This window comes from Doryrhamphus excisus, unplaced genomic scaffold (genome assembly GCF_037039965.1).
Source record: "Doryrhamphus excisus strain RoL-2023G ecotype Guam unplaced genomic scaffold, RoL_Dexc_Guam_v1.1 HiC_scaffold_24, whole genome shotgun sequence".
NCBI lineage: Eukaryota > Metazoa > Chordata > Actinopteri > Syngnathiformes > Syngnathidae > Doryrhamphus > Doryrhamphus excisus.
In genome coordinates, this window is record NW_027621862.1 from 4,188,853 (window position 1) to 4,321,031 (window position 132,179).

The following is a 132,179-nucleotide window of genomic DNA, read 5'->3' on the forward strand; positions in this document are numbered from 1 at the left end:
TTTATACATGTCTGGTGCGTAGATTCGGTCCAAGGGTCTAGCTGCCGTTTGGGTGCAGAGCGTTTGTCAGAGCAAAGGGAGGGCTTTCAGCCGTATTTATTTATAAATTATTATCGATTTAAGGTGAATGAGATGTGTTTTGTGCAGAACAAAACAGACCATTTTCAGAGAAAAAAGGTTTTGATCAATAATGGTAAAATTTGTCTGAAGACACAGTAGTAATACGATTACATTTATTGTATTGTACATAGAAGTCATTTATGTATATAATGGGTAAAATGCATACATTAATGATGAATACATACATTACAGGTTTTGCCGGTAAATATTCTTTATACGATTTCTTTAATTCGTTAACTTTTTGCTACTCTTTACTACATTCCAAATCCTGAACGCATCAAGCAGCTATCAAGTACGAGGCAGATGTCTGCCGTTATATTCATGAAAACCATCGCAAACTGTAGCTTGGTACTTAGCTAGCATCCATAGACTAGCGTCTACATGCCACTAAAACAAATGGTCTCATGCCGACAATATGTAAACATTGTTTTTTATTTTACTGGGACTTTAAATTGTAGTAAATATTGAGAAGTAACGCCATCTAGTCGATTTAGAGCTGTGTTCGGAATGGTATGTTGACGTGCTTCATTTTCTTCTCATAGTCCTCATCAAACTGTGCTGACTCTTCTGGCGTAAAATAGTTCTTCCAATCACCGACTTCTCCTGTTTAGGACCAAACGAAGAAAAGACAGATATTAGAATGTTGGACACAGAACTGACGGCAATTCATTTTAAAGCAGACAAATGTAAAGACAAATGCAAGAACTCTAATGGTCACAAGAGGCCACTGTTGCTCAATAATAGACAGATTATTCATTCATTTTCTACCGCTTATCCTCATGAGGGTCGCATGGGAGCCTATCCCAGCTGTCCTCAGGCGAGAGGTGGTCACGAGCCAATCACAGGGCCCATATAGACAAACAACCATTCACACTCACATTCATACCTATGGACAATTTGGAGTCGCCAATTAACCTAGCATGTTTTTGGAATGTGGGAGGAAACCGGAGTACCCGGAGAAAACCCACGCATGCACGGGGAGAACATGCAAACTCCACACAGAGATGGCTGACGGTGGAATTGAACTCGGGTCTCATAGCTGTGAGGCCTGCGCGCTAACTGCTCATCCGCCGTGCAGGCCGGAAATTCATTCATTCATTCATTTGCTACCGCTTATCCTCATGAGGGTCGCAGGGGTGCTGGAGCCTATCCCAGCTGTCTTTGGGCGAGAGGCGGGGTACAACCTGGACTGGTGGCCAGCCAATCACAGGGCACATATAGACAAACAACCATTCACACTCACATTCATACCTATGGACAATTTGGAGTCGCCAATTAACCTAGCATGTTTTTGGAATGTGGGAGGAAACCGAGGAGAACATGCAAACTCCACACAGAGATTGCCGAAGGTGGAATTGAACCCTGGTGTGTGAGGTCTGCGCGCTAACCACTCGACCGCCGTGCAGCCTGTTTAGGAACCTGATGCAAAAAAATATTTGAAACCGGCTGCCCAGTTCTTGTAATTCACAGGACTGATTTGGCCCCCAGGCTGCCAGTTGAATAGCCCTTGACTAGCATGATAATATTGATGTTCTGAAGAACCTTTTCTCATGAAGGCGGAGATGGACTGGTCAAAAACTGGAGGAGGAATGAAGCTGTAGTTGGCCATGGGGTTCTCCTTCATTTTCTTAAATGACGTCAGCTCCACGATTCTGCTGATGACATCATCAGGGAGGGACACATCCAGGTACCTCATGATGCGCTCCACTTCACGCCGAGGATGCTGGGTAAGAAAAAAAACAAGGTTTGATTGCAAACTAAAAAAGAAAAAAAATCATAATAATTAGGTTATTATTATGGATACAGTACCGCTTTCATGTCTTCGTAGAAGAGATAAAGGATGTTCTTCTTCTCTCGTTCCTCCCAATAACCTTTGACATGATCATACCAGGAGCCCCATGCCACTGCAGAAGAAACAGTTATTGTAGTTATTATATGGTGATTAACTTCTTTTTACGCTTCTATGACAGTTAAGAATGGTCCTTAAAGCAGCAGTTCATATAAATGTACTGTTTTATGATGCAGTTGACATACGCTCTCCACGCATGAACTTGTGGATGTAGCCCTCCCAGGGTCCAGGGTCAGGCTGGGTCATATTCATCTGATCAAAGTGGAAGTAGCTCACCATGTTGTCCTTAGGATTACGGGCCACGTAGATCACCTTCATAGACGTGATACAGGACGGCAATTAAAAACCAGACTAGAAGGAAGTTATTTAATCACGGCATTGATTAATCAGTGTCAGTGTGCGTCTAAGTCATAGCAACTTACTTTGCACTTGTTTTCCCAAAACCCCGTGGGAACCAGTTGAAATGGTAGATGTGTCTTAATAATCCTTGGGGGGTCCGTCTTCTTCAGGAGATCAAGACCTGGTCATTGGATTTACAGTATATACTGTCAATAGAAGGTGGTGCTACTTATAGGTTATCACATGGTTTGTCTGGTATCAGGCCTCGGTCTCGGGCTGATACCGGGCCTGATACCAGGCAAACCATGTGATGATCTTATTATCACATACTATAGTATTAATTGGCCCTGTACCCTAGAAACCGCCCATGAATGATACGGGAAAAGGCCGAAATGATACTGTGTCAAAGCCCAGGGCAGTGATACTGATAAAATATAGAGTTTAACCATGTCCAGTATCAGCCCCCGTAGCTGTCCACTCAGAGCGCGCTGCTCTGGTATCGTGCCCGTGAAACAACCAATCAGAGAACAGCACACGAGCGTGAACACACAGGGTTTGTTTTGCTGCCGTCTGTGCTCTGTCAACATGTCAGCGGTTGACACAATTTGGCGAAAGACAAATAGGGAAAATAGCAAACAGAATATTAGAAATTGAATGTTTTATCACCATTAATGAGGAGGACACTCTTGAAATGATCGAAAAAACTAAAAATGCAAATACAAGTCGGAAAACCAAGGGCGACCTCAAGCTTTTTTTCTGAATGGCTTGCAATTATTGTGTTTACACTGTTTAGATATAATACATGTAATAAACTGAACATTTTATGGAAACAAAATGATCTTTTGATTAAATAGTACGTGAAAATAAGCTCATGATTAAATAGTATGTGATAATAAGATCATCACATGGTTTGTCTGGTATCAGGCCAGGTATCATGACCCCAAGTGTCAGTATCAGCCCGAGACCGAACCTATAACCTATAAATAACCTATAAATATATAATATAATATAATATAACATATTATAGAATACTTAATATAATATACATATTATATATATATAACATATATTTATAGGTAATCACATGGTTTGTCTGGTATCAGGCCAGGTATCATGCCCCCAAGTGTCAGTATCAGCCCGAGACCGAACCTATAACCTATAAATAACCTATAAATATATAATATAATATAACATATTATAGAATACTTAATATAATATACATATTATATATATATATAACATATATTTAATAGGTAATCACATGGTTTGTCTGGTATCAGGCCAGGTATCATGCCCCCAAGTGTCAGTATCAGCCCGAGACCGAACCTATAACCTATAAATAACCTATAAATATATAATATAATATAACATATTATAGAATACTTAATATAATATACATATTATATATATATATATAACATATATTTAATAGGTAATCACATGGTTTGTCTGGTATCAGGCCAGGTATCATGCCCCCAAGTGTCAGTATCAGCCTGAGACCACATACTATTTAATCATGAGCTTATTATCACGTACTATTTAATCAAAAGACTATTTTGTTTCCAGAAAATGTTCAGTTTATTACATGTATTATATCTAAACAGTGTAAACACAATAATTGCAAAAATATTTCAACAATAATATTTTATCAACAGTCTTATCTTATCAATGTCTGACAATTAAAGTTCCATTAATCAAGTTTGGGTTTTTGGTGACTGGAGAAGCACTAGGCACTAAGCACTCGTGCGCTGTTCTCTGATTGGTTGTTTCACGGGCACGATACCAGAGCAGCGCGCTCTGAGTGGACAGCTACGGGGGCTGATACTGGACATGGTTAAACTCTATATTTTATCAGTATTACTGCCCTGGGCTTTGACATAGTATCATTTGGGCCTTTTCCCGTATCATTCATGGGCGGTTTCTAGGGTACAGGGACAATTAATACTGTAGTATGTGATAATCTATAATTACATGCTATACATTTGATACTGCATTGTGGTAGACAACACATAGCGACCTCCCTTGGCAACTGGAATGTAGACAACAGAGCTATTTGCTTATAATAAGGCTATCCGCATCTTTACTATATTTTGGTTGTGGTTTGCGGTCATGTTGAGGTGCACAAAAAGCCTCTTACACAACTTTTAGCCTTCTTTTAGCTCTGAATGAATGTTTGGATATTGTATTTTAACCTTCCTCTTGTGTTAGCTTTCTGGTATCATCTCTTATGTTACCGGGTGGGTTTTGACCCATGTATTAAATCAGCTATAAAATACACTAAAAACAATAAGTTACCATCAAATTTGCTTCTCATGTCTTGGTTACCTTCTTAGGCTTCCTCATCCAGGAAAATGTTGGTTTTAATACTTTTGGTGTGGCCATGTAGGCCTTTTTTTGTCACTATACCCCTCCATTTCAATTTCCAAAAATGGTTAAAAGGAACCTCAAAAGAATCATATTCATAAATTGAAGGTTGTTTTGTTACCTGGCTATTACTGAGGGATATAGAACAGCTTCACCACCAGCAATTTCTTCATCTGATTTGCATCATCTGTGTCTTCTGGAGTTGTCCTCCTGCTCATCTCAATGGTTATGCTGGTCTGTCCTCGCCCTCATTGTCACCAAAAATTTGGTCCAGATCTTGGTTCACTGTACTTTTTGCCGTTCTTTCCATGATTCAAATTGTAAATGTGAAATCAGCCAATCAAATGAGTGAATTCACCTCACATGTCTGGACATTTTTATACTGGATATACTGGTATACTGGAAAAGCGGTGAAAATGAGAATCCCCTGAAGCTTCCATGATGAGAAGAGGAGCTGGTTGTCATTGTGTTGGCTAATTGTACACTTATGATTTCAGTTTTGCCTCAAAATATTGCTTTATAATCATTATTATTACCGGATCGAAACCCTAACAATACAGTGGTCATAATTTCAACCAGACCATTTTAAAATTTAGTAAAAATTTGGTTGTATTTTGTTGAAATAGAGTTTCCTGACAAAGTCAAAAAAGCCTTGATGCAATAAACAAATTTCATGTGATTCTTTTTATGCATTAAAATGTAAAACGGGTCGGTGCCCACCCGAACACAAGAGGAAGGTTAATGCATCTTTTACTGTTTTTACTCTATTTTTATTTCTTTTTCTCTACTGTAAAGCGTCTTTGAGTACTCTGAAAAGCACTATACAAATAAAATGTATTATTATTATTATTATTTAACTGCAAACTACTGCTTTAATAATTGCTAATTGCATATTGTGCACACATAATATTGTGCACACGTAATAAAAGCCCACTATAAAACACCTAAACCAGTTTCTTCAAATCACAGCTTCCCGTCTCATGTTAACTACCTGCCAATCCTGTTTCTCCAGTGACGTGGGAAGCACAACAGAGCATGCAAGGTCGTGCTTTGTGAGCTACGGGTGTGATTGAGCTAGATTTACAGTTTGTCTTTCCCTTTTCTGTATGTGTGTGTGTGTGTGTGTGTGTGTGTGTGTGTGTGTCATGTGGCTGCCGTTGACAACCAGCCTGGCTTTGGACTTCAATGTGCTCAATGGCAGAGTCTGACTCAACAATTGTCACTGGACCCTAAAAGTTGGAGGAAATAAACTAACTGTCCAAATCTAAATACAAACATTATAATGCTAAGAGATGTATTGCACAACAAACAACACATAATAGCAACACTGGTGAATTAATGTCTGTCTGGCAGTGTCGATAATGCAATATTTGCAAAGGCATGGAGTGTTTACATCTCATTAGATTTGTTATACAGTATATCCAAAAGTTAATGCACCTGAAGGGATGGGTGGTGGGGAGCAGATCTCCAGAAAAGGACTCCGGACCGTTATGGGGGCTCTTTTACAGATTTCAGCATCTCCGTTGTGAAGAAGCAGATCCACTATCTCCTGGGTCCATGTTGTACCTTCATGTCATTCCAACAAATCACAATAAATGACATAATTTCATGTTTAAATGACAAAGAAACAATATTCAAAGTCCAACAACTAGCAGTGCAAACCATGATTGTGCTAGATGTCCTGAAATGGTAATGGTAATGGTTTTATTTCATTTGAACATGCATCATATTACAATTGAATGCATCCCATAATCAGTTCACAGTTCCACATGTCCAAAAGGAGTAGGGAGAAGCAAAGCTTATTAAATCCTACCCCTCCATCTGGTACTTTTACAATCAGTAACTGTTACATTTGTTTACTTCCTGCTTTCCTAATTTATTTTTTGTTTTAAATTTTAAATTTTAAATTTTAAATTTTAAATTTTAAATTTTAAATTTTAAATTTTAAATTTTAAATTTTAAATTTTTTATTTTTTATTTTTTATTTTGTATTTTTTATTTTTTATTTTTTATTTTTTATTTTTTATTTTTTATTTTTTATTTTTTATTTTTTATTTTACAATCAGTAACTGTTACATTTGTTCACTTCCTTCTTTCCTAATATAGTTTAAGTTTTTTTTCCATTTCGCATAATACTTCAGGTCAGTCGGTTGTAAAGGACTGACAGGAGGGTTTGTCTCCGGTTTCCTCCCACATTCCAAAAACATGCTAGGTTAATTGGCGACTCCAAATTGTCCATAGGTATGAATGTGAGTGTGAATGGTTGTTTGTCTATATGTGCCCTGTGATTGGCTGGCTGGCCACCAGTCCAGGGTGTATCTCGCCTCTCGCCCCCGAAGACAGCTGGGAGAGGCTCCAGCACCCCCCGCGATGAATGAATGAATGAATGTTTACAGTGTCCACTTTGGTAGTCCCAAATTAGTCCACAGTGAAGTAAAATTCATGTTTTGTTGAATTTTAATGACATAAACATAAGATTAATGTCTAGATCAGGGGTGGGCAAACTTTTTGACTCGCGGGCTGCATTGATATGACAAAATTTACGGGCGGGGGGGGGGCAGACTATATATTTTACACGTAACAGTCCACCTGGTATTATTGTATCTGTAAAATTGTCATGCAATCTGCTATTATTATTTATTATTTTATATTTATATTTAAATATTTTAAAAATAATAAAATATTATAATAATTACAATAAAATTAAAATAATAATTATTATATTATTATTATGTAAAATATGCAAATATAACAATAATATTATATATAATTAATATAATAATTAGCATTAATATAATAATTATAATAATCATAATAGTTATTATAATCATCTAATAATATAATAATAATAATAATTATTATTATTATTATGTGCTTGTGTCCCTTTTTTCAGGAGCACTTTGTAAACAACAGACCATGTCAAAAACCGAAATTGATAAAACCATCAAAAGGTTGGCTCAGGCCATGATGCCAGGTTGTATGTTGAGTTTAAATGAAATACTTTGGAAAGATTGGGCGGGCCGTATTCAAACACTTGGCGGGCCGGATGTGGCCCCCGGGCCGTAGTTTGCCCACCCCTGTGAATGTTTGTTGATCTAGACTCTAGATCAACAAACATTCACAGTATAATCGAATCGTATCGAATCGTATCGAATCGTATCGAATCGTATCGAATCGTATCGAATCGTATCGAATCGTATCGAATCGTATCGAATCGTATCGAATCGTATCGAATCGTATCGAATCGTATCGAATCGTATCGAATCGTATCGAATCGTATCGAATCGTATCGAATCGTATCGTATCGAATCGTATCGAATCGTACTGAATCGTATCGAATCGTATCGAATCGTATCGAATCGTATCGAATCGTATCGAATCGTATCGAATCGTATCGAATCGTATCGAATCGTATCGAATCGTATCGAATCGTATCGTATCGAATCGTATCGAATCGTATCGAATCGTATCGAATTGTATCAAATCATAACGAATCATATCGAATCGTATCGTATCGAATCGTATCGAATCGTATCGAATCATATCGAATCATATCGAATCGTATCGAATCGTATCGAATCGTATCGAATCGAATCGTATCGAATCGTATCGAATTGTATCAAATCGTCTCGAATTGTACTGAATCGCATCGAATTGAATCAAATCGTATTGAATCGTATCGCATCGTATCGCATCGTATCGCATCATATGGCATCGTATCGCATCGTATCGCATCATATCGCATCGTATCGCATCGTATCGCATCGTATCGCATCGTATCGCATCGTATCGCATTGTATCGCATCATATCGCATCGTATCGCATCGTATCGCATCGTATCGCATCGTATCGCATCGTATCGCATCGCATCGTATCGGATCGTATCGCATCGTATCGTATCGCATCGTATCGCATCGTATCGCATCGTATCGCATCGTATCGCATCGTATCGCATCGCATCGTATCGCATCGTATCGCATCGTATCACATCGTATCGATCGCTCTTCTTTCATACACCATAAAAAAGCACCAGTTCCAGCTTTTATGATGGCTAGAACAGATGAATTTGTTATGAAATGATTAGTACCTGCTTTCGGGTAGGTGGCGATGAGGAGGTCTGAAGGATCGGGACAAAAAGCTGCGACGGCGTCATAGTTGTTAGCGATGTGGTTCATGAGGGGAATCCCTCTTACTGGAATGAGGGGGAAGCGAGTGAAGGAGCTGCTGGCCTTCATGATGGCATCCGTATAGGACAGCTCTTTGTCTTCTGACATGACTGAAGTCAAAAAGTTTAGCGGAAGCGACTCAAAAAGAATCAATTACGACTCCGGCAGCGCATTCAATGTTGAGGTTCGGTCTGAAGTCAGCTGTCTTCTCGGGCTGCCGTCTGTCAAATATTTACCGGCAGCTTGACTTCGGGGATCATAAAATCCGCCACATTGGAGTCTTTTGCTGTGTAAGGTCCTCAACACACCTTGTCTGTGTTGCTATCTTACAGTTCCCTTGTCAGGTCCAGTAACATCTGGTCTCGCTGAGATCCTGCAGGCTTGGCTTACAGCCTTTCTTGACATGTGAGTCCAAAAAACACAAAAACTCTAAGCGGGTTGTCCCAACAACACTAAACAAACTCAAGAGAAGCCTTTGAAGCTCTCTGTTTCTCTGCAAACCTATGTTCTTATCAAGTGTACATGACTGGAAGTTTCACAGGGTGGACTACAGTGACCTTATGTAACATCTCTAGCTAGGCATGAATCCCACCCCCGTGGAACTACATCAGCTACTTCCTGTGTAACTTGAGAAAAGGAGGGTCTTGTCTTCGCTGTGTAGTGAAACAAACAAATGATTCCAGTCTGAACTCTACAATTAAAATGAAAGCTGAGCTGTGAATTGAAGTTGTTTATTTTAGCCTTGATGTATTTATTTAAGGAACTACAAGCGTAGGGTGCTGATACTTTTCAATGCCTTTTAAACAAAGAGCGAAAACTGCTAAAACATACCTTTGGACCCAGACTGATAAAGTGAGTAAAAGCATGACCAAATAAAACAGGTTATTAGCAATGCATTGTCGGTTTATGCAGCAGAATACAAAATGTGTTGTGAGTCTGCAGCAACTGTTTTCAATTGAAATTCCTCAATATCCTGTGAAGGGTTTAAAACAACATTGTGAAAGAAAACAATGACGTGGGCTACACAACAATGTGCTTTTCAATGCAAAATGAATTAAAGCTGAAAGCAGCGTTGAATGGGCCCTCGCACCCCCACAGAGTCGGCGGCCATATTCCTTGTCTATGTGATTTTTATGTCCAAACCTTTTCCATCAAGGATGCAGAGAAATTGAAGCATGCACTTTAATACATTTTATGGGTTAAAATGTTAAAAAAACAGTATAGTGAAAATCAATAGTAGCTATCTAAACAAAACATCATAATCTAAGTTTTGTGTTATAGGTGACAAAGCAAATAACATTCATTTTCTATCGCTTATCCTTCACGAGGGTCGCGGGGAGTGCTGGAGCCTATCCCAGCTGTCTTCAGGCAAGAGGCGGGGTACACCCTGGACTGGTTGCCAGCCAATCACAGGGCACATATAGACAAACAACCATTCACACTCACATTCATACCTATGGACAATTTGGAGTCGCCAATTAACCTAGCATTCATTCATTCATTTTCTACCGCTTATCCTCACGAGAGTCGTAGGGGGTGCTGGAGCCTATCCCAGCTGTCTTCGGGCAAGAGGCTGGGTACACCCTGGACTGGTAGACAAACAACCATTCACACTCACATTCATACCTATGGACAATTTGGAGTCGACAATTAACCTAGCATGTTTTTGGAATGTGGGAGGAAACCGGAGTACCCGGAGAAAACCCACGCATGCACGGGGAGAACATGCAAACTCCACACAGAGATGGCCGAGGGTGGAATTGAACTCAGGTCTCCTAGCTGTGAGGCCTACGTGTTAATTAGTCGTTCACATCATGGTAGGGCCTGGAACTAATTACAAAGGGATTGAGTGCAAGGCATAAGGGTATGCAGTGGTCAAACACGTGGCATTGAACTCGATTCTCCCAGCTATGTGGTCTGCGCGCTAACTACTAGACCACCGTGCAGCCGAGCAAATAACATCTCATTCATAAATTAATGTTATTTTTAGAATATAAAAACCAAAATGGGCTGCACGGTGGACAAAGGGGTTTGCACGCAGGCCTCACAACTAGGAGACACAAGTTCAATTCCACCCTGAATGAATGAATGAAAATGAAAATATCCCTGTGGTTAAGTGCCCCTTATTGAAACCTATGCACTGCATAGATTATATACTGTAACACTCTACTCTGCCAAGCATCAGACCAGACTGGCGGAACAACAGCCATTTTTTTTTATTAAGGTCCAAAGAACAATGCTTCCTAGGGCTACTGTCACGGCTGTAACCCACGCCTACAACTCCGTAACATTCGGGTTCTGCCTCACTTCCTGCCCGTCACCCCTTTTCCTTCCCAACCCCGGAACATATCTCCCCATGGCAACACGTGCGCAAATACAACACATCATACCCCTAATGGTCATTACAATACATTAGTAGACCGCTTGAGGGCGCCAAGTAACCACGACATTCAAGCTTCATTCAAACTTTTATTTTTGACTTGAATATTTTTAAGTCTAGTCACACTCAAAACACAAAAATACAAACAAATTGTTTTCTTTTTACGCGTCAACAATAGTTACTCTTGTACAGTTTATTTTTCTACCGGAAGCGACTGCTTCAACTTCCTTAGCAACATGAAATCTTAGCAACCGCTCGTATGTAGCATGTTTAGCTAGCATCCGAGAACTACGCAAGTGTTTTTGATATTTATAAGTTGCCTTTCTTTATTGCGGCGTTGCATTGTAGTGACTACTTTGAGGAAAGTCAACTTTAGTGTCCATGAATATTAAATAGCAACTTAAATAGCAAGTTAGGATTATGTTGTAGTTCACGCGATGTTTAAGTGACGACATGCTTCACCGCCAGTGTTGCTGTTTACCTTTTATTTTTTGTTTCTTGTTTGGGATATTGGCGCAAACAGACACAGAATTTGGGACTACACCAAACACTGCCTCCACCGTAACAAATGGGGAAACTGTCAGCTCAGCGACCCGCTCTTTTGAGGTCACGGATGGAATGGACTCCACCGGAACCACCGAGGGACCCCTTCCCCAAGATCCCACTACAGCACTTAGTGTTACCCCTGCGGTAACCACTGATGGTAATTTTTATCTTCAAAACCTGCAGATTTATTGCATATTTATATATAAACTGCTTTCGCAGGCTATCTTGAGCTAGGTCCTGAGAATGTTATAACACCCAAGAGCAAATCTGATCCTGATTAAATCTATTTTTTTTGTACTATGCAGTTTGCGTTTGTGATTTGACTCCTAATTTCTGTGACATCGGATGCTGTTGTGACACAGTCGACTGCGGCGTTGATAACCTGACTAGTGTCTTCACTGGATGTCCACAAAAAGCCATGTAAAGTCAACTGCACATGTCCTCTCAAATGCATATTTTGTCCTTCAAATGATTATAATAAATTTGTGTTTTGCAGATCAGGAGACTGCATTGAGAAATGGATGATGTTCCACGCCAATGTGGATCCCTCATTTGTCACCGTGACTGACTCTTTATTTTGTTTTCATTCTGGAGGTGAATGCGTTCAACCAAAATAAGAAGTTACATGAAAAAGGAGACAACTAATATTCGTGTTTTTTCCCATAAGACGACAAAGTTAAGGTCCTTGCTCCAGATCATCTTCCAGTTTTAGCGGACTCGTATCACTTCTCACCACCAAAACCAACAAGCGTCGGCCACAGTCAACTTTTTTATCGGGTAACAGAGATAGATGTTTTTATGTTTGACATTTATTCATTTAAATTTTCTTTAAGTTGTCAAATTAAATTTTTTCATAGGCTGATGATGTCATTCAGACCTACTTCTCTGATTCATCTGTGCAAGGTCTCCTTCGGCAACCATCTCCGGGAGTGACCTCATTGTGTCTCAATCGCAACCCTGCACGTAAGCTGACACAACAGGAAATAAATACCCAAATATCAAGTCATCAATAGCTTCCTCCCTTCAGAGTTTCTTGTATGAAGAGGAACGTGATATAGAGTCAGGGATCATGGAAATAACATTCATTCATTTTCTACCGCTTATCCTCACGAGGGTTGTGGTGGGTGCTGGAGGAGCCTATCCCAGCTGTCTTCGGGCGAGAGGCGGGGTACAACCTGGACTGGTGGCCAGCCAATCACAGTGCACATATAGACAAACAACCATTCACACTCACATTCATACCTATGGACAATTTGGAGTCGCCAATTAACCTAGCATGTTTTTGGAATGTGGGAGGAAACCAGAGTACCCGGAGAAATCCCACGCATGCACGGGGAGAACATGCAAACTCCACACAGAGATGGCCGAGGGTGGAAATAACAATAATAAAATAAATATTAATTGAGTCATTAAAGCAGTTAAATGGGGTGCACTACTGAGCTGCAACCAGCAGAGGCACTGTTGAGTCAGTTGAAGGAAATTGAAGGACTAGCACAGGGGTCTCAAACTCAATTTACCTGGGAGCCACTGGAGCTAGGGTCTGGGCAAGGCTGGGCCGCATCAGGTTTTCAAAAAAAAAATGAATAAATAACGCATTTATTAAAAACAGAAAAATATACAAACTTTTTCAGTGCTTTGGTTCCGATTTTCTACAATAAAAGCTCTGATAAAACATTCCACTGTTCTCAAATATCTTAATTTTTATTTTTCTGCACAAAATAAGATGAAAAATAAATAAACAAATCAAGAATAAAGAAAATCAATCAATCAGTAATAAATAAATATAATAATAATAATAAAATGGCAAATAATAAAAACTTAAGAAACCACATATAGTTGGTGGGTAGACAAATTATTTTTTTCAGATTAAAATGAACAAAGCATTATTAGAGCCCTGTAGACATGACAAAACACGACTATAGTCACATTTATACTCTTTTTATTTACAACATATTGCGCAACTGCAGGGTCTTGAGACACATGCTAACTCGCAAACTAGAGAGCAAGCGACCTAAACGGTAGCCTTCAAGTTATTTCCTTTAAACTTAAATAGCCAAAAACTTACCACTTCCACATGGATAGGGAGGATAACTATTAACAGTTATTTAACCTTTAACATGAACATTAATCAAACGTAATAATTTTTTCTGGGTACATGATACCATACAGAATCCATATCAAACTTGCACGGGCCGCACTAACATTAAACTTTCATATCAAGGCGGGGGCCTCAAACTAGTGTCCTGCGGGGCCACATTTGGTCCGCGGGCTGCGTGTTTGAGACCCCTGGACTAGCACCTGCACAGACTCACCTAATCTAAGTTATACTTGGAAAGAATAACAATGTATTAATTGATGGGCGGCTGCACGTCGGATGAGCTAGAAGACCTCAGTTCAATTCCACCATCAGCAATCTCTGTGGAGTTTGCATGTTCTCCCCGTGCATGCGTGGGTTTTCTCCGGGTACTCCGGTTTCCTCCCACATTCCAAAAACATGCTAGGTTAATTGGCGACTCCAAATTGTCCATAGGTATGAATGTGAGTGTGAATGGTTGTTTGTCTATATGTGCCCTGTGATTGGCTGGCGACCAGTCCGGGGTGTACCCCACCTCCCACAAAAGACAGCTGGGATAGGCTCCAGCACATTGCTTACTGTTTTATCTTAACCACTGGAGATGATCTCTGCTTTTGCAGGTTTCCTCAGGTCACAGTCTCTGTCTTGTACTCGCATGGTAACCCGTCAGTCCTGCAGCAAAGACCCAAATCTTAACGCTCTCTCCTATTTCTCCAATCTGAAACTGAGTAAAGTAAGCAAGTCTGGCCAAGTTTGAAGAAGAAAAAATAAGCATCCATGTCCTATTAAATGAAATGTTGCTTTTACAGATTCCACAACCTGCAAAGGAACAACAGTTGGAATTGCTGGTAAGAATCAGCTGCAATCTTTTATTTTACATCTTTTTCTGAATGTTTGTATAAAAGAAGATATCGATACAAATGACAAGGAGTTACTGGTGTTTTTTATTTCAGATTCCAGTCTTACCACTTTCTGCATGGAATGCACCAAGTGAGCAAAAGGACACTTGTGTTGATGTGGCAAAGAAGGTGAGAAGACACCCCCCCCCATATTGTTATTTTGCACCAACAACTTAAAGGGGGACCTGAGTTCAATCCCACCCTCGGCCATCTCTGTGTTGAGTTTGCATGCGTGGGTTTTCTCCGGGTACTCCGGTTTCCTCCCACATTCCAAAAACTTGCTAGGTTAATTGGCGACTCCAAATTGTCCATAGGTATGAATGTGAGTGTGAATGGTTGTTTGTCTATATGTGCCCTGTGATTGGCTGGCCACCAGTCCAGGGTGTACCCCGCCTCTCGCCCGAAGACAGCTGGGATAGGCTCCAGCACCCCCTACGACCCTTGTGAGGATAAGCGGTAGAAAATGAATGAATGAATGAACTTAAAGGGGAGGACTTATTATGCTTTTGCCACATTTCTGACCTATAAAATGTTCTTAGGGTTTTCTATTCTCATGTTGAACGATGCCAAAGCGTCACATAATGAAGTTTTGGATGTGGCTCTGCACGCTATTTTTTTTTCCTAACACCGAGTCCTACTGATGTCATGGGCTGCAGTAAACGCGAGCCTATGTACTGGAAGTCCTCGGGAGCTCCTACAGGAGGGTTGGGAGTGGAGTAAATTAAACAAGACTGTTTGGGTCCGGGGCGGCACGGTGGTCGAGTGGTTAGCCCGCAGATCTCACAGCTAGGAGACCAGGGTTCAATTCCACCCTCAGCCATCTCTGTGTGGAGTTTGCATGTTCTCTGTTCTCCCCGTGCATGAGTGGGTTTCCTCCCACATTCCAAAAACATGCTAGGTTAATTAGCGACTCCAAATTGTCCATAGGTATGAATGTGAGTGTGAATGGTTGTTTGTCTATATGTGCCCTGTGATTGGCTGGCTGGCCACCAGTCCAGGGTGTACCCCGCCTCTCGCCCAAAGACAGCTGGGATAGGCTCCAGCATCCCCGTGACCCTCGTGAGGAAAAGCGGTAGAGAATTAATGAATGTTTGGGTCCGAAGAGCTGACGCCTTCTGTGAAAATTGGCTAAATATTAATTTCTCCCATCTGCCTTGATTCTCTTTCAGGTGGAGTTCATCATAACATACACAGACAGAGGAGAATTGCATAACGCGACAGTGAATGTAGTTTTAGCTCCTGTTAAAATCGACCAGTTATTGCAACAGGTTCACTCAATACAATTCAAGGTAGTCACAACCACGTTTCACCACAAAGCATTCTAATTATTCTAATCCTAATTCTTTGTATTGTGTTATTCTTTCTTTGTATTCAGCCTGTGACACCCAGAAAGTCTCCACAACAACCGATCCCCTTAGTTGGACTACGTGTGGGAGCCGGGGTCTTCGGTCGCTTTGATGGAGCAGTGGAACCCGTATCCTTGTCAGATTCCTTCAGCTGAGGTTACGGTTTGTAATTTTGCGTCTCAGCTCCTTGACAGTTTAACAGGTGACCATCATGGGGACGTCTCAAGATGACGTGTGTTCCGCCACACGGGAAACTATCCTCTTTGCACAGAACACCATCAAAGGCTGCACATTTAGGTGAGAGGAAGTCAATCACTTGTAACTAATCAACAGTAATGGTAATGGTTTAATTTCATTTGAACATGCATCAGATTACAATTGAATGCATCACATAATCAGTTCACAGTTCCACATGTCCAAAAGGAGTAGGAGGAAGCAAAGCTTATTAAATCCTACCCCTCCATCTGGTACTTTTACAATCAGTAACTGTTACATTTGTTCACTTCCTGCTTTCCTAATATAATTTTATTTATTTATTTTTAATTTTTATTTTTATGGGTACCATAGTAAGTGTCAATATAGTGATATATACTATATATAGCACATCATGACTGGTTCAAGACTCTTCATCCTTGTATTTAGCAAACATCAACTGCTTGTATTGTTTCTTGAATTGGCTCATCGTTGTGCATTGTTTGAGGGTCTTACTCAATCCATTCCATAGTTTGATTCCACATACTGAAATGCTATGGCTTTTTAACGTAGTCCTAGCATAGAAGTGTTTCAAATGTACTTCTTCCCTGAGATCATATTTCTCCTCTCTTGTAGAGAAGTATTGGATGACATTTTTAGCTAATTGGTTATTTTTAGCCTTATGCATTATTTTAGCTGTTTGAAGATGAACTATATCAGCAAGTTGAAGTATTTGTCATTTTAGAAATAAGGAGTTAGTATGTTCTCTGTAGGCGCATTATGAATTATCCTTACTGGCCTTTTTTGCAGTACATTTAGCGAGTGAAGATTGCTTTTATAGTTATTAGCCCATATTTCCACACAATAAGTAAGATATGGTAGAACCAGAGAGCAATAAAGAGTGTGGAGTGATTTCTGATTGAGAACAAATTTTGCTTTGTTCAATATTGAAATATTTCTGGCCACCTTATGTTGTATATTTGTAATATGAGGTTTCCAACTCATATTTTTATCTATTGTGATCCCCAGAAATTTATTTTCCTTCACCCTTTCAATGTCTACTAATTTTTTTTTTCTGTTATTTTAAGTTCTTCTGCCACAGACTGCTCGGAGATGCGTCACCAGATTTACCAAATCTTGCGAGGAACTGCCATTCCTGATGTAATGGCCATGAATTCAGGCTCCGAGCCCGACTGGACAAGAGTTCTCAAGCAGGAGTGCCCCATCAACTTGGAGGTACTTATCATGAGTCAAATGTGCCCAAGCGGAGAATCGAACCCAGGTCTTCCTGATTGTGTGGCCTACATGCTAACCACTTTTATCCATAAAGTGTGACTTTTGGGAATCTTTGAGGGTCCTAAATTAAGAGCTTTTTCCCCCACATAGGAAACATGTGACTCAGGCTGCGTTCTTCCATACCTCCTCTCTGTGCAAGTGTTGTGGGCTCGCATGGGCCTCCTGCACCTTCCACAAAGTTACATTCTGGGAGCTAAATACATTTTCCAGTGTCGCAAGTTCAAGGTAGGTTGAAAAGTTCCGCATTTCTTTATCTTTAAAATGTTTAAGTCACCTCTTCTTGTCTCTTTCAGTGTCCTCTCATGTCACCTATCACTCTAACCACTGAGGTGGCGTTTGCGGATATGACGGTTTACCCCAAACCCTTCCAGGGCTTTGGATCAACTTGACGGCAATGTTCTTCATTTGGACGGACTTTCATGAAGGTCACGGTCAGGTTAGATTTAGAGCCCGACTGATGGTGGATTTTTGGGGATGCAGATATTGGGGGCAGAAAAGTTTGTAGTGTTCTTTGCCTTGCACATGTGGCATCTAACATAAGGCCTCCACACCTTACTCTTGAAATGAATTACATTTACTGCATTTAGGTAATTAGCCTATTGCATTCATGTGAGGTTTGTGTTCAAAGATCTTACAAATATGAATTACTCAGATTTACAAGCTATTGAAAAGTTCTCAAAAACAGCTCAAAAACTGTCTAGAAAAAAACCCCACATCAGATTTATTTGTCTGGTATTGAAATATGTAGGGCTGCACGGTGGTCTAGTGGTTAGCACGCAGCCCTCACAGCTAGGAGACCAGGGGTCAATTCCATCCTCGGTTAATTGGCGACTCCAAATTGTCCATAGGTATGAAAGTGAGTGTGAATGGTTGTTTGTCTATATGTGCCCTGTGATTGGCTGGCCACCAGTCCAGGGTGTACCCCGCCTCTCGCCTGAAGACAGCTGGGATAGGCTCCAGCACCCCCCACGACCCTCGTGAGGAAAAAGCGGTAGAAAATGAATGGATGAATTAATGAAATATGTAAATTTATTTGTGTACATTTTTAGTAAATGAATCTCAGGTGATTTTCTCCACTCCTTTTGGTCGGTTTAGCTCCTCTGCATACTTTTCTGCTTCCTCTCAGAGTGTCGAACATAGTTGAAGAGGTGGACAATTGCAGCCGGAGTCATTCCTTGCAAACGTGTAGCAGCACCCAACTGGGAATCACAGTGAGCTCTTTTTAATGTATGATACAAAATAAAACATGTAATTTAATTTAGTGTGGACTCACTGTGCTGGGCCGAACTCTGTCCAAGATCTCTCGGACTTCCTGAGAGAGTGACACTGGCAGTGCAAAGTAGTCTAAGTCCTGTGGGAGAGACATGCTCTCTTCCTTTTGGATTCTCTCCATTTCCTTTTGCTGGAGGACACAGTGAGGCCTGTACACAGCTGGGGGACAGGGGACATTAGGAACATTAGGAGGTCCAGATCAAAAAAGTATTTGCCAGTATTGCTATTGTCTTGATTCATCATTATTATGGTATTTCCGCTGGTTACTTTCTTTATGCTTCTGATATGGCTAATGTGATTGTACAGATTAAGGGCTATAGTGTCACCTGTTACTCTGGCAAAATGTGGACATCATTGTTGGAGATAGATGTGAAGGTATTTACTATCTGCATCCTAACACCATTGCTCTCAATTGTGGTGTTACGTATTTAAGGCTGCAGCAGCAGGATGTTGTCATTGTCAAAAGCATTGCATAGCCAATGGATTATTCGGGCTTGTCACCTTCTATCTTCAGCCTTTGTGCAAATTCCCTGTATGCTGAAAGGCATTCTGGGAAGGCGGCTGCCAACATTTCAAAGGACACATCGTTGTACTGTAACAGCTCCAAGCCACTGAAGGAGAAACCATATAGTTGAGGATTTAAAACTTAAACAGTGCTTTTATGAAGTTTTTAGCTTTTATGTAACTTGCGTCTGAATGCCGGTCTTTGTCTCGCTGATGTGCACGTGAGGCAGCTTGTGTCTCCAGTTTGTGGTGGATAGAGCGACATCCTGAAGAGCCGCTAGTGCTTCATTGAGACTGTCCCGCATTTGTACAGCCTCCTTGTAGCGCATGGACGACACGCATCCCACTTCTTCAAACCCTATAAATAAGAGACAGGAACACAAAGATGCATTCATGATTTTATAGCGAGAGGATCATAATAAAGATGTTTACCTTTCAGTGTTAGGCGGAGGTCTGCATTGTCTGGCCTCAGAGAAGTACGAAACTCAGCACGACTGGTGAACATCCGGTAAGGTTCCGTGACACCTCGCGTCACCAGGTCATCGATAAGAACTCCGATGTAGCTCTCAGTTCGAGACAGTGCCATTGTGGGCATGGAGAGTGCCACACGGGCGGCGTTGACCCCCGCCCACAAACCCTGCATAGACAGAAAGTCTTATTATTTGAAAACAAATGTGTCAAATTGTTAAACTTATCTTACCTGTGCTGCAGCCTCCTCATACCCGGTGGTCCCATTAATCTGCCCGGCTAGAAACAAACCTTGTGTGCTTTTCACCTGCAGCGCAGGGCTTAGCTGAGTCGGGCACACAAAGTCATACTGCACGCCATAACCTGCATGAATCCAACATCATAAAATCCCATCTCAAACTACACAACAATTTTAATCTCCTTGATAAGTCGTACCAGGTGTCTGGATTTCAGCTCTGTGCAAAGCTGGGATCTCTCTGATGAGGCGGAGTTGCATGTCAGGGGGCATAGTCATAGACAGACCTTGAGGGTATATGAGGTCAGAGGTCATGCCTTCAGGCTCTAGCCACACCTGATGTTTGCGGCCTGGAAATCGGAGTACTCGGGCCTCAATTGAGGGACAGTACCTGAAAAGATAAGGACATCTTATTATAGTAGCTGACAAAATAATTACACCCCTCAGATTTCAGCAATCATCAGTTTCATTTCTAGAGTTGGTCCCTTGAGAAGAATAAATAACTCATTCATTCATTTTCTACCGCTTTTCCTCATGAGGGTCGCGGGGGTGCTGGAGCCTATCCCAGCTGTCTTTGGGCGTGAGGCGGGGTACACTCTGGACTGGTTGCCAGCAAATCACAGGGCACATATAGACAAACAACCATTCACACTCACATTCATACCTATGGACAATTTGGAGTCGCCAATTAACCTAGCATGTTTTTGGAATGTGGGAGGAAACCGGAGTACCCGGAGAAAACCCGGCCAGAAATGGCCGAGGGTGGAATCGAACTCAGGTCTTCTAGCTGTGTGGCCTACACGCTAACCACTCAGTCCATAATACAGTCATTAAGTTTCAGAAATTCATAAATTAATTAATTGATCGCTGTCTTGTGGTTGACTATAGCCTATTATTAGTCAAATCAAATACTGCAATAAATTAAATACATTCATTCATTTTCTACCTCTTATCCTCACAAGGGTGCGGGGGTGCTGGAGCATGCACAGGGAGAACATGCAAACTCCACACAGAGATGGCCGAAGGTGGAGAATAAATAAGTGATATTTTAAAACAATGGTTGCTGAAATGTACTTGTACCTTTTCTGAGAAATTGCACCTTATTAGCAGAAATGTCAACAATTAACTTTATATATAATTGTGTGGACCTTGGGCCTTTGGTGTCTTGCTGTATGTGGCAGTTGAGATGAAGACTCTCCTTCACCACGTTGTCAACACCAGGATTGGTGAAGGTCAGGTAGCATGGCAGCTGCTCCTCTGGCTATTAAAAATTCAATAATACACAATATCTCGCTACATATACATTTGGATAATTAGCAGTTGCAGTATTCAACGTACTTTGCAGCGAGTGTGTCTATTCAGGAAGCTGAAGGGACTAGGTTGACTGTCAGGAGGTTTCAGCGTGGCCTCGTGGAAGTCAACAGAATCCTTTATAATTCTGGGAGGGGTTCCTGTCCTGAGTCGACCTATCTTCAGCCCCAGTCGTTCCCGCAGTGTATGGGACATGCCAGTGCTGGATGGGGCATCTCCTATGCGCCCTCCAGGGGATGTTGTCTGACCCATGAAGAGCGAGCCAGATAGGAAAGTACCAGTGGTAAGAACCACACAGCCGGCAGAGATTAGGAGGCCTCCACCTGTTAACATAATAATAAAAAAAAGTATTGTAAATGTAACAACTTTATTTGATACATTTGATGCCCACCTAAACGTATTCCTGTGATTTTGTGATGTCCGGCCTCTTCTGGGTTTGGTTCTGTGACAATAAGCTCCTCCACAGATCCTTCCAGAATATTCAGTCTAGGAGTGGAGAGCAGCTCGGACTACAGGCAGAAAACATGATTACATAACAACATTGGTTCTGTTGCTGCTATGTTGTACTGTGTACCGAAAAAATGAGAAACAAAAATAATACTTTGTTAATACTTTTGTTTACCTGAATGAATTGGCGGTAGAGTTGGCGGTCTAGTTGAGCCCGTGGTCCCCACACAGCAGGGCCTTTCCTGCGATTCAAGATGGAGAAATGGATACCAGCCCAATCTCCCGCTCGACCGCAAACCCCGTCTAAGGCATCCACCTCCTTCACCAGGTGACCCTTGCCTACTCCGCCCAAGGATGGGTTGCATGACAAGGAACCTGGCAAAACGAGAGTGAGATCATTCACATTCATATGCAGTATTTATCTAGTTTCTCTTGGTTTCATCTCTCACCAATGGTGTTCATTTTCTGTGTAACCAGCAGCGTCTCAGCTCCCACCCTTGAGGCCGCCGCTGCTGCTTCAGTCCCTGCGTGACCCCCACCCACCACAATGACGTCATAGCGCTGTCTGGCAAGGTGACTGGCACGCCTGGAGACCTGGAGCAGGAAACTCTCCAAATGGGGAAGCTTCTTTGTCAACATGGATATCTCTGACCTGTGAGGGAAGACAATGTTAAGTAACTGACATTGTATGGACAGGTTATCGTTGTTCTCTCCTTTATAAAATACTTTTACGGTGTAACTACAGCTGGACTTGTAATGGCAGATACATCGCCATAATGTATTTTCTTAGTCGAAATAACCAGTAAATGCCAAATTAGTTTTGTTGTTGACAAAGATGCACTAAAATGCCAATTTTAAAATGTACAAAAAACACAAGCAGACATAGAGTGATTCTCAAATCTTTACATGGTGAGTAACTGATATATATAATAGAAATATCTAGCAAAATCCCAGTTACCGATACCCTTCCCCTCTCTACAGAACGTATTGTAAGATTACGGCCATCACAACATTAAAAGAATACATTGAAATACTTACAGTCCGGCAAAATACACAAAAACATATTTTAAAAAGCTAGCAAACACGGCATAACATTACGAAACCTAGTAGCTTCACACGGAACACTTCATAGAGGCGGCCATGTTGCTGAAAACCGTAATACCGCGACTAAAGACGCGAAGACAAATTTGCGCGTTTAATCTGACGTTCATTTTGTCAAATATCCATTGAGAAAAAGTGACGTATCTTGATTTATTTGAGTTTGTAAATACTAATGATATACCTGGCTTATTATTTAATGTTTTGATATGTCTTGTGTATCAGCTTCATTGGTTGTTGACTGTATACGAGTGGCATTACGTAATGATACGTTATATTTATTAACCCTAACGCTATGTGGGCGTGAAACTTTGCAAGGAGCAACTGTGTGATGTCTGCCACATGTGAAGTCGAAACATACTTTGTTGATTTTCCAGTGGTAAAATTTTTTTTAAACGGATATAAACAATTCCAATGCCAGCAACGTGCGCTCTCTTACGTTCGTGGTCGTTCGCGTACCAGTAGGTCAAAGGTGTACGCGCACGTTAAGCCCCCTCCCCCTTTCTGACCGGTTTCCAGTCAGCCGCGCGCGGATTGAGTCAAGTGAACCTACCGTGAGGTGGTGTTTGACCGTCCGCTGCAGGTTTTCATCTCAAAAAACCTGAGCTGTTCCTTTCGGAAAACTGACAGTAACGTTAAAATCTTTAATCTTTTTTTATCGGAATCTTCACCGGTGCCGTAGGTGAAGGTGAGGCGGTAGAAAGTTAAAACGCAAGAGTGAAAGCGCCTGGACTGAAGCTTGAGGATCAAAGCTAATGCTAAGCTAGCAGTTGCTAAATAATTACACGAAACTCGTGTCATTTTACCCGTCGTTTGCTTTGTCATAACCGCTGATATCACAACGTAGGCATTTGAGGGTTATTTTGAGGGTGTTTGGCACATTAGGTTGAATTAATAGGTTTGTTTGCTTATAAATCTTAGGCCACAAGCGATTCAGTAAGATCAGCTACAACACCCGGTATTGCTGAGGTGACACCTGCTTCTTTTGCTAAAGATAGCGTACTCGAGAAGTTCACTTCGGATTGTCTTAGTGTTTTATTACTTCGGATACTTTTGGTACTGTCCACGCGGCGTGTTTCGCCATGCTGAAACAACAGCAACCCAACTCCGGCGGGAGAAAGGCGTCTAATGGTACCACGGGCCCCGCCGGTATGTCTTCTCCAGTCAGCGGCGGCAGCAACGGCAACAGGACGCCGGCCGGGAGGTGAGTAAGCTGGGCTACATACGCTGGGACAGTCCGTGGTTCGCTCGTTTGAATTAGGCCTACCGGTTAAAGCACAGGCTGCTGGATGGGGCGTGTATCAGCCACATAGCCTCTTCATGGTCCAATTGGAGTCATAGTTGCGAGATTGACAGTGGAATTGGCCCAATCAGATTGTTCAAAAGGAACCGAAAAGGAACAGAAGAGGCGGGTGTATGTTTGGTGAAACCATTAACTAGCAAATCAACATACAGGTGAAAGAAAGTTTATCTGGCCGTCAGAGCCAGAAAGGGTACGCTTGGTTAGCGGAAAACAATCTGTTTATTCTGCAAGTTCGATGTAGCTTGGTTTACAAAGGAACGGTTTATTGAAGACTTAAGAGATTTAATGGCCAATGCAAGGTCGGTCGAGCTACGTTTGTCACTGTTACGAATGTGTTGTGTTGTTTTGGTCAGCCTCGTCTCAAGTCCCTTTGTTTTGTAACCGTGTGTATTATTGGCAGCGTCGTTTATGGAGCAATTCGTATGTTTTTCATTGAACCTAAACATCGGATTGTGTCATCCCTTCATAATGTATTACATGTTCACGAAGAGACTAATTAGTACGTATTTTGGCACGTATAGAAGGTCTAGGAAATTGAAACATTTGTCAGGCGTAGTCTGTGAAAATTAGAAGAAATGTCACTGTTTCTTTTCTACAAACATCTGGGACATTTAAAACTAAGTAAAGCTGACATTACATTTCAAGTTGCAGAATTTCTAGACTGATTTGATTGCATTAATGTTATGGGGAGGGGCCATGCATTTTCAACGCTTGAGTAAATACATTTTAAAGTTAAATGATACATCTGGAAGTGCCCACAGCAAAAAATGTTGTTTGTTTTCTCCCAGGAATCGACCTTCTGCAAAACCATCATTCCAGTCTTCTCCTGTGAGTATTAGGGGTACCAAAACAATTCTGAAAACATCTTACCACATGTTTAATGACATTGTTGCATGCTTGTGAAGCCCAGACTCAATCCAACCTGTATAGGACAGAAACTAAGCTAGCTAATTATGGACTATTACCATACTACAGCAGTTAACGTCACCTCACATGACCTAAGTTGGATGGTTGACATTATAGGAGGAGTGACATTTTCCGTGGAGGAGCAACAAGTGAAACACATGTCATTGCAACATGTTTGTAATGTGCAGTTTGTGTCTTGGTACTTTGTATCTTTTGCAGGTTTTTGAAGGTGTTTACAACAATGCTAGAATGCTACATTTCCTCACAGCTGTTGTGGTGAGTAATTTCTGCTAGTTATTCATCTCCTTGTCATTCCACAATACCACAATTTGGTGATTAGAATCCATGCAACACAGTGGCAGTGCCCTGGTGGCAATAATGTTAAAAAAAAATACTTAATAATTTTAATCTCTTTCAGGGATCCACTTGCGATATAAGAGTGAAGAATGGAAGTGTCTTCGAAGGTATATTCAAGACGCTTAGTTCTCGGGTAAGACCGCATTTTTTTTTACAGCTGGTTGAGACTTTTTTTTTTTTTTTTTTTTAAACACATCTCTGGTTTTTCCCCTATTGTCTTAGTGTGAGTTGGCCGTGGACGCTGTGCACAAACGCAGTGAGGATGATGGCTCGGCTCCGCCACGTAGGGAAGACATAACCGACACCATGATCTTCAGCCCTTCAGACCTGGTTACTATGATATGCAGAGATGTAGACCTCAACTATGCCACTAGAGGTACACACTGTTTTTGTTTTACGTTTAATTCATAGCCAGCAGGTTAGTAAATTACATCACCTCGCCAAAAAAAGGCCACCAAATCACCACCTAGAAGCAAACAATTAAGAGCTTCCCTGTAAATAATTACTACACGGGTTTTGTAACCCCAGCTGATGCCGTTAATAGCTTCTCATTTGTTCAACAACCATATTAAAAGACACACGCCAGCATGCCTTAAGCACGAGATCTAAGATTTCTGAAACTACTCAAAGTAGTGTGACCTTTTTTGGCCAGGCAGTGTATGTAAACAATGACTAAGACAAAAAGTAAACAGCAGAGTGAAACTTGAGGATTTGACTCCATTTGAACAAAATGTTGTGAGATACAATGTTTCAGTACATTTTGCTTGATCATGCCAATTGTATGCAGATACCTTTACTGACACGGCCATCAGCTCCAACCGCGTCAACGGAGAACACAAGGAGAAGGTGCTGCAGAGATGGGAGGGAGGAGACAGCAATGGCGAGAGTTATAACCTGGATGCTGACACCGTCAGTTCTTTACACTTTTCATGAGATTCGATTGATTGATGACTACCTGTGCTACGTGGCAACGTTACTAATCTTTGTGTATTCTATCAATAATCTCACTTTAGTCAAATGGCTGGGATGCCAACGAGATGTTCCGTTACAATGAAGTGAAATATGGAGTCACATCAACCTATGATTCCAGCCTTTCCATGTATACGTAAGTATATTTTTGTTTATATATCAGAATCAGAAAAGGGTTTATTGCCAGGTATGATCAAACACATACTAGGAATTTGTTTTGGTATAGTAGGTGCAGACACATCTATTAAAAAAGAATGAAAAATACAAAATAAACAGTGTAAATATATCTACACAGTCTGTTTTTTGTTTGTTATTCCGGAAGTGCAGTCTGATTGTTTTTCCTAAAAGTCCAAACTGGGCGTTAATGTAACGCATATAGTGAAAGTGTCAAAGTGGCAGGATGAGGCAGAGGTGGGGTGTGAAGAGTGTCAGGTGGGGTTCCGGGCCTTGTTGATGAGGCTGACAGCAAACGGGAAGAAACTGTTCTTGTGGCGTGAGGTTTTGGTCCTGATGGACCGCAGCCTCCTGCCAGAGGGGAGCGTCTCGAAGAGTCTATCCCGTAGAAACTGTTTCTAACCCCCTTTTTTATTGCTCAGTGTGCCACTGGAGCGAGGCAACTCTGAGGTCTACCGTCAGCGGGAGGCGCGTGCTGCTCGCCTGGCCAGTGAAATCGAGTCCAGCCCGCAGTATCGCCACCGAGCCAACCTGGAAAACGACGAGGGCAAAAGCGAAGAGGACAAGTACAGCGCCGTGGTGCGTGACGGCCTCGATCGAGAGAGGGGCCGTGAGAGCCCCCGTGAACGTGAAAGGGGCAGAGACAGCCCCGGAGCCAGGTTAGACTCGTATTGTATTAAACGCAGTAAACGGATTTATATCCACCACTGCAAACTATAACCTGAACAATAAAGATGGGTATTTATAGGTTTGTCATTGTTTTTTTATGGGCATGCTCATTATTAATCAGTGAAACATAAATCAAGTTAGTTTTATTGACACTTTGACTGATCTATTTGTGTTCAGGGAGGGCAAGTACATTCCTTTACCTCAGCGTCAAAGAGAGATGAACCGAGAGCGGGAGCGAGCCGAGAGAGGCCCAGGCGGGCCTCCGCCTCACAGCCGTCTTAGTGGAGGTTATCGCTCCACCCCTCCATCCTCCTCGTCTCCCAGACCACCGCTGCCCTCTGTAGGCGGTCCCCAATCTGGTGCCTCCCCCTCAGAGAGAAGCAGCCCTCTGTCGGGCCGGAGCGGGGCCTACGCACCCCACCACCCACAGGGAAGCCCCAGCCCGGGCCCTGGCTCTGGACCGGCCAGTCCGTACACACCTGCCTCTCCAGGGGTGGCACCCAACTCTGCAGCCTCTCTCTCTGCTGCCCCGTCCCCAACCAGCCCTCCTGCGCCCCACGGACACTCAGTCCCACATTCCCACTCACTGCCACACTCCCTGTCAGAGGCCGGTCGACCTGTCAATGGAGGTAGCTGCTTTCATATGGCAACTTGTCATTTCATGTCAATTGTGGGAAACTAATGAGAATTTCTTCTCATTATCTTCTTTCAGTGTCTGCCAGGACTTCTCCCAAAGCCCAAAGACCTCCACAGTCTAGCAGGACAGTCCGTACGCCAAACTCGCACGCCCAGTCCACTGGTACCTGTCATTTTCTATCGCTTCCTGTTTTTGAATAATCCCTTTCTCTTTATTTAAGAGTTCCATTTTGTCCTTGCAGCCATTCGCTCGCCTAAATCAGGCTCCTCCCAGGACACGCCTTATTTGGACACATCGTCTGTCTCCTTGCCTGCCCAGAAGACATCAGGCCCCGCCCCCCTCTTCACTGTGGATGGTAGTGTCGACCTTCTTTCCTCCTCTTCCGCTTTTACAATTAAAATGAAAGTAGAAATTAGGTGTTAGATGAAAACTTTTGTATACCAGTGTAATTTCTTCCAGTGATAAGAAAATGACTTTTACCAGTATAAATGATGGACGTAAACAGGCCGAGATGATGATTGTGTGTCACGGCCGACTGTATTGATACACGATGAGTGAAATGCTGTCATCGTGAAGAAAAGGAACGTTCGCGTGGGGAAGTATTTACGGCAGGGGTCTCAAACTCAGTTTACTTGGGGGCCACTGGAGCTATGGCGTGGGTGAGACTGGGCCGCATCAGGTTTTCCAAAAAAAACCCATTTCTTAAAAACTAAAAAATTAAAAAAAAAAACTTCGCTTTGGTTCCAATTTTCTACAAGAAAATCTCTGATAAAACATTCCACTGTTATCTTAATTTTTTTCTACACAAATAAGATGAAAAATAAACAAATCAAGAATAAAGAAAATCAATCAGAAATAAATATAATAAAACGGCAAATAATAAAAACTTAAGAAACCACATATAGTTGGTGGGTAGACAAATGATTTTTTTCAGATTAAAATGAACAAAGCATTATTAGAGCCCTGTAGACATGACAAAACACGACTATAGTCACATTTATACTTTTTTTTAATTTACAACATATTGCACAACTGCAGGGTCTTGAGACACATGCTAACTCGCAAACTAGAGAGCTAGCGACCTAAACGGTAGCCTTCAAGTTATTTCCTTTAAACTTAAATAGCCAAAAACTTACCACTTCCACACGGATAGGGAGGATAACTATTAACAGTTATTTAACCTTTAACATGAACATTAATCAAACGTAATAATTTTTTCTGGGTACATGATACCATACAGCATCCATATCAAACTTGCACGGTAGCTTTTACAATGCCTGATGATAGCGTATGGGTTCTGGGTGAAAAAAATAATACAATATTTTTTTTTAATGCAGCTTATCTTGGCTGTAAATACACATTCTCCACAAACGGGACCCACTTTCCTGGCTGTCCTTTTAAAATAAGAGTGACATAAAACATATCTTACACATTCAGTTGGAATTGCATCGGTGACCAGTTAAAAGGTGAGAAGTTAGCAAGTTACCAGTAAATAAATGTGATTTACAATTGTGTAAGTATATTAACTTATATGGGTGAAGGTTTGTAGCTTTTTATATAAGACTCAGCTGAGTTTAATTATATCATACGGTACATTCCAAAAATATCGTGCTACATCTTGAGGTCCGTATCGCCCACTACTACTAGAAATGAAAGTCCCAACCAGTCTGTATTGACACAACTCATTATTTTGCCGTTTTGTCTTTGTTGGCTCGCCAGTTAACGAGATCCTTTGCGCCGCCACCAAAGAGCGCTCAGCCGAGAGCCCCGGCAGCATGGAGGAAAGCAAGAGCAGTAAAGGTGAGACTGTGACCAACTGATATTAGATACTTATTCCTTGGTGTGTATTTTTGGACCGTGAGCACATTTTTATCATGCGCTATTGTCTCGCTCGTCCACCAGCTCCTTCAGTTCAACAGCGCTCACAAATTGAAGAGCTGCGGAAATTTGGCAAGGAATTCCGGGTAAGCTTGGTTGTTAGTCCACCGAGTGTGAAGCAGTTAAAGCAAAGCAAATGAGACGATGACATTTTAAATTCTTCCAGCTCCAGCCTAGCGGAGGCAGCTCCAGCTCTCCGAGCTCCCCCGCCGCCGCCATGCCCCCCGCTCTCGGCGAGGTCGCGCAGGCCAGCGCCGCCAAACCTTCGGATCCTCACGCCACTTCTGAACCCAAAGCGCACCCTCCCACCCCCAGCCCCTCACAGCCGTCACCGCTCGCAACGGACGACGCCTCCAAGGACGCCACTACGCCGGCCGCCCCGAACACCGCGGGACCCAGTTCAGATGGGCAGTCACCAGTTGTCCCTCAGCCAGCTAGAACCCCAGGAAGTGAGGAGGGCAGGGCGGATGCGGCAGAGCGCACGGAGGGCGTGGCAGAGTAAGTTTTAAAAGATCTTCTTATATGTTAGGTTGTGATGATGGGAAAGTTTACCTTTTCATTTTCTTTTAGCCAAGTGAAGAAATCCACTTTAAACCCCAACGCTAAAGAATTCAACCCAATCAAACCTCAGATGCCAATGGTGAGCCTTCTTGAACTGAATTGTACAAACACACATTTATTTAGCACACATAATCTGGAGTCAATTCAAATAACATTCATGTTCACACACCACAAGCCACATTGTGCTGAATCATGATGGGAAGCACAGCAAGCAAAAATTGTGCTGCTTTCAAATTACAATAATTTAGAGGTACTTGGTGTTAAAAGTAAAATATGAATATATTATTAAATGTTTTCATAGTTGGACAGTTGACAAACGAGTGCATCAAAACCTTAGACTGATCCTATAGACGTATACCTAACCAGTTGCATTTCTATACAGACAAAACCCAACACTGCACCCACCCCACCCAGACCCACTCCTCCCAGCCCTGTTGTCCTCCAGCACCCAGGCGGGCAGGGTCCACTCTACAACGCCCCCTACCTGTCTTACGTGTCCCAGATCCACTCTGTCCAGGTACTTAAGGAAGAACATTTGCTTAACCTTCCTCTTGTGTTAGCTTTCTGGTATCATCTCTTATGTTACCGGGTGGGTTTTGACCCGTGTATTAAATCAGCTATAAAATACACTAAAAACAATAAGTTACCATCAAATTTGCTTCTCATGTCTTGGTTACCTTCTTAGGCTTCCTCTTCCAGGAAAATGTTGGTTTTAATACTTTTGGTGTGGCCATGTAGGCCTTTTTTTGTCACTATACCCCTCCATTTCAACCTCAAAAGAATCATATTCATAAATTGAAGGTTCTTTTGTTACCTGGCTATTACTGAGGGATATAGAACATATCTCTTAGATCAATTAGTTTGATTGATTTTCTCATTTTAGTATTAATCACTAAAGAAACATCTATGGTGTTGGGGTGAATTTTGACCCATATATATTAATGTCAAGAAAAGGTAGAAAAAGAACTTTAGTATAAAGTGAAATGAAAAAGCAGAACAGGTCCAGATCTTGGTTCACTGTACTTCTTGCCATTCTTTCCATGATCCAAATTGTAAATGTGAAATCAGCCAATCAAATGAGTGAATTCACCTCACATGTAAACTGGACATTGTTTTTCTGCTGGTATACTGGAAAAGCGGTGAAAATGAGAATCCCCTGAAGCTTCCATGATGAGAAGAGGAGCTGGTTGTCATTGTGTTGGCTAATTGTACACTTATGATTTCAGTTTTGCCTCAAAATATTGCTTTATAATCATATTATTATTATTACAGTGGTCATAATTTCAACCAGACCATTTTAAAATGTAAAAATTATTATTTTGGTTTTATTTTGTTGAAATAGTTTCCTGACAAAGTCAAAAAGCCTTGATTCAATAAACAAATGTTATGATTCTTTTTATGCATTAAAATGTAAAACAGGTCGGTGCCGACCCGAACACAAGAGGAAGGTTAATCATGTAGCATAAGTCATATAGATATAAACATCATGAGTGCTTTTGGTGATCATTCTTCCCCCACCCCCTCCCCCAGACTCCACAAATGTACCAATACACTATGTCTGCGGTGGGCCAGGGAAAGTACCCCAGGACCAAAGGTAACAAAACATCATATAAATGGCCTCATGTTGAAAGTTGACAATATTTAACCCTGCGATGCTTCTTAGGCTCTGTGGTGGCACCGCGCTCCGACCACGGCGCATCAGCACCCCCCATGCTTCAAGCGGCGGCCTCGGCAGCCGGCGCCCCTTTAGTGGCATCACCGTACCCTCAGTCCTACCTCCAGTACAACCCACAGCAGTATGGCCAGCAGCAGGTCATCCAGGCCATGACGCCATACCCTGGACAGATAGTAAACATAACTCGTATTCATGCATTTGAATGTAGCGCAATAATGTTCTAACCCTCTTGTCTTGCTTTCAGCCTATGTACTCTATGCTGCAAGGTGGTGCTAGGATGATAGGTCAAGGTGGCGGTCCGCACCCACAAGCTCTCGGACCTCCAGGAGGCCCACAGTTCCCTCCTCAGGGAGATGGACCCCAGGGACCACAGCAGGGCATCTACGGTAAGGAACATGGATGTCCTGAACATCCATGAACAACATTATGGAAAACATGAATACATAACGTCTTTTCCCTGCAGCGCCACAGTCCTTCTCCCACCACTCCGGGGCAGTACATCAACCCCAGCCATCCAGTACCCCGACAGGCAACCAGCCCCCGCCACAGCATGCTGCACCCAGCCCTGGACAGGTGAGGTTCCCATGCCTGTAGGATTTTAGCTCTGAATGAATGTTTGGATATTGTATTTTAATGCATCTTTTACTCAAATCTATTTTTAGTTCTTTTTTCTCTACTGTAAAGCGTCTTTGAGTACTCTGAAAAGCGCTATACAAATCAAATGTAGTATTATTATTATTATTATTATTATTATTATAATATATGGGTGATTCTCCTGATGCAGACGACAGTGAATTGACGCTATAACCATAGAAAAGCTGTTAAAATGTATACAAATATTGCTTATTACATTGCATGAAACATGCTCTTGTTTTTCTTCAACTGCAGATGTAATACTTAATACTACTTAATACTTAATATGTAATACTATAATATGCAAATTGGTTAAAAAAAAAAAATATATATATATATTTCGCTTGCTATTTTGCTAACATAAACACTCATTGTGAAGTCTCCAGCCCGTATATTAAAAAAATTAAAAAAAAGAGTATAAAATGTTGACTGTGTACCTGATCTCTTCTTTCAGAACGCCCAATCAGGTCCCCAGCCCCAGTCCTTGTACCACTCGGGTCCACTGTCGGCACCCACCCCTCCAAACATGCCACCAGGCCACACGTCCCCACAGGGCTCCTACCCCATTCAGGGATACAGCATCCATGGCCACCAGGGCATCCCACCCACATACCCCCTGGGTCAGCTCGCACAGGTAACATTTACTTTCTCTAATTACTTTTATTTACAATAGTAAAAAAAAAAAACTTTATTTATTCAACAATTGAAAGTAAGTGAGTTCCCGCGATGGCGTATTGGAAAGGCCTGAGCTTGCTATGTAGTTTTTTTTCAAGAAAATATTCAGATTTGATATCAGCATTTGAAAATGATCCGTGTTGATATTCCTAATGAAAGTCAGCAACTTGAAACTTGCGTTTGAGTGCCTTGTCAGTCAAATAGTCAATTGTACATGACACTGTTTTGCGTATCCCTCCGCCAGGCCCACGTACAAGGAGCCATGTCAGGTCCCCACCATTCAGGGAGCCACGGTCAACCCCAGTTAGTCATGCTCCAGCCTCCGCCTCAGCAGGGGCCCGGCTCGGTCCCCCAGCACCCGCAGCACGGCCCACAGCAAGGAACACACCAACACTTTTACATAGGCCATCCGCCAGGTAGGAAACACCTGTCAAACGTACGGCTCAGAATGTCTGAATCCCAACATCTTTTTTTTTTACTGCTCACAGCAATGCAGGTCCAGACACATCCCGCCACCTTCCATCCACCTGGAAACTAGACTTGTCCAATCCTCATCCTCCTAGAAATGAGCGCCAACATCCCCACTGACGTGACTGAACATATAAAAACAAGACTGACAGAAAAAGTGCAGCGGGGACCGGACTAAAGTCTCATGGCACCTTTTTATCTTCTGTTGCTGTTTTGGCCCCAGAAGAGGAGGACCTTTTTTTTTTTAATGGCAGAACAACAATCCTTCTCTTCTCTTCAACTTTTTTTTTCCTTTTCTCAGAAGCATGGGGCACCTTGCCAACTCGGAGTTGTCCAAGGGGGAATCAGCCAAGTGCTTGAAGAGGTTTGTTGACAGCAAGAAACGGGACTCTGATGCATGACAGGAGGGATTTGAAGAGGAGAGGGTGGGGGGGGGTTTTAACAAATCAGTTCTTTTAACTCGACCCCGGTAGTTCAAAATCACTCTTCTCTTCTTTAGTCAAATAAAATAAAATAAAAAAAATGGACAAGACAAAAAAAAATTTAAAACATAATGACCAAAAAATAAAGTTTTCAACTTAACTACAACATTGTGTTCTTATAGTTAATTATGTAGTTTAATAAGGCAGTGACACGTCAGGAAAATAGTATTCACAATTTGTCATTTTTGCACAAAACCATGTAATTACAACCCAGTGTTCTTATTAGCTTGATTGGTTCCACTCCAGAACAATAGTAATTATTTCAAATGGTCACTAGGGGTCTCCCTTTAGCAGCCACCATGAAAACATGTGACACTTGTCCTTGTTGTGACTCCTCTGTGGGTCAGTGGGACATTGTGTCCCCTTCAGGCAAATATAGCACACACACACACACACACACACTCTCCCTCCCCACTCGTCCTATGTCAACATGTCAGCATGTGGCCTGTTTCCATGTCAGTGTTGGGGCACCTCAGTGTGACAGGGAGTAGAGCATCTCTCCACTTCGCTCCAGTCGATCCCGATACTCCAGGTTGCTGTAGTTGCCTTCAGGGACCCCCTTGGTGCCGTAGAGAAGACCCCAACAGCAGCAGGCGATCACAGCAGTGCTGTCGCTGTCACCTGTTAAGACCCAATTGGTAAAAATTAAAAAAAACAAAAACACAACATGCAAGTGTGCCCCCTAGTGGTTGTAAACAGCATGACAGCAACATTGATGCCGCGTGTTTGAATACTGCATGCCCTTATGCCTTGCACTCAACTCAGAACACTCAATCCCTTAGTAATTAGTTCCAGGCCCTACCGTGATGTGAACAAGTAGTTAGTGCACAGGCCTCACAGCTAGGAGACCCGAGTCCAATTCCGCCCTAGGCCATCTCTATGTGGAGTTTGCATGTTTTCCCTGTGCATGCGTGGGTTTTCTCCGGGTACTCCGGTTTCCTCCCACATTCCAAAAACATGCTAGGTTAATTAGCGACTCCAAATTGTCCATAGGTATGAATGTGAGTGTGAATGGTTGTTTGTCTATATGTGCCCTGTGATTGGCTGGCCACCAGTCCAGGGTGTACCCCGCCTCTTGCCCCAAGACAGCTGGGATAGGCTCCAGCACCCCTGCGACACTTGTGAAAATGAATGAATGAATAAAAATGGCTGCTGGAATGTAAATACATATACTGCATATATAACTACAGTACTACAGTAAGAGTATTGTGCCGCATCAACCAGACAATACACTACCAATGTATGATGCAGAATATTAACCAACTACTATGAGACCTCAAAAGACTCAGTAAGTGGTATGAATGTGAGTGTGAATGGTTGTTTGTCTATATGTGCCCTGTGATTGGCTGGCCACCAGTCCAGGGTGTACCCCGCCTCTTGCCCCAAGACAGCTGGGATAGGCTCCAGCACCCCTGCGACACTCATGAAAATGAATGAATAAAAATGGTTGTTGTAATGTAAATACATATACTGCATATATAGCTACAGTACTACAGTAAGAGTATTGTGCCACATCAACCAGACAATACACTACCAATGTATGATGCAGAATATTAACCAACTGTAAGTGGTATGAATGTGAGCGTCTATATGTGCCCTGTGATTGGCTGGCGACCAGTCCAGGGTGTACCCCACCTCTCGCCCCAAGACAGCTGGGATAGGCTCCAGCCCCCTCCCGTGACCCTAGTGAGGATAAGCGGTGAAAAAAAAATGAATACATGAATGAAACCACCAACCTCCATGGAAGCCGGCCCTGCTCATCAGCTCCTCCCAGTCTGCTCCTGCCCCCAGCAGGGCGTCCCATGCAATCATGGGAGCGTCGTGACCGCTGCGGCCTGCCCACCCTGCCAGGCTGAAACCCTTGTACGCCTCGTCCCGTTCAGCCGGGCCATACAAAGACGGCCAAATTACGGGGCCCACCCCGTTAGAGATACCCCTTGTGTCCATATACCTGCAATAGAGACGAGGAACATGTTTGTAGTTTGCAGTGGAGGAAGAGGAGGAGTAGGAGGAGCTAAATGTCAGTCAACATGCATTGACCTTGTCTTGCAATGACACTAAGAGAAGCTGCTGATGTAGCAGAAGTAGACGTGAACGCAACACAACATGACCCAACATGACATAAGGACCAGCAGTACTTCATACCACTGCCACTTGTCACAGAAGTAGCTCCAATCCTTCTCCGCCTCCTCCACGGCGAAGCCTCGACGCTGAACAAAGCTCCTCGCGATTGGACAGGCCTCGTTGATCAAGCCCAAGCCCCAAGTTGTGATCGGCCGCCGTTGGATGGCGTAGGCGGCGAAAAGCGCTGAGGCGACGGCACCTAGGAAGCCCGTGGGGTGAGGGTGGGTCATTCTACCTGTCTCCACGGCAACCGCCACCAAGGTCAGCAGCTGGTCAGGCTTTGGATATCTGGACACCAATTTTAACCATTTTTGGAAATTGAAATGGAGGGGTATAGTGACAAAAAAAGGCCTACATGGCCACACCAAAAGTATTAAAACCAACATTTTCCTGGATGAGGAAGCCTAAGAAGGTAACCAAGACATGAGAAGCAAATTTGATGGTAACTTATTGTTTTTAGTGTATTTTATAGCTGATTTAATACATGGGTCAAAACCCACCCGGTAACATAAGAGATGATAATAAAATGCCAGCGTTTGAATTTGGTGATTTTTGACAAAAAACGTAAAACATCGTTTTTTTCTGTTTTTTTTTTCAACTTGCTTCTCGTCAAAAAACCAGAGGAAACCTCACACACACTCAACAGACTCCAAAAAACGTAAGTAAATATGATGCGATTCCAAACTCCCACAAGTTATCTAGCAAAGGTTAACATCTCAATCACTCAGGATTAAGATCTATGTAAAATATTACAGCTTAATTTTACCATCTTTTTTTTTTTAATCAATCACCCTGTTGGTAGTCTAGTGATGAAACAAATAAAACCTCAAGAAAAAAAAAATGACACCTAAAAAAGGTCCAAAAACAAAGTCACAATCAATACAATATACACAAAAGGAAGAATAAAATACAATTTTGAGTTGTATTGGAAGTGTTGGAAGCAAGGAAGGAGCAGTATGTCGTTTTTTTCTGTTTTTTTTCAACTTGCTTCTAATGCACTTTTCTGGTCAAAAAAACCAGAGGAAACCTCACACACACTCAACAGGGGCCCCAGAAGAATCCAGAAATGGCATAAAATGCCCGAGTTTGAGGGCGGTGATTTTTGACAAAAAATGTAGTTAGTATGTCGTTTTTTGGGGGTTTTTTTTTCAACTTGCTTCTAATACACTTTTCTGGTCAAATAACCAGGGGAAACCTCACACACACTCAACAGGGGCCCCAGAAGCATCCAAAAATGTGGTGATTTTTGACAAAAAAAACCGTAAAGGGGTTAGTTTGTTGTTTTTTTCAACTTGCTTCTAATGCACTTTCCTGGTCAAAAGGAGTGATTAATACTAAAATGAGAAAATAAATCAAACTAATTGATTTCAGAGATACTATATGTTCTATATCCCTCAGTAATAGCCAGGTAACAAAAGAACCTTCAATTTATGAATATGATTCTTTTGAGGTTGAAATGGAGGGGTATAGTGACAAAAAAAGGCCTACATGCCCACACCAAAAGTATTAAAACCAACATTTTCCTGGATGAGGAAGCCTAAGAAGGTAACCAAGACATGAGAAGCAAATTTGATGGTAACTTATTGTTTTTAGTGTATTTTATAGCTGATTTAATACACGTGTCAAAACCCACCCGGTAACATAAGAGATGATACCAGAAAGCTAACACAAGAGGAAGGTTAAAGGATAGGTTTAAAAAAAAAAGATGAATTTACCTCAGACCAATGCACATTGATCTCATGGCGGCTCCACAGCCGGTGCCTTCAGGGTTATATGGAACTCTGTACCCCCCCTCCTCACCGGGCCTCAGTTGGGACACTCCTTCAGGAGGTACAGTAGCCCTTCTGATACCTTGTTGTTGTTGTTTTTTACATTGCACTTCTATACTTGTGTGATGTGGACTCCAGCTGGTCTTACCCAGAATGCTAGAAGGTCCTGGTTTCCTCCCTTCCATATCTTTCATGCCCTCCACGTAGCGAGCAGCCACCTCGTGAAGAAGTTCCTCCCCCGTCTTCCCTGCGAGCGAGCGAGAGACACAACACATCAGCCTTTGTCTGTGTTAACATTTTAAAACAATGTTAGAGATCCGTTTGGTGTCCTTGTTTGCCGTATCACCGTAAAGGTCAACCTCTGCTCTCCCACCATGAACGCCAAAATTAGATTTAACCTTCAGCCTCGATGAAGAAGGCCGCTTACGTGTGTGAGATCTCATCAAGACCACACACACGCTATCACGTCACAAACAATACGACACAAAAAACGGAAAGGAGGAAAATTCGGAGGTCACCCGTGGCGAGACCCTCCGCCGTGGCAAGATGGAGGACGGTGTCGTCGCTTACTGGCCAATCAGGGAGTTCGGCTTTGATGTTCTTTAACCCGCCAAGATCTTTAAGTTCCTACAGGAGGAGGAACACAGCTTAACTGAAGACAAAAAATAAATAAAATAATAAAAACACAGCAATTTTTTCTGCTGTTTACCTTATGAATATCAGGTCCTGACTCGTTGTACTCCCATAGCTGCTTCCGGTAGCCCAGAGCATCACCTGATCCACTCAGCAACATGGCCGCCTTGTAGTGCTCCACTGTTGCAGCTCTGACCATTAATACGTTATAATTGCATTTTTTTACATTTTTCTTTAGTTACTATGACAGTGAATATGACGTTCAACAATGCAAAAAAACCAACCTCACGTTTAATTTGTACTTAAAAAGTTAAAATAACAACAAACATTAAGCTAATGCAACATGAATGTAAAACTACACAACCGCTGTCTCACCGGTCCATAGCAGCGACTCCAACCCCGTGACGAGTGCTCCCAAGGCGGCCACACGCCGTAGGTGACGTCGAGGCTTCGAGTGGTTAAGTTTTTGTTGAAGCCGCTGAAGTCGCTGCTCAGTTCGGCTTAGCACTTTAGCATTTAGCACTTAGCAGTGTTGTTGCGTAAACCAGCAAGACGCTTTCGAAGAGTTTTGGTCTAAAAAAAGAAAATAACTAGCGAAGCAGATTTAAAGGCTAAAGTTACTAATATGTGCGGATCGATCCAAATACCGATTATATTGATACCAAGGACACCGGTATCGGATCGATACAGTCGTGCTGAGACCAACTGGGACACTTTATTTTACCTTTTATTCTTTTACTTATTTGATGTAAAGTGCGTTATAAATGACATTTGTTATTATTATTATTATTATTAACTAAACTCACAGCAAGATAGACATAACTAAATCTACCAGGCATATGAAGCTAAACTAATCATTCAAAATATCAATTTCTGCTCAAAATTTGTTCCCAATTGCGGCTCCTCAAACTGTAGTGTGGGCAGATGGTCAAACAGGACCATTTGTGTTTTTTTTAACTTTCTTCGAATGCACTTTTCTGGTCCAAAAACCTCACAGACACTCAAAAGGGGCCCCAGAAGCACCCAAAAATGACATAAAATGGCGGTGTTTTTTGACTAGAAAAGTGTATGGAAGCAAGTTGAAAAAAAAAAACAACATACGCTGTTACGCTTTTCTTCAAACTCTGGAATTTTTTGCCATTTTTGGGTGCTTCTGGGGCCCCTGTTGAGTGTCTGTGAGGTTTCGCCTGGTTTTTGGACCAGAAAAGTTGACAAACACTGAAAAAAACACATCAGACCAAAAAAACACAACATATGTTTTTTCAAGTTTTCACAAGGGTGGTGATTTTTGACAAAAAATGTAAGGGATATGTCGTTTTTTTCATTTTTTTCAACTTGCTTCTAATGCACTTTTCTGGTCAAAAAACAAGGAGAACCTCAGACACACTCAACAGGGGCCCCAGGAGCACCCAAAAACGGCATAAAATGCCAGGGTTTGAATTTGGTGATTTTTGACAAAAAATGTAGGGGGTTATTATGTCGTTTTTTTCAGTTTTTTTCCAACTTGCTTCTAATGTACTTTTCTGATAAAAACAAAACAAAACAAAACAAAACAGGGGAAACCTCACAGACACTCAACAGGGGCCCCAGAAGCATCCAAAAATGGCATACAATGCCAGAGTTTGAGGGCAGTGATTTTTGACAAAAAACGTATGTTGTTTTTTTTTTTCAACTTGCTTCTAATGCACTTTTCTGGTAAAAAAAAAACAAAAACAAAAAACAGGCGAAACCTCACACACACTCAACAGGGGCCCCAGAAGCATCCAAAAATGGCATAAAATGCCAGAGTTTGAGGGCAGTGATTTTTGACAAAAAACGCAAGTATGGCGTTTTTTATATATTTTTTCAACTTGCTTCTAATGCACTTTTCTGGTCGAAAAACCAGGGGAAACCTCACACACACTCAACGGGGGCTCCAGAAGCATCCAAAAACGGCATAAAATGCCAGTGTTTGAATTTGGTGATTTTTGACAAAAAACGTAAGGGGTTAGTTAGTATGTCGTTTTTTTTTTCATTTATTTCAACTTGCTTCTAATGCACTTTTCTGGTCAAAAACCAAGGGGAAACCTCACACACACTCAACAGGGGCCCCAGAATCATGAAAAAAATGGCATAAAATGCCAGTTTGAGGGCGGTGATTTTTGACAAAAAACGTAAGTGAGTGTGTCGTTTTTTTGTTTTTTTCAACTTGCGTCTAATGCACCTTTCTCATTAAAAAAACAAGGCAAAACCTCACAGACACTAAACAGGGGGCCCAGAAGCATAAAAAAATGTCGTAAAATGCCAGAATTTGAGAGCGGTGATTTTTGACAAAAAACGAGTTAGTATGTCGTTTTTTTCATTTTTTTCAACTTGCTTCTAATGCACTTTCTGGTCAAAAAACAAAGCGTAACCTCACACACACTCAACAGGGGCCCCAGAAGCAGTCGTTACTTTATAAGACACTTATAAATTGTTGACCCCCAAGAGCGCAGCAACAACTCAGCCAATAAGTCACAAAAGACCCCCCAATAATGTCCAAACAAATGCAGGCCTCAGTCAGTGTTCATGAATCCACCATAAGAAAGACACTTTGTATTATTTTGGTGTTCCGGCGTGATTGTTTATATTTCTGCCTCCAAGCCTGCTTGTAAATGTGTACATCTTGAGGAGAATTATTATTATGCTATAAAACTTCACATTCACATACACGCTCCACATTAAATCCCCACAATAACAGCCTCCAATTGTTTTCCACCATGCAGTTGCTAGGCAACGATAGAGCTGGGGTATCATGGGCCATGGTGGGGATGAAAAGTGGATGGCGGTGATGAGGTTGGGAAGGTTGAAAGGAGGGAAGATGGGGTGTCCTCTCGGGGTTTGAGGGTGGAAGACTGACTGAGATAGGGGGCGGTTGGCGCCGCCTCCCAAATAGTCAATCATCTCATCAGGCATCGGGGGAGCCGAGAGTCAACATCATTTGTGACAAGAGCTTTGTCTCAGGCCACCATGTGACGCAATGGCAGCCGTGTAGAGAGGAGACCATGTTGGCCACACACTTCCATCTGGGAGACCTGGACTCCAATCTCAGTTTCGGCATCTCTGATCTCTGTGTGGAGTGCGTTTTCTCCGGGTACTCCGGTTTCATCCCACATTCCCAAAAACTGAACTGTCCATAGGTGTGAATGTGAGTGTGCTTATATGTGTACCCCACCTCTCATGCAAAGTCAGCTGGGATAGGTTCCAGCATAGAAAATGGATGGATGGAACAAGGATTTTACACTTAATGTTAAGAAGATTATGTAAAAATATATTTTTACAAAAGTATTTAATGTATGCAAGAAAACTTATTTTTAGATAAACGAACTTGGGAATTGCTTCATTTAGTCCAGGCCTGTAGGATCAGCTTGGTCTGAGACCAAAGACAAACCAGAAGGGAAGAGATGCTTTCTGCATGGCAATTTAAAAAAACAACATGATAATCACATGACGAGAAGAGTCCCTGGCTTGATAATTATGAGAAACACGTGCAGCAAAGCTGTGCTTGTTGCCAGCCCATTAATGGACCTCTTCATTGTCCTGCTTCCCTACCAAGACCGCATGCAGCCATCAGTCATTTTTAAGGTCTGCCAACACGCGTCATTACGTCTTTATTCACCTTCCTTTTACCATCACCCTTTGTGCAGGTTGACAAATCAGCCGTCCAAACACATTCACTTCCTTTCATGGCAGCTCAGATGGACGGATCAGCTGTGGGAATCAATATTCAACACCTGCCATTGTCCATCATTGAACCAACGTGGCTGTGGGTGTGTGTGTGTACGCGTGTGTGTATGTACGTATGTACATATGTGTATGTATGTGTACACGTGTATGCATGTATGTATGTATTTATGTATGTGTACAAGTGTATGGATGTGGAACCCTTCCATTTTATGCCATTTTTGGATGCTTCTGGGGCCCCTGTTGAGTGTGTGTGAGGTTTCCCGTTTTTTTTTTTTTTTTACCAGAAAAGTGCATTAGAAGCAAGTTGAAAAAATGAAAAAAACGACATAACTTAGGTTTTATGTACCTTATGTTTTTTGTCAAAAATCACCGCCCTCAAACTCTGGCATTTTATGCCATTTTTGGATGCTTCTCAGGCCCCTGTTGAGTGTGTGTGAGGTTTCCCCTGTTTTTTTTTTCACAGAAAAGTGCATTAGAAGCAAGTTGAAAAAATGAAAAAAACGACATAACTTAGGTTTTATGTACCTTATGTTTTTTGTCAAAAATCACCGCCCTCAAACTCTGGCATTTTATGCCATTTTTGGATGCTTCTCAGGCCCCTGTTGAGTGTGTGTGAGGTTTCCCCTGTTTTTTTTTTCACAGAAAAGTGCATTAGGAGCAAGTTGAAAAAAAAAGAAAAAAAAGACATACTCCCTTAAGTATTTTGTCAAAAATCCCCGCCCTCAAATTCTGGCATTTTATGCCATTTTTTGTGTGTGAGGTTTTTTTTTTTTTTTTACCAGAAAAGTGCATTAGAAGCAAGTTGAAAAAAAAACACATAAAAAAACGACTTACGTTTTTTGTCAAAAATCACCTGCATTAGAAGCAAGTTGAAAAAAACGACATTACTCCGACCAGAAACCTCTCCGATGGTTAACTTCTTTTACATTTGAATGACTGGTAAACTGTAACTTAAAACATCGCCTGTAGCGTTAATGAAGGTTTTAAATTGGCCATCCAGGCTCTGACATCATGTGACCTTTAATGATGACTTTTTGTATTGGGGGTTTAGCTTAAAGCAGCAATATTCACACTAGCGAATAATAAGCTACTAGTAATGTTGTACGCGTCACTGAACTCAAGCAGCTGTTTGTTGTGCCTTTGCTTTATTCTCCTCATTTTCTCACTAAAATCAGCCTTTTTCCCTTTCAAAATAGTCTCCAACGGACAGAACAATTAAATGATATTGTTTGTTTACTCCGACTCGCCATTAAAGTCAATGAGGCGATGGTTAAAATACATCACACACCAGGACCAGTAGCTTATTATGCTAAATCTCATGTGACTTACAAATGAGCGTTGCTACCATATGACAAAATGTCAGTCTAGTTATGTCGCCACATGTTCTTTACTCGGGGCGCCACGGCGGTCAAGTGGTTAGCGTGCAGACTTCACAGCTAGGAGACCAGGGTTCAATTCCACCCTCGGCCATCTCTGTGTGGAGTTTGCATGTTCTCCCCGTGCATGCGTGGGTTTTCTCCGGGTACTCCGGTTTCCTCCCACATTCCAAAAACATGCTAGGTTAATTGGCGACTCCAAATTGTCCATAGGTATGAATGTTCAATCATACCTTATTATTATGCCATAATCAATAAGTAACAACTCTATCTCAGACTAAAAGCTTCTAAATCTACATTTTAGACCTAGGCTAGACATAAGTGTGAAAACATGCGAAGATGACATATTTTAAATAGCTACTGGTGTTATATTTGTAAATAAATGATTTTGATGTAAAACAACCATTTTTGTGTTATGTTGTGGCACAGTTGCTTAAATAATATACAGTAATGGTATAGTATATACCAGGGGTCGGCAACCTTTACTATGAAAAGAGCCATTTTACCCAATGCTCACTGAAGAAAAATAGCCTGGAGCCGCAAAACATATATTATGTTTAAAACAACATTGGAGGGAATTTGGGGGTATCAAAGTAGTTCAGATAAGAAAAGACGAGTTGGAGTACTCTTGCTAGTATTGGAGATAAACTTACATAAATGTATGTGTAAACTACTGTAAACGTAAAAACAAGTTCCCATGCCGCTGTTTTTAAATTATCTCGAATTTATTTTTTAGATTTGTAGGTAAGTATTACTTGTTTTTCTTCATGTACTGAACTGGATAGCAGTCAGAACTCACTCAGGATGCATTCATGGTCTCAGACAAAGTTGGATTTTTTAAAACTCATTACAAAAGACGTGCATTTTCCCCACTTGGGTGTTAAAAATATTCAAGCATCGCAAAGGGAGCCACAATAAAGAGGCTGAAGAGCCACATGCGGCTCTGGAGCCGCAGGTTGCTGACCCCTGGTATATACAGTAATGGTATAGTATATACAGTAATGGTATTGTATCAAAGTCAAAGTTATATTTGAAATGTTTCCCACAAAAAAAACAGTTTCTATCCCTTTTTGTGTTGGGAAGTGATATTTTGCTGAAACTTACGTTCTGCTGATGATTACTTCTTCTTTCTCTTTGGGCTTGTCCCTTCAGGGGTGGCCACAGGAAATCAATCTCCTTTATCCAACCCTGTCTTCCAATGCTGAATACTAAAGAACGAAAGATGAAAAACGAGAGTCTAATGTATCTAGTCTAGTCTATATAGACCAAAAAACACAATAAATCAATCAAAATCATCAAAAATGGTCAGTACGGAGAGGGTCGGCTTTTGTAAAGTGGCTGAATCCTATCACAGAAATTCCCTTATCGGAACCAATTAGCCACAATAAACAAGGGACGACTGTAAAGGTAAACGTGATATTAAATGTTCATTTATCTATTTCAGTCTTCATTTATTTATTTATTCTGTCTAGCTATTGGGACAAATGGTATTATTGATCTAAATGTGGCGGCACGGTGGTCGAGTGGTTAGCGCGCAGACCTCACAGCTAGGAGGACCAGGGTTCGATTCCACCCTCGGCCATCTCTGAGTGGAGTTTGCATGTTCTCCCCGTGTATGCGTGGGTTTTCTCCGGTTTCCTCCCACACTCCAAAAACATGCTAGGTTAATTGGCGACTCCAAATTGTCCATAGGTATGAATGTGAGTGTGAATGGTTGTTTGTCTATATGTGCCCTGTGATTGGCTGGCCACCAGTCCAGAGTCCAGGGTGTACCCCTACTCTCGTCCGAAGACAGCTGGGATAGGCTCCAGCACCCCCGCAACCCTTGTGAGGAAAAAGCGGTAAACATGCTAAACAAACACATTTAGGGCGGCCGGACCGGAGCAGGAGGGGATAGAAAAGAAGAAAAAAATAATAATGGGACAAGAATGGGACAAAACAACGAGAGAACAACAACAATTCAAATGACAATAACAGAAGAACAAAAACAAACTGAACAACATCAGCAAATGTCTATGATGGTTATAAAAGACCATAATGGAGAGAACAAAGTATTCAGTATACAGAATAATATTACTGGAATGAAACAGTCAAACATATTAGTCACTTTGTGTTATTTCCATAAAAAAACTTCAAACAGAATTGTGTCCCTCTCACACACACATACACACACACACACATTTTGATACAGAACACAATTCTCACTTGGAAAAGTCTTGATTTAAGGTATTGTGAGTTAATTAAAATGTCTCTGCTCCTGACTGAAAAACATTGTTTTGTCCAAAATGCCCTTTCCAGTTTTTTTTGTTTGTTTTTTTTTTTGCATATGCATGTTGTTGTGGCTGCACATCACCTGAGGCTGTATATATGTATGCCCTTTTGTGACGCCAAGAAAGAATGCCGTGCTCTCATTTTGGTCATTTAAACCATCCCTACTGGAAAGTTTATTTAAATACAGAGGAGGAATCAGGAAAATGTTCCCATGGAATTCCAGTGACGAGCTGTGAAAAGGTAAAAAAAAACCTAATTTAATATGCATTCATACTTTGTCTATTACAGTTTAACTTCTGCTGGAATTGAAATTTTATCAAGTAAAAGTCAAATGAGCTTTTCCGGGATCCTTCGGATGACTCTGTAATTGGTTTCCAAGCAGTATTTTTGGCTTGTTTTTCCGAGTGAAATTGCACTCCGGTGATGACTTTGCAATACTATTCTCCTGTTGCACACAAGCTATTATCATATGTGATTGTATTAGCAGCCTGCTGTTGGTTCCATTATTGACAAACTGAGAGTCGTGGGTTCATATACCGGACAAGTGGATGTTATGGCTTCTGGTGTGGAAGGAATACAGTAAACCTCGGATATATCGGATTCAATTGTTCCCACTGGTTTTGTCCGATATAAGCGAAATCCGTTATATGCGTATACCGGAAAATGTCCGCCACATTCATTACACGGACGCGCAATGCCATGGGGGAACTTTCTTTGATCCATGTTCACAGCCAAAGATGAAGACGTCACAGGCTATTGACAAGTTGGCAAGTTCCCATACGTTTCAATAGCATGTGACGTCATTATCGTTTGCGTTTACGTTTATCGTTTGGTTTCTAAACCTCCCTAATAGCAACAAGAAGGCATTTCTACAGATTTGAGAATTTTTTTTATTTCGTTATACATGCTCATGTACATGTCTGTAATTCATACAAAGATGTTATAATCTTCAGCTTTGGCTGTGAACATGGATCAAAGATGGATCAAAGGCCACGATATATGCGAGGGAAATTCGAACGGGACTGGAGATTTTGTCCGAAATAGGCGAAATCCGTTATAAAAAATCCGATATATGCAATGAATTTTTATTGGAAATGCATTGGTTCTTTTTTATCTGTCTGTTGTGAGCAAATTTCCGATATATCCGAGTCCGATATATACGAGGTTTACTGTACAATCTACCCCAGCACTATAACATTAGCATTATGCTAATGTTATTGACCAAGAAAAGGCAATGCTCTCAGCAAAGTACTTTACTAATTGCTTTCAATTTGTCTTTGTAAAATGCCACAAAACTGTCATGTTTGCTGTCGGGATGCAAACAATGAATCATTTGCCACATTTGCACGCATTGTCGTCACATCACTCTGAACTAAATTGAAATAAGAAAAAGTACTGTTTTTGTTGGAACTATTCCATTAAATAACAGTGCTTTTTTCAGAGCCCTCTTCAACTTTAATTTTAGTTCACCATATTCGTCCTCATAGGCTCCAGCATACCCCCCCGTGACCATAATGAGGATAAGCGGCATAGAAAGCGGATGGATATTCCTCCTCTCCAACCGGTTGCACCTCTGGGCAGCATAACTGTGCTTATTTCTGAGTGGCTGCAAGGCTCTCAAGCTCAGCACACAGGGAGATTCAGAGCGAACTAATTTCCCTGTTTCACATTTAAAAGGACAAGGGAATTATTCATTGTAACACACTGGTATATCTCCACAATATGAAAATGTGATGTATTTCATGCGTATGAGAGCACCACTGGAGAGTTTTTTTTTTTTAGACGATTCCTGCATGATAGCTTTCTGGCAGACGGCAAAACAAATGACAACCTTGAGAGCGGCTTATTTTGTCTCGTTTATTCTGTTCATCCATCAATGATATAATTCCACTGTTCCACTAGTCGCTATGGGGACTGAACACAATTTGACGTCTAATGTAACTTCACTGCCTTTATTTGCTGTCGTTTACTACAAGAAAATACTGTTGTCCCTTGATACATCAGGGTTTGAACAATGTTTTTTTCAAAATTGCTGTTTTATGGTTGACTATGGCTTATTATTCATCAAAAATATAGAAAGACATGGGGCATATGTAGTATTCTGGCCACTAGGTGTCAGTAATGTTACATTGATAACATAACACTGCATGTTCTGTATAGCCTACATCAGGGGTCTCAAACACGCGGCTCGTGGGCCAAATGTGGCCCGCAGGACACGAGTTTGAGGCCCCCGCCTTGATATGAAAGTTTAATGTCTCTATCCGTGTGGAAGTGGTAAGATTTTGGCTATTTAATCACAGGGCACATATAGACAAACAACCATTCACACTCACATTCATACCTATGGACAATTTGGAGTCGCCAATTAACTTAGCATGTTTTTGGAATGTGGGAGGAAACCGGAGTACCCGGAGAAAACCCACGCATGCACGGGGAGAACATGCAAACTCCACACATAGATGGCCGAGGGTGGAATTGAACTCGGATCTCCTAGCTTTGAGGCCTGTGATCTAACCCACTCATCCGACGTGCAGCCACCCATCAATTAATACATTGTTATTCTTTCCAAGTATAACTTACATTAGGTGAGTATGTGCAGGTGCTAGTCCAGGGGTCTCAAACACACGGCCCGCAGGCCAAATGTGGCCCGCAGGACACTAGTTTGAGGCCCCCGCCTTGATATGAAAGTTTAATGTTAGTGCGGCCCGCGCAAGTTTGATATGGATGCTGTATGATATCATGTACCCAGAAAATATTATTATGTTTGATTAATGTTCATGTTAAAGGTTAAATAACTGTTAATAGTTATCCTCCCTATCCGTGCGGAAGTGGTAAGTTTTTGGCTATTTAAGTTTAAAGGAAATAACTTGAAGGCTACCATTTAGGTCGCTAGCTCTCTAGTTTGCGAGTTAGCATGTGTCTCAAGACCCTGCAGTTGCGCAATATGTTGTAAATAAAAAGAGTATAAATGTGACTATAGTCGTGTTTTGTCATGTCTACAGGGCTCTAATAATGCTTTGTTCATTTTAATCTGAAAAAAATCATTTGTCTACCCATCAACTATATGTGGTTTCTTAAGTTTTTATTATTATTATTATATTTATTTATTTATTTTCTTTATTCTTAATTTGTTTATTTATTTTTCATCTTATTTTGTGTAGAAAAATAAAAAGTAAGATATTTGAGAACAGTGGAATGTTTTATCTGAGCTTTTATTGTAGAAAATCGAAACCAAAGCAAAGTTTATTCATTTTTCTGTTTTTAATAAATGCATTTTTTGGGGGGGGGGGAACCTGATGCGGCCCAGTCTCGCCCACACCCTAGCTCCAGTGGCCCCCAAGTAAATTGAGTTTGAGACCCCTGGCCTACATGATAAGAAGTTCTCCTCCAAAGTGCGGAAGTGGTACGTTTTTGGCTTCTTCCTTTTGTCCTTCTTCCCCACTCGATTTGAAACACTTTCTGAAGAAAAAAATAAATTATATGCTAACAGGTTAGCTTGGTAGCTTGCTTATTGCTACAAGTGGTGACCATCTCCTGTGTCCTTGCCTTGATCTCGTAGCCTAATTATTAGTCTTGCACAATGTGGTGTACACAAAGAATAGTAAGAGTTGAAAGGTGACTATACGGTTGTTATTTCATGTGTATATAATGATAATGAGGCGATAATAATGATAATGGTTTTATTTCATTTGAACATGCATCAGATTACAATTGAATGCATCCCATAATCAGTTCACAGTTCCACATGTCCAAAAGGAGTAGGAAGAAGCAAAGCTTATTAAATCCATCTGGTACTTTTACAATCAGTAACTGTTACATTTGTTCACTTCCTGCTTTCCTAATATATTTAATTTAATTTAATTTAATTTAATTTAATTTAATTTAATTTAATTTAATTTAATTTAATTTAATTTAATTTAATTTAATTTAATTTAATTTAATTTAATTTTTTGGAATGTGACAGGAAGCCGAAACTGTAGGGTTGCTATAAAAAGTAATTGTTTTAGATTTATAATGTAAAAATAGGGGGGCCACAACTGAAAGTACACATTCTGCCTACGATAAAATTAGAAACTGAGAGAAAAAAAACTGTAAAAACCTCCACACCGTTGGCCGAAGTACAAATGGCCGAAGTACACATGGAGAAAAATATTGTTGGCCACTTTGTTGCCTCATAGCGACACACGATGAAGCATTTAGTGAATGTTTACCCTCTCTCATCACCGGGTCCAGCAGGCAAATAATTATGATAATAATTGTTGTATTTTCTGCCGTTGTGGCTGAAACACAAGTTTGCTATAATTGCCACCGAATTAAATCCCTGTGTCACATTTTTATGACTTTTTGATTGCTCTGGTCGCCGTGTGACACTCAAAGTACACGAGTGGTGCTTCAGCTAACTGTTAATGGTAAGCGACAATATGAACAATTATCACTACCTTTTTTTTTTTTAATGGTGCTAATGTGCGAATTCATATCAATTAATTCAAAATGATATTGAAATTTGAATTGCAATGAAACTTTGACCATTATTGATATTTTATTCTTTTCCCCTGAATGAGCACTTGAACACACTCTGCATTGGTTATGAGACATTCCATCTTCATAAAGAGGCTGACAACCCACAGCGAGGGAGATAAAACGATGAAAAGCATGAAAAAAAAAAAGAGGGAGGCCAGTAAATATGAACATGTTCAACATACTTGCGTGTGTATGTGTGAAAGAGAGGCAGTCATTTTGCTCTGGAGGGTTTTGCACATTACACCACCATGTTAATGCAGTCATGCATGTCCGTGCCATGGCGTCAATTTAATATAACCACAGCATACATGACTGGTGTGTGTGTGTTTTTATCTATGGTAAAGGTTTTATTTTATATTTTATTTTGAACATGCATCAGATTACAATTGAATGCATCCCAAAATCAGTTCACAGTTCCACATGTCCAAAAGGAGTAGGAAGAAGCAAAGCTTATTAAATCCTTCCCCTCCATCTGGTACTTTTACAATCAGTAACTGTTACATTTGTTCACTTCCTGCTTTCCTAATATAGTCGAAGTTTTTATTTTATTTTAGTCACGTACCGAAGTACGAGGTGATATGACCATACAATGACAATAATGACATAATAATGACAATTATGACAATGACATAATAATGATGAAAACTGTATTTAGAAAGTCTTAAACTGGTTTTCAAATTAAATTAAATTAAATTAAATTAAATTAAATTAAATTAAATTAAATTAAATTAAATTAAATTAAATTAAATTAAATTAAATTAAATTAAATCATTCCTTTTCTACTGTTTTTTTTTTCTTCTTTTCTATCCCCTCCTGCTCCAATCCGGCCGCCCTAAATGTGTTTGTTTAGCATGTAAGGGCATTTAGATCATTTATTCATTTTCTACCGCTTTTTCCTCACAAGGTTGTTGGAGCCTATCCCAGCTGTCTTACACCCTGGACTGGTGGCCAGCCAATCACAGGGCACATATAGACAAACAACCATTCACACTCACATTAATATCTATGGACAATTTGGAGTCGCCAATTAACCTAGCATGTTTTTGGAATGTGGGAGGAAACCGGAGTACCCGGAGAAAACCCACGCATGCACGGGGAGAACATGCAAACTCCACACAGAGATGGTCGAGGGTGGAATTGAACCCTGGTCTCCTTGCTGTGAGGTCTGTGTGCTAACCACACTACTTTAATTTAATTTAATTAAATTTAATTTAATTTTTTATATGTTTTATATGTTTTTGTAAACATTTATGTTTTTTATTTTTTATTTGTAAGTGTGTATTTTGTAATAACACAACAAAAATTGCCATACTTGTGATCGACAAGGAAGCTAATGTTGAGGAATGAACAGAAAGACTGTTGTAAAGAGGAGAAAATGAGATGGAAAAAAGCCAGTGCCAATTTGGTGGCCTCAGTGGATGCGAAATAGCATGTTTCCACTTGTCTGTCACGGATGCTGACTCAAGAACTGTTGGACTAATTATATGGCAGAACTGTTACACAATATATAGACACAGAGAACAAGATTACATTTGGTTAAAAGGCCATCATGTTCAGTTGAGTTTGTTTTCAACAAGACGTTTGGACAACAGTGTCATTTTCTGGCAATTTTACTCCAAATTATAATCATCAAGTTGGACCAATTTACACCCTTTCATGTGAGGGTCAAATTTAGATTGATGGCATTTTTAAAAAGACATAAGAAGTTGAATAGAAAATCAGAATATGAATGCATATTCATTTGAAATTTACTGGGTGATTGAATCAATTAATGAGGTAAGAAACGGCTAATTTAGGCTGAAGATAAGTTGTGTTAGTTACTTTTTTTGGCTCTTTTGTAGGGTTTATATAACTCTGAAACTATTATTTGTATTTATACACAAGTATTACAAAGCAAACTCGCTAAATGTACTGCAAAAAAGGTCAGTAAGGATAATTCATAATCGCCTACAGAGAACATACTAACTCCTTATTTCTAAAATCACAAATACTTCAACTTGCTGATATAGTTCATCTTCAAACAGCTAAAATAATGCATAAGGCTAAAAATAACCAATTAGCTAAAAATGTCATCCAATACTTCTCTACAAGAGAGGAGAAATATGATCTCAGGGAAGAAGTACATTTGAAACACTTCTATGCTAGGACTACGTTAAAAAGCCATAGCATTTCAGTATGTGGAATCAAACTATGGAATGGATTGAGTAAGACCCTCAAACAATGCACAACGATGAGCCAATTCAAGAAACAATACAAGCAGTTGATGTTTGCTAAATACAAGGATGAAGAGTCTTGAACCAGTCATGATGTGCTATATATATATCACTATATTGACACTTACTATGGTACCCATTATGGCATTGGATGCTCATATCGCCTCGTACTTCCGTACATTATTTAAAAAAAAAAATACAAAAAAACCTTAAACTGTATCATGGAAAGCAGGAAGTGAACAAATGTGGGAGGAAACCGGAGTACCCGGAGAAAATCCACGCATGCACGGGGAGAACATGCAAACTCCACACAGTGATGGCCGAGGGTGGGATTGAACTTGGGTCTCCCTCGCTTTGTGGCCTGTGCGCTAACCACTCAACCACAGTGCAGCCCTAAAAATAACCAATTACCTAAAAATGTCATCCAATACTTCTCTACAAGAGAGGAGAAATTTGATCTCAGAGAAGAACTAAATTTGAAACACTTATATGCTAGGAAAATTAGGAAAGCAGGAAGTGAACAAATGCGACAGTTACTGATTGTAAAAGTACCAGATGCAGGGGTAGGATTTAATAAGCTTTGCTTCTTCCTACTCCTTTTGGACATGTGGAACTGTGAACTGATTATGGGATGCATTCAATTGTAATCTGATGCATGTTCAAATGAAATAAAACCATTACCATTACCATTACCATTACCATTACCATTTCCAAGTCAAATCAGTCCTGTGTTGTTTTCAGCTATGCCTTTTGTAAGCACATTATCCTAATACCAGGGTACAAGTCCCTGTGGTGTTAAAGGACGAGTGGACCACCTTCTCTTCCTTTTGTGTCGCAACAGCAAATAAATAAACACAATTCCTCTCCTTCAAATATTCGTCGGTCGATTAAACGATGGTGAATTTATTTTGCTCTAGTTTTGTACCATGGAGGTGTGTTTTTCATACATTGCCCTCTGCAGTTTCGGAGCAGACGCTATAAATTCACACAAGGTCTCTCAAGTGGATTTCCGCGCGGCTTGTTTGTGCAGAAAGCATAATCCAGCCTTTCAGGTTGAGGGTTAGTGGGTTTACAATAGGGTGATTCTATCATTAGGGTGGTCAGGATTTGGGATTTGGGGGATGGGGTTTAGGATTTGAGTTAGCGTTAACTTTCGGGTTCGAGCAACCAAAGTGTTTTAATGTACCGCAACTGACTGGAAATGTTTCAATCAGGGAGGGCTTAACATGTCCTCCTTTGTAGTAAGCATGGGGGTGCACTCTACTATTAGAGTGTGAGAGAGAGAAAAAGAGAGCGAGAGAGCAGACTCCAGATCTTTCTCTCCCCCTTCCACTCCCTCCATCCTCCTGTTCCTCATCCTCCAGCATGTCACTCTCTCGACTCCCCTCTGCTGCTCATTTCCAACACAACTTCAACTATGGGTACATTTAATATTTAATGGTAAACATTGAGCTCGCTCGGCCCTGCGAGTCCTCCCTCCTCTCCCTCCTCCTCCCCCCTCTTGCTCCATCTACTCTGCGCTCCTCTCTTCACCACCTGTTAGTCCGTCTCCCTCACTGCTCTGCGTTGGAATCCCCTCTTCCTCTTCTTTTTTTTTTATGAGGAGTTCCACACTTGCTTTGGAGGTAAGTAGCCATTGCGCTGCCAACGCTAGTTCCTAATCCTCATCTTGGATGCGGTAACGTCATGTAGGCTCTATTTGCATGTTTTGTTCGGGGAGAGAACAGCGCGGACAAAAGGCAGATAACATCCACGAGGATGCTGCATGATGTTTCTATTTAACTGGCGCAACAGCTGCTACGACATGACACACACGGAAGTTTTCTCATCTCCGAGTTGGCACTAATTGACAGGCTGTCAGTGTGAGTGATACGCCGACTCCATCCCCTCTATACTCTATACTGTTTGCACTGTATCTGTCAGCAGGGTACTGTTTAACGGTGAATGCGACTCGGTGTGGGGAGTATTGTGCGTAGAATGTAAAAGGGAAAGCATCCTCACATGTGCGCCACAGGTGGACGAATAGACTGACATGAAAATAATGAGACTTATGGATTTTCAAGGAGGTGGGGGGAAAAAAAGGGGGGGCTTTGTGTGCTTCTGGCATGAGTCTAATTTAAAGTGAAGGAGCTAAAAGAGGAGGAGGGGAAGGAGGCGTCACATAGATACTCCAATCTCTGCAAGCTAACCTATAACCTCTATACATATATACAGCACAAACAGCCACAGGGCTGCCGCTGCTGCTGCTGTTGTTATTGTTGATAACAACTTGTGCACGATTATCCTCAACATACACAAAGTATGCAGTATCACTTCTACTGTGAGGTGATGACTTTTTCAACGTGAGGATGAAAAGAGAGGATGAAAGCTGGCATCATGAGAGAGCGATCAATCAGCAGCACGCTGGGAGATTTTTTTTTTTTTGTTTTTTTTTTTCCTCCTTCCCGCAAGCAACCAGCCGGGCCCCCACGGCTGCATGTGTGCTCCAGCAGCTCACAGCCACATGTGCCACTGACTGCACACATCACATCAACACACATGCCTGCAACAACCAGCCGCATTGTGGCTCCTGCGTTAGTGTGTGAATTAATGAAGTGATGCAATCTGCATGTTCGCTGGCATTTCTGTGCGCCTTCTGTCATATCTGTACTGGGTATTATTCGCAGTTATCTATGCATCTCTCCGTCCATCCATTTTCTGTGCCGCTTATTCTCACTAAGGTCTCAGGGGTATGCTGGAGTCTATCCCTGCTGACTTCAAATGGTAACAAATGTTACCATATCTGTCTAAACCATCCGTCCATCCATTTTCTATGCCGCTTATCGTCACTAGGGTCGTGGGGGTATGCTGGAGCCTATCCCAGCTGACTTCAAATGGTAACAGATGTTACCATATTTGTCTAAACCATCCATCCATCCATTTTCAATCCCACTTATCATCACTAAGGTCGTGGGGATATGCTGGAGCCTATCCCAGCAGACTTCAAATGGTAACAGATGTTACCATTTCTGTCTAAACCATCCATCAATCCCTTTTCTATACTGCTTATCCTCACTGAGGTTGCACTGGTATGCTGGAGCCTATCCCAGCTGACTTCAAATGGTAACAAATGTTACCATATCTGTCTAAACCATCCGTCCATCCATTTTCTATGCCACTTATCGTCACTAGGGTCGTGGGGGTATGCTGGAGCCTATCCCAGCTGACTTCAAATGGTAACAGATGTTACCATATTTGTCTAAACCATCCATCCATCCATTTTCAATCCCACTTATCATCACTAAGGTCGTGGGGATATGCTGGAGCCTATTCCAGCGGACTTCAAATGGTAACAGATGTTACCATTTCTGTCTAAACCATCCATCAATCCCTTTTCTATACTGCTTATCCTCACTGAGGTCGCACTGGTATGCTGGAGCCTATCCCAGCTGACTTCAAATGGTAACAAATGTTACCATATCTGTCTAAACCATCCATTTTCTATACCGCTTATTGTGACTAGGGTCGTGGGGGTATGCTGGAGCTTATCCCAGCTGACTTCAGATGGTAACAAATGTTACCATTTCTACCTAAACCATCCATCAATCAATTTCCTATACTGCTTATCCTCACGAAGGTCGCAGGGGTATGCTGGAGCCTATCCCAGCTGACTTCAAATTGTAACAAATGTTACCATTTCTGTCTAAACCATCCATCAATCCATTTTCTATGCCACTTATCCTCACTAGGGTCGCAGGGGTATGCTGGAGCTTATCCCAGCTGACTTCAAATGGTAACAAATGTTACCATATCCGTCTAAACCATCCATTTTCTATACCGCTTATTGTGACTAGGGTCGTGGGGGTATGCTGGAGTCTATCCCAGCTGACTTCAAATGGTAACAGATGTTACCATTTCTGTCTAAACCATCCATCAATCCATTTTCTATGCCACTTATCCTCACTAGGGTCGCAGGGGTATACTGGAGCCTATCCAAGCTGACTACAAATGGTGACAAATGTTACCATTTGTACCTAACCATCCATCCATCACTTTCTATGCCACTTATCCTCACTAGGGTCGCGGGGGTATGCTGGAGCCTATCCCAGCTGACTTTAATGGTAACAAATGTTACCATTTCCGTCTAAATCATACATCCATCCATTTTCTATACCGCTTATTGTCATGGGAGCTGGAGCCTATCCTTTGGGTGAGAGGCGGGGTACACCTGAGACTCCAAATACAAAAAACATTACCATTTCTGTCTACACCAGTGTGAGGCAAACCTTCTCTGGAGGCAGCTTGAGAGAAATAAAAACTGACATACTTTTCAAAACCTGCTTAGCTAACTTCTGTTATGTTTAGAGTGTAAACAGACTCTAGGGTGAGAAGAAAATGCCACAAAATATGCTTTTAAAAAATGTATTTTTCAAGGAGCAGGGCATGCCCCAGATGTATTATGTTCACTGAAGGGGGGGGGGGGGGGGGGGGGCTCAGTGTGTCAAGTCTGGTCTAAACAACACAACAAAAGTATTCAGTGCAGACATGCAAGTCACAACCAAAACAAAAATGGAAAAATCTGTATTAGTTTTTCTGCCGCTGAGACCTCATCAAACTGTACTGTGCCCCACAAAGCAACAAGCTCAGTATGTCGGTATGTAACCTAGTATAGTTATGTAACAGGTACCGCTGAACAGAAAAACAAAAAAAAGCAAAAGTAAAAGTCAAACCTGTCATACAGGCATCTCCCATCAATACAGTCATCCCTCGCTATATCGTGTTTTTTCAAGAATTAATTAATGAATTGGTAGACTGTGGTCTATTATTAGTTAAAACAGTCATGAAGTCAGCTATGGCACGGAAGACATGATAGAGTGGAAAAAAAATGTTTTCCTCCCATCCTTTGTGGAAGTGGTAAGTTTTTATGTCTTTAGAATAAGTACAACGCTAACTGGTTCCCTCGCTAGCTAGTGGCCATCTCGAGTCCCTGTATCATAAGAGTTGCAATACTGTATGATGACAAACAATGAATAATAGAATTAAAAAGGTGATTATAGGGGTGTTACTTCATGTCTACAGGTCTCTGGTCGTGTTAAAAAACATATTAAGGAAGTCATAATCAGATTTTCTATGCTGAAACTACAGAAATATTAAATGTATTAACATTGAATCCTATATGGCTGCACGGCGGTCTAGTGGTTAGTGCGCAGACCTCCCAACTAGGAGAGCAGGGTTCATGTAATGCAGTTGGGACTGGAACCAATTAACTGCTATACACAAAAGCACTTCTAATCCAATATCACACCTCAGGAAGAACCACAGATATTGTTTTGGCACTTTTTCTATAACTAGTATTACATATTGCAGTCTTACTTACAGTGTTCATTTGCAAAATGAAACCGCTAGAAAAAGCGTAATGTGTTGATTACACAACATTATTTTGAGGGAAGAGCTGCTTATGACAGGCTGCACGGCGGTCGTGTGGTTAGCGTGCACACCTCACAGCGAGGAGACCGTGGTTCAATTCCACCCGCGGCCATCTCTGTCTGGAGTTTGCATGTGTTTCCTCATGCATGCGTGGGTTTTCCTCCCACATTCCAAAAACATGCTAGGTTAATTGGTGACTCCAAATTGTCCATAGGTATGAATGTGAGTGTGAATGGTTGTTTGTCTATATGTGCCCTGTGATTGGCTGGCCACCAGTCCAGGGTGTACCCCGCCTCTCGCCAGAAGACAGCTGGGATCGGCTCCAGCACCCCCGCGATGAATGAATAAAAATGGCTACTGGAATGTAAATACATACACTGCATATATAGCTACAGTACTACAGTAAGAGTATTGTGCCGCATCAACCAGACAATACACTACCAATGTATGATGCAGAATATTAACCAACTACTATGTGAGTCCAAAGACTCAGTAAGTGGTATGAATGTGAGTGTGAATGGTTGTTTGTCTATATGTGCCCTGTGATTGGCTGCCCACCAGTACAGGGTGTACCCCGCCTCTCGCCAGAAGACAGCTGGGATAGGCTCCAGCACTACCTACGACCCTCGTGAGGATAAGCGGTAGAAAATGAATGAATGAATGAGCTGCTTATGACATCAACATCGGTTGATATCAGTTGTTATCACATACTACAGTATTAATTGGCCCTGTACCCTAGAAACCGCCCATGAATGATACGAGAAAAGGCTGAAATGACACTGTGTCAAAGCCCAGGGCAGTGATACTGATAAAATATAGAGTTTAACCATGTCCAGTATCAGCCCTCGTAGCTGTCCACTCAGAGCGCGCTGCTCTGGTATCGTGCCCGTGAAACAACCAATCAGAGAACAGCGCACGAGTGCTTAGTGCCTAGTGCTTCTCCAGTCACCAAAAAACCCAAACTTGATTAATGGAACTTTAATTGTCAGACATTGATAAGATAAGACTGTTGATAAAATATTAGTGTTTAAATATTTTTGCAATTATTGTGTTTACACTGTTTAGATATAATACATGTAATAAACTGAACATTTTATGGAAACAAAATGGTCTTTTGATTAAATAGTACGTGATAATAAGCTCATGATTAAATAGTATGTGATAATAAGATCATCACATGGTTTGTCTGGTATCATGACCCCAAGTGATAATATATGATACTGACACTTGGTTGCAAGATACCTGGCCTGATACCAGACAAACCATGTGATAACCTATAAGTATCTCTAATGAAGCGCTGTCAAGTAATGCACTAAAGAACGAACCAAACAATGGCAAACATCCAGCCTAGATGTGTGTTCTTTCTATTCAATTCTCCAAGAACGTCCCAATTCTCAGTTGACTAATCAACAGACAACAGTGTCTAGCTTTTAGTTGGTACCCCAAAGACATTCAGACAAACAGCGCTAAAATACAGATGAGTTGAGAGTCTCCAAAATGGCTGCGTGTGGTTGTTAATGTTCAAATCCCGAGCCCAGTGGACTGTCAGCATCCTCTCAATCAAATGAGTCCAAAAAGTTTTTGGGGGCTGGCTGCCGGCACTCCACTGTGTGCCTCAGATGACTGTTTCATCCTCAGCCAAGTCGACGCTGGCTGGATGAGACGTAGCGGGTATCACCCGCTGTTTGTGTTTGCGTCACAGAGAACCTCCGTGACAAACAGCCCTGCCATTCTGTTTGAAGGTCAACAGTCAGAGGCGAAAGATTTTTTGTGCTGGTTTGCTGGTAACCGAAGGCTTTTGGATTACATCTGGTTTACCGATCACGTATTCTTCACGTATTATGATCACAGAAAGCTAACGATAAGAGTGAAATCACCCATAACGAGCCTTCTGAAACTACTTCTTCTGCACAACAGTCAGCTTGTGTGTGTTCGTTTACAACATGTGGTCATAAAGTCTCCCTCTGGCTTCCAAACATTACAAAAGTGTGTGACTCACACATTTTTTCACACTAAACTCCAGAGATACTACACTCCTGTAATCGATGGATGCTGCGGGTCGTCCAGAGGGGGATTTATCAGCCACTGAGGACGGAACGCCCCCACAAGGGCCTGCTGCTGTCTTTTCCAAACAAAAGCCTTCAGATATTTTCAATGCAGCCCCCTCTAGTTTATTTAAGGAAGAGAACAGATGAGCCAGCCTCGTCGCAGTCAACTCTGCTCTCTGCTAACTTTATATAATGGACATGACTCCATGTCATTATACTGAATGGGGGTTGCGCTGTGCAGACTCCATCCCATAATCACCTGATTACTCTATGAAGGCTTAGCTAAAACACAAGTGGGGACACATTGCTGCAGTTTGATGGAGGATGATGTAGGCTCGGGGCTCGAGATCTGCAAAGCACAATGCTTCATCTTTTATCCCCGTAGCCTCAAGTTAATTCCACGGAAATGCAAATTAGCGCGTAACCATCTGCTGTTTTCTACATGTAACAGCCTTTTTACAACGGCATGAGAGCCGTGTGCATATGCGAGTCCTTCTTTATATCCCAGCAGCACAATTACAGAGAACATTAAGTTTTGCTGTAATGTAGTCATTTTATGTTTTAAATGATCCACCTAGGAGACCAGAGTTCAATCCCACCCTCGGCCACCTCTGTGTGGAGTTTGCATGTTCTCCCCGTGCATGCGTGGGTTTTCTCCGGGTACTCCGGTTTCCTCCCACATTCCAAAAACATGCTAGGTTAATTAGCGACTCCAAATTGTCCATAGGTATGAATGTGAGTGTGAATGGTTGTTTGTCTATATGTGCCCTGTGATTGGCTGGCCACCAGTCCAGGGTGTACCCCGCCTCCCGCCCTGAAGACAGCTGGGATAGGCTCCAGCACCCCAGCACCCTTGTGAGGATAAGAGGTAGAAAATGAATGAATGTATTTAATGTATTGCAGTATTTGATTTGACTAATAATAGACTATAGTCAACCACAAGACAGCGATCAATTAATTAATTTCTGAATTTCTGAAACTTAATGACTGTATTATGGACTGAGTGGTTAGCGCGTAGGCCACACAGCTAGAAGACCTGAGTTCGATTCCACCCTCGGCCATTTCTGGCCGGGTTTTCTCCGAGTACTCCGGTTTCCTCCCACATTCCAAAAACATGCTAGGTTAATTGGCGACTCCAAATTGTCCATAGGTATGAATGTGAGTGTGAATGGTTGTTTGTCTATATGTGCCCTGTGATTGGCTGGCTGGCGACCAGTCCAGGGTGTACCCCGCCTCTCGCCCGAAGACAGCTGGGATAGGCTCCAGCAACCCCTGGAAAAAGCGTAAGAAAATGAATGAATGTAGACAGAGGGGAAAAAAACAAAAAACAAACAAACAAACTACCTTTCTTTTCCGCCCCGTAAGACCAGTCGTTATCGCTGGGATAGGCTCCAGCACCCCCGCGACCCTCATGAGGATAAGAGTTGGAAAATGAATGAATGAATGAATGTCATGGTACAGAGTTTTAAGGAAGACGCTTTAAAGTTGTCAGCATAGCCTAGCCTACACTAGCACAGAAAAATAGACACGTACTTTCCAATAACAGTAACTAATGGAACAATTAAAAATGTGACTATTCTTCTGTTCTCCCTTTCAGTCTTTCTACCTTCATCCCAATGACCGTGCAAAAAGGAAAAAGTCTAGCTATCACCATCCAGGAGCACATGGCCATCGATGTCTGCCCAGGACCGATCCGGCCCATCCGCCAAATCTCAGCCTACTTCCCTCGCCTCTCGCCCACTTCTTCCTTCTCGGAGCCGCTCTCGCCCAATCAGACAGCAGCAGCCGCTGCCCTCAGTCCTGGTAGTGCGGGTCAAGTTGGAGCGGGAGGAGGCAGCAGCGGCCTGCTGTCACCTCTGTTAGCGGCAGGAAGCGGGGGTGGGGGCTCGCTATCCGCCATGAGCAGCATTGACACCTCTATCGAGGTCGACAGCTGTGACAGCGACGATAACAGTGAGTCACCTGAAACTTTGCGAGCCAAACGGCCATAACTAGAAAGCAACTGTAGAATATGGCCACAAAATTAGCTACACCAGTAGACTAATGTTCAGTTCTCCATGAGAGAAGCATTCATTTTCCTAGTAGGGATCCTATAAAATTGACTTTAATTGGACTGTCATGGCTGCCTACATGATTTAATGCGGGAGCTTGGTTATGGTTGCCCTCGGAGGGCCGCAGCTTTACCTGAAATTACCCGACCAGGTAGAACAGCTCTAGTCTGAGCGGATGGGGGATTTATTTAAGTTGAGGCACACCCCATCCCAACCAGTGAAGTGAAACCACAACAACAACAACAAATAAATTTGCATAAAGCACACATTGCATTATTTACAGGCTTTTGCGAACCAGAATAAAAATACGTAGTGGGCTTTATCGGGCCCCCTGGCCTTGAGTTTGACATCTGTGATTTAAGTCACAATCCTCACATGACAAAGAGCTGTGTATGATTTACCGTCAGATGTAAAAGGTGACTATTTTTGAACATAGCCAAGGGATTGTGGCTGTCATGTATAACAACCCTCGGGGACTCAACTGCATCACTGCATCAAGTTTTAAAAAAATAAATAAAAATAGTGTGTGAATGAGCATTTCAAGCATAATTTGAAGTGGAAATGAGTCATGATTGTACATAGACCTTCAAAAAGGCGCACTGAGTGAAACTAATAACACAATTTGAAAAAAATGTATTGTGCTTCACATTATTCATAATGTTAGTGAGTTATCAATTTAACAATACATTTTAGTTATCTTATTTAGCAACATGAAAAGAGTTAACAAGTGCTCTTATACTGTTTTCTCCCTCTAGTTCAGTGGTTCTCATTCATTATCTGTCATGCCGGCCACTGGAGAACTGAAAATATCTAGTATGTATCTATACTGTACAGACTGAAACCGGCAAAATGCTAATGGAGAGCAGTGAAGCATGCAAGCACATTGAAGAGTCAAATTGCATGCAGAGTACGGCAAATTCATACATGTTGGCAGGTCTGCACTAATATTTGGAAGCACTGCTGTAGTTTAACTATAGTCATGGAATAATCACAATTTTAAATATTAATTATTAAAATATAATCACATTTTAAAATATAATAATAAATAATAAATAAATAAAAATAAAATATAATTACGTATATTAATTATTAAAATATATTACAATATAATATTAAAACAAAATATTACTATTTTAATGTAAAAATATTTTATATACATTTTTTTCTCTGTGATTAATCAACAATCAACTCCACGCAATCTATAAAACTCTTCATCAAATAATTAAACGCGTATTTAGATTAGATTATCTTAGATTAAACTTTATTGTTATTGCTCATGTCACTGGTCCAGGGCAACAAAATGCAGTTAGCATCCAACCAGAAGTGCAATTTTATAAGTACCTTAGTAGTAAGTAAATGTAGAAAAAAATTGACAGATCTATGTAAAAAACTATAACAGGCTATGACTATAATGCAGTGAGGATATGTACAGGGATATAAATGACTATAATATGGCTATTGTAGATTATACAGATTATAAACAGTATGGATGTGACAATATATAATAACAGTAATATGCACAGTATTGCAATGAAGTGACTATAGTATGGTTATTGCAGATTATATAAATTATACACAGTATGATCTATGAGTGCAACAAGATATTACAGTAATATGTACAATAGTGCAATATGTACAATAGTGCAATAAAGTAGTGCAATTAAGTAATTGGGGGGGGGGGCATAGATCAGATTTGTGATGTTGTTCTGTTAACGTTATAGAGGCTTCTCTTCAATCCTAATTTCCAGCGTCACAACTGTGTAAAAGGCTAGGTGCGCCGGGGGCCATACGAGTCGGATTCTAATATGTCATAAGCAATTTCCAGTCAGTCAGTGCTCAACATAAATATGTTGTGAAATATGTTCTATTGACAGCCTCTTTGGGGACATTGGAGTTCGACCTGCTGTATGAAAGAGCCACAAGCTCCCTACACTGCACTGTCCTCAAAGCCAAGGTAAACATTCACAACTCTGTCTCTTTTCTGTACCATGTGTTGCATATTGTTACTCCAGTACTATACATTCTGGGCAAACAACTACAAAACTCTCTTTTATCATTTGTACTGAGTAAAAACTAAAACGAGTAACAAAGATGGCCGCAAAAGTTGGTACAGTGGCTGTGTCTCAATGTGTGGACTTCCGTACCTCCACTACTGAGCATACAGTAAGTGCGCTCACACTTAGAAGTACGGCAAAATACAGAAATAATAGCGCAATACAAAAATAGCGAATTAATGACTAGTGGGGCGGCACGGTGGTCTAGGGGTTAGCGCGCAGACCTCACAGCAAGGAGACCAGGGTTCAATTCCACCCTCGGGCATCTCTGTGTGGCGTTTGCATGTTCTCCCCGTGCATGCGTGGGTTTTCTCCGGGTACTCCGGTTTCCTCCCACATTCCAAAACCATGCTAGGTTAATTGGCGACTCCAAATTGTCCATAGGTATGAATGTGAGTGTGAATGGTTGTTTGTCTATATGTGCCCTGTGATTGGCTGGCCACCAGTCCAGGGTGTACCCCGACTCTCGTCCGAAGACAGCTGGGATAGGCTCCAGCAATTCATTTTTTTTCAGTAATTCATTCATTTTCTACTGCTTATCCTCACAAGGGTCGCAGGGGTGCTGGAGCCTATCCCAGCTGTCTTGGGGCGAGAGGCGGGGTACACCCTGGACTGGTGGCCAGCCAATCACAGGGCACATATAGACAAACAACCATTCACAGTCATTGAAATTATGATTCGCCTAAAATATTTATCACAAATTAATCACATTTTGTAAATAGTTAACTCATAATTAATCAGAAATATAAATACTTTTTTTTCCATAAAAAGTCCATAGGTATGAATGTGAGTGTGAATGGTTGTTTGTCTATATGTGCCCTGTGATTGGCTGGCCACCAGTCCAGGGTGTACCCCGCCTTACACCCGAAGACAGCTGGGATAGGCTCCAGCACCCCCGCGACACTCGTGAGGAAAAGCGGTAGAAATTGAATGAATGACTACTGTTACATTTTATTAGCATAATTAACGCATATGCATCATGGCAAGCCACGCCTCTCTTTTGTGATGACAGCCAGCGGCGGCAAAGTGTTGCTCCCCACCGAGTCACACAGTCTGCCGCTCTTTTCTAAGTGTACTCTGACCTAAATATATCAACAGCAGTGCAATTCCAACAGCATATTTGTATCTCACAAACACATCTCTAGTCCGGTGAGCCTCGGAACGACACTTTCCTCATTGTTACTCGGCTACCGCGAGATGCAATAATGGACACTCGCGTCACAAAAAAAGTCCTTATTGTGTGTGTATGTGTGGTTCAAATAAACACAACTATGAAGAACAACAATAAGTGGATATTCTTATCGCTCACTTTGCGACTCCTAATGCGGGGCTGCAATTTGCTGCATTTAAGCATGCTCAGAAAATTTACTTAAGTTACGTTTTGTCTTTGAATACAAGCCGTCATTGCTCATAACAACACGGTCAACACGGTTCTATTAAAGGAACTAGTATTAGGTAAATATATTTTAGATGTGTACGATCTATCCTTTCGCTTCATTTTAAATTTCAGTTCATTTAGAGCTGATAAATACATACAAATATTCATTTTCTACCGCTTATCCTTACAAGGGTTGCAGGGGGTGCTGGAGCCTATCCCAGCTGTCTTCGGGCAAGAGGCGGGGTACACCCCGGACTGGTGGCCAGCCAATCACAGGGCACATATAGACAAACAACCATTCACACTCACATTCATACCTATGGACAATTTGGAGTCGCCAATTAACCTAGCATGTTTTTGGAATGTGGGAGGAAACCGGAGTACCCGGAGAAAACCCACGCATGCACGGGGAGAACATGCAAACTCCACACAGAGATGGCCGAGGGTGGGATCGAACTTGGGTCTCCTAGCTGTGTGGCCTGCACGCTAACCACTTGTCCACTACTAATACATTGATATTTCTTCAGGCTAGTTTGTTTACATATGGAAATTATGTTTACCCCAAATATTGGGTTTTTTGTTGCTAATAAAGGGCTCAAGCCAAAAATCAGTATGCAGCTCAACAAGATCAGCTGAGGCGACTCTGCGTTCAGGAAAAAGCCAAAAGAAAACAAACAAACTTGGATATCTCATCCATCCATTTCCGAGCATGTTTTTGGAATGTGGGAGGAAACCGGAGTACCTGGAAAAAACCAACGCATGCACGGGGAGAACATGCAAACGCCACACAGAGATGGCTGAGGGTGGAATCGAACTTGAGTCTCCTAGCTGTGTGGCCTGCGCAAAGCGCATTCTTAAATATTCAAATAACTTTGAAAACTAAATCAAAAACAAAAGGACGTATGGCATCAATTGATATGAAGGTTCAACAGCATAAAAAAAGCCTATCCCAGCTGTCTTCGGGCGAGAGGCGGGGTACACCCCGGACTGGTCACCAGCCAGCCAATCACAGGGCACATATAGACAAACAACCATTCACACTCACGTTCATACCTATGGACAATTTGGAGTCGCCAATTAACCTAGCATGTTTTTGGAATGTGGGAGGAAACCGGAGTACCCGGAGAAAACCCACGCATGCACGGGGAGAACATGCAAACTCCACAGAGATTGCTGATGGTGGAATTGAACTGAGGTCTTCTAGCTGTGAGGCCTGCGTGCTAACCACTTGTCCCACATGCAGCAGACATACAAATATACAATACTTATATTATCCTGTATTTTATCTTCCTTTCAATTAAATGGGTATACTTGAAACAGTGTACATAGTACTGACGTGTACGGACTGAAGTACTCGATTTGAGACACTGCCCAACTGTCCATATTTTCCAGAGTTTAGGCACTCTGCATTAAGTCAGTGGTTCTCTGAGTTTAAAGAAATGGTCTCAATACCGACTCAAGAGTGTGATCTTTTATTATGTTTTTTTTTAGCTCTTGTATGTCATTTTAACACATTAAAGCATTTCATTTGTTTGGCCAAGACCCTGTCACTTTGATGTGAACACACGCACGCCCTCACAGCGCCGCCGGCGCGTGCTGTAAAATCTTGATACTGCGCAGCTCCATTCAACAGCAGATGAAAGGTTTGCAAATGGATTAGAAAACGTGGAATAAAATGTGTTCAAAGACGCCAGAGCAGGCAGTACATGAATAGCAGTCCAACCGCCATGTGTGATTCCCAATGTGTTTCCCATACATTTTTAGCATCCTGCCACAACTACATTTAGAACACCACAAATAGATTAGGCGCTACAGCTTCACACTTGCTCATAAAGATATTATAATGCACTTGGTCTGACAGAGTAGAAGAAGACGTAGCAAGAGGGATCGGTGTTGCTATATTTAACAGTATAACGAGTAATCAGACCACTTGATATCCTCTTTAAAAAAAAAAAAAAACACTAGCCACAGAAGCACGTATCGCTCTTCACAACGAGCAGCGAGTGCTGCCATGGGCCCCTCCCCTCATCTTGAATAACTTAAATAACATATTGGTTATACTTTTCAGAATTTTACAAATGCGTCATTTCCATCCATCCATTTTCTATACCGCTTATCCTCACTCAGGCCGTGGGGGTATACTGAGTCTTTTGAGCTTGCATAGTAGTTGGTTAATATTCTGCATCATACATTGGTAGTGTATTGTCTGGTTGATGCGGCACAATACTCTATTTACATTCCAGCAGCCATTTTTATTCATTCATTCATTCATTTTCACGAGTGTCGCAGGGGTGCTGTCTTCGGGCAAGAGGCAGGGTACACCCTGGACTAGTCGCCAGCCAATCACAGGGCACATATAGACAAACAACCATTCACACTCACATTCATACCTATGGACAATTTGAAGTCAAATTAACCTAACATGCATGTTTTTTTGGATGCAATTACATCATTCTCACACTACAAATACTGTAGATTGCAGTCTTGTGGGAAAGAAGTGGAAGGGTTAAGACATAAGTGCTTAAGAGTAGAAAATGTAGAAATCAAACTTGTCTAAAATATCTGATGAAGGTTTCAGATTCAATAGTCGATTACGAGCTATGTCCTTTTTTTTTATTTAAACAATCCAACTTCTGCCTCCTCCTTTGTTTCAGTCGAAATGAAGCCTTCACCTTTCTGCCCAGACAGTCGTTTATTGATTCTTTATGGCCTGTTGGCTCAAATCACTCTTTTTGTTTGCCTTCACATACCTTTTATATCCTTCTGTGTCTCTGCAAGGGATTGAAACCGATGGATTTCAACGGCTTGTCCGATCCTTATGTGAAGCTGCATCTTCTGCCAGGAGCCTGCAAGGTGGGAAATCTTCATAAATATAACATCAAATCGTAATATACATCTTTTATGCAAATCAAAAAGAGTGTCAATTATGTTGCAGAATAGTGAACGGATACAAGCTTGGGACATTTTTCCGCTACTTTTTCCTCAAACTTTCAACCCTGCGGCTTATTCAGTGATGCGGATAATTTATGTAATTTTTCTAACGGCCGCCAGGGGCTCTCGAGTAAGAAAAGGTAAGATTAAGACTGGTGGAATATACATATGCGTCGAGGAAGACTGCAACTTCTTGTCTTGTGCATAAATGAAATTAGCGCAAACATACCCTCATCATGGAAAATGCAAAAAGAAAGGCATATGACGCAGCTTTCAAGCTAAAAGCAATTGAGCTGTCCGATGAAGAAGGAAACAGAGCTGCTGCACGTAAACTTGGCATAGACGAATCGATGGTGAGACGCTGGAAACGGCAGCGGAAAGAACTGGAGCAATGTAAAAAGACGAAAAAAGCTTTCAGAGGTAATAAAAGCCGTCTTTCTTTGTAAATACAGTAAAGTCTCGTTATATCAATATTGTCGGGAGTCTGAAAAAATATCAATATAACCGGACTGTCGATATATCCGATCCTGCGCCGAACTGCATTAAAAGTGGGCAATAATGCACTCAACATTGTTCTATAGTATAGAACAATGTCGAGCAGCTTAAATCAATCTTTGCTTAAGGATTTCAATACCAAAAAAGAACACGGCGAACGGCTGCTTCCAGTCAACTTTATTTTTCACACTTCCACCACCAGAGCGCAGCACACACACCGATTCCCGCACTTCCTGGTTCACAGGTCATGCTCAACCCGCCCCACATAGCTGGCCAAACACATGCCTGCAACAGAAGAACCAACTGCGTTCCTGGTTTCTCTCGTGTGTATAGAATGCGGGAATCGGTGTGTGTGCTGTGCTCTGGTGGTGGAAGTGTGAAAAATAAAGTTGACTGGAAGCAGCCGTTCGCCGTGTTCTTTTTTGGTATTGAAATCCTTAAGCAAAGATTGATTTAAGCTGCTTTTGTATCAATATAAGCAGACCAAATTGGCTGGCGGGAGATGAAAAGGGCATCGTAGTAACCGGATTATCATAATAACCGGGTATCGTACTAACGAAACTAATTATATCATAAAAGACTAGAAATTTGCCGGGAAATGAAAATAGTATCGTAATAAGAAGTACTTCAATATAACCGATATCGATATAACAAGACTTTACTGTATGTTTACATGTTTTAATGTGGGCACATGCGATTATATATACAGGTGTGGCTTATGTATGTACAAAATCGGTTTTCCTCTAAAAATGTAGTATATCAGGTGTGCTCTATAGTCCGGAAATTACGGTAGTAAATGATCTACATTGGAATAGTTCATTCATCTTTTTGAAGCAACCCGAGGGAAGTGGCGTGTACTACTTGAGCATATGCGCCAATGCTTATCCACCAATGACATTAACAGTGAGGTGCGTTCACAGACATCTGAATTTAACAGGTTGTTACAGTAACATTACTGAGACTTTGTAACAAGTGTAGAATAATACATAGCTACATGTCTTTCAGTACCTGTTTTCAATGGCAATTTACTTATTTTTATGTTGAAAAATTATTCATTTATGCCAAAAAATGGCCCCCGGGCCACACATTGGACATCCTTGGGATATATGTATGTAGATTTTGCTTGTAATTATTCAACCTTAATGTCCAAATTTTTTGTTTCTGCCAAACTAAGTTTAGCCAGTGCATCAAATGAACTAAATGTTTTCCTCCTCTGCGGTGTGTAGGCCAACAAACTGAAAACCAAGACCGTCCGCAACACCCTGAACCCAATTTGGAATGAGACGCTCACATACTACGGCATCACCGAGGAAGACATGTATCGAAAAACTCTCAGGTAGACTTCTCTTTTCGCCTATTTCCACCCCAACCCTCCACACTCAACTCTTAGGCCTTTTTAGCCTACTTTGTTACACGATATTTCGTCGCCCCTCGCCACTGATCCCTCCATTCTCATTCCATCCATGCTCCTGCCCAACGGGATCAGCAAAGATCTCCCCTAATAGCCCCCTCTGTCTTCCTATTGAGGCTTTTTCCAACTTGCCGTGACAGATTGAGGTCACACTTAAGCACCACGGGGTGTTTTACTTTCCTTGACCCCCTGCCCAGGCAAAAGGTGAGAAAAGCCAAGAACGGTCACAATATGTGACTAAAACTTAGTCCTCATAGGAGCGAGGATTTGAAAAGGACTATCTCAAGACAGAAACGACTCACCTGTGAAAAGGAAAAGGAGAAAAGGAGTTTTAAGAGCAGATGTGTGGTTTAATTGACTGGAACCTGCTGACATCACTTACTGGAAAATAGCCACTCCATCAAGTCTATCAAGTTTCTGCAACTGGTCACTGACATACGCACCTTAAAAAAAAATGGTGCCGCTAATTAAAACTTAAAAATGCATTCACTTTGACAGACCTCACAAGAGGTCACCACAAAGGGGGGGTACCTCAGCAGCAAAAAGTAAGCAACCGGGGACGATAACACGCCCCCTCAACACACTATTAAGCTGGATAACAAAAGCCATCCTGCCATCACTAGCCACGTATACATGGACCCAAATATTCCAATTGTATTCGGGTTATTTGCTCAAACGTAAAGAATGTAACCTTTGTATACACTTTATTACGAAATAAAAGTGCCAATCCGATTAAATATATAATCGGATTCACAGGGGTGGAATATTCCTTTCCCCAATCCGATTGAGGTATCTTGTACCCGCTCAAACGGAAAGTTGTCAGACTGCGTTCTTCTTCGTGGTGTTTTTCTTCTTCTGTTGTTTATTGGCGGTTGGCAAGCAGCTTTGGTGTGCATTAGCGCCATCTGTGGAACAGAATCTAAACCCTTCTATACGCCATTCACAAGTCCAGTTTCATTAAAACATGGCTACTGTCACAGATGACGTTGTATTGATCATACATGAGTGAAATTGGCCGATCACTGCCGATACCGATCACATGGGTCTACCAATAGCCACGTATACATGGACCCAAATATTCCAATTCCATTCGGGTTATTTGCTCAAACGGAAAGAATGTAACCTTTGTATACACCTCATTACGAAATAAAAGTGCCAATCCAAATGAAATATAATCGGATTCCCAGGGGTGGAATATTCCTTTCCCCAATCCGATTGACGTATCTTGTACCCGCTCAATCGGAAAGTTGTCAGGGTGCGTTCTTCTTCGGTTGTTTATTGGCGGTTAGCAAGCAGCTTTGGTGTGTATTAGCGCCATCTCTGGAACAGAATCTAAACCCTTCTATACGCCATTCACAAGTCCATTCATTCATTCATTCATTTTCTACCGCTTTTTCCTCACGAGGGTCGTGTTGGGTGCTGGAGCCTATCCCAGCTGCCTAGTTTGTCTTTAAAAAAAAAAAAATATATATATATATATATATATATATATATAAAAAACATGTCCCGAGTTTTATCTTTACCCATTTAAATTTATTCCAGGTGCGTTCTTTCAGCGAATGCTCAGATATGATGTAACACGCAACTGGAGACATTCTTTGGCTTTAAAAATGGAGGCCAGCAATCGGCACTGAACTTCTATGAAAAGTTTGCTTTTGATACAAACTAAATTTCAAGACTGGATAGATGAAAAACCGGCAATACGGAGTTATTCCAACAAGTGAAAGAAAAACTCAGCGAAGCCGGTATCACGTGATGTTGGTGTTTACGCATTACAGGGCATGCCCCATTGACTATTCTGGTTGATTATAGCGGCGCATGTAAACAAGAGGTTGGAATATTCCTTTCCATGTATACCATTATTTCGGAAAAGTCATTCAGAAAGAGGAAAAACTCCTCATGTAAACGTGGCTAATCTCTCCTGGGTACCCTCAAAATCCACCCGTAATCAGTCGCCTGATTGGGGGAAGTATTGTAAGAGTACAAAACCTGGGGCAAGCAGGAGCTTCAGTCCCGCTCATGAAGGTTGAACCTCTTACATTGACCGTTGCCAGCTGGATGGTATGGAGTTGTGCGAGTCTTCTCAACACCATCAAGTGCGCATAATTGCCATCTGTCATAACAAGAACACTTTCCAACCAAAGACCTCATTTGGACGCGAGGCCAACAAATGCCCCATGCTACTACGGACCTTTGGCTGGGTGTCCTTTGGAACCTGACACCTCTGGCAGGAGCGGCACCGATCTGCTGCATCAGAGGACGGTACGGGGCTGGTAACACTACTGCCGGAGTAACTCTAACCCTGACGGCCATGCCTCTGGTGAACCTCCGTGAGCATCTCTGCTCATATAAAGAAAGAACTCCATTTTAGGCCCATCACTAGCCACGTATACATGGACCCAAATATTCCAATTCCATTCGGGTTATTTGCTCAAACAAAAAGAATGTAACCTTTGTATACACCTCATTCCGAAAGAAAAGTGCCAATCCGAATGAATATATAATCGGATTCCCAGGGGTGGAATATTCCTTTCCCCAATCCGATTGAGGTATCTTGTACCCGCTCAATCGGAAAGTTGTCAGGGTGCGTTCGTTTTTCTTCTTCTGTTGTTTATTGGCGGTTGGCAAGCAGCTTTGGTGTGCATTAGCGCCATCTGTGGAACAGAATCTAAACCCTTCTATACGCCATTCACAAGTCCAGTTTATTAAAAAAGAAAATACATATCTATATAAAACATGTGACGAGCTTAATTATAAAATATTAGCAAGATTGAACTTTATCTTTTCCTGTTCCCGGGTGCGAAAAAAATGGAGGTGAGCAATCGGCACTGGACTGCTACGGAAAGTTTGTTTTTGATTCAAACTAAATTTCAAGACTGGACGAAGGAAAAACTGGCAATACGGAGTTATTCCAACAAGTGGAAGAAAAACTGGAGGAAGTCGGTATCACGTGATGTTGGTGTTTACGCTTTACTGGGCATGCCCCATTGACTATTCTGGTTGATTATAGTGCCGCATGTAGACACGCCATTGGAATATTCCTTTCCATGTATACCATTGCTTTCGGAAAGGTCATTCGGAAAGAGAAAAACTCCTCATGTAAACGCGGCTACTGACTATACCTTGGTACCTGGCTATACGCACTCGCTAAATCCAACATGGAAAACCACCAGAGCCCACTACACAAGATAATATAGGATACATTGTACTTCCATTTATGCTTGTGTACTTAAAGTTGTGGCCAGTAATTGCACAAGCTTAAATATAAGATACTTTTAATATGATCAACTTTGAAGCGTTTTTTTCTTAAAAGTTACCACAGAAATTGAATGCAAACGATCCAATTTCCAGTTTCTCCTCTGCTGCTTTGTTCAAACATAACAAAAGGAGTAGAAGTCCATTTTTCTGAGGTGCAATGTTGTTTTCTTTTTACTTTGCTTCTCCACCTACATATTTTATCTCTGCTGCAGCAGGCAGCAAAGTTGAAAACTCTCCCGGGATATCACTCAGAAGTGTGTCATATCGATTATACTGCCATTATTTTTCAAGCTTGAAGAAAACTATGTATTTTTACTGTTATTTTACATAGCATGTTCAATTATTCCACACATGACACAGTTTTGACTGAATGTGAAAGTAGACTTAATAATAATGCACTTGACAGCAACTTTTCACATTTCCATTATTTTTTCACATCCTTTTTAAGACACAATATGCCTTTATACCTCCTGCATATCATTCATCATCATCATCATACTTTCGTATTTCATTTCAAAAGGTTCCCAAGCTCTCTGTAAGACAAGATACTCGAGTTGAAATTACCTCAAAAAAGGTTTGTCACCCGATTCCTCAGGCAACATCTGCCTCCTTTCTGCAATAATGTCTTTTATTACTATGCCTTCTGTCACCATTAATTTACATGTTTCAGACAAATAACCATATGAGAGGCAGCAGCATCTTCTCGTTCTCATACTTGCTTGTCTTGCATTCATAATTACATTCAAAAAAAGGTGGAACTTCATTGCTGCATCTCCCCCGTACAATACAATATAATTCCATTCCATTCGTGCTTGGTTTTAAATGAATTTTTGCCTCTCTCACCCACGTCTTCCCTCTCCCTCGCTTCGCTGTGTGGTTTTGACTCTCAATACAGTGCCTCCCTACGAGGGGCCGACCCCCCCCTCCATGTATGGCTTGTGAAGGTAGCAGCCAAAAGACTGACAGATCCATAAATATGGATTAACACTGTCCTGCATGATACGTTTTCTCTATAGTAAGAACATAGAAAACATTACTATGACTATGTAAATAATATTTTTAGCATTATTAGCCCTGTAGACATGAAATAAACCCCTATAGTCACATTTACGCTCCTATTGTTCTTTGTTTACAACACAATGCTGAACTGCAATGCGCAAGCGGAAGTCACTCCAGGGACTGGAGAGATAGCCGCCACTTTACACATAGCATGCTACTGAGTAAACTAGTTAGCCTCAAATGTATTTATTTTAAACTTAAGACGGGGTTTCACACAGAATGTGAAAGAAGGACTAAGTTCGAAGCCAAATGCTTACCACTTCCACACGGTATGGGAGGAGAACTTCTTTTCATAGATTACCTAATCTATAAATCTAATATAATGGTATTTCTCATCAGTCTAACATGCCCCAGACAGAGTATCCGTTACAGATAATGCAATATTGCCGAGTCCAGCGCCTTTCCCTAGACGGACTTTGCAGGCGGCAGTCACAGAGGACATGAACGCCTCATTCACGTACACGCTGCAATTGGCAAGTTACGTTAGTCACACTGCCTCCACTTTATTAGGTTTTCTTCAGCTCGCCTCTATTTCGGTTTGTATTTAAAAGTGACTTGGTAAACTTGTTTCGTAACATTCAAGACAGTTTGTTACGTCAATCACTGATGCATCAGAGGTAGCGTGACAGCTTTTGTCTTATTCCATGAAGTCATCATAAAACAGGCGTGCTACCTGTAAAATAAGATTTTTGTTCATTTTCAGTGGTAACCGTAACCGATTGACGGCCGCATTGGCTGGCCACAACATTAGGTACACGTGCATCTGATGCTTTGGCATCGTTTAACACAAGAATCCAACATTGTAACAACATTTAGAAATCAGAAAAGTGGAAAAGCATAATAGGTCACATTTAAAATATCATGCAATAGTTATTTTACTTCCAGGAGTTCATTTCATGCGGCACGGCGGACTAGTGGTTAGCGCGCAGACCTCACAGCAAGGAGACCCAAGTTCGATCCCACCCTCGGGCATCTCTGTGTGGAGTTTGCATGTTCCAAAAACATGCTAGGTTAATTGGCGACTCCAAATTGTCCATAGGTATGAATGTGAGTGTGAATGGTTGTTTGTCTATATGTGCCCCTGTGATTGGCTGGCCACCAGTCCAGGGTGTACCCCGCCTCTCGCCCCAAGACAGCTGGGATAGGCTCCAGCACCCTCTGTGACCCTCGTGAGGATAAGCGGTAGAAAATGAATGAATGAATGAGTTCATTTCATATTAAAAGACCAATTAAAGGCTCAATATGTTTTTGGAGTTCATTTGCTGTTTCAAGCATGAACAAGCGGTTTAAAATACTGAATTTTTGGACACTTTTTCCAACTTTGTGAGATACTGAATTTTAGGGTGTAAGATAATCATAGACATTATTAGCACATTTAAAAATACATTCCTAAAATAGCCCACTGTGTGTGTAGTGACTCTATAGAGATTGTTGTTGTTGTTTTTTTACCTTTCTCATCCTTCATGTCTCAACGCCAGGGTGTCTGTGTGTGACGAAGACAAGCTGACACATAATGAGTTCATCGGAGAGTCGCGGATTGCACTGCGCCGCGTCAAGCCCGACCAGATCAAGCACTTTAACATCTGTCTGGAGCATCCGCCGCCTGTGAGGAGTAAACATATACACTCATTTTGTTCAATCAGAAGCCTGAAAAGGTTGTTCACCGATATAATGCAATACTAGTTGTATAATGACATGCGTCATGGACTGCAGTCCTGTGGGAAACATTGACAATGATATCAATCCAATGGCTGGAAAACATATTCAAGTTTCAAGTGGTTCCATCCTCCACTCACCAGGTGCCTCCTCTTTTCTCCCCCTGCAGCTGCCCTCACCAACAGCAATGAGCACGGCCCTCAGAGGAATCTCCTGTTACTTGAGAGAGGTGATGACGCAATCTATCTGTTCGTCCATTCATTTTCTATTGTATGTTAGGGAGGCTGGAGTCTATCCCAGTTGACTGAGATGAGAGACAGCTACACCACCATCACCTGTCAATCACAGAGACAACTTTCAGCATGGGTGTCCAGAGTGCGGTCCAGAGCTGTTTTTTTTTTATTTGCCTTTGCTAATATTAAACAAAAATACTAAAAAAAACAAAAACAAACTAAAGCAAAAAAAAACAGGGACAGGGTCAGTTTTACTCATACCTATTGTCGCTGACTATTGTTCAATGATTGAGTAATATCACTTGATCAAGCATTTTCTAACATCCCACACTATAAAATAAGTCATAACATTACGGTATGTATGATTCGTGCTGATATCACTTGGATATCAGTCAAGGCTGCAATATCAGTATTAGCCGTTGTCTCAGGTCACCTCTAAATATAATTTTGGAAAATTAGGTTGTGGAAAAAAGAAATTTTCAGGGGACTCCGGTTTCCTCCCACATTCCAAAAACATGCTAGGTTAATTGGCGACTCCAAATTGTCCATAGGTATGAATGTGAGTGTGAATGGTTGTTTGTCTATATGTGCCCTGTGATTGGCTGGCTGGCGACCAGTCCAGGGTGTACCCCGCCTCTCGCCCAAAGACAGCTGGGATAGGCTCAGCACCCCTGCGACACTCGTGAAAATGGATCAATGAATGAATAAAAATGGCTGTTGGAATGTAAATACATACGTATACTGCATATATAGCTACAGTACTACAGTAAGAGTATTGTGTCACATCAACCAGACAATACACTACCAATGTATGATGCAGAATATTAACCAACTACTATGCGAGCTCAAAAGACTCAATAAGTGGTATGAATGTGAGTGTGAATGGTTGTTTGTCTATAATGTGCCCTGTGATTGGCTGGTGACCAGTTCAGGATGTACCCTGCCTCTCACCCAAAAACAGCTGGGATAGGCTCCAGCATACCCCCGTAACCCTAATGAGGATAAGCGGTATAGAAACCAGTTGAATGGATGGACCACTGCGCTGTTTGATTTTTCAGTATGCGGCCCTCGGTGGAAAAACATGGGATATCCCTGACTTAGGAGTTTTCAATTAAAATCTATGTTACAGGGAGAGCATGCAAACTCCACATAGAAGATATGGTGCAGCAGTAGTGTTGTAATCTATATTGGCTTGTTTGAGCCGCGCTATGTTCAGTGACCCATGGCTGCACAGTGACCACATTTCACGCTGATGTGCACAGGCATATCCATTCTGAGCAGAGCACCTCAACCACAGCATCAAAACACAAACTTTGACATGTTACGCAAGAGGAACTACTTCTATAATCACAAGAAATATGAAAGCGGGAATAATTCAGATGCCTACTTGCCACCGAGCTTGCTTATTGAGTCTGGTGATTGTTTTTTTTTCTCATATTTGTCCTCGCCTTAGAAAATCATTCCTGTTCATCCGCCGGCGTGCTGCGGCCGCCATCGATGTCTATTTGTGTTCCGCCTCTCTGATGAGTTGCTCCCTATCGACCCGTGAAGGTCCAAGCTGTTTTACAAACACATACCAGCTGCAAATGATCACTCCTAATTGAGTCCTGAAGTTGCATCAATTCTCTCCCTCATCCTGTTGCCCAAAAATGTTATTTTCTGAAGGATGGAATTGTGAAAGAGAAGCCCAGAAAACAATTAGGCTGGGGGGGGAGGGAGGATGAATGTGAGGCATGTGGCATATTGATCACTTATTGCGTCGTGCTCTTGCCTGAAGATAAGCCTTAATGAGAGATGGAGTGATACAGAGAAGGCGAGAGACATTTAGAAGCAAATACAATTTCTTCTTGTATGAGAAATTACATGGCCGCTTTTCCAGCAGCGACACAGCCCGTGTATATAAAACACTAGCAGTAAATAACATACATGTGGAGATGCTCCAGGCCAAAATGGGTGAGTCACTGCCTCCCTCTTTCACCCGACTTCTTCCACCTGTCACTTTGTATCTTCTGTGTCGCCCCTGCTCGTTGTTGTCAACAGCTTTGATAATAGTTTGCTATTGCACACGTAAAATACGCCAGCCGGGGGGCAACAAACGTCAGCAACATGACTGGCGGCAGACGCTTCAACCGACTTGGAGCAGCTCAGCGATGTAAATGTTGCGTAGCCACGGGCGAGCTCTTGAGGAACATTCTCTTTGCTGAATGAGATGAAATTCAAGGCTGCAAAACGCATTCATTCATTCATTTTCTACCGCTTATCCTCACGAGCGTCGTGGGCATGCTGGAGCCTATCCCAGTTGACTTTGGCCGAGAGGCGGGGTACACCCTGGAATGGTGGCCAGCCAATCACAGGGCACATATAGACAAACAACCATTCACACTCACATTCATACCTATGGACAATTTGGAGTCGCTAATTAACCTAGCATGTTTTTGGAATGTGGGAGGAAACCGGAGTACCCGGAGAAAACCCACGCATGCACGGGGAGAACATGCAAACTCCACACACAGATGGCCGAGGATGGAATTGAACCATTGAGGAAACCGGAGTACCCGGAGTAAACTGTGGAGAACATGCAAACTCCACAGAGATGCAGAATCAAACTCGGGACTCCTATCTGCGTGGCTGCGTGCTAGCCACTCGTCTACCATGCAGCCCCAGATCAAACTATTCATTTATTCATTTTCTACCGCTTATCCTCACAAGGGTCGCGGGGGTGCTGGAGCCTATCCCAGCTGTCTTAGGGCGAGATGTGGGGTACACCCTGGACTGGTGGCCAGCCAATCACAGGGCACATATAGACAAACAACCATTCACACTCACATTCATACCTATGGACAATTTGGAGTCGCCAATTAACCTAGCATGTTTTTAGAACATGCAATCTCCACACAGAGATGGCCGAGGGTGGGATTGAACTTGGGTCTCCTAGCTGTGTGGCCGGCACGCTACCCACTCGTCCACTACTAATACTACAAATGCATTGATATTTCTTTCTCAAGATTAAGATTAACATTAAGATTAAGATATGCCTTTATTCGTCCCTCAGTGGGGAAATTAAGGCTAGTTTGTTTACATATGCAAATTATGTTTACCCCAAATATTGTTTTGTTTTTTGTTGCTAATAAAGGGCTCAAGCCAAAAATCAGTATGCGGCTCAAAAAGATCCGCTGAGGCGACTCTGCAATCAGGAAAAGCTGAAAGAAAACAAACAAACTTGGATATCCCATCCATCCATTTCCGAGCATGTTTTTGGAATGTGGGAGGAAACCGGAGTACCTGGAGAAACTTGCTGATATAATTCATCTTCAAACAGCTAAAAATAACCATTCATTCATTTTCTACCGCTTATCCTCACGAGGGTCGCGAGGGTTGCTGAACCCTGGACTGGTGGCCAGCCAATCACAGGGCACATATAGACAAACAACCATTCACACTCACATTCATACCTATGGACAATTTGGAGGCGCCAATTAACCTAGCATGTTTTTGGAATGTGGGAGGAAACCGGAGTACCCGGAGAAAACCCACGCATGCACGGGGAGAACATGCAAACTCCACACAGAGATGGCCGAGGGTGGGATCCAACTTGGGTCTCCTAGCTGTGTGGCCTGCACGCTAACCACTCGTCCACTACTAATACTACAAATACATTGATATTTCTTTCTAAAGAAATTAAGGCTAGTTTGTTTACATATGCAAATTTACCCCAAATGTTGTTTTTTTTTGTTGCTAATAAAGGGCTCAAGCTGAAAATCAGTATCCATCCATCCATTTCCTAGCATGTTTTTGGAATGTGGGAGGAAACCGGAGTACATGGAGAAAACCCACGCATGCACGGGGAGAACATGCAAACTCCACACAGAGATGGGTGGAATCGAATTCGGGTCTCCTAGCTGTGTGGCCTGCGCAAAAAAGCATTCTTAAATATTCAAATAACTTTGAAAACTAAATCAAAGACAAAAAGATGTATGGCATCAATTGATATGAAGGTTCAACGGCATAAAAAAATCCATTTGTTGCTGCACGTACTTTAGTATTCAAAATTCAAAAGTAATCAAAGTTGAGAAAAATGGCTGAAATGTTGATACTAATAATAAATAGCCCCCCCAGAATACCTTGATTTTTCTGTATGGAGTCCTCTGTGGAAAACATTTAGACCCCTCAGAGTTAGTTCATCAATGAAATGTGTGCTGCATTTCTTCTTAGTTTCCCCCTGAATGTCAATATTTCATCATACCAAGACATTATGTATTTCAGGATGTCAGTTGCGCTACATTGTCTTTTACCACACACTGTCAACCTGTCTTCAGTGTCATCCAAAGTTCCACAATGAGAGGGCTCAAACAGTAAAGTTGCTGAAGGCTCCACCTGCCAAACTGATTATCCTCCAACTATCCATCAGTGCACCTTCAATCTGTCAGGGAAATATAAAGAATGAATTATAGCAGTCTGTGTGCTTATGTTACTTTTGATTATATGAGGCCTCCTGCAGCTCTAACTGATTTTGTTTTTTAATTTCACTTTCTCTCCGTTTCTCTCTCTCTCTCTCGCTCCTCAGTGGGAGACAGAGCAGCAGAGAAGTCTGGAGGAGAGAGGACGCCTGCTGCTCTGCCTGCAGTATCTACCCCCGGCTGATGACGATGGCGCTGATGGGAAGGTTGAGGCCAAGGAGAGGACTCGCGGTGGGCTGTGCGTGGGCGTTAAGCGCTGCGCACACCTGGCTGCGATGGATGTTAACGGCTTCTCCGACCCCTATGTTAAAACGTAAGGACCATACCCAACCACATGTGGTCATCGCGAAGAAAAGAACCAACAACAATTGCAATTTTCTTTTGAGCTACATTAATGAGCTGCATGAAGTCATTGACAACTGACAAACAACAGAACGAGAATGGATCACAGTTACCAAGACGTTAACTATTTTAAAAATCCTGACTCCGCAACCAAAATGTTTATGGTAATGATTTAATTTCATTTGAACATGCATCAGATTACAATTGAATGCATCACATAATCAGTTCACAGTTCCACATGTCCAAAAGGAGTAGGAAGAAGCAAAGCTTATTAAATCCTACCCCTCCATCTGGTTACATTTGTTCACTTCCTGCTTTCCTAATATAATTTTTTTTTTATTGTTTGTATTTTAATTTTTTTGATTCCACATACTGAAATGCTATGGCTTTTTAACATTGTCCTAGCATATAAGTATTTCAAATTTAGTTATTATCAGAGATCATATTTCTCCTCTCTTGTAGAGAAGTATTGGATGACATTTTTAGGTAATTTGTTATTTTTAGGGCTGCGCGATGGTTAGCGCGTAGACCTCAAAGCTAGGAGACCCGAGTTCAATTCCACCCTCGGCCATCTCTGTGTGGAGTTTGCATGTTCTCCCCGTGCATGCGTGGGTTTCCTCCCACATTCCAAAAACATGCTCGGTTAATTGGCGACTCCAAATTGTCCATAGGTATGAATGTGAGTGTGAATGGTTGTTTGTCTATATGTGCCCTGTGATTGGCTGGCGACCAGTCCGGGGTGTACGATCTTTTATAGTTCCTGTGTATTTTTGCAGGTTTTTCAGCCTTTTTATCTATTATTTTCCAAAATGTCCTGTTTTAGTGCATTCATTTGCGCAATCAGTAGATTTTTCAAGCTTTCTGTCAAGTTCTCCCCCATGGGTCAAAGGCTGAAACGATCGGGGTGGCATAAATGTCGCCATGTCTTTGGGTATTCCGGGGGAATCTGGAACCAAGTTTTCAGCGCCTGCATAAAATTGTTACTTCTCTGCATCGTTGTTGGCAACCGCCTTGAGCTTTAGCTTGCCTTACTAATGGCTGTCGGCGCTTATCCATCCATCCATTTTCCTCCGCTTATCCGGGTCCGGGTCGCGGGGGGCAGCAGTCTTAGTAGGGAAGCCCAGACTTCCCGGTCCCCGGCCACCTCCTCCAGCTCCACCGGGAGGACACCAAGGTGTTCCCAGGCCAGCTGTGAGACATAGTCCCTCCAACGTGTCCTAGGTCTGCCCCGGGGCCTTTTCCCGGCTGGGCATGCCCGGAACACCTCACCAGGGAGGCGTCCGGGAGGCATCCGGACTAGATGCCCGAGCCACCTCAACTGACTCCTCCCGCTCTACTCTGAGCCCCTCCCGGATGACTGAGCTCTCTTAGGGTGAGTCCAGCTACCCTACGGAGGAAACTCATTTCAGCCGCCTGTATCCGTGATCTCATTCTTTCGGTCATGACCCAAAGCTCGTGATCATAGGTGAGGGTGGGAACATAGATGGACCGGTAAATTGAGAGCTTTGCCCTCCGGCTCAACTCTCTTTTCACCACGACGGTCCGACTGTCGGTGCTTATAATTAGTTTATTTCAGAGGATTTGTACCTAGTATCATTGGATGTCAGCGATGTAGGAACACTATTCTGGTTTTGTGGTCACAAAGTGTGGTCAAGAAGCTCTTGCCGTGACCATTCTTTCCGTTATCTGTGATTGGCTGGCCACCGGTCCAGGGTCCAGCAACTCCCGCGACCCTCGTGAGGATAAGCGGAAGAAAATGAATGAATGAATGAGAGGATGTCAGTTGAGGTGGCTCGGGCATCTAGTCCGGATGCCTCCCGGACGCCTCCCTGGTGAGGTGTTCCTGGCATGCCCAGCCGGGAAAAGGCCCCGGGGCAGATCTAGGACACGTTGGAGGGACTATGTCTCACAGATGCACTGGGAACACCTTGGTGTCCTCCCGGTGGAGCTGGAGGAGGTGGCTGGGGACCGGGAAGTCTGGGCTTCCCTACTAAGACTGCTGCCCCCGCGACCCGGACCCGGATAAGCGGAGGAAAATGGATGGATGGATGGATGATTAAGATGAACTATATCAGCAAGTTTAAGTATTTGTGATTTTAGAAATAAGGAGTAAGGGTTTAGGTTAGGTTAAGAGTAACCTATTATGGGTTTAATAGTCTCCTAGGTGGTCTTACAGGTAGTGTAATAGTTTTCATACCTCAAGTACCCCCATTTCCAGCTCAAAAGGTGATCAATCCAGTTTGGTAGTTTTTCGACTAAATCCATCTGGGAATACCCTCCAGCTCCCTGAGGTGACCCTGAAAAGGATAAGCATTAGTGAGAATAAACGAGTAGATGGATGGCCTCCTAGTGGTTGTATAATTGACCTTTTTACTTGTACACTCTGAGAAACAAGTACATTATTGTACCTTTAGGGCCACAACGTCTCAGTGAATTGGTATCGTTAAAGATTATGCTTTTGCACCACTGACATTTGACTTTTTCCTCACTGCTAAAGGTACCGCTACCTTGGAGTGAGTGCAATAATTATCCCTGTGGGATTCATTAATATGGATGAAGTGTCAGAAATGATACCTTGCTGTAGCCGCCATTTGTGACTGATGGATTTGTGTGACTTGTGCAGGTCATTTGCGACTGTATCCTTTCATCAAGATAACAGTGGCATAGAGTATAACGTGTGTAAGTAACATCAAGCTTCAAAAACTGAGTGACATGATCCGCGGGTAGGGTCGGACCGTGGAGGAGAAACAAAAGTCTAGCGGGGTTGTTAGTGTCACACGAGTCTCCCATCGTTTCATTAGTCAGTTGGCGAAAGGAAAGCAATACTGTGTGTGTCACTGAGGTCACCGAGCTCCTCGGCTTGACTGACGCACTCTGACAGCGAGGAGACAAATGAGTTCGCGTGTGGTCTTGACTCTACAATTTCTTCCCCGAGAGCTCACACCAGCTTGTTCCTGGAATGACGAGATGGCCCAACAACCCACGGTCATTCCGACGGCTGCGCTGTCGATCATACAAAATACATTAGACGCACAAATACCGGGATGGGGATCACAGTATCTCGCCATCATTGATTGTTATGTTGGCTAATAATACATGAGAACATCTCATTGAATATCCCTGACACACATCCACACACAGACGTCCGTTTCCCATGCATCCACTAATCCTCTGCATCCCACACATGCAGCGTTATAACGCCACCGTGTTTCGTTTGAGATGAACGCTCACATCTCTGGCCTTTGGCGCCAAGGATTCTTCCAAGATGCTTTGTTGTGTCTGAGAGTGTGTGGGAACATACGCGGCTCATACACGGCAAGCTGTGGGTGGTGGGTGGAAAGCCGAATAAGACTTTTCGCCACGCTCCTTCCAGCTGGCTTGAAAATATCTGGGGATATTTGATGACAGCTCACTAATGGATACTGAGGCGATCTGTGTGTTGTGTCGGTGAAGGGGATGGCACTCATGCAGTGAGGGAGCCACACGCTTGCAAATCACGCAATAAACACGGCAAAGGGAGACTTTACAGCAGATTTTCTTCCCCACTGATAGATAAATGACCAGATGGTGGACACTCTCACACAGTCTCACAAAGATAACGGAAATAATGGTCACGGCAAGAGCTTCTTCATCACACTTTTGTGATCGCAAAACCAGAATAGTGTTTTGACATCTCTGACGTCAAATGATACTTGGTACAAACCCTCTGAAATAAACTAATTATAAGAACCGACAGCCATTAGTAAGGCAAGATAAAGCTCAAGATGCAGAGAAGTAACAATTTGATGCAGGCGTCGAAAACTTCATATACCAGATACCCCCGAATACCCAAAGATATGGCGACATTTATGCCACCCCGATCGTTTCAGTCTTTGACCCATGGGGGAGAACTCAGCATTTAATGGCTTGAAAAATCTACTGATTGCGCAAATGAACGCACTACAACAGGAAATCTTGGAAAATAATACAAAAAATGAGGCAGAAGTTGGGCATCAGCTGAAAAACCTGCAAAAATACACAGGAACTATAAAAGATCGTACACCCTAGACACATATAGACAAACAACCACTCACATTCATACCTATGGACAATTTGGAGTCACCAATTAACCTAGCATGTTTTTGGAATGTGGGAGGAAACCGGAGTACCCGGAGAAAACCCACGCATGCACGGGGAAAACATGCAACAGAGATGCCTAACAGAGATTTGAACCCAGGTCTTCCTGATCACCTGACTGTGTATCCAACACGCTAACCACTCATGCTAACCAAGAAGAAAATAATTAAGCAAATGAATTACACAATTGATGAAACAAATGAACGATGTGATCTTGAGGGGCCTCTGAATTAAACCTAGGTCGAATGCCAGGGCAGTCGGGAACAAAGAACCAAATTAAATGGATGTTGCTTCAATGGAGCAACAAATTGCCAACTTTCTATGGTAATCAGTTCACAGTTCCACATGTCCAAAAGGAGTAGGAAGAAGCAAAGTTTATTAAATCCTACCCCTCCATCTGGTACTTTTACAATCAGTAACTGTTACATTTGTTCACTTCCTGCTTTCCTAATAGAGTTTAAGTTTATTTATTTATTTTTGTCCCGTACCGAAGTACGAGTTGATATGAGCATCCAATGCCATAATGGGTACCATAGTAAGTGTCAATATAGTGATATATATATAGCACATCATGACTGGTTCAAGACTCTTCATCCTTGTATTTAGCAAACATCAACTGCTTGTATTGTTTCTTGAATTGGCTCATCGTTGTGCATTGTTTGAGGGTCTTACTCAATCCATTCCATAGTTTGATTCCACATACTGAAATGCTATGGCTTTTTAACGTAGTCCTAGCATAGAAGTGTTTCAAATGTACTTCTTCCCTGAGATCATATTTCTCCTCTCTTGTAGAGAAGTATTGGATGACATTTTTAGCTAATTGGTTATTTTTAGCCTTATGCATTATTTTAGCTGTTTGAAGATGAACTATATCAGCAAGTTGAAGTATTTGTGATTTTAGAAATAAGGAGTTTATATGTTCTCTGTAGGTGGCATTATGAATTATCCTTACTGACCTTTTTTGCAGTACATTTAGCGAGTGAAGATTGCTTTTATAGTTATTACCCCATATTTCCACACAATAAGTAATGAAACTTTCTTTCATTACATTCAAAGGATGCGGACGTAGACATCCACAGATGGACGTATTGTATTACAGAAACAACACCACACCCGTTGTTATTGTTAAGTTCACCAACAGAAAATTAAAAACCACACTGTTGAAGCAGGGAAATAAGGCGAAAGGAAGAAACGTCCACATGAAAACGCAATGCTGACATTGCCCAGAAAGCATGTGACTTGAGGAAGCAGGGAATGATCCAAGGAACTTGGATAACTCTTAGTCAAATTAAATGGAGAACTGCTGTCAAAGACATTAGGGACCTTGAAAAATACTAAAGATCATATCACCAAGACAACAAGGAAAAGGAACACAACTCCCAAACAGGAATGATTCCGAGGCAAGGATTATATTCATTATCCTTTGACAACATCAGCAAGTCTCAAGGGACTGATCAACAAGAAGCATTTCACTTAGGAACCCATTTACCTACATTTGTTAACACTCAAGATACAACACAAACATTTGCAGGACAAGTAGACCTGTTATTGGAAACCTTTTGCTCTCCAGACAATTGGACAAATACCAGGGCTCGACAATAACGATGTACCGATGGCCCGGGGAAAGTTAAAATAATAATAAATTCAGGCAAGTAAATCCAATCAGTGATATTCCCGTCGGGCAAGTGCACTTTGGCAAGCCATACTGCCAAGATTTTTTTTAAAAGCGGTTCTTGTTGGGCGTTGGTAAAACACGGACTGTGTAATTCCGCTGGTAATTTGCAAACCAATCCTTCCAAATCTTGAAATGGACCAATCAGAATCGTTTATTTAGACCGCGGTCCACAGTCCGCGTTTTACCCACACCCGTTATTGTTCGCGATCAACCAATCAGCGATCCTTTGACTACGAAAACATCTATCATCGTCTAATTCTTCATCAACATGTGAAGGAAAACAGCTAAAAGTGATGAACCAGTGCCTCCTAAACAAGTATTTTATTAGCGGCAGCAAATCAAATGATGGCACAGGTGAGTGAATCACATTGCTGTGACAATTTGAAGTGGTCACAATGAAACACCGCCGATTAGATCCAATACCAAGTGCTGATTTTGCACAAGCTACAAATTCTAGCGCTTCCATTTCTCTGTGTATTTTTCTCACCTTTGCTTCACAAATTATTGTTTGACCACTGAGCATTTTTTTCTGGATTAAAAACACTTTACTAGTACACAAATGTGTCTATTCAATAATGTTTCATTGTGGTGCACAACGTATAAATATCACTGCTTACTACGACTACGATGTGTAATTTTTCAGACATTCCTCCAAATACAATACAGTACTATTATCTGATGAATTCTCAGCATATATTGATGCTAAATATATTAAACATTTTCATTTCATTTTACATGGGGCAAGTTCGGGCAAGTAGTTCTCACCTTAAGGATTCCCCATGGGCAAGTCATTTTTGTTTTTAATGTAGAGCCCTGAATACGTATAGTGTATGAGTCCTACGATAACATGCTTGGTCATGACTATTCCTTGCAGCATGACAATGACTGTGACGCTCTTCTGTCTCAGGTACCTCAAGCCAGATGTTCAGAAGAAATCCAAGCACAAAACCGCTGTTATAAAAAAGACCCTGAACCCAGAGTTTAATGAGGTACGGTGCGTTTCTATTCATTGATTCGTTGAATGTGAAGAGAAGGCTAATTTAGACCGCCGCTGTAGTACGTAGTGCTTGGACATACTCTACTGCACAATGTGCCAATTACTGTTTGCATACTATCGCCATGCTACCTCATTAAGGAGACAGTAACAAGTATTTCTGGAATGTAGCCTCAACCTTTGCACCTTTGTTCCCAGGAGTTCTTCTATGAAATCTCCTTCTCAGAGCTCGCCACCAAGACATTAGAGGTCACCGTTTGGGATTACGACCTCGGAAAGTCAAATGACTTCATTGGTGAGTTCAAATTATGCAGTATTCATTTCCTGCTGATGTTACGGCTCACTGATAATCTTGTGGCTGCTAAGGTGAGATGGCCAGAAGATCTGCTCTGATCCCAGCGAATATATTTGACTTTTGTGTGGCCTCCTTGCAAGATACCGTATTTTCCGGACTATAAGTCACACTTTTTTTCATAGGTTGGCTGTTCCTGCGACTTATAAATCAAAAAACTGGTTTATTTACATAAACACTGTACACCTTTTCTGCTCGTGTTTATTTTTAGTGTAGCTGAATAACCATTGTGTTAGCATATCTTACATCTATTCAGCCTGTTCTATATTATTTATTGTTAGAACTTGCCTTCCAAGAGGGCGTAATGTCTGTTTTGGTCAAGTAGTTTGGAAAAAAATTACACACAAAAAATGCGACTTATACTCCAGTGCGACTTATGTATGTTTTTTTTCTACCTAATTATGCATTTTTGGCCTTGTGCGACTTATACTCCAGTGCAACTTATGTATGTTTTTTTCTACCTAATTATGCATTTTTGGCCTTGTGCGACTTATACTCCGGTGCGACTTATAGTCCAGAAAATACGGTATGCTTTTCTCCCCCCCAAATTGTACATTAGTCAATCTGTCATAACACTTCAATATCAATACCCCCCTCATTCTATCACGGTTTTTAAAACATCTATGAATTGTTAAGTGATTGCTGTTTCATTGGTGACTATGACCTATTGTTAGTAAAAAATTCTTGAAATGATCATTTATCATCATTCTTGAAATTAAGCACATTTTTGTACATAGTTAACTCATAATTAATCACAGATACACTTTTTTACAATACACTTACAATAAGTAAGGAGGTATGAATGTGAGTGTGAATGGTTGTTTGTCTATATGTGCCCTGTGATTGGCTGGCCACCAGTCCAGGGTGTACCCCGCCTCTCGCCCTAAGACAGCTGGGATAGGCTCCTGCACCCCTGTGACCCTCGTGAGGATAAGCGGTAGAAAATGAGTGAATGAATGTTTTAAGGAGGCTGCACGGCGGTCGAGTGGTTAGCTAGGAGACCGGGGTTCAATTCCACCCTCGGCCATCTCTGTGTGGAGTTTGCATGTTCTCCCCGTGCATGCGTGGGTTTTCTCCGGGTTCTCCGGTTTCCTCCCACATTCCAAAAACTGTGATTGGCTGGCGACCAGTCCAGGGTGTAACCCGCCTCTCACCCGAAGACAGCTGGGATAGGCTCCAGCATACCCGCGTGTGGCATAGAAGATGGATGGAAGTAAGGATGTAAATCTGTTTGTAGCATTTAGATACATGGGTTAAGATACAGAATTATTCAATTTGATTATAAAATAAAGAAGCCAATTCTATGAAAGTGGCATTCTTACAGTATTATATACAGTATATATATTGCTTTGATAATCAAAAGGTCCAGATTGAAGTGTCATATTTTTTTTATGTATATGCCTCAGACTGCAGTGCAACAGCACGTAGCAATGTTACAAAAGCCGTATTTTACTGATGAAAAAAATCAGACAGTAGATATAAATATATATAAATCAAGTGTATTATCATTCATATACATGTTTGTTAGGTAGATTATTTCTTCATCTTCAATTTCGTATCGGATTTATATTGAGTCTTGAACCATATCAAGTCAATTCATGCTTAGGAAATTAAGTACAACTGAAAGCCTTTCCAATTCATGGACTAGAGCCATAGAAGAAGATCAAAGGTATATGGAAGATTAATTTACTTTAACATCTATCTGGAGATGACATTTCATTAAAATTGAATTGTCCAAAATGTGTTTTTTTTTTGGCACACAGCAGCATTGTGAGAGAGTGTGAGACATACAAAATGAAAATTATGACACTTGACTTTCCTCCCTGGACTTTTTGATTATCAAAAACGTGTAAATGTGTACTCTGTTGAATTTAAAACATATTTTCACAGCCTTGGTTATCATATACTTGTCTCAATGTACGTTGTGTATTCCTATTCGCACCACACTAACCACCATGCAAACGCGACATGTAATATAATATTTCCAGCAATTTTTTTATAACATTTTGTCTGAAGATAAATATGTTACACAGAAATATTTTTGTTTACTTTTACTACAATAAATCAGTGGTGCGACATGGCTAGCTTGACGGTGCTGAATAGTTCAATAAACATAGATAACAGTAGCGTACCAGAAAATTCAATCATCCGACATCCTCTTGTGAATTAAAACCACAAGTCTTCCTCTTCAGCGTCATCATTTCTTTGTCACACATGTTGTCGGCCTCTCTCTCCCTCTCCTTTGGTGTGCTCTGTGTTCTCCTCTTTATCCGGCAGTTGTCCATTCTTTCGAAACCCATTGTAGATAGTGTATTTTCTGCTCCACGCTGTAAGGATCCACCGACTTGTGCAAAAGTTGCACAGTTCCTCCTCTGACAACCAAATCCATCGCCTTTAACTTGAAAGCGGCATCATATCTATTCCTTTGTGTGTTTACCATGATGGAAGATTGTGACTACTGGGATGTCACTGCAGGTGCAAAACGCATCTACATTCCGGTACAATAGGTGGCAGTGTGCACCTAAACGCTGGTTTAAACAAAAAGAAGAAGAATGTGTCCACATCCGCTCTGACATTTTTTTGGCAGTCAGTGTTAAATGGATAGATTCATTCATTCATTCATTCATTTTCTACCGCTTATCCTCACGAGGGTTGCGGGGGTGCTGGAGCCTATCCCAGCTGTCTGGCGAGAGGCGGGGTACACCCTGGACTGGTCGTGAGCCAATCACAGGGCACATATATTGTAACTTTTATTCATCTTCAAGAGTACAACATGGCATTTATGTTTGTTTTATATGGTATATTGTGTCTGTATTTCATTCATTCATTCATTTTCTACCACTTATCCTCACCACGAGAGTTGCGAGGGGTGCTGGAGCCTATCCCAGCTGTCTTCGGGCGAGAGGCGGGGTAAACCCCGGACTGGTCGCCAGCCAATCACAAGGCACATATAGACAATTTAGCAGTTACAGCGGTAGAAGAGTCTGCTTTCACAAAATAAAATTTAAAAAAACAGAAAAAAATGCTATAAATAAAAATACATTTATTTATCATATATATATATATCATTATATGAAACAATTGATATATATACATATAAAATATCAATTATTTCATATAATTATAATTTATTATATTTTATTTTATAACATTTCATATTATTTATAATTAACATTTTGCAGCTCATTCATTCATTCATTCATTTTCTACTGCTTATCCTCACAAGGGTCGTGGAGGGGTGCTGGAGCATATCCCAGCTGTCTTGGGGCAAGAGGCGGGGTACACCCTGGACACCCTAACCCTAACCCAATCACAGTGCACATATAGACAAACAACCATTCACACTCACATTCATACCTATGGACAATTTGGAGTGGCCAATTAACCTAGCATGTTTTTGGAATGTGGGAGGAAACCGGAGTACCCGGAGAAAACCCACACATGCACGGGGAGAACATGCAAACTGAACTCGGGTCTCCTAGCTGAGAGGTCTGTGCGCTAACCACACGACCGCCGTGCAGCCGTGTCTGTATTTGTATTTATGAATTAATATATATGACTGTGATGCTATGTATAGTGCGTAAGTTTTACGTACATCACTTGGGGAATTAATGTAGCTGTAATGTAGCTGTTCTACAAAAAACAAACAAGGAACACAAACTTTGAAACCTCTCAAAGTGTTTTGACCTCACAAGTGGTGCAAATATAATGTTGGTTTTATGCTGCCCCCTATGTGTGTGGAGTATGAATAACAGAGGAACCTTTGTTTACCTGTTTCTTGTCTTTGTCTGCCCTTTGTCCTTATGTGTTTTCATGGTGGTAAGGGGGCGTGTCCTTAGGGTGCCACTCACAGGGGGAGACCTTACAGCACTGGATAGACTGTCTGAAGAACAAGGGCAAGAAAGTGGAGCGTTGGCACACGCTGACCAATGATCTGCCCGGCTCCGTCGTGCAGGAATGAAGTACACCTCTCAGGACTGTACGCTGCTGTGACACTGCATCTGAAGAGGGCATTGTCCCGCACTCATTTGGAGGATCTTCTGCATGACTATAAGGAGCAAACAGCTGCCTGGTGTTGTGTCACCAATTAAGTTATCAAGCAAAACACATCAACGGGGGTCACATTCAAAGATCAGCGGGTTGAATCACAGATCATAACACTCATTTGCACAAAGCTGCTTTATAAGGATCCTTTTCATTGGGGTGCTTGGTGTTTTTGTGGATTTTGGTGTCAATTTAAAGAGCCATTTACACATACTGTTGGGCTGCAAAGTGTTTGAGCATTTTGGTAAATTTCCGGAAACTTAGCCAAGGTATTTTGGATAAAAAGCTGGGACATTTTTGGGAATTGATGAGAATGTGGAGTCATTTTTACAAACTGTAACGTAAACAAAGATTTAGTTTGGCCATAAGCATATTTTTGTTTTGTTTTGACATGCATGCTAACTACCATTTTGACATAAATTGCTCAACAAGTCATGAATGCTAACTAATATTTGAAAACATTTTGAGGTAATGACAGTGTTTTGAAGGCTCCAGCTAACCTGCAACCAGAGTGTGGAAAAGCAGTACAAAAAAATATGAATGGGTCAATGCAAACTATTAATGCTACTATATTTTTTTCAATTAATAGTAGCTAATACTTGTAATATTTATATATAATCACTACCTGTCTTCTTGACATAATTATTAACTGAACACTGAACATACTTACAAACAATGCAAAAGACAAACCGGAAGAAACCTTTTAAGAGTATTATTTGTTTACATGACAACACAAATATTGAACAATAGCTCTACAAGTGTATAATTTGTTCAATTATACCGTCTGTGAAAACGGGGGACATGAAGATGTTATGCTAGGCGTTCAGTTTAGCATTGAGGAAGTCGGCGCCATTTTGTTACACGTAAGACTTGCGTTCTTCGTGAGTATGTTACGCACACGACAAAAACTTTTAGGGTAAAGTGTAAAGTGAATTACTTACAAACATGTCCCATTTTAAGCACATATGCTGGTGAAGGACATTCTTCAATTGGTAGTTTTGGCTTGTGAAGAATGAAGACAACGAGTTGGTGAACATAGGAGTAAAGCGTTTTTAAAATGCGACATCGCCACCTATCGGCATGGCGTGCAACAGCATTTCCAGAATAAACCCTTTTTCTTTCGCCATTGATATGCAAACATACTCAAACCCCATCTGCTTGAAGCGAACTCATGCAAATAACTTTAATTTAATGATTATTATTTAATTTCACCACTCATTTTCATGTTATAATGCTTCCCGGGATCTTCAAGTGGACATGTTTTGCATCTATTGATCTGTGAACGTTTCACTGCAAACACCCAAACCGGATGTGACAATCGGTTCTTCCATGTTAACGGCTTCTTGTCAAATGTTTTGCATGTTTGGTGTCGCTGGAGCTGACTAAATAAGCGAAAAACGTGCTACAAGATGACTTGCTCCTCGTCGTGTTGTTCCCGATATTGCACTGAGATGTAATTCTCTTTTTTTAAAAATCTTATTTATGTTTATGTGCTTCAGTGGTGAGATGTGTCAAACGAATATCCCAAAGTCCATCTGTGTTAAATTAAGTTAAGTTAAGTTACTTGTACGCTCTCTCTTTTGCAGAGGGGCCACTGCAGAATGTTGCTTTGGTTTGTGGCTGTTAAACGATTAGATGATTTCATATTTATAAAAAAAAACAGAGCTATGTGCTCCTGTGCTTAATTTATAAATAGCATGCTTTTTTTTGGTTGTTAATTTTCTGAAAGTGAGCATGATTTATGATTCATAAAAATATTCATATCGATTTGCCATGTGCATCCCTGAGTGTATTTTCCATAAAAGTGACCGGTTGACACACAGTCAGTCAAATAAATGCAACACCACCCTCTTGCGGTAACAACGTGCATCTGCACATTATAGATTTAACGCTACAAATCCCAGTCTTGTTTTATGGTGAGTAATATTGAGTCAAAGCAGCTAAAGATAATCCAGGTGAGATGAACTAAAACAGCACAACAGAAGAAAAAAAAGTAGGATAAATATATATATAGATATAGATATAGATATAGATATAGATATAGATATAGTAGATATACATATAATAGAATACAAATCTCTTAAATGTACGTCCATAATGCTGAAAAAATGCTTAATAAAACTGGAAGGGTTTGATCCATGAAAGTATTTTTTTAATATTTTTAAATATTTAAATATTATATATAAATATTATGAAATAATATATAAATATTTATATGAAAAAAATGTAAATATAGTCAATATTGTGTTCTATTTAAGTTACAGTCAGCAGAGGATGCTAAAACGTGGTCTCATTCAGAATTAATGAGTCAAATTAGAGCCTGGAGCTCATTCAAAATCAATTAAACCATAATTATCTATTGTAAGAGTATTCAATTATAGCCCTATTTCTTATGTGTACTGGAAGAAAACTGGTGTTCTTTTTCCGGGGGTGTTGCTTGCCCATCATCCACAATCTTTCTTTGAAACATAAACAAATATTATTTCTTATTTCTGTGCATTATTAAATGAGAAAATGAGTTAATATGAGCTAGATAACAATGCAAGTCATTGCGACACACCTATTTTGACTACAAAACCATCTAGAAAACCTTTTGAAGAGGACCTGTGACCATGCACTCATTATCAATAATAACATGTAATACTTAAAGTATCCTGCAGTATTGATTTCACATCGGGCATTTAGCTTACACAGCAGCATAGATACAGCGACAATGCTTACAATGTTAGCTCTCATTGGGATGGCTGTGTCTTCCAGCACAATACTTGTGCTCCAGTACTCAGGTTAAAACGAGCATCTTTTTGAGTCTTTGTAATGAAATTAAGAGCTAGGTATCCATTCTTCCATTTGTGAGTAATGTAATGAGCGGGCTAGCTCAAAACTAAGTGTTGTGTTTAGTTTTTAGCTGCTACAATAACAATATGGCTGTAGCTTGGTTAATATAAAAGGCAGTCATGTAAATGGACATTGTTGGGGTTAAAACATTTTTTTTTTGTTTTTGCTTAGGTTTTAGCACCAAAATAATAATTAAGTCCCAATGATGTGCATTGTTAGCTAGCTCATACTAACTCTTTCTCTTGTTAGAATGCACAGAAAAGGGAAAGATAAATAGAAGCCAACAGATAAATAGATAAATAAAGAAATAAATACACTCATTGTATTTAAATACACACAGTGTATTGACTTGGAATGACGAAAAACTAAAAACACAACATTAAACACTTAATATTAACAACTATTTAAAGAGCAGTGCCGCAAAGCATGATGGGAGCTCGCACTAGACTAGTGGCAAATTAGTAAAAGTTGTATAGTGTAGATGTTAGAGTGGTTGGATCCAGTTCAAACTCCCAATTTTCTTGCATTCTACATTTTAGCGTATTTCCACAGCATTTCAGTCCAGCTTCAGCTTCCGAACGGTTCCTGTTTTTCATTCTAAATTGCGATTTTCACACCTTTTCAAAGCATTTCAGTTTCCCTTCATCTTTTCGGGATTCACACGCCATGTCTGCGTATCTATTATTGACTATTCATAGAGAGAGGCAGGGTGTTGATGCTGAGGCTGCCGGTCTGACTCACAGTGTGGATGCTGATGTGACCTAGCTGGCTAATCCCAGTGATCTGCTTGAAGGGCACGTTGTGGGCCGGCTACATTGCATAAACCTAGCATCAAATTAGCTGAGTGCTGTCAAGATTTAAGATTTAAACACCGCTAAAGATTTGTGCTGGTTTGGTAAAAGTGCCTTTGAGATTGTAGGGATGGTGGGGTAGCGGAATCATGCAGTAAAACACAGCAAAATAACATAGAGCATTTGAAATTGAGGTCATATTTTTAGATTGATATAGATATATCTGGTTAGCGATACCCAATTTGAACCTTATATGGCCCCAAACACACATGAAATTGATGTAGCCTGATATGAAATTCCAAATACACAAAACTAAAAAGCCCTGATATTAGTAATAATCATTCAAAACTGAATCAATATATGCTGGTTTCATCCAAGTCCATCTTGCCTCACAATCAACAATCCAATGGAAGGTCCGTGCATTGATGTTGTATGGGAGTACCACAGCAACATCATTGCTGGAGCCTATCCCAGCTGTCTTCGGGCGAGAGGCGGGGTACACCCTGGACTGGTGGCCAGCCAATCACAGGGCACATATAGACAAACAACCATTCACACTCACATTCATACCTATGGACAATTTGGAGTCGCTAATTAACCTAGCATGTTTTTGGAATGTCGGAGGAAACCGGAGTACCCGGAGAAAACCCACGCATACACGGGGAGAACATGCAAACTCAACACAGAGATGGCAGAGGGTGGAATTGAAACCTGGTCTCCTAGCTGTGAGGTCTGCGCGCTAACCACTCGACCGCCGTGCATCCTCCTTAAAACATTCATTCATTCATTTTCTACTGCTTATCCTCACAAGGGTGGCAAGGGGTGCTGGAGCCTATCCCAGCTGTCTTCAGGCGAGAGGCGGGGTACACCCTGGACTGGTGGCCAGCCAGCCAATCACAGGGCACATATAGACAAACAACCATTCACACTCACATTCATACCTATGGACAATTTGGAGTCGCTAATTAACCTAGCATGTTTTTGGAATGTGGGAGGTAACCGGAGTACCCGGAGAAAACCCACGCATGCACGGGGAGAACATGCAAACTCCACACAGAGATGGCGGTGGGGGAATTGAACTCCGGTCTCCTAGCTGTGAGGCATGCGCGCAAACTGCTCATCCATTGTGCAGCCCGGAAATTCATTCATTCATTTTCTACCGCTTTTCCTCACGAAGGTCGCGGGGGTGCTGGAGCCTATCCCAGCTGTCTTCGGGTGAGAGGCGGGGTACACCCTGGACTGGTGGCCAGCCAGCCAATCACAGGGCACATATAGACAAACAACCATTCACACTCACATTCATACCTATGGACAATTTGGAGTCGCTAATTAACCTAGCATGTTTTTGGAATGTGGGAGGAAACCGGAGTACCCGGAGAAAACCCACGCATGCACGGGGGAGAACTCCACACAGAGATCGCAGAGGGTGGATTTGAACCCGAGCTGTGAGGTCTGCGCGCTAACCACACGACCTCCGTGCAGCCATCACAGCAACATCAATGCACACAAAAAGGATATTTAACACATAAATAATTCATCTAAAAAAAAAAATCACACTGCATGCATTGTGTCTTTATTATAAATGTACTGCAGAAATACAATATCCAAAGTGCTAACTCATATGCTTTATACATGAATTAAAAACCCATAGCATGCCAGTCACCACAAATATAATCATAATCATCATCATAACAATAATAATAATAGAATAATAGAATAGCCCGGGTGCTAAAAGGAAGGCCTGTGTGTCTACATCAGATCAACTACTGAACTCAGATGTCACCATATTGAGGAATTATTATTATATCAGCAGAATACATCAACTCATGATTACTAGTTGAAATATTGAAATATACATTAGAAGAAAAAAGAGCCTGTTATTGTTGTTTGGGGATCACAGTGAGAATCACAAGTAAAGATCTCAAACAGGGCACACGGGAGCAGCTGGTAGAAATCCACAGCAAAGCTAGTGCAGGTTTGGTTAACAGACAACCCCCCCCCCCCCCCGCAACCCCCCCCAGCCTCCAGGGTGTTTTTTTAATTCATAAAAAGCGCTACCTTGTCACCGAGCAGCAGCATCAAAACAGAAGCCATGACTTTTACTGCAGCTTTTGTTTCTCACACACACACACGCACACACACGCACACACACACACACACGCACACACACATATCAAAAAACCTGTAGGCCGCCCCGTGACTGCCAAATTTTGAACGTTAAACCCCCCAAATTTTCACGTTCAATTACATCCTATGCCACTCCTGAGGCGCCTCTGCGCCTCCGCGCCTCACCTCTCATAAGCAACCCAAACCACAATCCCAGGAAAAGCCCACAAGCACAATATTAAACAAAAATATGATGCAATTCTTGCTTTGGGTGTCGTTATACTGTGTAGGTGTACCTAATGTTGTGTCCTGTTGCTACAGTTTCCTTCCTAGGACTCACAGTGCTTGGATGATGAGAGCTTTGGGAACGTTGTGGCATCTTCTCACCCTGTAACGATTGAGGCTTGGGATTAAAAAAAAAAAAAAAAAAAACACACACCCACCCCCCCCCGAACCCCCATTAGTTTTTGGCACATGTTTCTTCTGTAATCCATTTTTACCATCCGTGGCTTCTCCTCTGTAAGCTTCTCTTTCATCCTCAGGCAGGAGAACGGCCGTCTCAACAAGGTGATAGAGAGCGTTTCTCCGAAAAGGATGATGAAAGGGGGAGGGGGGGGGGGCTGGTGGAGTATCTCAGTGGGGGATTTGAGATGATGGCGTGTTGGATGCAGTGAAAAGGATTCTTCTTGTCGGCTTGAGTCCACGTCCAGAAAAAGAGACCAGTCTGTCTCCATCCTCCTTCAAGACTAACCTCCCCACCCCGCCTTTCCGCCCCACCCCCCCTTTTTGTGACTCAGCAGCATTTTGCATAACATTTCCATGAGCAAAAAAAAAAAAAAAAGAATATAGATATCAGTGGCTGCGTTTTGAGTATTTTCTTAAAGTCACACATCCAGGTAACAACTAAGGTGGGAAAAAGACAGGCGGTGCAGGGGGGGGGCCAGTCGGGATGCAGCTGCCTTATCCCGTTTTATCCCGGGATGAAAAGTCAGGTTTTGACATTGACTAAAAAAAGCAAAAGGAAGCGTTATTAGTTAAAAGTGCTGTTGTGCAACTCCACAGGTATGGAAGTATACTGTCAAAATATGTGTGTATTTGAACCACAATAACCACACAAGGACACACACGCACACACAGCAAGGTAGCATGATGATTGTGATAATTATGTGATAATCAATGGGGGAAAATATGTACAAGACATGACAATATTCATGTGATTAAAGAAGAGAAAGCTTGTAGAAAGTACAATGCGACAAAAAACATCAAAAAATGTTGTGATTATTAGATTAGATTCCATTTTCCAAGATGCGCATTTAATGTTGTAGGTACAGTGAGTATGTGTATTATATATACAATATATGTTATGTATTATGCAGTGAAAAAAACTTGAATAATTATAAAGATTTTTTATATTTATATAATAAAATAATTATAATTAAATAATATTTATAATTAATGCAGATTTTTTAAACACATTATCATATTTTTTCCTGCTGAAAAAAATTGCCTTTTTTTTGGGGGGGTATTTTAAAATATTTTCTATAATATATATTTTTTAACATCTGGCTTTATATTATTTTGGGTGCATAGATATTTTCCCCAATTTATCCATCAGAGATAATGGAATAATTGGAATGTAAATACATATACTGCATATATAGCTACAGTACTACAGTAAGAGTATTGTGCTGCATCAACCAGACAATACACTACCAATGTATGATGCAGAATATTAACCAACTACTATGAGAGCTCATAAGACTCAGTAAGTGGTATGAATGTGAGTGTGAATGGTTGTTTGTCTAAATGTGCCCTGTGATTGGCTGGCTGGCCACCAGTCCAGGGTGTACCCCGTCTCTCGGCCGAAGACAGCTGGGATAGGCTCCAGCCCCTCCCCGTGAGGATAAGCGGTAGAAAATGAATGAATGAATGACATCTGTATTGGTAATGAGCACTAAGAAGCATAGATATGATATTTGAATAGATATTTGAGGCCTTCAGGTACAAAACATAACAACGTCCACCGAGGAAAATTATATAGAAAGTTCGATGCCGAACACGGCATTAAATGTCCTTTTAGTCCTATTGACAGGAAGTGGTTGTAACATGCAGTTTAGGATTACCTTGCCTTGGCGGAGGTCTGTAAGTGTGTTCTATTTTACAAGTGAACGTATCACTGTCATGAGAATGCCTTTATTATCCAAGTACAAGAACATACAACATAGAATATGATACAAGGACAGAAAGACAACAAGGCATACAACACACACACACACACACACACACACACACACACACATGCAGTAGTTTACAGCCGTGGGTCGTGCAAGAGAACAAATATGTTAGATTAGAATGAAAATGAAGAAGCGTGATCACAGTTGAGAATCGGAATCAACTATTTTTGGAGGTAGAGACGAGAGTAGCAGCTTTTCAGGTGAAAAGGAGGTAAAGAAAGGAGGTTAAAGGTCAGATTTGGGACACTCACTGGCCAGGTTGACAATGCAGGCGATGATAATGATGGTCCCTCCCACCAGGGAGACCACGGACAGCATCTTCGCCACGCGGCCCAGACGCACAGCGCCGTCCAGGTTGCCTTGCTCGAGACTGTTTTTAGACTGCGTAATTAAGAGAAATATTAGACCACCACCATGTACCCCACCAGGCACATACGACAAGTGTTCTCACCATGATGGAGTACACAAATCCCACAATGTTGATGGGCCACACGGGGCAGAAGCAAGCCAGCACGGAGAGCAGGAGGTAGTCTTTCACCTTGGTACGGTCCAACGGGGGGTTGGTGGCGATGCTGGAGTGGCGTGACAACGACGGCCTGGGGGAGAAGGCGGTGTAGCCGATGGAGCCTGCCCGACTGCCCTTCCTGGTCTTGCCCTGATGGGGGTAGGAGATGGAGTGTTGCCGTCTGGGTGGCGAGGAGATGACGGGGGAGGAGGTGCTCTCCGACGTGTGGGCACCGTTACCTGAGGGGGGGTGCAAAAGCACGACATGTTGGGGACTCATTCTTCTTGTATGTTACATGAATATGGTGATCCATGTCACATGCTCACTATAAAGAGCTCTGATTGGTTGATCAGTAGGAACCTGTTCAACAAGCCAAGTTACACCCACAATGGCTGACCATTAACATCTAATCTAACCATCTAACCATCAACACTAATTAACTTACTAATTAATTTACTTATAATTAAATGTTTCATTTTGAATTATATTGTTTAATTTTAATTATATTTATATTTTGACATTTTCTTCGTCATTCATCTTACAAATGGATAATTATCTATTTGTACTTATGCGTAAACAAATATGTACATTTATGCACAACTCTTATCATACATACACACTGATGCTGGAGCCTATCCCAGCTGTCTTCAGGCGAGAGGCGGGGTACACCCTGGACTGGTGGCCAGCCAGCCAATCACAGGGCACATATAGACAAACAACCATTCACACTCACATTCATACCTATGGACAATTTGGAGTCGCCAATCAACCGATGAATTGGTTATTAAAACAATGGTTTTAATAACAAAACTGGGGTGTGCAAACTACGGCCCGGGGGCCACATGCGGCCCACCAAGCGTTTGAATCCGGCCCTCATGTTGCTTTCTAAGTATTTCAAGTTTTCACATACAAACTAGCAACATGACTTGCAAGTCTTATTTAGTAAAAATGAAAAAAACAACAAAACTGTAAAATTAAATGACATAGTTTGAAAGAAAAAAAAGAACATACAGCTGATAGTATAACACTTTTACATATATATAACTCAAGGAAAATTATAAGCATAAAATACTGTGTGTGTGTGTTAAATATATGTTCTGGTCCCCCGGACAATTTTGTTAACTCAATGCGGCCCACCAGTCATGCTAGCACCTAGCAAGAGTGCCTCAAGGTTAGAAAGTGCCAAGGTTGTCCTATAACATCCCTACATCATGTCATGTGTGCATTTACCTTTAGCCATGAGTAAATTAGCTAAAAAGGTAACATGCTAACAGTCATCATGCTAGCACCTAGCAAGAGAGCCTCAAGGTTAGAAAGTGCCAAAGTTGTCCTATAACATCCCTACATCATGCCATGTGTGTATTTGCCTTTCACCATGAGTAAATTAGCTAAAAAGGTAACATGCTAACAGTCATCATGCTAGCACCTAGCAAGAGAGTCTCAAGTTTAGAAAGTGCCAAGTTTGTCCAAAACATCCCTACATTATGTCATGTGTGCATTTACCTTTAGCCATAAGTAAATTAGCTTAAAAGGTAACATGCTAACAGTCATCATGCTAGCACCTAGCAAGAGAGTTTCAAGTTTAGAAAGTGCCAAAGTTGTCCTATAACATCCCTACATCATGCCATGTGTGTATTTGCCTTTAGACATAAAGTAGAGTGAATTAGCTTAAATGCTAACATGCTAACGGCTACCATGCTAGCACCTAGCAAGAGATTCTCAAGGTTAGAAAGTGCCAAAGTTGTCCTATAACATCCCTACATCATGCCATGTGTGTATTTGCCTTTAGACATAAAGTAGAGTGAATTAGCTTAAATGCTAACATGCTAACGGCTACCATGCTAGCACCTAGCAAGAGAGTCTCAAGGTTAGAAAGTGCCAAAGTTGTCCTATAACATCCCTACATCATGCCATGTGTGTATTTGCCTTTAGACATAAAGTAGAGTGAATTAGCTTAAATGCTAACGGCTACCATGCTAGCACCTAGCAAGAGAGTCTCAAGTTTAGAAAGTGCCAAAGTTGTCCTATAACATCCCTACATCATGCCATGTGTGTATTTGCCTTTAGACATAAAGTAGAGTGAATTAGCTTAAATGCTAACGGCTACCATGCTAGCACCTAGCAAGAGAGTCTCAAGGTTAGAAAGTGCCAAAGTTGTCCTATAACATCCCTACATCATGCCATGTGTGTATTTGCCTTTAGACATAAAGTAGAGTGAATTAGCTTAAATGCTAACATGCTAACGGCTACCATGCTAGCACCTAGCAAGAGGGGCTTCAGGTCCCGTACAGTTTGCGGCAGTCCCAGAGTGTCCCCACATCATACAATGTGTGTATTTGCCTTTAGACATGAGCAAATTGGCTTAAATGCTAACATGCTAACATAGACAAATAAAGATTTGGAGAAAAAAAAGACAGCATCTTTAACATTGGAGTGAAGGAACTAATTCAAGCCAGTCGAGTCCCCATGGAAGGCCCAAGTACTAAATGCCCCCCCCCCCAATTGCAATGCAGTATGTTATTCAAAATATAACACACATCATAACAAATCATATCATTGTAATGTTTTTCTGTGACTTACTTTTCAGCTTCTCATTAATTACGATAACGAGCTCGCCTTTGGAGATGCTGCGAGGTGGCTTGATGTCGACCGGGTTACCGCTGCCTCCGCCACACAGGAGCTGCTCCCCCACTCCGAGGGGGGGGCACGGCATTGCGATGGAGGCATGGCTCAGCTCCGGGTCCTCCTGATCCAGCAAGGATGGTCGCTCCTCTCCGGGCCAAACAGACGGAGACGATCCGGTCATCATGTTGACATCCATAGAGGATCACGCCTATTCCCAAAATTCCAATGAATACACCCACAATGCTTTGCTGGTGGCACCTAAGGAAGAGAGGAGGTGGGATTAGAATGAAAACATCCTTGCTGGTATCACCATGGCGACAAATGATAATGTGAATGACACTCATAGTGTATGTGATAAAAGCAACTCAGAGGAGTGCAGGTGTGTACACAACATGAGTACACAACAAGAGTACACAACATGTGTACACACTAACAGCCTTGTGGTGAACAACACAATAAAGGACAAAGCAGTAATGGGGGTGTGGGGGGGGGGGGGGGGGACAAAGGAACAAACCACACTAATTAGCTTAGCTTTCAATGTACTGCGGAAAAGCATAAACATTAGCCGTATTGTACGGTTGTTTTATTTTTGTAAATATAACAAAATGGATTGTTTCAAGTCAACGCGCAACAAAACGATGTTAAAACGTGTCGAAAAAGAGAAGAAACTGACCTTTCGTATTGAATCCGGCGACTCGTCAACACAGCTAATGTCTAATGTCTAATGACAACATCCCTCTTTTTAGCAACACAAAAATGGCTTCGTTGTTGTTTGTGTGGATCCGAGAGGAGGGCATGCGTGTCTGTGTGGACGAGTTCGAGAGCGAGAGGATGAGGATGGACATATGGAGGATGCAGGGCGGGCCGAAGATGAGGAAGAGGGGTGTGTGCGTGAGATGAAAAGTGAAAGCTGACTATTGTTTTTAAAAAAAATGATATATTTTATTTATTATTACATTTATATTATAAATAATATAATATATTATTATATAATAATATATTATTATTATTAATTTATTTATATATATTATATAAATTAAATATTTAAAAATAATTTATACACACCGTGTGTATATAATTATTAAACAAATATTTTTTGTTAAAAATATATATAAAATATAAAGATATATCTTATTATTTCATGTATATTATTATATATAATTGTTATATATTATTTTATTCATATATTAATAATTATATATTATAATATATATTATATAAATTAAATAATATATTATATATTATTTTATTTATATATAATATATAAATTAAATATTTTAAAATATTTTATACACACCGTGTATATATAAAAAAGATTTTGTTTAAAAAATATATATATAAAATCTAAAGATATATTTTATTCTTTTATGTATATTATATATAATTATTATATATTATTTTATTTATATATAATATGTAAATTAAATATTTAAAAATATTTTATACACACCATGTATATATAATTTTTAAAATATTTTTTGTTTAAAAATATATATATAAAATATATAAAGATAGATTTTATTATTTTAGATATATATTATATATAATTATTATATATTATTTTATTTATATACTGATAATTATATATTATAATATATATTATATAAATTAAATATTTAAAAATATTTCATACACATCGTGTATATATATATATTATGAATATTTTGACAAAAAGAAGCTACTCTGGTATAAAACTTACTTTATACATTGGCATCAGTCTAGAGAAGAAAACCACCCAATGACAAATGTATATTTTATCATATTCTGCAAAGAGCAAGGTCATATTTTAGGTTACACAGAACCTGCTGACGTACAAACACCATTGGACTAACTCGTTTTTGCAGACAGAAGGCCTTCCGGCCTCAAGCAAATAGTCCAACAAAGCATTTTGTTCTTCCAGCAAATCAGTCTGACATGAATGTATTATGTGAGCAGAAATACTGCATTTTTTTTTTATCAAATGGCCTAAATGTCAAAACATAAAGATTGCCATCACATTTCCTCCCTTTGTTCATATAACTGACCACAGAACTTGATTAATAAACATAATGATATGACAGACAGGCGGAATTATCATCAACATCACACACGTCACAAGCTGTGTAAAGATGCATCTCATTAAAAAAACAAAACAACAAAGGAGTCAGGACAGGAGGTGTTTAATGGAAATAAAGAAGAGGAAGGCACCATCTTCTGGAGTACATGGAGAACTACAACAACAGAACAAAAACTAAAAAGTAAATTAATAGCGAAAAAAAAACATTTGTAGGTTATTTACATGGGAGAGGCTTTTAAAAAAAAAAAAAATCACTTTCCAATCGCACTTAAGATATTTGCCTGGAAATAAAGAGACCAAGGACAAACAATATCACTGCCAGGCCACTTCATTAGGTACATCAGCGCGTTACAATACAACAACTTACCTTCATAAAGGAGGAAAATCTCTTTTCTGTCATACCTTCAACTTTACATAAATCTTCCAGCTGCATAATGACAGAAGTCAAACAGGAACAATTATGGATGACTTCATTCAGCTTATGTTGGTCTCTCTTGCTTTTTTTGAAACATTCTTTTACATCACCTTGTGGAAGACGCCGTGGATCTCCCTCCAGCCCAGGATGAGCTTGGCCTTCTTGTCGCCGATCTGCTGCAGGCCTTTTAGCTCTTTGACGGAACCTGCGTTGAGGATCTGCAGGATCTTCTGTCTGGACTGTTCCAGGATGCACACGTCTAGCTGGGACTCCCAGGCCTTCAGCATGATGTTTTCTTTATCACCCGGGAGCTTGGGAGAAGAGAAGAACTTGTCTAGAACGTCATTGCGGCTAAATAAATGCAGTTCTGTAACAATTTTATCTTTAACAACGCTGACAGTGTCAGTTTTGTGTGATCCATCTTTACTGCTGCTGAAAGGTTGGTTGATAAGGTCTAAATCTAATTTGAGATAGTCTGGTTTCTGACCTCCATGTGATCTGGGAGCATCTTGCCCGCTTTCTTGATGCAGACAGACTGTTTCCTGATAGCTGCGAGCTGATTTAGAGGCTGGAGCTGAGACACTGCAAAGGAAGGAGAACACGCCGGGGTTAAATTCTAAATCACATTAGCCAATTTACTTGGTGAGCAAACTAGAAGATGTTATTGGACCGACCCTGCAGAGGTTGAACGACGGCCTGCTTCTTATTGACTTTTGAGACGGTGCCTGGTTTTGGCTGCAAAGGAGCCTCGTTTGTCCTGAAAGCCGCCTCTGGACGTGTGGAGTTTTCTTTCGCCAGCTGACTCAACAGCATGGTCTTGCTCTCGAACTCCTTCTGCTTTTCTTTAAGCTCCTGGATGAGGAAGTAGAACACATTGCTGGGAGCTCGCATGGGAAGTGGTGCTTTAACTGCTGGTGGTTCATACAATGGACCGAAAAATAAATTACTATTGTCTTGGAGAGACTCGTTTGTGATATACCGTATTTTCTGGACTATAAGTCGCTCCAGAGTATAAGTCGCACAAGGCCAAAAATTTATATTTAGGTAGAAAAAAAACATACATAAGTCGCACAAGGCAAAAAAGGCATCATTGGGTAGAAAAAAAACATACATAAGTTGCACTGGAGTATAAGTCACACAAGGCCAAAAATGCATAATTAGGTAGAAAAAAAACATACATAAGTCGCTCAAGGCCAAAAATGCATAATTAGGTAGAAAAAAACATACATAAGTCACACTGGAGCATAAGTGGCACAAGGCCAAAAATGCATAATTAGGTAGAAAAAAACATACATAAGTCGCTCAAGGCCAAAAATGCATAATTAGGTAGAAAAAAACATAAATAAGTCGCACTGGAGTATAAGTGGCACAAGGCCAAAAATGCATAATTAGGTAGAAAAAAACATACATAAGCCACTCTGGAGTACAAGTCGCACAAGGCCAAAAATGCATAATTAGGTAGAAAAAAAACATACCTAAGTCGCACCGGAGTATAAGTCGCACAAGGCCAAAAATGCACAATTAGGTAGGAAAAAAACATACATAAGTCGCACCAGAGTATAAGTCGCACAAGGCCAAAAATGCATAATTAGGTAGAAAAACACATACATAAGTCACACTGGAGTATAAGTCACACAAGGCCAAAAATACATAATTAGGTAGAAAAAAACATACATAAGTCGCTCCGGACTATAAGTCGCACAAGGCCAAAAATCCATAATTAGGTAGAAAAACACATACATAAGTCACACGGGAGTATAAGTCGCACAAGGGCAAAAATGCATAATTAGGTAGAAAAAAACATACATAAGTCGCACTAGTATATAAGTTGCATTTTTGCGGGTAATTTATTTTCCAAACTACTTGACCAAAACAGACATTACGTCCTCTTGGAAGGCAAGTTCTAACATTAATAAAAGAATATAGAACAGGCTGAATAGATGTAAGATATGCTAACACAATGGTTATTCAGCTACACTAAAAATAAACATAAACAGAAAAGGTGTCCAGTGTTTATGTAACATAAACAGTTTTTTTCATTTATAAGTCACTCTGGAGTATAAGTCTCAGGAACAACCAACCTATGAAAAAAAGTATGACTTATAGTCCGGAAAATACGGTATTTTCAATCACACCATACATTGATCTGTAACCATGTTAAAAAATTAGTCCTATCGATAAAATTTTTTTCGCAAGGTTATTCCCCCCCCCCTATTTGATCTTGTATTGGATTAGGGACCGGACTCACAGAGATTAGTTTAAAAAAAAAACTATATTGTTCATCATGCTGTGCAATTAAAAATATTTCAGCAATACTTTTTAAACCATATTCAATTCCACAAATTGACATTTGTAATAAAATATCATTATAAAAAAATGTATACCCCCATATCACCAATTTTTGGAAGAGTGCATGTAAAACTAAGGAGAGGATTTTGGGTTACAATGTGACTTTTCATGCAAAACATTGTATCTGGGCCGCCTGGTGGGAGACCTTGTGTTAAGGGAAGATAGGTATTTATATAAAATCATGTTGGTAGCAGGTAAAAAAGCCATTACCTAAAAAAATGTCTTAATCCAAGACCCCGGGTCTTTGTGTGATGAACACAATACACGATATGGAACTATTAACACGTAGATTGAGGACTGAGGAGTTTGTTTGTATTAATGTTGACGTTTTGTTTAAAAAATTGAAAAAATAAAGTATTAAAAATTCCAAAATAAATGTATACCGGATCGGTTTTGGAAGATCCTCTTACCTGGATCTCCTTGCGAGACTGGGCCACATGCTTTAACATATTTACACTGTCTTTATCCTGGCAGCTCATCATCAGCTTTTCCAAAGCAACCAGCCTGTCCATCACTGATGGCTCGGAGAGGCTGAGGGACGGAAGAGACAAGCAGAAACGATGAAGAGACTGTTGTATGCCCCTGCTAACAGATGGCATGAAGGCAAAGCATGATGGGAGATCACAACAGCTGCAGATGGTTGCTTTGTGCAAGTCTTGGCAGAACATTACAAAATGTAAATAAATCTTGTTCTACACCAGTCCATCAATGTGCTGTGTACATGTGCGCTTTTCCACCTGTAGACATGAGATGAAGGCGAGGAGGCATCCTGCTCCGCTTTCTTCTCCTCCCTCTGCTTCTTTTTGTGGGGCACGGTGCCAGAACCCCCTGCCTCGTGCTCCTCTCTGGCCCGCTTCACTGGAGATGAAGGTTTTATTTAGTATGCAGCACACAAGAGCAAGACCTGTATGAGCATGGGGGGGGGTTGTCTAGAAATGTGACTTGGGCCGCATTGCAGTGCCTGATTGGAGGAACAGCAAATGTGAATCGTTCCTCCAATCAGTACTATTAAGGAAGAAGGGAAGTACTGCTGCCTATAATCAGTATCAATATACTAAATATCAGTAATGAAGTGCTGGGCAATATCTGTATACTGTTATATATGTAAGAAAGCAAATATTCTCTAATAAAAAGCACTTGATATTAAAAATGTACCTCTCACAGTTAAAAAAACTGATTTTAAATTGAATTTTACATATTAAGGAACAATTAGTATACAATGTACATCTTCCGTACTACATGAATTCAAATGACTGGAGAGACAGCGCCCTCTTCTGGATTCTTTTTCACTCTGCAGTCTACAACTACAGTAGTTTCTATTCATTCATTCATTCATTTTCTACCGCTTATCCTCACGAGGGTCGGGAGGGGTGCTGGAGCCTATCCCAGCTGCCTTCGGGCGAGAGGCAGGGTATACTCTGGACTGGTGGCCAGCCAATCACAGGGCACATATAGACAAACAACCATTCACACTCACATTCATACCTATGGACAATTTGGAGTCGCCAATTAACCTAGCATGTTTTTGGAATGTGGGAGGAAACCCACGCATGCACGGGGAGAACATGCAAACTCCACAAAGAGATGGTCAGAGGTGTGATTGAACTCCGGTCTCCTTGCTGTGAGGTCTGCGCACTAACCGCTCCACCACCATGCAGCCTCCTTAAAACATTCATTCATTTTCTACCACTTATCCCCACGAGGGTCGCGGGGGTGCTGGAGCCTATCCCAGCTGTCTTTGGGCGAGAGGTGGGGTACACCCTGGACTGGTGGCCAGCCAGTCAATCACAGGGCACATATAGACAAACAACCATTCACACTCACATTCATACCTATGGACAATTTGGAGTCGCCAATTAACCTAGCATGTTTTTGGAATGTGGGAGGAAACCGGAGAAAATCCTCGCATGGACGGGGAGAACATGCAAACTCCACACAGAGATTGCCAAGGGTGGCATTGAACCCGGGTCTCCTAGCTGTGAGGCCTGCGTGCTAACCACTCGACCGACATACAACCCCAGTTTCTATTTAAGTTACATTAAAACAATCCAAATTATTTACCGACTGTACCATATAAAATGAAATGTAAAACATGATGTCATCTGTCAATCATAGCTATTATGCTCCGGGTGCATGTTAATATGCATGTGATGAATAAAGAGTGATATGGACTCACCTGGCTGCACAGCCACCGTTTCACACGTGAAAGGCTTGTTTACGATGAGCTTGGACTTGGCTGCAAAGTTGAGCGTGCTAAAGGTATCGAAGTAGTACTTGTACTCCGGGGCAATGTTGGTGATCATGACAGAGTGAGCCGAGCCCCCCAGGGAGTCCTGAAGCAGGCGCGTCAGTTTACTGTCTCTGTAGGGCACACGCACAGATGCACCCGAGTTGAGGGAGTCCACCACTTTGTTGAGAGTGAAGAGAGACAGGTTGATGGCGCCGCTTTCTTTCAGGCGGATGCCCTGGTTGCCGGTGCGACGGTTGTCCTCGGAGCCAGCCAGGTCCACCAGGTAGAGCTTGCCCGTTTGTTGGCGGGTCGCGAGGGCTCGTTGAGTCCGCACCACCTGCATGGACCAAAAAGGTCAGGCATGTAGGACGAGACGAAGAGAATTCAGGGGTGGGGGGTTGACAGGTGAAACCTGTTTGTACCTATCCAAGAAAAATCCCAGAAAGCCCAGCAGTTGCTAGCGGGAGAGTTGCTAGAGAGGATTGATTTTAGCATCAGCTACCAAATCCTGGTCTACTGCACCGAGGCCAAGACCTGTTTAGATGCTTGCTGTTCTAGGTTTCAAGCAGGTGCTACGCAGGCGCTACGCAGGCGCTACGCAGGCGCTACGCAGGCGCTACGCAGGCGCTACGCAGGCGCTACGCAGGCGGCTACGCAGGCGGCTACGCAGGCGCTACGCAGGCGCTACGCAGGCGCTACGCAGGCGCTACGCAGGCGCTACGCAGGCGCTACGCAGGCGCTACGCAGGGTCTACGCAGACGCTACGCAGGGTCTACGCAGGGTCTACGCAGACGCTACGCAGGGTCTACGCAGACGCTACGCAGGGTCTACGCAGATGCTACGCAGATGCTACGCAGATGCTACGCAGGCGCTACGCAGGCGCTACGCGCGCACTTTGCAGATGCTACGCAGGCGCTATGCAGGCGCTACGCAAATGCTACGCAGATGCTACGCAGATGCTACGCAGATGCTACGCAGATGCTACGCAGATGCTATGCAGATGCTACGCAGATGTTACGCAGATGCTACGCAGATGCTACGCACCCACACACACACAGGGCAAACCTTTATGAGGAGGATAGCATGGCTACGGCTGGAGCGCTGGTTCAGTTTTGTCGACGCTGTGGTACGATTAAGACTGGCAGGAACAAATTGGCGATCGAAATCCGCAAACGACGAGATTGTCGTGTGAGTGAGGCCGGGTATGAGGATGTTCTTGTCCTTGTCTTGTCTTATCGGCAAATCCAGGGAACTCGGTGACAAAAGATCTAGCACCTGAGGGATTGAAACATGATTAAAAACAAAGCACAGGAGTTTAAAATCAATTAGGGAAAAGTACCAGATACCTTCTCGTTGTAAATCTCTAAATAAGACATGCCGACGGTGTAGTCCCATCCCTCGTTCTCATCCTGGTCATTGACTAGATGGAAGATCTCACCGACGGCGCGGGGAATCATGCCGGGTTGCTCTGAACTCCCCATCATGGTGTGTGTCTTGCCTTAAAAAAAAGGGCAATGGCCACACTGAGTGGAGATCTGCTTGGTAAATAACGTAGTGTACAATTTAAATGCCAATAGCACTCATCATGAATGGGCCACTCGGGGTGTAAGAAAATATCGTTTCGGCGATATATTGCGATACTTCGTTCCACGATACTGTATCGATATTTAAAAAGTATGATATGGATATTTTTAGCCATTTATCATAGACTGTATATGGTATTTATTCAAGTGCAGACACGGCAAAGGTTGATTATTATTTTAATTTAAACCTCCAATCGTTAGGTGGCAGCACTTACTACGTAGCCAATTAGGCAAGGACGTTGAAGGAGATTGACGAGTGAAACGTCCTCACACATAAACACAGTTCAACATGGCAGAATGCCAGCACATAACAGCGGCCCCTGCGGCGTACAAGGCTGAAGTGTGGACACATTTTGGATTTCTACACAAAGTAGGGTGTGCAGAAATTGACAAAACCCATGCCGTTTGTAAAATGTGTCGTACCCGAATAAAGTATTCAGGAAACACGACAAATCTGCGAGTCCACTTAGCGAGACACCATGAGGACCTGACGCTAGCAAGCAATGCAAAGGTCCTTTTGTATACTACAAAAGTAGTACTGTGATATTGCAGGTATTTCGTTTTTCAAATTCATTCATTCATTCATTTTCTACCACTTTTCCTCATAAGGGTCGCGGGGGTGCTGGAGCCTATCCCAGCTGTCTTCGGGCGAGAGGCGGGGTACACCCTGGACTGGTGGCCAGCCAATCACAGGGCACATATAGACAAACAACCATTCACACTCACATTCATACCTATGGACAATTTGGAGTCGCTAATTAACCTAGCATGTTTTTGGAATGTGGGAGGAAACCGGAGTACCCGGAGAAAACCCACGCATGCACGGGGAGAACATGCATGTTTTTCAAATTGATATCACTATTTTGTTAAATAATGGTTATTTCAAGCATCCTTACAGGACTTTTTACTGATGTTAGTTACTTTGTTCCACAAAAATACTGTTCTGATGGTGGATAAGTCAGGGACTGTATACCCTGCATTTTTTTCACAGCTTTTTTTTCCACATTAGCATAACATACTGTTCTAATGGAATAAAAATGTGTTTAGTAAGTGCATATTGCTGGTATAGTTCAGTTTTTCCAGGAAATAATCTTTAACTACAAGAACAACAAAAAATATTGCCTTGTTAACAGTATCATGATACATATCGTATCGCCAGATTGTTGCCAATACACACCCCTAATGGATGATGGATATTGGAATCAGCAGCATCCAACCCAGATTGGAGCATCCCTATTAAATATGTAGTCAAGCAACATACCGGCTCCTGTTGGCCCATAGGCAAACACACTGGCATTCTGTCCTCTCAGAACATGCGGCAGAATAGGCTTCACCGATGAGAGGAACACCTCTTGTTGAGTCGTATTCTCGCCATGGAACACATCAAAACTGAAACATTTTGCAGCATTTTAAAAAAAACAATTCTGGACAGTCATTTGGTATTTTTAAAGTAACACTTACTGATATTTTACAGTTTCTGTGGCATTCCTCCAGTTGATAATCTCCAGGTTCTGTGAATCCAACCCTCTCACACAAGGCCCCTCGCCTTTGTCATCTTGTTTGCCTTTGTCATCTTGTTTGCCCATGTAAGGCCGCAGACGAACAGCAACTCTTACCCGGGAGGCTTTCTTGCTTCCATTATCTGATACAGCCACACGCTGAGCCATGGTTTGGCTCTTTACCTGTCATGGGACATATATTATTAATTTCTTTTAATAAAAGGTAACACAAAACAAAGAGCCATCTCTCCGGATGTACTTTGAGTGACGACATTAGCTATCCGTTAACGACCAAGCTAAAGTATATGTCCGAAATTCCGCATATTACCAACACAGTATAGATGTCAAATTATATATAAGTTACTTACCTTTGTTCTACACAGAATACCTGAAAAATACCGTTACTAATGTTCTAAATTCTATTTTATTTTATAAAAATGTCGAGCAGTACCTACGGACTTCGAACTCCAAAAAAAAAATTCAAACAAGGCGGCCACGAAACCGGAAATAACATCCAGCCAATCAGAACTCGCCAAAGCCTAGACTCCTATTACGCCACTATTTTTTGCATAAATATGTTAACGGCATGAACTATAATATTAAGTATGAATGTGTGTCTCGTAGTACATCTTAAAATAAAAAAAATGTTAATAATTAAATCAATTATATTCCGACCTGATTCCCAGCTCGTCCACACCGGAAGTGGCACCGGAAGTAGATCTCCACCAATACCCTTACGAACCGCTGCTGTACAATTGTAGAATCCACATGATGTTTAGTCTCGCGGGTGGATTATTCGGTCAAAATGGCGCTATGTTTACCTCTGTGCTGTCGTTTGATTATCCAAAGCTAGCCTCATGGAGAGTTTCAGTCATTTAATTCACCGGGGAAGATAACTTTTATTCAACATTTCAGCGACGGGAACGCTGTCTACTGCTCCGACGACATACATTCGGTAATAATGATATAATAAGTGTAACTCTTAGTCCATAACACGATGACCTGACATTAGCTGGTCAAATGATGTTTCATCTCTGGTAATGTGTACCACTACATGCATGGTACCTATAGATGCAAAAGCTGCTCTAACTTATCTTTATTGTCGTCTTATTCCCCAGATTTTTAAATTGAATTGAAATATGCAGGCTGAGGCAACAGATTCGTCCCTACGAGAGGGCATTGAGGCTCTTGGAGTAAAGGATGCTGAAAATAAAAATGAAGCCTGCAAAGAAGAAGAAAAGGTAGTGCAACAGGATGCTGAGATGATAGCTGATGCCGAGGACACCGCAAGCAAGGATGAAAAAGGTAATCTAAATATGATTTTTTTTAAAAAAAAAATCAAATTCAATGGTTGTGCAGTAATATTAATGTCATTTTATTCTCTAATTTCCCCTTTTCTCCTTGTTTTCCAGCACCAGACACAGATGGGTTTGAAGGGGATACACACATAGATGCACCTCAACCAGACACATCACTTCACAAAGAGTTAACGCACGATACAGACAAGGACGGCGAATGGGAGCTGGCCTACAGCGACGAGGAAATGGAGAACCCCAATAACTGGATGCCCCCTCCCGCCGAGATCAAGAGACTCTATGAGCTCCTGGCGAAAGGCGAGATGCTGGAGCTTAATTTTGTGCCTCTTCCGAGGAGGCCGCCGACGCCCGAACGCACACCTTCACCCGAGAGGGATGATGATGACGATGCAGAGCAAGAAAGGGAGAGGAAGGAGAGGGAACGCAAGTTAGTATAAAGAATCCTTTTGGAGCCATTTTTATCTGCAAGTATTGTGAACTCAACTTTATTTTCTTCCCAGGCCTCCAACTCCAACTGAGTTTGATTTCGATGAGGAACAAATGCAAGCCACCCCCAAAAATTCGTTCATAAACAGACGCAGAACACCAGGTGTGTATTCCGCCACACGTTGCATATAATCCGACTTTAACACATTTGTTTTGAAACCCCTGCCTACAGGTTCCTCCGCTCGCTCCTCTGTCAAACGAGAAGCAAGGCTGGATAAGGTGCTGTCGGATATGAAACGCCACCGTAAAATCGAGCAGCACATCCTTCGCACGGGTCGAGATCTCTTCAAGAGCGAGAAGAAGCTGGAGGAGGCGCTGTCGCCCAACCGCCAAAAGGAGCGCGACAAGGAACGGGAGCGAGACAGCAACCCAAACACCATCTTCTCCCCGAGGCAGAGGAGATACTGAACAGTACTGAGAAGGCTCTTTTTCTAATCTAAACTTGAATTTTTTTAATGTAACAATCTTTGTATGTTTTCTATGTCTGTTTTGTAATATGATAATAAATATGTTAACAGAAGACGGCTGATTTGTTAGGTGTCACATTGTTTTTGTATTGTATTGTCACAACCATACCATATTTGGGCAAAAATGGTCATTTAAAGCAGTAGTGAACAAATAAATATTTAACCAGTGCACAAATATTCATCAGAATGTTTGGGGCACCACAATGAACATCCTTAAAAGCATCAAAACACAACGCTTACATCGCCAAGAAAGCACAAAGCTTGACGAAGGAAGTGAACATATGTATTAGTAATTGGTGGGATACGGAGAGGGGATTAAATAAGCTCTGCTTCTTCCTACTCCTTTTTGGACATGTGGAATTGTGAACTGTAACATGAAGCATTCAATGTACATTCAATATAAACCAGGGGTCTCAAACTCAATTTTCCCTGGGGGCCACTGGAGCTAGGGTCTGGGCAAGGCTGGGCCGCATCAGGTTTTCAAAAAAAAACGCATTTATTAAAAACAGAAAAATATACAAACTTTTTCAGTGCTTTGGTTCCGATTTTGTACAATAAAAGCTTTAATAAAACATTCCACTGTTCTCAAATATCTTATTTTTTATTTTTCTGCACAAAATAAGATGAAAAATAAATAAACAAATCAAGAATAAAGATAATCAATCAATCATTAATAAATAAATAATAAATATAATATAATAATAATAAAACGTCAAATAATAAAAACTTAAGAAACCACATATAGTTGGTGGGTAGACATTTTTTTTTTCAGATTAAAATGAACAAAGCATTATTAGAGCCCTGTAGACATGACAAAACACGACTATAGTCACATTTATACTCTTTTTATTTACAACATATTGCGCAACTGCAGGGTCTTGAGACACATGCTTACTCGCAAACTAGAGAGCTAGCGACCTAAACGGTAGCCTTCAAGTTATTTCCTTTCAACTTAAATAGCCAAAAACTTACCACTTCCACACGGATAGGGAGGATAACTATTAACAGTTATTTAACCTTTAACATGAACATTAATCAAACGTAATAATTTTTTCTGGGTACATGATACCGTACAGCATCCATATCAAACTTGCACTTGCGCGGGCCGCACTAACATTAAACTTTCATATCAAGGCGGGGGCCTCAAACTAGTGTCCTGCGGGCCACATTTGGCCCGCGGGCCGCGTGTTTGAGACCCGTTATAAACCAATGTTGCATAATTAATTAAATTAACTAAAAAATGTTGGGTTAATTTGCATTTTTTCTTAGTATATTTCAGCAGGAAACAACACAAGAAAGTGGCAAAAGAATGTAAAGCAAGGGCGTCCAAACGTTTTCAAACTGTGCTGCATTCAGTAAAACTTAAGGATGCATGGAGCCAACCATCTCTGGGTCTGGAACCAAGGATGTTACCGGCAGCGCTATACAATTTTTACCACTTTGCCACAATTAGGGAAGCAGTAGGATATACCAAATAGTACGTCTAGTATGATCTCCCATCATGCTTTGCTGCACTGCTCTTTGAATAGTTAACATTTTGCGTTTAATATTGTGTATTAGGTTTTTTGTCATTTAATGTACACGACTATAGTTTGTGTTCTGTGCAGTTTTCCCCACTTCTGCTTGACGTTTTGTAATAATTCAAAAATGTAAAAAATATATATATTTAAAGTAAATCACCATTCTTGTAGTTTTCAGGCCAAATGTACATATTTATGGAGGACCAAAACTGCCAAAATAATAAATAAATAAAAGTGGAAATAAAAACAAAAAAGAAAAAAAAGAAAAAATTAAATACAAAAAAAATATAAACGGAAAAAAACATTTTTTTAAATTTTTGAATCTTGTTTTTTATTTTTGTATTTATTTTTGCTTTTATTTATTTATTTATTTATTTATATATTTTTTCATTTTTGTTTTTATTTTCAATTTTATTTATTTATTTATTATTTTGGCAGTTTTGTATGGAGGACCAAAACTGCCAAAATAATAAATAAATAAAAGTGGAAATAAAAACAAAAATGAAAAAAAAGAAAAAAATAAATACAAAAAATAAATATAAATGGAAATAAATTTTTGAATCTTGTTTTTTATTTTTGTATTTATTTTTGCTTTTATTTATTTATTTATGTATATATTTTTTTATTTTCATTTCATTTATATATATATATATTTTTTTTTTTTTTACTTTTTTTCATTTTTGTTTTTATTTTCACTTTTATTTATTTATTTATTTATTATTTTGGCAGTTTTGGTCCTCAGAAATGCAGAAGGAAAATCTATTCAAATGAGGGGGCGGTCCTAAGTGTGTCTTGGGTTGAACTGTTCGCCTATTGGTTGATCGACATGTGAGTGCGAAAATCGACTAGGTATGCCTGCAAACAGCCACAGCAAGAGGAAGTCACCACACCACTCGTCCGATTCGTCCGAAGTTGAAGCTTGTGAAAGCAGAAAGTAAAGAAAGAGTCAACACACCTGAACTGGAATTAAGCAAAAGCGTAACACATCAGCTGTTTCATACTTACCACGTTCCAAATCATCCAAACGATTGGCAGCGTCCCTGACAAGCTCGGACACCGACTTCCTGGTGGACCCCGCCATTATTGTCCCGGTAAATGTATACTTTTCTCCCTGTATACTTCCTCTTGCTGTGGCCGTTTGCAGGCATACCTAGTCGATTTTCGCACTCACATGTCGATCAACCAATAGGCGAACAGTTCAACCCAAGACACACTTAGGACCGCCCCCTCATTTGAATAGTTTTTCCTTCTGCATTTCTATGAGGACCAAAACTGCCAAAATAATAAATAAATAAATAAAAGTGAAAATAACAACAAAATGAAAAAAAAATCAAATACAAAAAAATAAATACAAATGGAAATAAAAACAAAAATGAAAAAATATATACATAAATAAATAAAAGCAAAAATAAAAAACAAGATTCAAAAATTTAAAAAAAATATTTTTGTTTTTATTTCCATTTATATTTATTTTTTTGATTTTTTTTCAGTTTTGTTTTTATTTCCACTTTTATTTATTTATTTATTTATTTATTATTTTGGCAGTTTTGGTCCTCCATACAAAACTGCCAAAATAATAAATAAATAAATAAAAGTGAAAATAAAAACTAACATGAAAAAAAAATTCTAAAAATTAAATACTAAAAATAAATATAAATGGAAATAAAAACAAAAAAATATATACATAAATAAAAGCAAAAATAAATACAAAAATAAAAAACAAGATTCAAAAATTTAAAAAAATATATTTTTGTTTTTATTTTCATTTATATTTATTTTTTTGTATTTAATTTTTTCTTTTTTTTTCTTTTTTGTTTTTATTTCCACTTTTATTTATTTATTGTTTTGGCAGTTTTGGTCCTCCATAGTTTTGGTCCTCCATACATATTCACTTTAACCAAGAGTTTGGCTTGAATGACTCCGACATCACCACGTCCTTCTTTCCTCTCACCAACGATCGCCCTACAGCGGCCTCCTGTGGAACCTGAGACTCACTACACAGGAAAAAAACAAAAGAACGAGACAGAATGAGGACAGAGAATTATATTTCAGATAAGTTTGAGTAACATTGCAGCCTTCACATAAGGCTCAGAAGCATAGAGTATAGTATGGATGCATAAATATGCATTCAGAACCACAAACCCAAATAAATAAATAAATAAATACTTACAAATAAATAACAAGCATTTGGTGGAATATACAGTACATTGGTTGAAATGTTCTTGGAGGAGTGGATGGGGGGGATTGGTGGTGGTGGTGGTGGTGGGGTGTTCATGTTACTCTGTGTTGACATGCCCACAGTTGTCCAACACGCACTGCTCTGGTCTCGATGGTTTCTTATTTTTGATCTTTTTTTTTTCTCTCCTTTGACCCATTTCCACAGAGTGCAGCTGCTGCTTTAAAACAAACACAAAAACAAAACAGACAAACCCGGCTGGCTTGTCCACAAAGACGGTTCATAGAACCTGTGGCGCTATTTGCACAATGTAAAAGGTCTTTAAAAAAAATAAAAGGTGAATCCCAAGCCCACAATACTGTTTTCCCTTCAAATGTGTCAACATTGCAAGTCCCTCAATAATGCCCTTTGAAAAGTACCTTCAGTGAAACATGACGGCTGATTGAACACATTGGGTTGAGCTAACTAAAACATCCATGGGAATTGCTTTGAGCGTGTTATCACTAAATGGAATGAAATCATATCTACACTTAGCTGCGCAAGGAGTAGTTTGTGTAAACTAAACTGAGGTGAGGTTTCATTGATGTGTAGGAACATTAGATGGAAAATAAAACACATTAAAAAAAATAATAATACTGACATGAAAACAAGGACTCTACATGGGCTATGTACACCCGTCACATTTGTTTCCTTCTCCGAGGAGGATGAAAATGTGGAAAAAAGGGGGATAAGGCAGCAGAAGAGTCTTATGAGATCGGTCTGCAGGTTTGCTTACATGTTGTGACAGTGACTACATAGAGGATACAGAGAAACACTAACAAGTCGAAATACTGCTAAGCCAGGATATTTTTTTTTCCCCTTTTCTCGCTTTCTTCTAAATGTGAATTCGGCCTTCCGTCGACAGCAAAAATGTTCTAACATACAATATAATACATTCCTATGGACCTGCTCGTCCCGAGAGGTCAGAGTTTTGATCTACAATGAAAGAAATGGTCACCTACGCTTGCAAAAGATCCAGGCTAGATCCTCTCCTTCCTGTTTACAGTGCCTGATGACATCATTAAATGTTTTCCTACAAAGCTGGAGTCGTTGAAGGCCGGCAAACCTAAAAGGTCAGTGGGAGAAGCCTTGCAAAGACTCCAGCGCTTATTTGAGGCCATCGTCCGTAGCTTTTCACCTCCGCCATATTGCTACCTCTTTTCCGTGACATTGGTACATTCGCATCTGCTCCCGCCTCCGCCCCGCCTCCGCCCCGCCCGCCACTCTTCTCAGTGAGTGGCCAGCTCGGGCTCTGTGGAGCGTGCGCTGTAGCCGTTGGCCGGCTGGGGGCCCGCTGTGCCGCCGTCAGTGGTGGCTGCTGCGCCGGTGCGAGGTCTCCGGGAGCGCGAGGAGCCTGTGAAGAGCCGGAGAGCGCCTCTGCAAATGAGGGAGAACCAGTAGAGCTGGGGGGCCATGAGCAGAGCGGCTCCGAGGTTACAGTGCCACGGCACCGACAGGGGGACCATGTGGAACGGAATGGACGCGTACCTGCACCCAGCACAGGGAAGACACGGGGGGGTGTGTTGAAGCATATTCAGCTTTGAGTGCAAATGGAAGATGCAGGCTTTTGAAAAAGCTCAGCGAGGACATGAGAGAAGAGAAATGGAAAGAAAAGACGTACCTTCCATAGACGTAGTAGAGGTAAGGGAAGAGGAGGACTCGACAGATGAAAAAAGTGATCAGCATAAGAGCCCCATTCACTTTGTGCAGCAGAGTGTGTTGCTGTTTATACTGAGAGCGGGAAACAACACACACAGAGAGAGAGAGAGAGAGAGAGAAAGAGAGAGAGAGAGAAGCAAGCAGTACAGTTTGGTTCAAGTGGTAATTGTCTTACAGTACATACTCAAATTTGACTGCAAGCGCATGAATGTCACTTATCTTAAGAGTCTGAGGATGAAATATTGCTGAAAATAAGAAAATGTTATGCCTATATACGATGAAAATGTTGCCTTTACTTCATCTTAATACAATAGCCACGTTTGCATGAGTTTTTTTCTTTCCGAAAATGTGGCCCGCAGGACACTAGTTTGAGGCCCCCGCCTTGATATGAAAGTTTAACGTTCGTGCGCCCCGCACAAGTGTGATATGGATGCTGAATGGTATCATGTACCCAGAAAAAATTATTACGTTTGATTAATGTTCATGTTAAAGGTTAAATAACTGTTAATAGTTATCCTCCCTATCCGTGTGGAAGTGGTAAGTTTTTGGCTATTTAAGTTGAAAGGAAATAACTTGAAGGCTACCGTTTAGGTCGCTAGCTCTCTAGTTTGCGAGTTAGCATGTGTCTCAAGACCCTGCAGTTGCGCAATATGTTGTAAATAAAAAGAGTATAAATGTGACTATAGTCGTGTTTTGTCATGTCTACAGGGCTCTAATAATGCTTTGTTCATTTTAATCTGAAAAAAATCATTTGTCTACCCACCAACTATATGTGGTTTCTTAAGTTTTTATTATTTGCCGTTTTATTATTATTATTATTAGATTTATTTATTACTGATTGAATGATTTTCTTTATTCTTTATTTGTTTATTTATTTTTCATCTTATTTTGTCCAGAAAAATTAAAATTAAGATATTTGAGAACAGTGGAATGTTTTATCAGAGCTTTTATTGTAGAAAATCGGAACCAAAGCACTGAAAAAGTTTGTATATTTTTCAGTTTTTAATAAATGCGTTTTTTTTTTTTTGGGAAAACCTGATGTGGCCCAGCCTTGCCCAGACCCTAGCTCCAGTGGCCCCCAGGTAAATTGAGTTTGAGACCCCTGGTATACATGGAAAGGAATATTCCATTTGCGTGTCTACATGCGGCGCTATAATCAACCAGAATAGTCAATGGGGCATGCCCAGTAAAGCGTAAACACCAACATCACGTGATACCGACTTCCTCCAGTTTTTCTTCCACTTGTTGGAATAACTCCGTATTGCCAGTTTTTCCTTCGTCCAGTCTTGAAATTTAGTTTGAATCAAAAACAAACTTTCCTTAGCAGTCCAGTGCCGATTGCTCGCCTCCATTTTTTTAAATCGAAGAACGTCTGGAGCTGCGTGTTACGTCATATCTCAGCATTCGCTGAAAGAACGCACCCGGGAACAGGAAAAGATAAAGTTCAATCTTGCTAATATTTTATAATTAAGCTTGGCACATGTTTTATATAGATATGTATTTTCTTTTTTAATAAAACTGGACTTGTGAATGGCGTATAGAAGGGTTTAGATTCTGTTCCACAGATGGCGCTAATGCACACCAAAGCTGCTTGCCAACCGCCAATAAACAACAGAAGAAGAAAAACGAACGCAGTCTGACAACTTTCCGTTTGAGCGGGTACAAGATACCTCAATCGGATTGGGGAAAGGAATATTCCACCCCTGGGAATCCGATTATATATTCATTCGGATTGGCACTTTTCTTTCGGAATGAGGTGTATACAAAGGTTACATTCTTTCCGTTTGAGCAAATAACCCGAATGGAATTGGAATATTTGGGTCCATGTATACGTGGCTATTGTCACCTGTTTATGACAATGCCCCTGTGTTGAATTAATCAAAATTTAAAGCAGTCATTGCCTTGCACATTTTCTTGTGATTTTAGCCAGAAGTATAAGGAGAATGGGCAATAATAAAGGATTTCTTTTAACGTTTGTTGACATCGTTTTCCTCCATTTTAATTAATTTATATTCTTCTGTTTCCTAAACAATTATGAGACATTTTTTTTATGGGCTGATGAATGTTTGAGGCTCATCTCTGTACTTTGTTTGTGCAATGGTTCTGATGGATTTCCCATCTTCTCTCATATTTACAATTGCTTCATTTTCCACCCACAGACGGATCTCTAGTTTTCATGTTGTTTTCACGTCTAAATGCAGTCTACACCCTTCCCTAGACATTCAGTGCTATTGATTGAATATGCAATATAATAGGACACAGCTGGGGATCAAAATACACCAGTCAGTCACAGGTTCCAATACTATTACTCAGATAAAAATGGGTGTGTTACTAAGGTGTTAAGTTGTACATCTGATCCAGATGCAAATACCTTGAAATAAAAGCTGAAATGTTTTTATCTGTCTTTTGATATCAAACCCAAAAAATAAAATGAAAAAATTTGACCTCACTGTTCCAATATTTCTGGAGCCCACTGTAGTTTCATGACTTAGGTTCCATTATTAAAATGTGTGATGGAAGCAAACAAACAACCTCTACCAACATTCTATTTCTATATTTGATAATATATATTAAAAACACTGTTATACACACACACACACACACACACACACACACACACACAACACTGTGTGTGTGAAGGCATGGATTATGAAGAGTATGTAAAGGTCACAGTTAACATAAATACAGTGCATATGTTGACTATGAGTGCATGTGGACATTAGTGGACATTAGTGGGGAGATACGCTACAGGTGGTAGGCAACCTGCTTCACGCAGATAACATTCAGGAAATACAAGCTTTTTTGGTGCTCCATTCACAGGAAGACATTGTTGTAATGGACCTCCCATTAATGTCACAGCTTTGAGCACATGATCGCTTATCAAACAAGCATGAGACAGCTGACCCGGGGCGGGTGCTGAGTGATGGAGGACGAGCTGATAGTGTATCAGTGTGGGTGTGTGTAATGTTTATTCAGGCAAACTACGTTACCAAGTGATGAATGTTGATACTGAGAGTGCGAGAGCGACTGCTTGTGTTAAAAAAGTCACCAGGACAACAGGAGCCATGTGCAAGCACAAAAGAGGTTGCATGCTGGGCAGGAGCAGAGAATGGTGTATGTGTGCGTGGGTGTGTCCACTAAGAGTGACAAATGAAAGCAGAGAAGACAAATGCCAACAAAGGAGGCACGTTTCCATCAAGTTGAGTTGAGAATGCTGTGGTTGGCAATCAAATCTAGAAAAGCACTCTGAAAGCGCAGATCTCCACCAATCACCATAGCACCCCTCATATTGTGATTTGCATAATAAATATTAGTCCTACATTTATTTTATCTATCACATTCAGATTTATTGACTATGAAAACGGCTGAACGGTGAACGAGTGAGTAGCGTGCAGGTCACACAGTTTGATTCCACCCTCTGTGTTCTCTCTGGATACTCCGGTTTCCTCCCACATTCCAAAAACATGCTAGGTTAATTGGCGACTCCAAATTGTCCATAGGTAGTGTGAATGGTTGTTTGTCTATATGTGCCCTATGATTGGCTGGCCACCAGTCCAGGGTGTACCCCACTTCTTGCCCGAAGACAGCTGGGATAGGCTCCAGCACCCCCGTGAGGATAAGCGGTAGAAAATGAATGAATGATCATGAAAACATACCATGGAAGGGTTTGAATGACAAAGAATGCTAACACCCAGCATAATTGCGCTAAGTGTATGTAGAAGTGCCAACTTCTGAAAACTAATTTTTTTTTTTAATAATTATGTTAGCATGCTAACATGCTAATATTAGCATGCTAACACCTAGCCACATATCAAGTGTCTGGTTAAGTTGATATTATGAAAATCACAAAAAATGCGAGCGAGTATGCTCATGTGAGCATGCTAGCAATGCTAACACAAATGCTAAAATAAAATGGACTTTTAAAACCTTTACAGACAATCATTAAACTCATTTTGAATTTGTAAATAAAAACACACATTTGAGGGGTGCTGGTGGGTGCCACAGCCAAACCAGTTGAGAACAACTGGTCTATAAGACTGCAGAGTACTACAGTATTTGAGGAAATACTGCATACGGCTTTCGGTGCTTTGTGGTCTTGTCACAATTTTGAAAATGATGCGTTTGTCTATTCCTTTCCTCTTGTGAAGTGACATGTCAATCAATCAAGCGGACGCAGTGTGTTTTGCTCTACTGTAGCAGATCACTAGATTCACTTTTACCTCTTTTGACAATGAAGTAATATACTGTATGCACTTCATGGTGGAAACGTGTCTAGTGTGGCGCATGCCTCAGACAACAACATTCTTGTAAAAGCTTACCTGAATGAGTATTTTTCCTAAGCAGACGGATGGAGTGCTGAGCTCGGCCATAAACATTATGCCCTGGAAATAATCTCCCTTTCCTTGACGCACAAACTGGAGGAGGAAGAGAGGGAGAGATGGACAGAGGCTAATCACTGGTCCAGAAAACAATTATACTTTCTGCTCTGCTGCAGGTGGGCTTGCAGAGTGCAGTGGCTACAATTATGCTTGCACTGTAAATACTCCTGAAGCAGACAAATGGAGGCCTCACATCAACAGACATACGGTTTCAACTCATTTATCAAAACAGGTCAATGACAACTTGCATGCACAACACAATAATATATGACTGTTTACCCATTTGCTTTACATTTGCATGAAAGTAGCATTGAACTAATTCTGCCCATAAAGACATGTGGTGTATACAAACACAATGCATATAACTAGAGGCCATAATTGCAAAAATAAAAAAAGACTTCCTGCAAAAATGCCCCAATCCCCATTTATCACCAACTCATAAAAGCAGTCTGATAGTTACCACAGAAACAGGGAAGCAGACGGTAACCATGACAACATGATGCAGCACCATGAGGAACTCGCGGCGCAGGTAGCTGGTGAGTGCAGAGGCCATATGCTGGGGTGCCGGCAAGGCCTCCTCGTGCCCTTTGACCCTCAGCTTGTACCAGTAGCACATGAACATGGCATAGATGTCGTATACGAAGTAGGGGACGGCAAACATGATGTACGTGCTGGTCAGCCAGTGCCTGGGGGGAAGGTAGAAAAAAAAAACAGCAAAGGGACATGTCAGTGGAACACGTCTCACGTAAATTAAAAGACACCAAAAATGAATACAAGCCTGGGGAACATGGGACAAAACTTCAGGAACAGATGAACCATCCAATATAAGAAGATATATTCTGTTTATTTGAAGAAATAAAATCAGCCTGCTTGTCAACAGAATGTATTGACATTTAAACACTTTTGCATTATGGTACACCTTTCGGATCTTTTTCCCCACTTTTACTGCTGTAAAAAAAAAAAAAGTATTGCATTACTAGAATGTGGTGCAGGCCAATAAAACATGAGCAAATGGCCCCTGGGCTGCACTTTCGAAAGATAGCGTAATCTGGAATACAAATAGGAATTATGCAATGTATCAGTTTGCAAGAAAAAAATTTATACCACAAGCCAAGTTTTTCCAGCCTGCCCATTTCTATTCTGGATGTATTCTTCTTATTTACATATGTGTAGTTCTCTGTGAGAATAACAAAAAAAGACAGTGTGCACACATACACACAGTGCTGACTCCTCCAAAAAGACTGATAATGTTGTGATGGACAAGTGTTGACTCACTGGTCCTCGATGATGTCATCGCAGGAAGAAGCAATAATGTATCCAGCTGAAGAAGCCATGACCGCCTGAACCGATGACACCAACCTAAAGTGGACCGTTATCAAGTAAGATGACAAGCTTTTGCACCGAGACTGTGCTTAGGCGTCGGGTCGACAGGGTTTCTCACCTGGCAGACACGATGACGGCGTCGCCTTCGCTCCATCGCAGCACCGGGATGGACTTGAGGCACTGCTTGGAAAGAAGGAAGAGGCCCGGAAAGAAAACAGAACCAGCAGCAAGGAAGGTCAGCATGGTCCCTGGCCGTCTGTCTGTCTGTCTGGAGAGGCAAGTCCGGTGAGTAATCTGGTCCTGGAGATGTGTCACTCTTTCTCCTCCCTGTAACACAAAAGGTCAAAGGGTAAACTAATCAGCTGGTATTGATCCAACTGGTGTATGCACTTAAGGACGGTAAACCATCAAAGTCCAGAAAGAACATCTTACTAGTACAATACTGTAAATCAAGAGAGGCCATTTTGAAGACAGTCTGAACATGCCACATCATCTAATTTCGTGGCGCACCCTATGCAGTGGTAATTTCGCGCAGCCAATTTGGTAATCTGGTAGACTGGGCTGTGCCGAGATGGCCGTGGCGGCACACCACGGGGAGGTGTCCACATTTTCAGCACAAAAACAGTTCAAAACAGTGCGTCAAAGGTGCGCTGAAAGCTCTCTAGCTCCATCTATTCTGGGCGCAGGTGAAGCGCAACCCGTGCAGTAATAAATTGTCAGGTGCACTGCGCACACACCTCACAGGCAGGTTTTTCAGAGTGTCAGGCACATTTCAATGCAGTAAACAATCACAGCAACCACTATTTAATGTTACTGTCTGAACCAGCATGTCCATATTTGTATTAATTGTCCCATCAATTATCCCATCAACTCAACCTGACAGCAGCTGAAAGTTGGTCATGAATCTCATTCATGACAACTTCACTTTGTACTAAGATAGGAGGAGATACTGGGAGAGAATATACCATCAAATGTTCTCATATTTGGTGATAACAGAGCAGGAATGCAGGTGGCTCACAAGCAGTCCGGTGCGCCCTGCGCATTTAAAGGCAATGAGAGGCGTTCAATTGATTGGTTAAGATTACACTCTGTGTTAAACCATCTCACGCCTTCACTCCTCCGGTGGGAGGGATGGAGGTGTGGGTGCGCCACACTGCGCCGGACTGCATCGTTCACAAAAATTGCAAAGTGCGTTGGCCACACTTTGTAGGCTCGGTGTACCTGCCCTGCACCGAGCCTACAAAAATAAATAAATCTCAAAACTACAGAGTGAGTACCCGTGGTGGTCTGCGGGCGTCATCTACTGGTACTCCGGAACATCCGATTATAGTTACATACATGAAATGACTATATGGGATACAGAGTGCCTGGAAAAAAAACACCCGCACATAGGGTGAACGTGCAAATGCCACAGTTGTCTAAACATAGATTTGAGCCCGGATCTCCTCACTGTGAGGCAGATGTGCTAACCACTATCGCACCATCTGGCCCATGTCTTGTAATATACAACATTTTTTCCTGTCTAATTTCTTGTAAACATTTTTGTTTACTAGTGCTGTGGCGCTGCGTACCACAACATCACTTCTTCAATGCTGCATCACCTCATTCGAAAAGAACAGACTGGAGAGAATGTCTAAAATAAATTCATGTTTACATACATTACGTTAAACAATTAACTTATTTAAATAGACTGTATAATATTTTGAAAGCATTATAGGACCCCTTTAAGTGAAATGTCTCTTTTTATCATGTATTAATAATTGTTCCTTAACCAAGCAATGTTTTATCCGATGACAATATTTGGTAGAATACTTGATTAGTAAAATATTCGGTAGCTTAGCCCTAACCTTAAATAACACAATCCTTTGCATCTACAAGATCTATATGTATGATATTGATATTAAAATAAAGACTTTGATAGTTACCGTCAATGTGAAAATGTATATAAGAGTAAATAAAACAGCTTGTTGAATGATAATTGTACCGTTGGATTGATAAATGTTAGCTTTCTAAAGCTGCCAAGTTTGTCGCATTACGGTTTTCATTCATTTTCAACCGCTTATCCTCACATGGGTGGCGGGGGTGCTGGACTGCTGGAGCCTATCCCAGAGGCAGGGTACACCCTGGACTATGGACAATTTGAAGTCGCCAATTAACCTAGCATGTTTTTGGAATGTGGGAGGAAAACGGAGTACCCGGAGAAAACCCACGCATGCACTGGGAGAACATGCAAACTCCACACAGAGATGGCCGAGCGTGGAATTGAACCCAGGTCTCCTAGCTGTGAGGTCTGCGCGCTAACCACACGACCGCCGTGCCGCCCCGCATTACGGTTTTGTCTAATGAATTTATTCATTACATATCTGATCTGGGACTGCTTGCTTCTGCCTTCCGGTTCGGTGGATGTATAGCATGTGTATACTGACACAAGTGTGGCACAGCCGTTACCTTGGCAACACAAATGCAACCACGCTGTCCCATGTACAGTACTGGGGTCCGGCAGGTTTTGAAAGGTGAAAGCGCATTTTATTTTTTAATAGGCTACAGGCCATCAGAAGTCTACTTATACATGTATTTATTTATGTGCTATCCATTTGGTGGTTTTGCTAACCCTAGACTTGCTGACTCATCAAGAAAAAGCCCCATTAGTGACATTGCACCATATTGAAATCCCAAAAGTCGATACATATGAGAAATGTGCTCTATAATGTATAGCGTCCGAAAATGATTTGATTCAATTGTTTGATTTGTATTGAATGTCATCAATATGGGAAGAGATGACGTTAACTGTCAGGTGTTGAGTGCATGTCATGTCTCGACGTGGAAGGCATGACCAATTGTGTGCTAACAATGACGCCAGCTAACCTTAGCGCAAACTGTCAGTCACTTTAACCGCCGGCTAAAAGCGTCACTTTGCCAGCCTCCTGCTTTTTCTATAAGCAAATAAAAGGAGGCGGTAGCCTTTCACCACCACGCGGGGATACCAAATAAGACGCGGTTTAAATGTTTAACGCTTCCGCGGCGTTTTGTGACACAGAAAAAGAGACAGTTTTCTTAGCGTGTTATTTGTTTGTAGCGGTTAGCATTAGCCGCCAAGCTAGCCGAAAACCGCGAATGTTCACCGCGGCTAGCACTAGCAAAACACTTTGCACATGTATATAGGTAATTCACATTAACAAAAAATAAAGACTCATATTTACGCAGAGACTCTGTGGGGTCCAGTCAGCGTCCGGTTGAAACTCGTGACCAGCGGAAAGCGTTTAAAGTCGTCCCGGGGGTCTCCTCCGCGATGATCCACATGTTTGTGCGGCCACTTCGACGACGCCTGAAGGGTTAGCAGCAGCGAGGCTAATGCTAGCTTGCAGCAAGTTAGATCGAAATCAACAACGGCTAATGGCGTTTTTTTTAACTGTAACAAATGTCTAATAAAACACACGACACACTGGAAACATTTTAAAATGTAAAGCCACCCCCCCGGTGTCAGTCCGAAGACGTCGGCTGCTGGTCCGGCGTCTGTGTCATCGCATCTGTCTAGGTAGTTGATGCCGCTGCTGCCTCGCAGATGCGCCGTTGACTCAACACAGTCAGAGTGCTGCGCCAGCTACTTGCTAGCAGCAGCTTGTGGTATGACGGCGAGGTTTTGCAACGCTTCCGCTGCATTCTCGCTACATGCACTTGAAGTATGCATTTGAAAAATATACGCTACCCCTTTAAAAAAAACTATATACTGTATACTCTGCATCAAAATACAGTATAGGAATCAATGCGGTGATCCATTTCATAATAGGAAAGCAGATACAGACTTGACTGTATATGAATGTCATGTGCGCTTTTAAATATAAAACAATAATAGTTACAAAAAAAACACTTGCAACATAATTTAAAAGTCCTTACTCAACAAAATTGCAACAAGCCTGCAGTGCAGTAAATACACATTTCTCATATCTGCATTTAATTTACATAATACGGATTAACATTGATATTATTTTCCGTTTTTTATCATGTTACATTCAAAATATATTTAAATTTTAAGATGAATAGAAGAAAATGTGCAGCATTTTACCAATACAATTGTTTTTTTTTAAAGATTTTTACGATTCATTAATTTAAAAAAATATATTAAAATGGAATAATCATTTATGAAATAATATAATAAATGGACAGTCTACTAAGGTGCAACAGGTCTACAGTGCAATAAATACACATTTCTCATATCTGCATTTCATTTACATAATACGTATTAATATTGATATTATTTTCCGTTTTTATCATGTATTTAAAATATATACATTTTAAGATTAGAATGGAAGAAAATGTGCAGCATACGTTTTACCAATGCTATTGTTTTTTTAAGGATTTTTACGATTCATTAATTTAAAACAAAATTATATTAAAATGTAATAATCGTTTATGAAATAATATAATAAATGGTGCAACAGGTCTACAGTGCAATAAAATTAATTATGTTCCTTACTATATTATTATAGTCCTTATATATCCATGATATGTCATAAGGGTGGCGACATAAATAAAATAGATACATGCAATTAAAAAACTAAATACTACATGTATACTGTATATTACTAACAATAAATATGTATTGAGCATTCATGTTAATTGTATACCTAAATTTACTTAGATCAAAATGTCGTATCTTAGTTTTGAGGATGAACGAGGTATTCCCCAGGCAATCCAAACACTTACTGGTTTTCAAAATATTG

At 41.2% G+C, this 132,179-nt stretch overlaps 10 protein-coding genes across 15 annotated transcripts; 4 read left to right on the plus strand and 6 right to left on the minus strand.

Annotated features, from left to right (window-relative positions):
- Nucleotides 1–211: 211 nt before the first annotated feature.
- Nucleotides 212–9,423, minus strand: LOC131109895 (sulfotransferase 1B1-like). 2 transcript variants are annotated; one of them, XM_058062376.2, is made up of 8 exons: nt 9,147–9,423; nt 8,760–8,864; nt 6,110–6,238; nt 2,392–2,489; nt 2,155–2,281; nt 1,930–2,024; nt 1,663–1,843; nt 212–723 (listed from the first exon to the last, which is right to left on the minus strand). In XM_058062376.2, exons 2-8 carry the CDS (start codon nt 8,845–8,847, stop codon nt 611–613), a joined length of 831 nt encoding a protein of 276 aa, XP_057918359.2. In that variant the 5' UTR covers nt 8,848–8,864; nt 9,147–9,423; the 3' UTR covers nt 212–610. The 2 variants fall into 2 exon arrangements, with proteins under 2 accessions (XP_057918359.2, XP_057918358.2); XM_058062375.2 differs by having other exon boundaries at nt 8,760–9,423.
- Nucleotides 9,424–11,460: 2,037 nt separating this feature from the next.
- On the plus strand, nt 11,461–19,506 carry LOC131109892 (tectonic-3-like). The gene is made up of 14 exons (XM_058062361.2): nt 11,461–11,921; nt 12,070–12,184; nt 12,261–12,358; nt 12,432–12,541; nt 12,622–12,727; nt 14,459–14,571; nt 14,648–14,686; nt 14,792–14,866; nt 15,907–16,026; nt 16,113–16,211; nt 16,286–16,380; nt 17,364–17,511; nt 17,662–17,796; nt 17,865–19,506. The coding sequence occupies exons 1-14, from the start codon at nt 11,672–11,674 to the stop codon at nt 17,958–17,960; spliced, it is 1,599 nt and encodes a 532-aa protein (XP_057918344.2). The 5' UTR covers nt 11,461–11,671; the 3' UTR covers nt 17,961–19,506.
- On the minus strand, nt 16,799–22,990 carry mto1 (mitochondrial tRNA translation optimization 1). Its single transcript, XM_058062359.2, has 13 exons — nt 22,847–22,990; nt 22,258–22,460; nt 21,984–22,183; nt 21,753–21,870; nt 21,389–21,684; nt 21,199–21,311; nt 20,251–20,441; nt 20,048–20,178; nt 19,780–19,984; nt 19,534–19,705; nt 19,345–19,454; nt 18,845–19,002; nt 16,799–18,770 (listed from the first exon to the last, which is right to left on the minus strand). Exons 2-13 carry the CDS (start codon nt 22,445–22,447, stop codon nt 18,663–18,665), a joined length of 1,992 nt encoding a protein of 663 aa, XP_057918342.2. The 5' UTR covers nt 22,448–22,460; nt 22,847–22,990; the 3' UTR covers nt 16,799–18,662.
- A 390-nt stretch (nt 22,991–23,380) lies between these two features.
- Nucleotides 23,381–34,055, plus strand: atxn2l (ataxin 2-like). 2 transcript variants are annotated; one of them, XM_058062354.2, is made up of 23 exons: nt 23,381–24,110; nt 24,998–25,037; nt 25,335–25,391; nt 25,534–25,605; nt 25,695–25,848; nt 26,260–26,381; nt 26,486–26,577; nt 27,038–27,274; nt 27,462–27,913; nt 27,997–28,083; nt 28,163–28,276; nt 29,641–29,721; nt 29,824–29,885; nt 29,966–30,297; nt 30,370–30,439; nt 30,743–30,877; nt 31,891–31,954; nt 32,024–32,208; nt 32,280–32,421; nt 32,499–32,608; nt 33,123–33,302; nt 33,588–33,759; nt 33,832–34,055. In XM_058062354.2, the coding sequence occupies exons 1-23, from the start codon at nt 23,989–23,991 to the stop codon at nt 33,879–33,881; spliced, it is 3,132 nt and encodes a 1,043-aa protein (XP_057918337.2). In that variant the 5' UTR covers nt 23,381–23,988; the 3' UTR covers nt 33,882–34,055. The 2 variants fall into 2 exon arrangements, with proteins under 2 accessions (XP_057918337.2, XP_057918339.2); XM_058062356.2 differs by lacking the exon at nt 23,381–24,110 and adding an exon at nt 24,351–24,508.
- Nucleotides 33,936–93,907, minus strand: adprh (ADP-ribosylarginine hydrolase). Of its 4 annotated transcripts, XM_058062369.2 has the most exons (13): nt 93,807–93,907; nt 92,593–92,822; nt 76,793–76,987; nt 76,446–76,599; nt 68,593–68,688; nt 45,005–45,108; nt 38,896–39,010; nt 38,705–38,813; nt 38,335–38,433; nt 38,133–38,238; nt 36,439–36,705; nt 36,030–36,244; nt 33,936–34,914 (listed from the first exon to the last, which is right to left on the minus strand). In XM_058062369.2, the coding sequence occupies exons 7-13, from the start codon at nt 38,977–38,979 to the stop codon at nt 34,766–34,768; spliced, it is 1,029 nt and encodes a 342-aa protein (XP_057918352.2). In that variant the 5' UTR covers nt 38,980–39,010; nt 45,005–45,108; nt 68,593–68,688; nt 76,446–76,599; nt 76,793–76,987; nt 92,593–92,822; nt 93,807–93,907; the 3' UTR covers nt 33,936–34,765. The 4 variants fall into 4 exon arrangements, with proteins under 4 accessions (XP_057918352.2, XP_078644922.1, XP_078644921.1 ...); XM_078788796.1 differs by lacking the exons at nt 92,593–92,822; nt 93,807–93,907 and adding an exon at nt 83,882–83,979; XM_078788795.1 differs by lacking the exons at nt 92,593–92,822; nt 93,807–93,907 and adding an exon at nt 78,273–78,443.
- On the plus strand, nt 54,201–94,897 carry doc2a (double C2-like domains, alpha). Its single transcript, XM_058062362.2, has 11 exons — nt 54,201–54,530; nt 61,957–62,312; nt 64,285–64,364; nt 68,621–68,695; nt 70,495–70,604; nt 76,475–76,601; nt 76,822–76,881; nt 81,450–81,655; nt 88,383–88,464; nt 88,668–88,764; nt 92,646–94,897. Exons 2-11 carry the CDS (start codon nt 61,976–61,978, stop codon nt 92,780–92,782), a joined length of 1,311 nt encoding a protein of 436 aa, XP_057918345.1. The 5' UTR covers nt 54,201–54,530; nt 61,957–61,975; the 3' UTR covers nt 92,783–94,897.
- A 3,720-nt stretch (nt 94,898–98,617) lies between these two features.
- On the minus strand, nt 98,618–104,829 carry prrt2 (proline-rich transmembrane protein 2). The gene is made up of 5 exons (XM_058061737.2): nt 104,635–104,829; nt 103,917–104,219; nt 101,283–101,575; nt 101,083–101,212; nt 98,618–99,602 (listed from the first exon to the last, which is right to left on the minus strand). The coding sequence occupies exons 2-5, from the start codon at nt 104,155–104,157 to the stop codon at nt 99,586–99,588; spliced, it is 681 nt and encodes a 226-aa protein (XP_057917720.1). The 5' UTR covers nt 104,158–104,219; nt 104,635–104,829; the 3' UTR covers nt 98,618–99,585.
- A 1,297-nt stretch (nt 104,830–106,126) lies between these two features.
- kif22 (kinesin family member 22) lies at nt 106,127–114,619 on the minus strand. The gene is made up of 13 exons (XM_058061833.2): nt 114,462–114,619; nt 114,056–114,276; nt 113,856–113,983; nt 112,358–112,509; nt 112,077–112,286; nt 110,958–111,348; nt 109,519–109,639; nt 109,192–109,312; nt 107,107–107,284; nt 106,920–107,014; nt 106,543–106,743; nt 106,385–106,444; nt 106,127–106,298 (listed from the first exon to the last, which is right to left on the minus strand). Exons 2-13 carry the CDS (start codon nt 114,259–114,261, stop codon nt 106,269–106,271), a joined length of 1,893 nt encoding a protein of 630 aa, XP_057917816.2. The 5' UTR covers nt 114,262–114,276; nt 114,462–114,619; the 3' UTR covers nt 106,127–106,268.
- A 187-nt stretch (nt 114,620–114,806) lies between these two features.
- Nucleotides 114,807–116,415, plus strand: pagr1 (PAXIP1 associated glutamate-rich protein 1). Its single transcript, XM_058061939.2, has 5 exons — nt 114,807–115,048; nt 115,212–115,398; nt 115,506–115,836; nt 115,910–115,998; nt 116,068–116,415. Exons 2-5 carry the CDS (start codon nt 115,233–115,235, stop codon nt 116,301–116,303), a joined length of 822 nt encoding a protein of 273 aa, XP_057917922.2. The 5' UTR covers nt 114,807–115,048; nt 115,212–115,232; the 3' UTR covers nt 116,304–116,415.
- Nucleotides 116,416–119,910: 3,495 nt separating this feature from the next.
- tlcd3bb (TLC domain containing 3Bb) lies at nt 119,911–131,083 on the minus strand. Its single transcript, XM_058062549.2, has 7 exons — nt 130,659–131,083; nt 127,577–127,785; nt 127,411–127,494; nt 126,596–126,821; nt 126,076–126,171; nt 121,719–121,828; nt 119,911–121,585 (listed from the first exon to the last, which is right to left on the minus strand). The coding sequence occupies exons 2-7, from the start codon at nt 127,699–127,701 to the stop codon at nt 121,327–121,329; spliced, it is 900 nt and encodes a 299-aa protein (XP_057918532.2). The 5' UTR covers nt 127,702–127,785; nt 130,659–131,083; the 3' UTR covers nt 119,911–121,326.
- Nucleotides 131,084–132,179: the final 1,096 nt, after the last annotated feature.

Excerpts from the sequence above, each read along its gene's own strand:
- prrt2 (XM_058061737.2), bottom strand. The coding sequence starts at position 104,157 with ATGGATGTCAACATGATGACCGGATCGTCTCCGTCTGTTTGGCCCGGA. Across the intron at positions 101,576-103,916 it reads AATTAATGAGAAGCTGAAAA|GTAACGGTGCCCACACGTCG; the intron begins GTAAGTCACAGA and ends ACCCCCCCTCAG. Across the intron at positions 101,213-101,282 it reads GATTTGTGTACTCCATCATG|TCTAAAAACAGTCTCGAGCA; the intron begins GTGAGAACACTT and ends TTAATTACGCAG.
- mto1 (XM_058062359.2), bottom strand. The coding sequence starts at position 22,447 with ATGTTGACAAAGAAGCTTCCCCATTTGGAGAGTTTCCTGCTCCAGGTC. Across the intron at positions 21,312-21,388 it reads ATAGACACACTCGCTGCAAA|CCAGAGGAGCAGCTGCCATG; the intron begins GTACGTTGAATA and ends AATTTTTAATAG. Across the intron at positions 19,985-20,047 it reads ATGAGGAGGCTGCAGCACAG|GGTTTGTGGGCGGGGGTCAA; the intron begins GTAAGATAAGTT and ends CTGTCTATGCAG.
- pagr1 (XM_058061939.2), top strand. The coding sequence starts at position 115,233 with ATGCAGGCTGAGGCAACAGATTCGTCCCTACGAGAGGGCATTGAGGCT. Across the intron at positions 115,399-115,505 it reads CGCAAGCAAGGATGAAAAAG|CACCAGACACAGATGGGTTT; the intron begins GTAATCTAAATA and ends CTTGTTTTCCAG. Across the intron at positions 115,837-115,909 it reads AGGAAGGAGAGGGAACGCAA|GCCTCCAACTCCAACTGAGT; the intron begins GTTAGTATAAAG and ends TTTTCTTCCCAG.
- LOC131109895 (XM_058062375.2), bottom strand. The coding sequence starts at position 8,946 with ATGTCAGAAGACAAAGAGCTGTCCTATACGGATGCCATCATGAAGGCC. Across the intron at positions 2,025-2,154 it reads CAAGTTCATGCGTGGAGAGC|TGGCATGGGGCTCCTGGTAT; the intron begins GTATGTCAACTG and ends TTTCTTCTGCAG. Across the intron at positions 1,844-1,929 it reads TCTACGAAGACATGAAAGCG|CATCCTCGGCGTGAAGTGGA; the intron begins GTACTGTATCCA and ends TTTCTTACCCAG.
- atxn2l (XM_058062354.2), top strand. The coding sequence starts at position 23,989 with ATGCTGAAACAACAGCAACCCAACTCCGGCGGGAGAAAGGCGTCTAAT. Across the intron at positions 25,849-26,259 it reads CCTCAACTATGCCACTAGAG|ATACCTTTACTGACACGGCC; the intron begins GTACACACTGTT and ends AATTGTATGCAG. Across the intron at positions 32,209-32,279 it reads CGCCATACCCTGGACAGATA|CCTATGTACTCTATGCTGCA; the intron begins GTAAACATAACT and ends TCTTGCTTTCAG.
- kif22 (XM_058061833.2), bottom strand. The coding sequence starts at position 114,261 with ATGGCTCAGCGTGTGGCTGTATCAGATAATGGAAGCAAGAAAGCCTCC. Across the intron at positions 111,349-112,076 it reads ATGCTATCCTCCTCATAAAG|GTGGTGCGGACTCAACGAGC; the intron begins GTTTGCCCTGTG and ends TGGTCCATGCAG. Across the intron at positions 106,744-106,919 it reads TGCTCCCAGATCACATGGAG|CTCCCGGGTGATAAAGAAAA; the intron begins GTCAGAAACCAG and ends TCTTCTCCCAAG.
- tlcd3bb (XM_058062549.2), bottom strand. The coding sequence starts at position 127,701 with ATGCTGACCTTCCTTGCTGCTGGTTCTGTTTTCTTTCCGGGCCTCTTC. Across the intron at positions 126,822-127,410 it reads GATGACATCATCGAGGACCA|GCACTGGCTGACCAGCACGT; the intron begins GTGAGTCAACAC and ends CCTTCCCCCCAG. Across the intron at positions 121,586-121,718 it reads CTCTACTACGTCTATGGAAG|GTACGCGTCCATTCCGTTCC; the intron begins GTACGTCTTTTC and ends TGCTGGGTGCAG.
- adprh (XM_078788794.1), bottom strand. Across the intron at positions 38,814-38,895 it reads CAGGACCTGATATTCATAAG|GAACTTAAAGATCTTGGCGG; the intron begins GTAAACAGCAGA and ends CTCCTCCTGTAG. Across the intron at positions 34,915-36,029 it reads CAGGGCCGGCTTCCATGGAG|GTGACAGCGACAGCACTGCT; the intron begins GTTGGTGGTTTC and ends GGGTCTTAACAG.
- doc2a (XM_058062362.2), top strand. The coding sequence starts at position 61,976 with ATGACCGTGCAAAAAGGAAAAAGTCTAGCTATCACCATCCAGGAGCAC. Across the intron at positions 62,313-64,284 it reads CTGTGACAGCGACGATAACA|CCTCTTTGGGGACATTGGAG; the intron begins GTGAGTCACCTG and ends TTCTATTGACAG. Across the intron at positions 81,656-88,382 it reads TCCGACCCCTATGTTAAAAC|GTACCTCAAGCCAGATGTTC; the intron begins GTAAGGACCATA and ends CTTCTGTCTCAG.
- LOC131109892 (XM_058062361.2), top strand. The coding sequence starts at position 11,672 with ATGCTTCACCGCCAGTGTTGCTGTTTACCTTTTATTTTTTGTTTCTTG. Across the intron at positions 11,922-12,069 it reads CCCTGCGGTAACCACTGATG|TTTGCGTTTGTGATTTGACT; the intron begins GTAATTTTTATC and ends TGTACTATGCAG. Across the intron at positions 17,797-17,864 it reads TCCAGTGTCGCAAGTTCAAG|TGTCCTCTCATGTCACCTAT; the intron begins GTAGGTTGAAAA and ends TGTCTCTTTCAG.